Below are 144,179 nucleotides of genomic sequence, written 5' to 3'. Positions count from 1 at the left end.
TGTTAAAGTATGATTCCGCAAGCATTGACCATTTTTAGGTGTCTACATTTTGCCCCTCTTTGAGACAATGCGATTGTAAGCATTGTTTCAAAGAACGATAATGAAAACATTTTGCCCCTCTTTGAGAAAATGCGATTGTAATCAGTTGTGTGTACCAAGAGGATCCATGAGGGAAAACATCATCCAAGAGAAATACAATGGCAGTTTAAGTGGACACTTTGGAGTCAACAAAACCTTGGATTTAGTACAGAGATACTACTATTGGCCAAAGATGCCAAGAGATGTGAAGAGGCATGTAGAGCAATGTGGCATATGCAAAGAGCAAAAGGAGGATCAAGAATTGCTGGTCTCTATCAACCATTGTCGGTCCCAAATAGGCCTTGGGAATGTATAAGTATGGACTTTGTAGTAGGACTTCCCAAGACAAAGATAGGTATGGATAGCATCTATGAGGTAGTAGATAGATTTCCCAAGATGAGCCATTTCATTCTATGTAGCACTACACATGATGCTAGCTATGTTTAACATCTCTTCTTTAAGATTGTTACGATTCATGGACTCCCTTTAAGCATTGTTTCAGACAGGGACAACAAGTTCATGGGCCATTTTTGGCAAACATTATGGAGGAGACTAGGAACTAACCTATCATTTAGCTCAGCTTACCATCCACAAATACATGGTCAAACTGAAGTTATCAACAGGGTATTAGGCAATTTGTTAAGGTGTTTAACTAAGGAGTATGGATAGACATGAGACCTAATCATTCCTCAAGCAGAGTATGCATATAATGACAGTGTGAATAGGACCATTGGAAAGAGTCCTTTTGAGGTTTTGTATGGCAGACATCCAAGGGGAGTATGTGAGTTGAGAGACCTTGGTACTTTGGAGATGAAGAGTGGGCAAGCAAAGGAATTCACTCAAACCATCAAGGAAGTCCAAGAGCAAGTCAAGAAATCCATCCTTGAATCCACTCAAAAAATGAAAGCAAAAATGGATGAGAAAAGGAGAGAAGTTCAGTTCAAGGTGGGTGACTATGTGATGGTCCATTTGAGCAAAGCTAGGATGCAAAATGGTAAGCCTACCAAACTGCAAATGAAGAGGGTAGGACCTTGTGAAATTTTGGCAAAATATGGTGAGAATGCCTATAAGGTTGATCTTCCTTTAGACTTAGCCATTTCACCAGTCTGCAATGTAGCTGATCTGATCATGTACAAGGGTGAGATAGCAGGGCAAAAGGAGAACCAAACCAAGGTGCTGTAGGACCTGGATGTTAATGTCTTACCACATGTGAAGAAGCCTATAGTAGAGGAGATCTTGGAATCCAGAGTAAAGAAGTCCACCAGACACCAGGTCTACATGGAACACTTGGTGAAGTGGGCAGGTTAGCCTGAATCTGAAGCTACTTGGGTTGAAGAGAGCAGGTTCAAGATACTTGGCATAGACCCGACTCTCATCTCTTCTCCTATTTCTTAGTTGTGTGTAGAGGGGGAGTATGGTGCAAGAGCACCCTTCCAAACTCTTCCTCCTTATTTTTTTTTTGTTTTTATGCTTCTTTTGAAGCCCTTGTATATAAAATAAAGAGCCATGTGCTCATTGGTCATAGTTAAGGTCCTAGTTGAGTTCTTAGGGTCTCAAGTCAAGATTGAGGATTCCTTGGAAATAGAGGGTATGTGTGCTTTTGAGGTGTTTAGGTGTCCTTCATAGCATGGTGGTGTCCTTAGGTTGGCCCAATGTGGGTTTAGGAGTCAAGAAGAGCAACATTGGGAAAGTTGCTCAAAAGTTGCATGACAACTTTTAAAAGTTGTCAAGCAACTTTTCCACCACGGAGTCAAAATCTTTAGGTTAGTGTGGAAAACCCTAGTATGGGCACACAAACCAAGGAGAGGGTGGTATAGGTAATCGCAAACCGTAAGTTAATGGGTTGGATGTCAGACATTGTATGGCCCAAGTAAGAAAAGCTTGACTGTGACTATTTGTTGGTTACCAGTCAGTTTGAATGAAGCAACCGAGCAAGTTAATGGATTGATTTGCATGAAAAAATATGTGGAATGTTTCCTATGGTGTAGATACTCTCATTTTAAGGAATTAGATTAGGTTTTTATTTACAGGTTGTGTGTGTTTGTAAATAGTTTGTAAATTGCCCTCTCACTGTCCAGTTTTGGACTGGTTTGAGTAAATGGATGCATAACTCCATTCCCCATTGTGGAACAACCATGAAACCATGGGAAATGATAGTTAAGACCTTGCACCATAGTTAAATGCAAGAAAGGCCCTTGAAAATGTAGGGAGGCCATATAAAGACCCACTCCTAGGCGAGACTGGACAGTGCCCGGCTAGGAAAGGTCAAGTTGCAGAGGTCTTGGAGAGCAAGGTTGGTTAGAGGAGAGTGCACCCTTTGGAGGAGGTGTAGAGGAGTGTGTGAAGAACCATTGGTGTTATGGAGGAGCATCCACCAATCCAGACAAGGTGGCTAAAACACAAAACATACACTATGACCCAGGCAGACCCTAAAAACCCTCACAAAACTCTTAAAAACCCCAAAAATTCACCCAAGGCACTGTATGGCCACTTCGAGGCTGAAAACTAGAGAAATCCTTGAGCCCTTGCCAAATGAATGGTAGTCCATTTTGGGAGTTTGGGTATTTTGTGCATCGTTTGTGAGAGGGAACACTAAAGGATCGAGTAGGAGCCCTAATTGGTCCTAACCCTTGTAGCTCTATTTTGTAGGCAAAACACAAAATAGTGAAATCGGTAAGGGGTTGAAAGCTTGAAACCTCTTGGGGGCACATGAATGGGTGGAAAGACCATGAATTAGACCTGACCTAACCTTACTAAGACCTATGAAGGTGTGGATCAAGTCAAGCCCTTATTAGCCATAGTAAGGGGTTTTGAGTCTCATGAGTAGGTGAGACCTTGGGAGTAGCATAGCAACTCATTGGTGGGTGGATTGGGCAAGGTCAGGGGATTCCTCAAGAAAGGGAAGTCCTAGAGGCCCTAGGGTGTGAAGAGAACACCAAGTGATCCAAGGGAAGGATCCAAGAGCATAGACTAGGCTACTCTATCCCAAACTCCATCCCATCAAGTGTGCATTTGCCAACAATCTCCCCCTTTGGCATTGATTGCAACACTCATGAGAAAATTTCAAAAAGTGCAGTCCAAAAATATGTTACCAAAAATGTGTGAACTCCCCTTGAGCAGATGAGTCCTGATTATTTTCTCATACCACTACTCCCCCTTTGGCATCAATGACAAAGGTTGTCAAAGTGTCAATAGAGTATGGTTTCTTGTCTCAACCTTGTAACCAGGTGGTTACAATTTGAAAAAGATCTACCAGAACCAAATTCAAGTTCTCAATGAACTTTTTACTATCCTTTATTGCTTCCTCTGTTCTTTGAATCATACCGGTGAGGTGTTGCATTTGCTCTATCGGTGTTTCTGTCCTTGTACCAGTGTATCAGATATTTTTTTCCTTAAAGATGCTAGGTAGTCTAGTTGTGAACTTAGTCTTAATTTCAGATCTTTAGCCTTACTGTTTATTCTCTCCTTTCTCTTTCTAGCTTTAGTAACTCTTCCTCAAAACCTGTTATCTTTTACTCAAAAATTGATAATGAATCAGATGAATTAATAAAATTTTCAGTTAGCTTATTAATTTCCTCCTGTATCTTGCTTATTTTCTTGTCTATGTTAATTGTCAAAAAGTTTGTCTTACAAGTGTCTCTATACAAAGTTTTGAACTCCTTGAGTGTGATGCACAGTTCCGATAGAAGTGTGTCAAACTGCCTTGTACACTTCTTTATTTGTTCCTTAAAGAATTTTTGTTTTTCCTTTTCTAACCTCTCTTTGAATGCTTCCTCCTTTATTTGTTCAACTGTCACTGTGTTGTCGGTAATATACTTAGACAAAGTGTCAAGTTGACTCAAAGAATCCTTATTATCTACATTGCATTTTGGAGCTATCATCTTAAACATTGGAATTGTGTCATCTATAGCTTTATATGCCTTTGAACTACAATCTGTTATTTTCTTTAGAGAGTCCAGAAGAACTTCAGTTACATTTGTTGATTTAAATCCTGCAGTTGAAGAGCTAACATTCTGAATTCTGCCAGTGGGAGAAATATCCTTGCTTGCAGTGACCTCTGGTAGGTCAGTCTGTGTTTCCATTTCTTTAAGCAAAGGTTTTTTTTGTTCTCCTGTTGTCGGTGGCACTGTTTCCACATGAACCTGTTCCTGTTCTGGAGCCTGTTGCTCTGCTTGTTGCTCTATTTGTTGTTCTTCTTGTTTTTTTATTATCTCATTTGCCAGTTTATCTTCAGTGTTATCTATGTTATTAGTTACCGGTGGCTCACTAGCCATATTTGTCTTACCGGTTGTGTCCTTGTCTATCATAATGTTGACTTTCTGAGTATCAACATCAACTGTGTAAAGTACCTCAGAATTAGGATTTGTATCCTCTTGTGATACATCCATACTCTCATTAGCCAGTTGATTTTAAGTTTTTGTTACCAGTGGAGTAACCAGAGGTGGTGGAGATAATTTATCTCTTATTTTTATGATTGGAGGACCACCAACCTTTCCTTTACCCTTATCCTTGTCTTTCTGATATACCTTGATTGGTTTAGGGTTTCTATACTCTTCCTATTTTTCCTTCTCAACAAGGAATATATCCCATGCATTTTTAGTTTCTTCTGCTACCTCATTTACTCTTCCAAACATTAGTGCAATATGCTAGTGTGTAGCAAAGAATGCTGACCGGTTAGCCTCTGCAATTAGATCATCTATTTCCTTTGGAGAGTTAACTAGGTAGACAACAAGTAATTTCTCAATTTTTATTTTCTTGTCAAGTTCTACAACAGTTTGTCTTCTTGCTTCCAGTCTATTGAATAGTTCATCTGGTAGTTCATCTACAACTTGCATCAAGAACTTTTTGTAGATATCCAAGTGTAAAATGACACTATTTTCAACCTTTTCTTTATCATCAACTGATAGTGATTCATATAGTTTGTTGATGTTTTTAAGTTTTCCTTCTTCTGTGATTTCGTCCAATAGTCTGTCAATCAGAGAAATATTTTGTTGAGTCCTTTTCTTTGGTGTCAACTTTTTCTTCTTAGGAGTAGACTTCTTAACCGGGGGCCTCATTGCCTATTGTTTTTGCCTGGTTCTTCTAGGTGAAGGTGTGGATGCCAGTGAAGGTTGTCTTTTCCTTACAACTCTTAGACAATCAAACCCCTAAAATGGAAATAGAAACATTGGAAATAACTGAAGATCATATCAACATGACATACCAAACCAAAATACAAGTAACAAGCCAATATATTATAGCAATCAAACAAGTTCAAAATCAAAATCCAACTATGTTAAAACCTCACAAGGATTCAAATATATCTCAAAAGAAAGGTGGCTCTTTTATGAACCTTTTAAAGAGATCCCTAAAGGATTTGGCTAAAGAAGATCAAAATCATACACCTATGTCTAACAATGGCTCATCCCCCTATAAGCAAATTGATTATCCAAAGGCATCTATTCCTAAACCTCCTACAAGCTTGCAAGAACCTTCCATAGCATCCTTGCCAAACAATACATCCAAAGATAAAGTTCCCCAAGTGATATCTAGGATTGCCATCAAACCTATTTCAGAGGATCCTATTCAAAGCTCATCTCCTTCATATCCAAGCATTAATTCATTGCAAAATCCCCATAACACTTCCTTGTAAATTGAAGTCCTCATTCATAGAATGCTTGTTAAATGTGTCCGTGCTCTAGGATATTTAGAAGATGCAGCTGATCCCCAGGAAAAGATAAAAATAAAAGCATCTAGTGAAGAAGAACATTACTGCAAAGGAATTGTGATATTACCTATCAGAGTGGGATCCTTGCAAAAAGATACAACATGCCAAGTTTTAGACTTGGACCTAGCATATAATATACTCTTGGGGAGATCATGGATTCGAGACATGCAAGCTATACCATCAACAGGTCATCAATGCTTAAAATTTCCATACAATGGACAAGAAATCACAATATCAACAGACTCAAATCCATTGCAGTGTTGTAACAATCTGAAATCAGCTCAAGAGATCATAATTTCACATAACAGAAAGGAAACACCTTTAAGAACACAATCCAAGGAACAATCATTTGCATCAATTTTGTCAAACATGGAAAAACAAAAGCAGTAAAGAGATCAAGGGAATGAAGAATATTTTCTATCATGGAAAAACAAACTATAGCAACTTGAAATTGAGAGGGATGAAGAAGCAGATATAGTAGTCGATGTAGTTCACACGTATGCAAAACAAACATTAGGAACTAGCCTACTTGAATCAGAATCACATGTGACTGACATGGACTTAACCGAGGATGATCAAGATTTTCTTATACGAGGTCATTCTGATGAGAGTATCATTCTAGACATGGAAATACATACTTAAAACTCTGAGATCTCTATCATGATCACTAATATCTTTGAAACTATTCAACCTAAAGATCCTTTATCCTTAAGCTTGTTGGAAATATGGATGGAGTAACTAAGAGGGGAGGGGTGAATCAGTTACCACAAAAATAAATCCACAAGTCCCTTAGATGTCTTAAATATAAATTGCTGAAACTCGGTAAATTAACTTATCAGTGTTTATTAAACATTAACATGCATAAAACAAGTAACATGAACACAAGTAACACCAGATATAACGTGGAAACCCAATTTTGGGAAAACCACCAATGTAACTAGTTACTGATTTTCACTCTTATGAAGTGAGCCCTGTTAGGAGCCAACCCTGTTAAAGGTTACAAAACACACTGTTAGGTGTGAACCTGTTAGAGGATTTGATCACCCTACTAGGAGTGGCCTTGTGAAAGGTCTTAAGAACAATTCAACCGAATTGTCACCTTGTCAGAGGATTTACAAAATGGTTGTTAGACCAACTCTATTAAGAGATTTCGGTATCACTGCTACAATGGTTAGAAAGCAACAATGAAGTGATCTGAATTAAATACAACTTATCTTGCTGATACAGATCTTTGTTCTGCACCAATAGATCCTTACTGATCACATATATCTTTTCTGCACCTCAAGGATATCACTGATCCTTCATCAGAATTCGCACATTTCTGCTCCTTCACATTTCCATACTTTTCATACTTCACCACACTTCAAAATCGCAACTTGATCTCTCATATATACCATTCAGGTTACCAAGTCGGCCCAATTACAAGTTAAGATGAATATTACATAGGTCGGCTACATATACAAATTTCAATAAATAAATATTGCTTCGGTCGGCTGCATAAACATTTCACTGATGCTCGGTGAACACTGCTGATTCTTTGGTAACCGACTGAACTCGGTAAGTACTACGAACTCGGTATAGACTGACTTTCCTTCACATATTCTTCGAAGACCGACTTAACTCAATAAAGACTGCGAACTCGGTATAGCATACTGGAGTGCTAGGTAGACTCTGTAACTTGCTTCTCTTACCGTCTGAACTCGGTAGACTCTGTCTAACTGCTTTGCCGAACATTCTGAACTCGGTAGACTGATATGACATTTGTGTAACATCAAAGACAATACACAATTAAACAATTATATCCAACAATCTCCCTCTTTGGCATTGATGGCATCACAACATGTCATAGCAGAATGAAATTTGAAAACAGGTCTTTTCTTTTATGACAGCAACATGCCAACATAACTTTCCCTTTGGATAGAGAACACTCCTTCTTTCAATAATCTCCCTCTGTGAAGTAACTTCATCTTTGGATGGTAAAACTCTCCCTCTTTATCTTAATGAACTTTCTTTTAAATTTTAGTAGGATATGACAGTAACTCTCCCTCTTTGACAACACATGCCAAAGACAATAAGACTTTATCTGAGTTATAATGTACCTTTTGTACTGATTCATATGCAATATTTTCCTGATTATACTGCATCAACTAGTAGATTTTTCACTTAGGATGAGTTGATGCATCACTAAAACTTTTCTTTAGTGAATTTCAGATAGGGGAGTGACCCCTAACTTACCTCTTAGATACAAGAATGCATCCTTAGCCAATGGTTTTGTGAATATGTCAGCAATTTGTTCCTTTGTGTGAATATATTCCAATCTGATCTCCTTGTCCTGCACCAATTCTCGGACAAAATGATATTTTATTGCAATGTGCTTGGTTTTGGGATGCATTACTGGATTCTTGGACATGTCAATTGCACTTGTATTATCACAGAACATAACAATTGGTTCTTTGATTTCCATTTTCATGCCTGCCAATAGCTGTTTAAACCAAACAACATTTGAACAATTTACTGCTGCAGCAACATATTCTGCTTCTGCTGTAGATTGGGATATACAGTTCTGCTTTTTGCTTGTCCAGAAAACCAATCTCTTTCCTAGAAAGAATGCTCCTCCGCTTGTACTTTTTCTGTCATCAATGTTTCCTGCCCAATCAGCATCAGTAAATGCTTTCAAATCAAAATTTCCTCCAAATTTGTACCATAATCCATACTCTTCAGTTCCTTTCAAATATCTCATTATTCTTTTGATTGCCGTCATGTGACTTTCTCTTGGCTTTGCTGAGAATCTTGCAACAATACCAACTGTAAGAGCAATATCTGGCCTAGTATGAACAACATACTGCAGTTTTCCAATCATAGATCTATACAGTGTTTGATCTACTTCTTGTGATTCATCTTCCTTGGTAAGCTTCAATCCAGTACACATAGGAGTTCCAACTGGTTTACAATCTTCCATACCGAACTTTTTCAGTATCTCTTTGATGTATTTTGATTGTGTAATGTAGATACCATTTTTGTTCTGTTGAATTTGAAGACCAACAAAGAATTTGATCTCACCAAACATAGACATTTCAAATTCCTTATTCATTTGTACTGAAAATTCTTTGCAAAGATCATCATTTCCTGTGAAAATAGTATCATCTACAAATATTTCTGCTAAGACAATTTTGTTATCTGATCCTTCCTTGATATACAAGCTACTGTTATCATTAGTTCTTTGAAATCCAATCTGAATAAGATAGTTATGCAATCTTTCATACCATGCTCTAGGGGCTTGTTTCAGACCATACAATGCTTTATGTAATTTGCAGACCATGTCCTTCTTTTGTGGATCAACAAAACCTTCAGGTTGTTCAATATAAACCTCTTCATCCAATATACCATTAAGAAATGCAGATTTAACATCCATCTGATAAACTTTGAATCCTTTGTAGGCGGCATATGCAAGTAAGGTTCTGACTCCTTCCAATCTTGCAACAGGAGAAAAAATTTCTCCATAGTCTATTCCTTCTTGTTGAGCATATCCTTTGCATACTAGTCTTGCTTTGTTTCTTGAAACTTTGCCATCTTCATTCAGTTTATTTCTGAATACCCACTTAGTTCCAATGACATTTTTATCCTTAGGTCTGGGTACAAGAGTCCATGTCTTGTTTTTCTCTATCTGTTCTATCTCTTCTTTCATAGCCTCTGTCCAACTATCATTTCCCAATGCATCTTTGACATTTCTAGGTTCAAAATCAGCAAGTAAACAAGTACTTTTCAACTTACCTCTTGTCATGGTTCCTTCAGATTTGTCTCCAATGATCTGATCTGCTGAGTGATGTCGTCTGACATACTCGGCTAATACAGGTTTCTTGCCTTTAGAATGAATTTCAACATTGTCCTCTTGGTCCAGCTCGGTAAATATTGGCTCGGTTTCTTCAGACTCGGTAGACACTGGTTCTGGTTCATCAGACTCGGTAGATACTAGCTCGGTTTTCTCTTTCTGTAACTCGGTTACTGATGACTCGGGAGTAGAATATTCCTGATTTGCAGATGTATCCAACAAAGCTATCCTGAACCTATGGATTGGGAAAATGAAGGACATACTACTGATACCTTTCTAAATGACCATGCCATATCCTTATATCTTGATGAAATCAAACCCGCAACAAATTTCACCAGGGATTCCGCTAACATAGCTTCCAGTCAAGTGGGTGCCAAATCTCCCAGTTGCAAAAGTGAAAATAAAGAAAACAATATCAGGCATAAAACTGAAAACCAGCTATTGGCAACATTAGATCAGGAAAAAGTAAAAATAAAGGATGCGTCTAATGGTGAAAACCTCCTTGAGGTGCCGGAAGATGGGAGATTTGATACCTTACCTAAGTTTAATCAAGAGGAGTTATCTATCCTAAAAGAACCAGTAGAGGCAGTTATCATTGGCACAACTGATCTACATCTAGCAATCTCTCTATCAAAACCAGCAAGGCAAAAATATTTGGAAACCTTCAAAAGATGGAATATCAACTTTACCTGTTCATATACAACCATTCTAGGGTTCGATCCATATCTTACAACACATCACCCAAATATCAGTCCAAGAGCAGACATCAATAATGGAACACAACATGGATCACGAGTAGGAATTCTATTGATCACACCACAAGGTCATACAATCCTGAAAGCATACAAATTAAGCTTTCCATGCACAAACAATATAGAAGAGTATGAAGCATTAGTAATAGGTTTCAAAATGGCTATAGAATGAAATATAAAACAACTTCAGGTCTTTGGAGACTCTCAGCTTGTCATTAATCAAATCAATGATGACTATCAAACAAAAGATGACAAAATCATGCCTTATAAAAAGATGGTGGATGATATCAAGAAGTACTTTGTAGAAATAACTTTTGAATAGATTCCAAGAAATGACAACAAAGCAGTAGATGCCATGGCTACACTTGCTTCTCTATTACAGACACAGGAAAATCAACAGCGTTATGAATTCCTAGTTGAAGAGTTGTTTCATCCCGCCTTTAATTGTCCTGATTCCTGAACCATCTATCAAATTATTGGACATGATTCCTCCCGCTATGGCCAAAATTACACATACCTAAAAGATAACATCCTACCTCTTGATTTATCAAAGAACCAAAAGAGAAACTTTATTCGCCAATCCTCTCATTTTACTCTTGTCGTGGATACCCTATTTAAACGAGGTCTAGACGGTACTCTCTTAAGATGTCTCGAACAAGAAGAATCTGAGAAGGCTTTACATGAAGTCCATAATGACATTTGTGGCACTCATTCAAGTGGTCTTACCCTTTCGAAAAAACTCATACGCTTGGGCTACTATTGGCCGACTATGGAACAAGATTCTTTTAAGATAGCAAGAACATGCAAACAATGTCAAATCCATGGGAACTTGATCCATGCACCAGCACAAGAACTTCATGCTTTAGTAATATCTTGGCCTTTCTGTCAATGGGGACTTGATCTGGTAGGAAAGATAAATCCTTCCTCATCTAATAGACACAAATTCATTCTTGTAGCTACAAAATATTTTACAAAATGGATTGAAGCGATACCTCTCATAAACATCATAGGAAAACAAATTGCTGCATTTATCTTGAACTATATCATCTGTCGCTATGGAATACCAATGGCCATTATCACTGATAATGGGTGACCATTTAAGAATCAAGATGTACAAGAGCTATGTGAGAAGTTCAAAATCCAACACAAATTCTCCACACCATATTATCCATAGGGAAATGGGCAGGCAGAAGCATCTAACAAAACTATTCTGAAAATCCTTAAAAAGACAGTGAACGATTCTAGGAAAGATTGGCATATCCAACTAAACCCTACTCTATGGGCCTACCACACTAGTATCCACACACTGATAGGTGCCACACCTTTCTCTCTTGTATATGGATTAGAAGCCATATTGCCAATCGAAGTAGAGATACCTTCTCTACGTGTATCACTAAAAGATCTCATCCCAGATGAAGAACAAAGAGTATCTAGACTGTAAGAGTTAGAACTGATCCATGAAAGAAGACACAATGCCTTTGATCATCTAAAGGTATATCAGCAAAGAATGTGTTGGAGCTATAATGACAAGGTTAAACCACAAATCTTTCAAGTTGGAGAACTAGTGCTAAAAGAAAATCCACACAACCAAGCAGATCGAGAAAAGAAAGGAAAATTTGAACCAAACTGGTTAGTCCGTTTGTGGTCATAATAGTATTTGGATCAGGAGCATATCAACTATCAACATAGGACATATATCAACTTGAAGAACCTATCAATAGCATGCATCTAAAAAAGTTTTATGTCAGAAAAAGCAGAAAAATAAAAAACAGTGAAAAAGCATAAAAAATCAAAAACAATGAAAAATCAGAAAAAATCAACAACAAAGAAAAAAAAAAAAATCAAAAACAGAGAAAAAAAAAAGGGAAAAAGAAGAAAAATCCTCAAACAAATAAATAAAAAGAAAAGAAAAAAAATCAAATATCAAAAAAAGTGCAATAAAAATAGATGGTGAAAACTTGGCAAACAGGCGCTATCTGTCCGCTAGCTCTTCCATCTATTAGTTCATGCATTTTTTCTGCTTGCACTCATTCATCTTCCATCAACGCTAACCATCATAAAACCTTGGAACATACACAAGCATCGCATTTTCTCTCTCACCATGGTTTGGATCATTGGATATATCATAACGACTTTGTTTCTAGGCTTGGGGCAAAATCCTACACCTAGCTAGGGGCAAAAACTCTGGATCAATTTTGAGATTAATCAAACAAGTAGACCAAACAATTAGACAACTCTTAACAAGCGAAAACTGAGACACATCAAACATTGAATACGAGATCAAACTATCAACTATCAAGCTATCACGAAGTCAATCTAAGCATATCACACACTTTTCAGTGGAATAATATCTTTTGGATAATGATTGTAACATGATTGTTCAACTTTTCTATATTGCTTTTCCCTATCATGATTTCTGAGTGACTCCAGGATGTCATTGACTAGAGGAACAAGGAAGGAACATGATATTTTTCTTGTCTGCTGTCTAAAAATTAATCATTAATATGTATAAATTTGTCTTGAGACATGATCATCAGAATATCATTGAAGACATTTCCGATTTGTGTATTGAAATGATTAATACTGCCTATTTTACGCAAACAACACTCATGTCATCACGGTTCAATTATACCTCGATGGTTGTGTTAACTTGCTATATCAAAATCCAGGAAAGAAGTGCTCAGGTCATCATGGTTTAATTATACCATCGATGTTTGCACTCACTTCCCACATTTCAAAAAGCTCAATGATGATAAAACACAAAATAATCCAGTGACTGGTCCGATCATTCCATTGCATTTCATTTGCATTTTAGCTTGCATTTCATTCTTGCATGGATCTTACAAGCACCTTTTATCCAAGGTTAAATCTATCATAGGAATCATCAAAGTATCATCACAAGTGTATACGCAATCAAAATAATGACTCATATCTCTCTCATGATATTATCAACCTAGCCAAAATCTTATGCTATCTCTCTCAGTAGAATCAACATTAGCATATCCAAATATTTCTGCAACTTGATATCAACAAAATGTTAGTTCTTTATCTAATCAACCTTATCAAATCAAATCAGTCAATCAAACCTAATCGATTTGGATCATGTCTTATAAAGGATGTGTCCTTCCTGAAACCAGATGATCTGATTCTGATTCATATCTTATACATGATGTATCCTTCCTGAAACTAGACGTTTTGTTCATGTCTTATATAGGATGAATCCTTCCTGAAACCAGACGCTTTGATCATCATTGTCTTATACAGGATGTATCCTTCCTGAAAAACAGACTGAATCTAATCAATCAAGATTTTTCAAATCTTATCAATCTAAGCAATCAAGCTAATCAAAGACCTCACATTTTCATGAAAACACAGTTGCAGAAATCAAATCAAATCTATCAGGATATCAATCTTGCAAAAACTCCAAAGATTAATTATCTCAATTGATCTCCCAAGGGGGCATCATCTTACTGGAATTTAGCAATCAAGAGCTAGGGCATCCTATCAAACCAATATCAGCATCAAAATGAGATTATTCTTTGAATCAACGCGTCATCACACCTCGCTTCAAAGAGGGGCAAAATGTATACACCTAAAAATGGTCTGAAGATAATTAATTAAATAAGTAATTATTTAATTAATCTCCCTCCCCAATTTAATTGAATTCACTAAGCAATTTGATTAAATTTCCCTTTTCATCTACTTATTAAGAAATCTAAGGTTTTATTAAATAGGTTCATTTCATCCCTTTTAATTAATTAATTCAAATTAATTAATTCCTTCCATCCAAATTCCTTTCTTCTAATCTTTAATTAATTAAAAAGAATCAATTATGAGTTGTTGAGATTAATTAGTCTTTTTCCATTATTTGAATTTTTAAATTCAAAATCTCCTAACTTCTACCGCTCCTAAACCTAACCTATTCTACCTACCACCATGTCCCCTTTCATCCAACATCTTCTAGAACCTTTGTGACACTTGTCACTAAGTGTTCCCTTTCATCCTACTCCTTCTAGAAGCCTCTTAATACTTGTCACCATAGAGATGACAGATGTTCCCTTTAATCCAACCCCCTTTGCCATCCTCCTCCAATTTAACCATTGATATCTTCAGATCAATCTTGACCATTGATTCTTGCCACCTCACCCCTAGCCTTGGAAAATCCTATAAATAGACCTCATTTTGGAGCTCAAAGGGTCCCAATTTCATATCATTCTTGCATATCATTTGATCCCATCTCATTTTCATCTTATGCATTGCTATTATAGGCATCTAGCTTCTAGATTATCATTTTAGCAATGTTTTTGATTAAGCAAAAAGTAGGTTTTGAAGGGGCCCCGAAACACTTTACAATCAGAACTTAAACAACAAAGCTACGAGAAACAAAAAAGAACAAAAACCACAAAAAACCAGTGGAAAACTGAAGAAAACCTAAAAAAGCCCCAAAAAGCTAGCAGGCCTTCCAGCATTCAGATTTTTTCTAGGGCTTTAGCCAGGGTGTTGTTGATATCATACAACTCTTTGATGTTGTCTTTGAAGTTATGGGGATCCTTTGTTGAAGTAGCCACAACTTTCTTGATACTGGCCCTGGTTCTCTTCGTAGTACCGCCCACAGGATTAGCACCAGCGCTTCCAGTCTGGATGGTCTCTTCCTCCAGGTCAAGATTCATGACCGGTTTAGGAGTGCAGGTATGATCAATGACCTTGGTGATGTCCTCCAGGTTTTTAATGGCAGCAGAGAGGATACTTGGGATAACTCCCATCAGATTTTTCATCACTTCTTTTCCCTCTTCTAGTGATTTTACCTTATTCTCCATTTCCTGCTTCTAATTAATCTACTCTTTGTTTTCATCCTCCCTCTTTTCATCTATTTTAATCCCTTTCTTATCTAGGTTTTTCAGGGTCTCATAGGTCCATCTACTGAAATCCATTCTAGCCTCAGAGAGCTTCTTTAGGTTATCCAAGATAAGCCCTTTACTAGCACTTTCCTTGTCCTCGCTACCCCTATCCTTAGTCAGGTCCTTCTCAGAGTCTTTGTTCATTTCCTTCTCAGAATTCACTCTAGTTTCCTCATTATCCTTGGGTTCTGCTTCTTCCATCAAATGGCTGTTGTCCTTACTAGGGTATTTGCTGAGGGTAGGGCTTTCTTGACTAGGCTCATTGTTGCCACTTTCTTCCTCATTACCCAGCTCCTCATCTTTCCATCTATCTTCACTATTGGATTCGTTCATCTCCATTCTGCTGCTTTCCTTAATAATGTCCTCTGTTTCCAACCCAGGGATGCTTTTCCTTTTTTTGTTGGAGGATGCCTTCTCCTTGCTAGTTTCTCTCTCTTCCATCTTTCTCTTGCCCAGAGAGGCAGAAATCCTCTTATTCTCCAGTAGGGTGAGGGTTTTGCAATGCTCATAGATGAGCAATAGAAGCCCGCAGTGGAGAATCGGGTTGGAAGGGTTAGTCTTATGTTTGTTAAGGGACCTGGAGAGGGACCGAAAGAGGTAGTCGGGCAGGGACACCTTTTTGTCGTATCTAAAATGGTTTAGGAGCACAAAGTGGTAGGTGTGGGCCCTGAAAAAATGGCCTTCAACCGTGATGTACTCCATAATTGCATTCAGAACCCAACCCCACAACTTCTTGATGTTTGTAGCTTCATAGTAGCCCCCAGTAGCCTTGCCAATTTTAGCTCTCTCTTTCTCTTTTCACCAGAACAGGTTAACCACGTTGCTGGATACCTTAAGGTTTTGAAAGAAATTAAGCCCAGAATGGGGCATTCTGGTCATAATGGAAATGAGCCCAGCGTCTAGCTTAAACTTAACTCCATAAAGTTTAAAAGAGCCATTAGACCAGTTTTTAGAAATCTTGGAAATGGCTAAGTTAACCCTACCTTTGTCATAGTCCTCAAGTTTCTCCATGAAGCTGGTAAGAGATCCCTTCTCCAATTTTGCCCAAACTTTTGGCATCACTTTCCAGGTTGACGTATTGTCTGGTTCTTCCCACCTTAGGTCTCCTCCCATCTTCGGATACGGGTTGTCTACTTTGTTTCTCTGCAAGATATCACCTTCTTTTCTGATGTTGCTCAAGTTTTTGAACTGGGTAACCCACAAAGCGTGCGACACTTTATTAGAGATAATAGAAGATCTGTCACGGTGCCAAGTAATGATGGCCTTTCCAGCAAGGCATAAATGATGCTTTTTACTTGTCATGATTAAATTGGCCCTTTTCTCCCCATATAACGGTCCTTTCTAATGAACTCTTTGATATTTAAATTGAGATCCTCCTCGTGCCAAATCATTTGGGAGTCAGAGTTAACTCCAGTATTCGTTAAGCAATCTGCCACACTGTTTCGCTCTCTGAAGGCATGTTGAATAATGATTTCTATGAAACTGGCAATGATCTCCCTAGCTTTTATGATGATATTTTCAATAGACTGGGAAGGCTCTGATTCCCCCTTTAGGCACTTTATGATATTGAGTGAATCTCCCTCAAGCCATATTTTATCATAATTTAGATTTTTGGCTATAATTAAGGTATTCAAGGCTACAGAGGCTTCAACAAAATGGCTAGTTTGATTCCCCAGAGGACGAGCCACTGCCTTAAGACAACTTCCAGCAAAATTCCTCACAATGCCCCCATATCCATCTTTACTCGGATTCCCTTTAGAGGCCCCATCAAAGTTAGCCTCAATCCATCCCTGCAGGGGAAAACACTAGACTAGACCTTCTCTTCCAGTCTCCTTGCTAGTAGTAGTGGTCGAAAGGTTCCACCTAACTTTAAAATCATCTTTAGCAGCAGGTTCCTGATCAATGCAATAGAGGCTTTCAAAGATACTCCTAAAGATTTTATATGCAACCACTTCAGGAGAAGCCCTTTTATCCCTAAAAATCATGTTGTTGCGCTCTTTCTAGATATTCCAGATAACAATCGACAGAGTAAGTTTCTAGGTCTCCACAATTATAGGATTAGAATTAGGGCAATTCCATTGAAGCTAGGTGTCACCAAGAGAGTTCGGGAAGACCCAACTCAGGTTCCACCTGGAAAGGATGATTTTCCAGATATCCTGGCTAAAGGTGCATTGATTGAGAATATGACAAGTTGTCTCTTCTTCCCTACAGCAAAGAGAACACCTGTTAGGAAAAATAATACCTCTTTTGTGAAGATTGTCAAGGGTTAATACCTTATTTTGGATGAAAATCCAAAAGAAGATATTGACCTTAGGAACTAACTTCTTGTTCTAGACTTTAGCCTAGATGGGAATTTCTTCCACCAGGACATTGTGAATAGCCATAGTATAGGAAACAAAGTATTTCCCATCTAGAGTTTCCCTCCATATCAATCTGTAATCTTTGTTGTCTCTAGGGATTTTGGCAGAGAGAACTATTTGAAGGAACTTGAGTCCCAGACACTGCTGGCTAAAGTCAATCCATTTCCCATTTCTCCAGTAATCTCTTACCATTTCTCCATACCTGCTTTTGAATCGGTCTTTCCAATCTTTAAGGATTGGGATTTTCTCCAGAGGTTTATCTAGGATCCATCTATCTTTCCAAAATCTTATTCTCCTCCCATCTCCAAGGTTCCAAGTTCTACCAACAGCAGCCCAGCTTTTAGCTAATTGCACAACATTCCATATGGTGGATCCTTCAACATTAAAAGAGTTGTCAAAGAATTCTTCCTCAGAAGGTTGCATATAGAGATATTTGTTTTTCCAGATAGAGTTCCATTCTCTTTCCTCCCCTTTGAATCTCCATATTTGTTTGGCTAATAAAGCATTATTCATAGAACCAATGTTCCTTAAGCCCAACCCACTAGAGGCCTTAGGGGAGCAAATTTTATTCCAAGAAATAAGGGGAATTCTATTTTTAGCTTCCACTCCTGACCAATGGAACTTTTTTTGGATTTTTTCAATGGCTTCTACAAACTTTGAGGGTATTTTGAACAAGCTAAGAGCATACATAGGAAGATTTTGGAGAGTGGCTTTGAGCAGAGTGATTTTTCCTACTTGACTTAGGACAATCCCTTTCTAGCTAGCAAGTTTCAAGTTAATTCTGTCAATTAGCTTGTTCCAGAAGGAATCCTCAGGCTTGAGACATAGACGAAGCCTCAAATAGGTACAGGGAAACTCAGAGATGTTGCAACCAAGAATCCTGCCAATCATTATTCACCTTTGAACTGGGGTATTGATGAAAAACAGAGAGCTTTTATCCCAGTTGATTTTATGGCTAGAGGCAGATTCATAGGTATTCAGAATAATCTTCATATTTTTAGCTTCCATGATGGTGGCTTCCCCCATGGTGATAGATTCATCAACGAATTATTCATGAGAGCAGACAACATTGGAAGAAGAAGGTTTCAGGCCCTTAAGATTGCCAGCTTCCACATTTTTAAGGATGAATCTTCCCAGGCATTCAACAAGAATAATGAACAGGATAGGGGATATGGGGTCCCCCTGTCTGAGACCTCTAGAGAAATTGAAGAAACTGGATGGGGAGCCATTGACAATAACAACAAAGGAGGAAGTTTCCATGAGTTGAGAGCAAAGTTGAATAACTTTGTCACCAAAACCAAATGCTTTCATGATCCTAAGGAGAAACTACCAATTCACTCTATCAAAAGCTTTAGCCATGTCTAACTTTAAGAAGAATCCCTGGTTATTCGCCACTTTCAAGGAGTGGATGTTTTCATGAATGGAAATGATAGAGTCCAAAATCTATCTTCCGAGGACAAAGCCATTCTGCTGGACAGATATAATCCTTGGTAGAATTTCCAATAACCTTGAAGTCAGAACCTTAGATAAGATCTTTTAGACAGAGTTACACAAGCTGATGGGTCTAAACTTGTTATCATGCTTAATTTTATCTTAATAGCATCTTCATTCTAGCTTATTTTCTAGATCAATCATGAAATCATATAGATTAATCATGCTATTCTTGCTAGATCATGCATTTTCATCCATCAAATCCTCCATCTAAGTGTAGTCAAGTCACTAGAGTATGCATAATCAGATCTGAGAGCATTTTTCATACTCGCATTTACTAGGAGGCAATAAGTCGATTAGCTATGGTTTTGTCTTTCATTGTTTCAATTTACTAATCATTGCTTTTAATGATTTATTGAGTGCATTGTGGTTACAAGAACAAGTACACTTCACAAAGCACAACACCAGTAAGCAAGGACAATGAAGGAAATTATTGCGGTAGAGATCCATGTTGAGTTAGGTGTTGCGGTTTGGAATGTATGCTTATAACATTATAATAAGTCTATGAATGGAACCACATCATGTTTGGAGAAATGGAAGTCATGTTTGTAATTGACTATTGTATATTCAGTGCAGGGTTTGAGAACTAGTAATAAGATCTTTGACCGGTAATGATTTATGGTTTGGCAGTAAATCTTATCATGTTTATTACTTAGTGGTGACATGTCAGAAACTATGTGTGATGATATGATTGCATTTAAGCACATACAAGGATCAAATTTATTGGGAAACAACAAAGTGCTTAGCAAAATGTGTTAACATTTTGATAGTTTATCATATCAATGTGTGATGATGTGTTATGATCATTCAACGACTACAATTGTCTTGAAATTTATTGTAATTATGTGTATGATGATTTGTAAATGATTTATAATGATATGATATGATCTATGATGTAAATTCAATGTATTTTGAATATTGTTAGGGTTATGTAACTGACCTAGTTGAAAAGTGTATTTAGTTTGAGTTTGAGAAGACATTTTGTGTTGATGATCAGAGAAGGAGAGTGTGCCTAACCAGATTGAAATGTCAGCATGTATGAAGAAGATTCGAAGTAAATGGATCTGTACTAGCAAGCAAAGAGTGCATTGATTAGATCATTTACCTATTTTTTCCTAATTGTTGCAGAAGTTTTAAAATCCCTTAACCAGGTAGGTCCTAACATGCCTGATCTTGTAAATCCCTTCACCAGGTGACTCATTAATTTTGGTTTAAATCCTTTAGTAAGGTTACTCCTAACACTTGGTAGAGATCCTAACAGGGATGAGGTTAAAATCCCTTCATGAGGTGACTCCTAACAGGGTCTTCTCTTAACTGGACATAATTGTAAAGCTCCTAACTGGGCTAGACCTTTAATAGGGTGCATTCCAAAAGAGTGCAAATTTTGTGGGTACCAATTCCCACTGTGGTTTTTCCCATTTGGGTTTCCACGTGAAAAATATTTGTGTTCATGTTGTGGATAGATTATTGAGTTATTCATTTGATGTCTTTACTATATTTTCTTGATGATGAACACTTAAGTAGCTACCGGTAATAGTTTGGTAAATGTAGTTTGAAGACTATTTGATCAGCTACTGGTACTAGTTTTTGAGAAGTATTTTTAGATTGGTGAAAGATTGGAGTTTATTGTTATTACTGATTCACCCCCCTCTCAGTAACAATCAGATCCTCACAATAACAATTGGTAAAGATCCTTAAGGATAACATGGGGGAAGGTTCATTGAGTAAAAGACAGCTTTCACAGAAGCTTGCAGAATCTAAAGAATCCTATGATGAACTAAAGGTCAAGTATAAATCTTCACTAGCTAAGAGAAGAGATTTGATTGAGCAATTGATGGAATTCACATAAAATAGTTCATCTCATGAAGAAAACATTGATGCATTCATTAATGAGGTGGAAAAGTTGAATGATGATAAGGCAAATCTAAGAAGAGAGCTAGAAGCCCTTACCATCAAAATGAGTCAAGAGTTAGAAGCTAGAAGGACAAATGAAGACACAATAAAAGATAATCCAAAAGGACAACTGAAGACACAATAAAAGATAAGGAGCATGAGATAATAAAGCTGAAAAAAGAGATTAATATCTTACATGCACAACTTCATGAGGAAAAAGAGGAAAAAGAGGATATACAAGTTGATCTAGACATGGCTATGTCTCTTAGAGAAAGTCTTATAAAGAATAATGAGGAACTTATCAAGGAGCTACATGATGCTAATGAGATACTAGCTAAATTCATCAAGAGAATTGTTATGATTGATGAGAAGATTCAGCCACAGAGGTAGAATGGAGATACACATGGCTTGGGATACACAACCTTTGAACAAGGAGAGACATCTAGTACCAAGGTCACCATGCATAAAGCCAAATCTGCACTAAAGACCAAAAAAAAGAACACTGATAAGAGAACCTACAAACCAACATGTTTTAACTATCATAAGGTAGGTCATATTGCTAATGTTTGTAGAAGTAGATCCAATACTTTTGATGGATATAGATCTAATGCATATGAAGTTTATAAGCCTAGAAATTTTAATGGATATTGTTTCAATTACAAGTATGGGCATAGAGCTATTGAGTGTAGGTCAAGGGTGAACAATCAAAGATCTTTCATGGGTCAGAGGTTGTAATGGTGGGAAATGATGAGTGATAGATCAAGAGGAAAACTAACCCTTTCCCTCAAAGAGAGATGAGAGTTTCACTATTGATTATCCTTCAAGAACTTTTCACCATTACATTAGGGAGATAAGAGGTAATTCACTAGATCCAATCTCCACACAAAGATGATAGATTGAATTATGAATGAATTAAGGATGTTATGATGGTCCCCTTATTCCTTTGTTTGATTTAGAAAGGAAATTGATTGAATTATGTAGTGGACAAGTGACAAAGAATCAATTATAACTTGAGATCTGAATATGGCATGAAGCTGTGCACTTGGATTTAGCAGTAAAATGTCGAGACAAAGTCACCCTCCAAATTTGACGAAAAGCTTTCCAGACCGTGGTGGGAATGTACACGGTCCTCTAAGAAATCCACGAAACAAAAAGGGTTTTTCTGCCTCTACAAATGAAGCCCAAATCTGAAAGTATAGCTACGCACCTACAACCTACATACAGAAAAGAGAGGGAAATGTGTTGGGATTGGGGGTTTGCCCTTAGCTCAAACTCTAGTTTTGAAATTAACCAAGTAATGAAAGAAAGTACTTGCAAGTAGATGTAAAAGAAAGGCTGAATTGTAAATCACCTTAAGGGAGGTTGTAGTAGAAATGTTTGTGTGGAATTGAATGTTGAAGGCAATTTCCTCTTCAATGGTTGAATCCTTGACGTGAATGCAACACCTAGCCTTGAAGGGAGACTTGAGAATGCTCAATGCTGAAAAAGAATTCTTGAATGTTTGATCACTTGAACATATCCAATTTTGACCTCTCTAACTTATTGAACTTATAAAAATGAGAGGACTAATGCCCCTTAAATACATGTTTGAAGGATTTGAATTTTGTCATAGGCTAACATCAGGGAGATTTCCCATTCATTGCACAACTCACAATGCTTTCTCTAGAAAGGTCTTGCCCCAAAATAGTGCACGGATAGGGGCGCCACACCTCTTTCCTAGGAGGGAAAGGGCTCCATGCCCCTATCCAAGGGGGGATAGAGGTGCCATGCCCCTATCTTACCCCTTTCTCTAGGGTAGAGTGCAGACAGAGTGATGTAGAGGCCAAGGAAGAAGCAATTTTCACAAGCTGAGCACTCTTCGGTCTCTGATCAGGCTAGAGGATTTGACTTCGCATGTGTGAGGACCCTACTGCAGTCATAAATTGATAGGGTCACAATTTTATGACACTACAGAGGTCTAATAGAAAATGGAAGAGATCTTATAATGACCGGAGGAACCCTATATCGAAGAGATCTTACAATGACCGGAGGAACACTACTTGGCAGAGACCTTATGTTAACCAGTATAGTCCATATGAAATGGAAAATAGATGGAATGTGACTTGTTAAATCTGTCACAACTATGGACATGTAGCTATGAATTGCTGATGAATAAAGGGTAGAGGAAATGCTAGATACTAGAGCACATCTGGAATGGAATGTTTTCATTGTCACAAACTGGGACACCTTGCAAAGTTTTGTAGAGCTAGAATGAACAAACCGGCTAATCAGTCTATTGATCAGAAAGGAAAGAAGAAAGTAGATGTGGAAGAAACCAGAAATGAGATGAATAAGATTTAAAAGAAGAAAAGTGAGGAGAAACCATTAGAGGACTCCAATTCTTCACCTAGTGTGGAGAATCCTTCACCGGTAAACTAAGCTATGATGAAGCTTACGGGAAAAAATAGTTAGATCCATTTCCAGACCCCCTGAATGATGTGGAGTAAGTGAAATTTGAATGTTTTGATGCAATATGATGTTTCAAAGTGATTTTGAGATATATCTTGTAAATTGAATGTTATATGTGTGTTGGTATCAAGTTTTAGAGTTGAACAGTGATTAGGGTATGTTCAACCAATATGATGGAAGGAAAATAAAAAGTGTTTTGTAGTCTCATATTTCACTTAGCATTTTTGAGAGAACATCTTGAGAGCAACAGGAACATAGAAGAACTTATGATTGCTACTTGGGTGAATTTGATATCAGATTGTGAAAATTGTGGAAGAGTATTCAGACCGAAAATGCTAGCTATGATGAATTTGTTGTTACCGGCAAGTCTGATGAAGTTGAGGAACAAAAACTTGTTATTATTGAACTGGAAGTGCAGAGGAAGATGCTCAACTGGTAGATGAAGAAGATGAATATTAGGAACAAGAAGACGTTATTGTAGCGGAACTGGTTATACCTAGATATGTGAAGATAAATCACTCTGCAGATCATATAATTGGTGACAAGAATGTTGGAGTGCAAACTAGAAGAAAAATCAGAGAAATTGCATGTCTGATTTCCACAGTTGAACCGAAGACAGTGAGAATCTCTTAAGGATGTTGGCAAATGTACACTTCAATAAGAAATTGTAGGTGATTGAAGGTATTGTCATTGATGGCAACCTTACAATCCTATGGAACCGGGATAGGCACAGACATCGGCAGCAGCAGTGGCAAAGATGTTTACCGACACCCTAGCCGACAAGATTTTGTTTATTATATTTTGTATTTAATTGTAAAATATTTTTGTAAAGCTGACAAGGTGAATTGTAATAGGACTCATATAAGTATGATATCTTGTAAATCATTTGTATAAGCATAGATGGAATGTAATAGGTAGATACGAATATTAAGGTAGATTTTGGAATAAGGTTTATGGAAGTTGTATGAGCTTAAACCGATACTGAACCTAGCATAGCAGATTCTAAACTGAAGCAGTACATGATATTGGATTTACATAATCCATTTTCGTAAGTCAGTGAGACTTCCCTTTTTGTATTTGAGCAATGAGCCTTCCTGCATGTGCAGGCACCACATTTGTAAGTAATATTCACTTATTGGCCAATGAGCGAATATTGTGGGTCACAAATCCCACCGAGGTTTTTCCCACACTAGGTTTCCTCATTAAAAATATTGTGTTATGGTGTGCTTTCTATGTTGTGGTTATTGATCTTATTTACTGCATTATTTCTAGTTTCCCGATACACTATTTTGGCATGCAATTCATTTAATAAGTTCAAAAAATCCATTAACCAGTTAGATACTGATTCACCCCCCCCCTCTCAGTATCTTTGGGAATCCTAACAATTGGTTTCAGAGCCTAGTCCTCTATTTTCAAAAGCCTAATAGTTTGAGGAAGATTTTAACACTGGTACAAATGGAAAACCTGAGAAAGCAATTAGAAACACTCTTGCAGATTATGATGCAGAAAAGTTGAAAAATATAAAACTTGAAGATGATATGAAGGCTGCATAGGAAATCATTCAAGGACTTCAGGAAAATCTCACTATTGCTAGGAACAAAAGAAAAGAACTTCATGAGAAGATACAAAGTGATGATGATGAAAAATAAACTCTTAATGATCTTGTAAGCAAGATGAAGCAGGAAAATATGGCCTTGAGGAATGAGTAAAGACATTGAAGACCGAAAGAAGAATGAAGATGACTTGGCTAGGAGAATCAATGATGCAGGAAATGAAAATCTAAGACTCAGTCATGAAAATTATATGTTGAAGATAGATATAATTCACTTGGAGCATCATAAGGCTGAACTCATGAGATAGAAAGATTTCTTAGAAAATGAGTTGGCTACTGCAAATCAACACAAAGAAAAATTCAAGAAAAGTTCAGAGGAACTTGATGACATGTTGAAAAATCAGAAACCTAATGGAGATACAAATGGCCCTGGCTTTGAAATTGGTGAAAGATCTGGTACTACAAACAATCATGATCACAGTAAACCGGTAAGATAGCCTAATGCCTACAAATTCAATGGAAAATTCTTTAATTGTAACAAGTATGGTCATAAAGAAAATCAGTGTAGATCTAGAAACTATAAGAACACCAATGCACCCACGGTCAATGTTCTAAGTGCAACAAAGTTGGTCATAATTCAGAAAATTGCAGAATGAATGTAAGATGTTATGTTTGTGGAAGATTTGGACACTTATCTAATCAATGCAGAACACGTACCGGCATAGGATATGGAAAAGCTATTCAGAAAAACAATGTGACTTGTTATGCTTGTAACAAGATTGGACGTATTGCAAAATTTTGTAGAAGGTATCATCGACAAATAACAAATGACCCAATTTGAAAGGTAAAGAGAAGGTTGAAGAGGTAAAACAAGAATTTTTAAAACAATGGATTAGAAAGTTAGATATGAATTTTAATGAAGCTATTTCTTCACCGGTAGAATAGAGTATCACTCCACTGACAGAAGATTCTTCATCTAACTAAAAAGAAACCTTTTGGGGGTATGGAAACAAATTGAAAAACATGCTAATTTACCCTCGGTTGATGGTGAAAAGTTGAAATACTTCTTTACTAGCGGATGTGTTAAGTTTCACTTAACCGGCAAGCATTTAATGTGGTAGTTTAAGGAAATGACATTATAAAGCAAGTGTTTTGGCTCTTTTTCATTCACTAAGCATTCAAATTTCCTTAGAGCACAAAAATCCTGAGTGAAGGCATCCACAGTGAGAAGTGAAGCAAATTATTCAAGCATTCAAACCTAAAGGCAGATTAAGGTATTTATACAATGGCTTCCTCCTCTGCACCTGAATTCATTGCAAAGCCTACTATAATTGAATTTGTTAAGTGCCTTAGACCCGTATTTAAAATTATTCTTGAAATATTGAAGAAAGATGATACTCTAGGAGCTTTTTCAAAAATACCCAAAGGAGTTGCTTATGTTGAGAATCTTAGAATTTACATACATTGTCATATTGAAGAACTAGGAGCTGAAGAGATAATGAACATGTATAGAATAGTAATTTTTGATGTTAATGGAAATGTGAAATCGGAACATAAGATAGTTGAAATCCTAGGTTTTGTGGAGATTCTTAGTATCCCTGATTTTCCAAAGGATGTTATAACGATTATGTTAAGAAGAGTACATGGGGAGTTCTTTTGGTTGGACTCCATTCACAAGATAATAAAAGAGGCAGTTAGGGCAGTGACAGGCTTACCTTCCACCAGTAGCAAGCCTGACAAAACTAAAAAGGTTCCAAATGACACTGTAATGACCCTAACCGACGCAACCTTTGACAAGAGATCCCTGAGAATAAATGATGTAAAGGATATCAATGTAAGATTCATTAGCATGATTATTGGATACAAAGTTACACATGCCAACAGATTAAACTTTGTTTCTAGCTTATGTATCAAAAGTTCTTATGACATGGTAAACAACAATGCAAAGATTGACATATGTGAATGGTTAAAAGATGAGCTAATAGACACACTAAAGAAAATCAAAGGGGACAAGAAAGGGACATTTAGATTTGGAAGCTTACTTGTATGCTTATTTCTATATATCACCAAGGAAGTTCCCGGTATTGGTAAAAAGGATTTTAAATTTGCCATGTCAGTAGGAAAAAAACTTCTAGATATTCTAAACAACATGAGAGATGATAGGGAAAAGAACATAAATGAACATTTTCAGGCACTGAAGGCTAGGATGAAAACTAGGATAAGGCTATCTCAATCTATAGTTGATAAATATCAAAAGGAGATATGCTTTGTGATAAAGAAAGATGAAATTTGGATGGAGGCAGTGGTCCCAATGACAGTTTGGGTTACAGAGATGGGATATGAGGTTGATGAGAACATAATAGAAACTTATGCAAAATCCCTTCTACAAGCACCTAAAGAACCAACAGAGAAAGTATTTGGAAATGTGGAAACAATTGAAAGCAAAATTCAATCACAGAAAAGAATAAAGAAAACTGAACAAATAGTTAGAAAAGGAACAAGGCAGGAAAAAGCAATCAAGGAAGATATATTGAATAAAAAAGGTATTAAGGAGAGAAACTTGGAAGGATTACAACCGGAAAGACATCTTTCACCAGTTGCTACCTCCTCTGACAGTGAAATACCGACAGAGTTCAAAAGGGTAGAAAGAAAAAGAAAACCCTCATCGATACCCTCTCCTGCACCCAAGAGAACAAGACAGAAACAACAGGTAGTTAGGCCTCTGGCAAAGAAGATGACTCCAAGAAATAAGAAAGAAAAATAAGTTATCCCTCCATTTGACAATCTTCTACATGAAATAACTAAAGATGGTAACTTATCAAACATTAGCAAGTTGTATAACACATTTTCAAATGAAGAAAAAGAAAGCATAGAAAACAGTGTTATCCTACACCTGGATATCTACAAGAAATTTTTGATTGAGGTTGTAGATGATTTACCTAATGACTTGTACAAAAGGTTAGATGCTAAAAGGTTAGCAATTGTGTAACTAGACAAGAAGATTAAGATAGAAAAACTACTTGCAGTTCACCTAGTAAATTCAACAGAAGAGATTGATGAACTAATAAGTGAGGCAAATCAGACAATATTTTCAACCGGTCACCGGCAAGTAGCATTAATGGTGGGCAGACTAAATGAGATCACAGAAGAGACAACGGATAAGTGGGATACATTCTTTATTGAAAAGGAAAAACAAGAAGAGCTTAAATGACCAAAGACTTTTAAATTCTATCAAAAAGAAAAGGATAAAGGTAAAGGTAGGTGGACCTCCAAGCATAAAGATAACAGATAACTTGCCCCCACCTTCTTTTGATACTCCACCAACACAAACAGTTGATACACCACCGGCAATAGATAATGTTGGGAGTATGGAGACAACACATGAGGACACAAATCCTGATTCTGAGGTGTTGTATACAATGAATATTGACACACAGGAAGTAAACATTGTGGTTGATAAGGAGACAAGCGAGAAGAGAGATGTGGCAACTGAGCCACTGGTAGAAGACATTACAATTGAGACAAATGTTGAGGACTCTATTGGCAATATTGAAATTGGGGCTGAGCAACAAACTAAACAGTCAACTGACCCCCTGGACATAGGAAAGGCAGATACCACTAGTGTACATACTGATGTATCTACTGAGCAACCAGCAGCCGATAGCAATGAAAAATCTATTGAGATACTGGTTGTAGACATTTTAGAGGTAAACATAGAGAAATCGGTAGAAAACACAGAGTCACAATTAGAAAAACTTGCAATGGAAAGCTCTGAGAAACAGACTGAGGTACATACTGAGAAATCAAAAGAGAAGAAGGATGAGCTAAAGGTTCCGATAGAGAGTATTGCATCGACATCAGCTGAGAAACCTAAACCCTTGCTAGTTGAAATGTAGAATCAAACTGACCTACTAGAGGTCACAATAAGAAAAGAGGTTCCTCACACCGTCGGATTACAAATTGTTAAGATAGTTGGTCAATCATCTAATTATTCACTGACAGAATTCCAGGAAACTAATGTAATAGAGGTATTGCTTGATTCAATTAAGAAAATAACTGATTTCAATGCACTTGCATATAAGGCAATTGATGAGACCATACCAATTTTGAATATGATTGCACCCAAGTGTAACATAGAAAATAAAGATTCTTTAAACCAATTAGACACATTGTCTAAGTATATAACCACCAATCTACTAGTAATTGATCAGATCAATGAGGAGACATTCAGAGAGAAAACAAATAAAGAGAAGGAAAAATTCTTTGAGGAGACAATAAAGAAGAGTAAGGAATTATTGATACATTATTACCGGCACTAGGAAAGACAATTTTGGACTTCAATAAATTGTATAGAGATACATGTAAGACAAACATTTTGAAGAGAGGATATAGATACAAAGATCAACAAAGCACAGAAGGAAATCAATAATATTGCTGATAATTTAATAGGTTCATCAGACACACTATTGGTAGTAGAATAGGAAATTACTAGCTATGAAGAGAAAATTGAAAAACTTGAAAAAGATAAGGAGAGATTAAAGTTTAAGGCAAAGGAACTAAAATTCAGACTGGATCCTAAACTAGATATCCTCATCTCTTTGAGAAAAGAGATTTCTAAGGCTCTTGTTCCAGGACTTAAGACACTGGAAGAGAAAATGCACATACTCATCGGTACAATCCAAAGGATAGAAGCAGCACTAAAGGATAGTGAGATGTTCTATAATAGCCTAAATTTTTCATTAGCGCATCTGTATCAGATTGTAACCAACCGGTTACAGGGATCCAGACAAGAACTACACTCAATTGACATTGAATGACAACCTTTGTCATTGATGCCAATGGGGGAGTAGTAGAGGATGAGAAAAAGGAGTAAGGGGCACACAATTAATGATTGACAGAAGAGATCATCTGCATAGGGAGAGCACACAGTTTTGGTAAGATAGTTTTGGAGTAGACATTTTTGGACACTTTTTGGCTTTTTCTCATGAGTGTTGCCATCAATGCCAAAGGGGGAGATTGTTGGAAAATGCACACTCCAATGATAAATTGTAGGTGATTGAAGGTATTGTCATTGATTGAAACCTTACAATCCTATGGCACTAGCACAGGCACAGACACCGGCACAGGCACAAGCACCCGCAGCGGCATCGACAAAGATGTTTACCGACACCCCAGCCGACAAGATTTTGTTTACTGTGTTTTGTATTTAATTGTAAAATATTTTTGTAAATTTGACAAGGCAAATTGTAATAGGACTCATATAAGTATGAGATCTTGTAAATCATTTGTATAATCATAGATGGAATGTAATAGGTAGATGTGAATATTAAGGCAGATTTTGGAATAAGGTTTATGGAAGTTGTATGAGCTTAAACCGGTATTGAACCTATCATAGAAGATGTTGAACCAAAGTAGTACATGATATTGGATTTACATAATCCATTTTTGTAAGTCAGTGAGACTTCCCTTTTTGTATTTGAGTAGTGAGCTCTAGGCAGTGAGCCATCCTGCATGTGCAGGTACCACATTTGTAAGTAATATTCACTTATTGGCCAATGAGCGAATATTATGGGTTACAAATCCCACTGAGGTTTTTTCCACACTGGGTTTCCTCATTAAAAATATTGTGTATGGTGTGCTTTCTATGTTGTGGTTATTGATCTTATTTATTGCATTATTTCTGGTTTATCGGTACACTATTTTGGCATGCAATTCATTTAATAAGTTCAGAAAATGCATTAACTGGTTAGATACTGATTCACCCCCCCCTCTCAGTATCTTTGGGAATCCTAATAAAGGATGATGATTGGATAAAGACAATGAATGAAGAGCTTGATCAAATTGAGAAAAACAACACTTGGTCACTTGTTCCTAGACCTGATAATAAAAATGTGATTGGTACAAAGTGGGTATTTAGAAACAAACTGAATGAAGATGGTGAAGTTGTTAGAAAAAGGCAAGACTAGTTTGCAAAGTGTATGCACAAGAAGAAGGCAAAGATTATGGAGAGACCTTTGCACCAATTGCTAGACTTGAAGGAGTTAGAATGCTACTTGCATTTTAAACCTTTAAAGGTTTTAATGTTTATCAAATGGATGTAAAGTCAGCATTTCTAAATGGTATTCTTGAAGAAAAGGTGTATATTGAACAACCAGATGGGTTTGCATTGTCAAAAGATAAGGATATCGTGTGCAAACTACATAAAGCATTATATGGATTAAAGAAAGCACCAAGGCCATGGTTTGAGAGACTTCATGCACATCTGATAAAGATAGGATTTCACAGAACTAGTGAGGACAACAATATTTATTTGAAGACTAAAGGAGACAAGATGTTGATTGTAGAAGTATTTGTTGATGACATCATATTTGGAGGAAATGATGATATGAGTATGACTTTTGCAGATGAGATGAAGGAAGAGTTTGAGATGTCTCTGATAGGTGAGATTAAATTTTTCATTGGTTTGCAGGTACATCAAATGAAAGGTGGTATCTTTATTAGTCAGTCTAAGTATGTGAAGGAAGTGTTAAAGACCTTTGGAATGGAAGATTATAAACTTCTTGGAACACCTATGGTTACAGGTTGCAGATTGTCAAAAGAAGATGATTCATCCTCAATGGATGAGAAGGAATATAGATCTATTATTGGGAAACTTCATTATGTTTTTCATAGTAGACTGGATATTGCCTATGCAGTTGGTTTAGTAGAAAGATTTCAGAAGAGCCCTAAGGAGACACATATGACAACAATGAAGAGAATATTCAGATATCTTAGGGGGACAATTGATTATAGATTATGGTATCCATACAAGAGGAAATTTTTATTTGTGGGTATTCACTGATGCTAATTGGGAATGTAATGTAGATGATCGAAAGAGAAAAACCGGTGATGCATTCTTTCTAGGTGGTAGATTGGTAGCTTGGACCAGTAAGAAACAAACTTGTATATCTTAGTCTATAGTAGAAGCAGAGTATGTAGCTGCATTCATGAATTGTACACAAGATATATGGATGAGACATGTATTGGAAGGATTCAAGTAGGATATGATAGAATCAGTGATCATACATTGTGATAACACTAGTGCTATAAATATTTTAAAGAACCTAGTATTGCATGCTAGGACTAAACATATTGAATTGAAGTATCATTTTCTGAGAGAAAGAGTATAGGAAAATAGAGACTGGATCATGTGTCAAGCAAGGAGTAGTTGGTAGATATATTCACTAAGCTATTACCTAAGGCTACCTTTGAATATCTCAGAGGTAAGTTAGGGGTTATACCCCTACCTAAGATCAACTAGGATGCTAGTGATGCATCAATCCAGTGGACTTCTTGAATATCTTTCACTTTGGATTGATGAGAAGAGGGCTTCTCCTCAGGGGGAGTAGCAAAGATGAAGCAGCAAAAATGAAGTCAGGAGATGCTTTTGCAACTTTGGCATTGTTGTCAAAGGGGGAGAAGAACAATAACAGGGAGAAGTAATGCAAAGGAGGAGAATAAATAGTGAAGTATAAATTAGTACAACATGGCATGATGAGTTCTTGATATTTGTCATCAATTGATTATTTTGGTGTTGTATTCTTTTAGTGTTGCCATCAATTCCAAAGGGGGAGAATGTTGGCATATTGACATAACTGATGGAGATGATGATGTCCCGGTAAACAATGATGATGATTTTTTGATGGACTGTTGGTGATGATATAATTATGATATGATGCTTTATGATCAGTTATTTGAGTTGTCATTGATGGAAACCATGTTTGTTTATGTTTGGTATATCATCTAAGTTAGCTAGGCCTAACTATTAATGGAATGTTTGCTAAGTTGAAAGTGAACCAATAAGCAAGGATAGTGAAGGAGATGATTGTGGTAGAGAATCCATGTTGATTTAGGTGTTGCAGTTTTGAATGTATGCTTATAACATTATAATGAGTCTATGACTAGAACTGCATCATGTTTGGAGAACCAGAAGTCATGTTTGTAATTAACTGTTGTATATTCAGTGTAGGGTTTGAGAACTGGTAACAAGATCTTTGATTGATAATGATTTATGGTTTGGTAGTAAATCTTATCATGTTCATTACTTAGTGGTGATGTGTCAAAAACTGTGTGTGATGATAAGATTGTATTTAAGTGTGTACAAGGATTGAATTTCTTGGGAAACAACAAAGTGCTTAGCAAAATGTGTTAAGGGTTTAACAGTTTATTAGATCGATGTGCGGTGATGTGTTATCATCATTCAATGACTGTAATTATCCTAAATTTTTTTGTAATGATCTATATGATGATCTGTAAATGATTTGTAATGATCTGATATGATCTATGATGTAAATTCAATGTCTTTTGAATATTGTTAGGGTTATGTAACAGACCTAGTTGAATAGTGTATTTAGGTCGAGTTTGAGAAGATATTTTATGTTGATGATCAGAGAAGGAGAGTGTGCCAAACCAGATTGAGATGTCTACATGTGTGAAGCAGATTGGAGTTGAAATGGATTTGTACTAGTAAGCACAGAGTGCACTGATCAGATCATTTACCTATTGTTTCCTAATAGTTGCAACAATATTAAAATCGCTTAACTGGGTAGCTCCTAACAGGTCTAATCTTGTAAATACCTTCATCGGGTGACTCATTAATTTGGGTTTAAATCCTTTAGAAAGGTTACTCCTAACAAGGTAGAGCTCCTAACAGGGTTGAGGTTAAAATCCCTTCATCGGGTGACTCTTAATAGGGTCTGCTCTTAAATGGGCATTATTGTAAAGCTCCTAACCAGGCTAGGCATTTAATAGGGCGCATTCGAAAAGAGTGCAAATTTTCTGGATACCAATTCCCACCGTGGTTTTTCCCATTTGGGTTTCCATGTGAAAAATCTTCATGTTCATGTTGTGGATCGATTGTTGAGTTATTCATTTGATGTCTTTACTATGTTTTCTTAATGATGAATACTAAAGTATGGTAATAGTTTGGTAAATCTAGTTTGAAGATTGTTTGATCAGCTACTGGTACTGGTTTTTGAGAAGTATTTTCAGATTGGTGAAAGATTGCATTTATTATTATTACTGATTCACCCCCCCTCAGTAACAACCAGATCCTCACAATAACAGATACTCAAATGTCTCAACAACTAGTTGAAACACAAAGACAAATGTCATCACATAAACACCAATAATTACATAAAAGAGAAAAGCTCACATCATCCATGAACCATCAATAGTAAAACTATGAGGTCATGAGAGGAAGAAGAGAGAGGACATAAATAAACACTTTAGTGATCCATGAGAAGGAAGGCAGACAAAAGGAACCATGGACATCTTGCCCCTAGAATTAGGTGATCCATGGAGAAAAAAGGACATGGAAAACTCACCCCAAGATTTTGTTTAGGTGATCCATGTAAGGGAGGAGGATGAGAAAACCATTAGTTCCACTCAACCTCATGTGTGTGTGTGTAAGTGAGGTTGAAAGCACCTCATAGGAGTCTATGCTTGAGTATGCTACAACCTATATAAGATGTATAGTACAAATGTCAAGAAAGGTGTGACATCTCACTTGAAGAGACTATGCTTTGCTTCCAAGAATAATCATCCTGCATAAGAGAAAAGTAGTGACATCTTCCTCTAAAAGTCTACCCCCTGGTTTCGAGAATGACCCATTGTATAAGATAAAAGTGGTGACATCTCGCTCTTAGAGGTTTCCCTCTAGTTCTGAGAATGACCCACTATATAGGAGAAAAGTGGTGACATCTTGCTCTAAGAGGATGCCCTCTGGTTTTGAGAATGGCCCACTATATAAGGGGAAAGTGGTGACATCTCTCTCTAAGAGGTTGTCCTATGGTTCTAAGAATGACCCACTATATAAGAGAAAAGTGGTGACATCTCACTCTTAGAGGCTACCCTCTGGTTTTGAGAATGACTCATTGTATAAGGGGAAAGTGGTGACATCTCACTCTAAGAGGCTTCCCTCTGGTTCCAAGAATGACTCATTGTATAAGAGAAAAGTGGTGACATATCTCTCTATGAGGCTATCCTCTAGTTCTGAGAATGACCCACTGGATAAGAGATACAATACATGAGGGAAAAATAATACAAAAGAAGTAGTGTGGATGCCCCTCCTTAAGATGTCAACATAGTTTAATGTTGATATCTTAAGGAAAGTAGAACAAGGATACCTTCCTTTGACACCAAGAAGATATCCACCATGCAACTGTTAGGTCTCAAAGGCAACTGAGAGGGGGGGGGAGGTGAATCAGTTGTCCAATAAACACAAACCAAAACTAACTTAACCAAACTTAATGCTTAATGCCAGTAAACCAAACTTTAACGTCGGTAGATAGTTCAATAGTTAATTTCAGTAATGGTAAAGTTTAATGCATGAAACAGAAAGACAAATAAAATACACAACACATAACATAGGTATTTGTACATGGAAACCCTGTAAGGGGAAAAACCATGGTGGGAAACCTTACCCACAATTAGATGATACCACTGCAGATAGTATGCGTGTACAATATGGAGTCTACACATGCAGAAAGGCCAATTGCCTAGAGCTCACTACTCAATAACAAAATGGGAGTCACACTGACTACAATTGGATGGTTAAATCCAATGATAATGTACTGCCTAAAATAGCATCTTCATATGCTAGATTCAGTACCGGTTAAGCTCTGATTTGCCTTATTCAAACCTTCCTTCAATCTTGAATGATGTCTATGTGTATAGCTCTGCTTATATTCACATATACTAAATATTAAAACCTTATAAACCTTTTTCACAATCCTATATCAATCTCATAAATGAGATCTTACATTTATACCATAACCTAAGACCAAATGTGTAGGTCGGCTCACTAAAAGATATTACAATAAAATCAACTACAAATGAATCAATATGTGATGCATTATGTCGGCTCAATGCATTTACAATAACAATAAATCATTTTCATGACGTGTCATGCTGATCTGGAATAGATATGCTTGTCAATCCATAACCTAGACCTATTTGCCGGTAACAACAAATATGCAAAACTGATTAGATCAATAATCAAATCACCAAAGCCAAGTGTCAAAACAATATCTTCGACATAACCAAGTAATCTCCAGGTCATTCTAAGTGTCAGTGAACAATATAACCTATCGGTGAACTAGATACTGGTGACTGTACATAAGTCATTGATCATGCCGATGAACATAACCAAAGATCTCCAAGTGCTGATAAGTGTTGACAAGTGTTGACATCAATGACAAAACCATATCAACATATCCAAAATACCAACAATCTCCCTCTTTGGCATTGATGGCAACAAAAGATGGAAAAACCATCAAAGTGTCAAAATAGAAATGCCAAAAACCAAAAACCAACAATCTCCCAAAGAGATCACCAAAATACAGATACAGAGAGTAACAATCTCTCCCCCAATGAATAATCTCTCCCCAAAAGATAAAGTGTTTTTCCATAGATATCTCTCCCCCTTTGACATCAAATGCCAAAGAAATACAAAACCAAGTACAATTAGTTCAAAGAACTTATCACAAAATACCAACTTATCAATTTATCCAACTACTCCCCCTGAGAAGTAGCTCTCCTCATCAAAGGTGGAAAAAAGATGTCTCTGTTAATTATGTCGATTGATGACAATAATCAATTGTCTAAGTCTCTACCGATGGGGGTATAACCCCAAACTGCTCTCTGAGATACTCAAAAGATTCTTTAGTCAAAGGCTTAGTAAAGATATCTGCAATCTGCTCTTTAGTATTCACATAAACCAATTTCACTTCTTTTGCTTCAACATTCTCTTTCAGAAAATTGAATTTGATAGAAACATGTTTAGTTATAGAGTGAAATACCAGATTCTTTGATATATCAATTGCTGCCATATTATCACAGTAAATTGTTATAGGTTCCTTGTATTTTACCTTTATGTCCTTCAACATTTGCTTGATCCATAATACTTGTGTATAGTTAGTTGCTGCTGCAACATATTCTGATTCTTCTGTTGATAAAGATGTGCAACTTTGTTTCTTGCTCAACCAAGAGATTAATCTACTACCAAGAAAAAATGTCCGTCGGTGGTGCTTTTTTTGTCATCTACATCTCTTGCCCAATTTGCATCTGTGTATGCACATAAATCAAATTTTTCATCTCTAGGATACCATAAACCAAGATTTGTAGTTCCTTGTAGATACCAACAAATCCTTTTCACTATTGATTCATGATTTTCTTTAGGATTACTCTGAAATCTTGAAACGATACATATTGCATTCATAATATCAAGTCTTTTTTGTGTCAAATACAGTAAACTTCCTATCATAGACTTGTACCTAGTTGGATTAACAAGTGTTGATTCATCCTTCAATGATAGTTTATCAGTTGTAGTCATAGGTGTGCTTATCAGTTTAGAGTTTTCCATGGCAAATTTCTTAAGTAATTCCTTCAAGTACTTTGATTGAATATACCTTTATCAGTCTATGAAATTTGCAATCCTAAAAATAATTTTATCTCTCCAATCATAGACATTTCAAATTCTTCCTCCATCTGAATATTAAAGTCTTTACATAATCCATCTTCTCCTCCAAAGATTATATCATCAACAAAAACTTCAATACCCAAGATGTCATCATTAGTCACTTTGTAATATAGATTGTTGTCAGCATTACCTTTAGTGAAACCAATCTTCAAAAGATATTTGTCCAATCTATCATACCAAGCTCTAGGAGCTTGCTTCAATCCATATAAAGCTTTCCTTAACCTGCAAACCATATCTTTGTCATATGTCAAAGAAAATCCATCAGGTTGTTCAATGTAAACTTCTTCTTCCAGATCACCATTCAGAAATGCACATTTAACATCCATTTGATATACTTTATACTTCTTGTGTGCTGCAAAAGCCAAGAATAATCTGATTGCCTCAATTCTAGCTACGAGTGCAAAAGTTTCATTATAATCAATTCCTTCTTTCTGTGAATATCCCTTACACACTAGTCTTCTTTTTTTTTATTACCTTACCATCTTCATTAAGTTTATTTTTGAATACCCATTTAGTTCCAATTACATTTTTGTCTTTAGGTTGGGGAACTAATGTCCATGTGTTATTCTTTTCAATTTGTTCCAATTCATCTTCCATAGCCTTAATCCAGTGTTTATCTTCACATGCCTCATTAATTGATGTTGGTTCAATTTGAGAAATAAGACATACCTCTTCATTTTCCAGTCTTCCTCTAGTCATAACTCCTTGATACTTGTTCCCAATTATCTGATTTTCAGAGTGATTCAATCTTACATACCGGGGTGTTTTCACTTGCTGCTATTCTTTAGTCGCTGTGGAATTCTCAGATGATGCTGGTGTGACTGGATCAACATTTTGTACCGGTATGCTCATAGTAGGTTCATTTGTGATTATCTCAACTGTCGGTTCATAGTTTATAGACCTTTTAAACTGTTCATCAATCTTCACATTTGCACTTTCAATGATTTTCTACAATCTCTTATTAAAACATCTACATGCCTTGCTTTTAGATGAATAACCAAGAAATATTCCTTCATCACTTCTAGGATCAAATTTTCCAATATACTCATCTCTTCTAATATAACATTTACTTCCAAATATTCTGAAATATTTAAGAATAGGAGTATTACCAAACCATAGTTCATGAGAGGTCTTACCGGTTTCACCTTTGAAGTTAACTCGGTTAAATGTATAAACATCTATATTGACTGCTTCTCTCCAATACACATGAGGTAGGTTTGCTTTTGATATCATGCTTCTAGCTGCATCCAAAATAGTTATGTTCTTTCTTTCCACAACTCCATTCTATTGGGGTGTCCGAGGTGCTAATAACTGTCTTTTAATTTCATTCACTTCATAGAATGCATTAAATTCCTTAGATGTGAATTCACCTCCTTGATCTGATCTCAAGCATTAGATTTTCTTACCGGTTTCATTCTCTACCATCACCTTGAATAGTTTGAACTTCCCAAAAGCTTCTGATTTCTCCCTGAGAAAAGTAACCCAACACATTCTATAATAGTCATCAATGATTACCATAAAATATCTATCTCCTTGTAAACTTCTAGTTCTTGCTAGACCACATAAATCGGTATGAATTAAGTCAAGAACATTATTGGATTTTTCTAGTATACTCTTAAAAGTTGCTCTAACTTGTTTTCCAAGTTGACATTCCTTACATACTGGATTGTGAGGTTTAACAATCTTAGGTAAATCTCTTACTGCCTTAATTGTACTGATCTTCACAATGCAATCAAAATTTACATGACATAGTCTCTTATGCCATAACCAACTTTCATCAATATGTGCAATCAAGCATGTCTTTTCATTGTTATTCAAATGAAAGATATTACCTCTAGTTTGATTACCGATTGCAATTTCCAAACCATTTTTGTTCATGATTTTGCATTTACCATTCTTGAATTGTAACTGAAATCCTTTTTCAACTAATTGACCAACACTCAAAAGATTATGTTTCAAACCTTCAACATAGTAAACATTATCAGTATTATGCTTACCATCAAAAGATATAGTGCCTTTTCCTCTGATCAAACAAGCTTTGTCATCTCCAAATCTTACTAGACCACCATTGTATTCTTGAGAAGTTAAGAATTTACTCTTATCACCAGTCATATGATGTGAACATCCAGAATCAATAATCCATTCATCTTTATCTTCAATTTTAGCTGCCAGGGCCTGCTCTACCGGTTGAATAGTAGGTGCTAGTTGATCTTCTATTATAGAAACAAAAGCCCATCCATTGTCTATCGGTTCCTCATCAGAATCATCAGTAACTCCTTCATCAACATAGTAACATGAATTGTCTTATTCTTCTTAAATCTATACCTTTGATATTCAGGGTTAGGCTTATATGATCTTTTAGCTTCTTCTTTCAATCTTGCATGTCTAACAGGACACCTAGAAGCCATATAACCAATCTTATTGCAATTAAAACATTTAAATGGTTCTTTACCTTCATACTTACTTCCAACTAGACCTTTAGGCATTTTCCTTGTAAATAGTGCTTCAAGCTCTTCCAGTTCTTCATTCTCCTTTCTAATTTCTTCAAGTTCTCTTGCATAAAAGGCTTTCCAATCAGATTTCATAGATGATGATGATGATGCTACAGATGATGATGATGCTCTGAAAGTTACGCATGTCTTAATAGTAGCAATAGGACCAAATTCCTCAAGTTCAAAAGCTAAAAGTTTTCCAACCAAAGTTTCTCTAGATACTGATGCATTAGGCATTGTTCTCAATTCATTAATAGCAGTAACTTTCATTTTATATGCCAGTGGAAAAGATCTTAAAACTTTAGAAACAATTTCATCTTCACTTAAGGTTCCTCCACAACATTGTATACCCAAAACAATTTCATTTACTCTTTCCATAAAAGAAGAAATTCTTTCATCTTCTTCCATTTTCAGATATTCATACTTGACCTGGAAGCATTCTAGTTTTGTGATTTTGACTGTGGTATCATCTTCATTCAATGTTTCCAACTTGTCCCAAATAGCTTTAGCAGTAGATCTATCTGATAATCCCATGATTTTCTAATCAGACAATGCACCCAAAAGTGCTTCTCTTGCTTTGCAATCATTTTCCTCATCTTTAGCCAAGGTTGTGGAATAGGTTGACCTTGAGTAGGAACAACATAGCCATTCTTTGTAACATCCCAAATGTCCTTCCCAATGCAATTTAGATGTGTTTCCATCCTGATCTTCCATATGCCATAGTTGGTTCCATCAAGCTTCAGACTGTCCTTCCTAAAATAGTTAGAAGACATTGTATCTCCTCAAGTTGTTAGACTTCCACAAAAAGAGGACTAGGCTTTGATACTAATTGTTAGGTCCTGGAGGCAACTGAGAGGAGGGGGTGAATCAGTTGTCCAATAAATACAAACCAAAACTAACTTAACCAAACTTAATGCTTAATGTTGGTAAACCAAAATTTAATTCTGGTAGATAGTTTAACAATTAATTTCAGTATCGACAAAGTTTAATGCATGAAACAGAAAGACAAATAAAATACACAACACATAACATAGTTATTTATATGTGGAAACCCTATAAGGGGAAAAACCACAGTGGGAAACCTTACCCACAATCAGATGATACTACTGTAGATAGTATGTGTGTACAATATGGAGTCTACACATGCAGAAAGGCAAACTTCCTAGAGCTCACTGCTCAATCACAAAATGGGAGTCACACTGACTACAATTGGATGGTTAAATTCAATGATAATGTACTGCCTAAAATAGCATCTTCATATGATGGATTCAGTACCGGTTAAGCTCTGATTTGCCTTATTCAAACCTTCCTTCAATCTTGAATGATGTCTACGTGTATAGCTCTACTTATATTCACATATACTGAATATTACAACCTTATAAACCTTTTTTGAAATCCTATATCAATCTCATAAATGAGATCTTACATTTATACCATAACCTAAGACCAAATGTGTAGGTTGGCTCACTAAAAGATTACAATAAAATCAATTACAAATGAATAAATATGCGATGCATGATGTCGACTCAATGCATTTACAATAATAATAAATCATCTTCATGACATGTCATGCTGATCTAGAATAGATATGCTTGCCGGTCCATAACCTAGACCTATTTGCCGATAACAAATATGAAAACCCGATTAGATAAATAATCAAATCACCAAAGCCAAGTGTCCAAACAATGTCTTCAACATAACCAAGTAATCTCCAGGTCATTCTAAGTGCCAGTGAACATTATAACCTGTCGGTGATCCAGATATCGGTGACTGTGCATAAGTCACTGATCATACCGGTGAACATAACCAAAGATCTCCAAGTGCTGATAAGTGTTGAAAAGTGTTGACATCAATGACAAAACCATATCAACATATCCAAAATACCAATAGCAATGATGTCATAAATCCAAGCAAGAGAGGGAATACTCTTCAAGCAAGGATAAGATAGTTGAAAAGAGATATTTTGCTATAAGTGTAAAGGAGATCCTTGGGGGAGAAGAGATTTTTTCTCAAAAGACATCTACCTCCAAGAGGAGTTGTCTTAGAAAAATATAACATCTTCTAGAATGAAGCCCAAAAGAGAACAAGAATTCAATCTTTCCTGCTATTGCTAGGTGAAAGGGATTCTTGATGAAGGATGACTCACTTTTATCCCAATGTGGATGGGTGAATTTATTATCGATGTACATTACCAAGTGTAAAAAGAGGTTATAGTCAAGGATGTATACCTATTGTATAAGAGAGAACCCTTGAGCAAACAACAATAATTTCACACAAGGAATGCCATCAAGTAATAAAACTCACACCATCCACAAAAAAAGGAAAGAGTGGATCCTTAGAGAGAGAGAGAGAGAGAGAGAGATAATTTACCCCCAAGCGTAGGATAATGAGAAGAGCTTACATAATCTTCTAGATATAAATTAAACATAAGCAAATTCACAATGCACTTATATGAACGTATGCAAGAAAAGACATCCGTATATGTAAAATACACGTCTCAAGAAGTGGTATTGTTCTAAGAGAAGAGAGAAAGAGAATCACATATGTTGCGACCCATAAAATTTTGAGGAATTTGAGAGGCCCATTTCAAAATTTTGCATATGCACTTTCAAATGACCACCTAATGAATCAACTTGATAGGCCTACTTTGAGGGCATGTAAAATGTAGCCCGATGATTGTCATGAGAAAACACTTAGGAAATGTGTCCTACATCTTTCATTGAGCCTATGCAGTGGGTTACAACTTTCAGAATTTTATTTAGATTAGTTTGTCAAGTACCCATTTCAAAGGGTGGACTGAAAGTTGTTTTATGCACATGTAGAGCTTTTATCAAATGATTCAATTTGAGGCCTTGCATTTCATGACCAGTTGATCGTCAAGTTAAATAAAGTGTACCCCTGAATTGTAGACATATAGGTGTGTCCACATGCCAAATTTCAAGTCCCTACGAATCCATTTATTTAGTTTGGCAAGCCCAATCCATTTGCAGTTTGTGATGTTTGCATAAGTCCTTGTTTTAACAGCTAGTCAAAGCACCACTTTGCATATGTGTAATAAATGCCTAGTTGATTATCATGAAGAAATCATTGCTCCCCTATGTTCCCTGCTAAATTATATACTATCTTGCTCATTTTCAGACTCCTATGATTTCATTTGACCTATTTGCCAAAGCCAAATCATTTGCAATTTGTTGTTTTCTACAAATCAGACAGTGTAAAACAACAGCTTAGTACCCTTTTTGGAATTTTGTATCTCACACCTGGTTGACTTGCAATTAAAAGTGGTAGTACACCATGAATATCTATAGTTTTTTCTACCATCTACCCAATTTATAGCCCCCTAACTCTTCGTTTGGTCAATTTTCAAGGCTCATTCCATATGGACTTTTTTAGTGCTTCAGAAACATATAAATGGGCCACTTTGAGCATTAATATATTTCACTCGGATGAATATTTTATCAAACCATTAGTCAGTGAGATTCCTTGTAGTGAAATGAGTATGTGTGCCAATTTCTAGCTCTTCCTGATTTTATCTAATATGTTTTCAAAATTGTTTTGAAACTGGGTTTGAAGAGGTTTTTGGCAGTTTTCAGTGCAGAAACAACTAAGTAGTGAAATTTGGGGATTAAAATATTGCAACTTAGTTAGTGTCAAGTAAAATGGTTTTGTAGGATGATAGCTAGTATATCAGACTACTCACCTATCAGATGATGGAATACAAAAAGGTGTTTTGATCAGTTTTTATAACGCCTTTGGAGGGTTATTTCAGTGTTTTGGGCACAAGTGCCAGTGAGTTGCAGATCTCAGTTTAATGATCAAAAAATGGTGTAAATCAACTCTAGAGTTATGTTCAAGGTGCATGAGGGATTGAAATTTCATGCCCAAACTCATGTGCACGATGAGATTGCCACATTGTTTCATTCGCCAACTGAGTATTGGAAGTGATTGCTTTCTTCCTTTGCTGAAGCGACTTGATAGATATATTTCATATATTACAAACAATTTGCAATATGCAGAGTCTGGCATTTACCTCTCAAATTTTGATGGTGGTTCTCTAACTCTTATCTTTACCACTACCCCTCCCACCTATTATTTTTATACTAGCTATCGATCTGGAAGAGATGACCTTTATTTGAATGATGATGCGCGTGGAGGGCATAAATAATATGGTTTATGGTTTATTGGGTAGAAAATGATATGGGCAAGAGTAACATGGCACTTGGAGATATGTGAATCCGGTTGAAGAGTATACGAAAGAGGCATGTGGAGAGCAATGTGGGAGAGGGGTCACCGAGAGCTGGGAATGGAATTGCCACAACGTTCAAGCTAAGGAAACCTTCAAGAAATTGCAATTTGCGGATGAAACGCCAAATTCCAAAACTTCCCATCATCCTCCCTACCTCCCCATGCTCAAGATTTTGGTGCAAAGAAGAAAATTTCAAGCAAATGCATTTGGAAAGTGCACAGGTAGCAGTAAAAATGGTTTTAGAAACTTAAAACAAACGCTAATCCCTCCCTATGCAGGTCGTGTACCACATGGAGCTAGAGATAGAGGTTTTTAAAGACCTACGTGAATTGTAGGCAAAAGGGAATGAATGCAGATGTCGATGCAATGTGGAGGCATAGATAGGGTATATGGGGATACCATATATCCCACATTCTCTGCGGGGTGAAATATTTTGTTATTTAAAACCAAAAGCCCATACACTATAAGTGTCGAAAGAAAAGAAGCTTTTGACAAAAGAGGAGGCTTAGGGACTAGTGGGGCCCAAGTGAGCACGCAAACCAAAGCACCTATATTTTGTGATAAGTGGCCAAAGATGGAGATTAAAGGTCGAGCATGTCGGGCGAGATCTGATGGTTGGATGGAGATCTAACGGTGGTCGCTGATCTAGACGAAGAGTTGATCACCGGAAAAGCCTTGCGATCTTGCGACTAAGGTGACGCACAGGCAATGGCAAGTCCAGGTGAGATGAAGTGGTAGATGAGATGGCAGCACAGGGTGATATGTAGATAAATCAGGAAGTGACACGTGGCAGGGGTATGTAGGGGAGTAACATAAAAATCAAAATTAAATATATAGTTTTGACTATGTCAAAATATGCAAAAATTTAAATGATTGACTGTAAAGAGAAATTAATGGCTAATGGGTTATTATTTACCCAAATATAGACATATTATATGTCGTTAGAAAGCTCTCAAAATGAGAAGTTCATTTCTATCATCAGTTTCAATATGTCAAATATTTTGAGAGCAGTTTTCATGGGAATGATGCAAAGAATATTTTTAGTTGGGGAAAGAGGACACTTGACAATTTGTGATGAAAATCTGGTTTTTTCCTCTTCTTCATATTCTCAGTTCTTCTCATTTGTATGTGTTCAAATTTTTGGAAAATGGCTCCAAGGGAGAATTCCAAATGGTTCAAATTTGCAATGAATTTCCAATTCAATAATGTTTTCAGAGTTTTAGTTCTATATGTGGATATTTTGCATAAGATTGTAATTGGTTTAGTTGTAGGTCATACATGTGCAAGGCAGGTGTAAAGTGCCATAGAATTGTCTTCAGGAATTTGTTGCCAGTTTCAATATAATTCAATTTTGAAAGGATTTTGAGTTTATCCTCACCAATGGGGAGTGAAGTTCCTATTCTTAGGAATCTTTTATAGAAAGGATTTAAATTCTTGGAGCAGAAATTATGAAACTGAATCATTTTTTGGATATGTATGGTTCTATGAATGAATGTAGAATGTATTAATGTTAGGCATTATTGTAGGGATATTTTGGTAACCCAGATTTGCAACTAGGTTCTCTTATAATGTTATGTATATGACTCCATTCCTAGGTTAAGGCACTGGTCCATTACAACTAGAGGTTACTTGCAACATTTTAAAATCAAATCAGAATATCTTTATTTTTCTGTTATGTGGTAATATTCCACCTATCTCATGCTCAAACATAGCTGAGTTGTATGAGTAGATTTAGCCCATCTATAGTACCCTCCTTGTTCTGAGTCTTTAATGAGATCTATTTGCTTGTTTGATGCTATCATATGTGTGTCATGGGTTTGATTCTTTGCATCAAAGGTATACCCACCTAGGTTTTGTAGAGCCTAAAGAGTAGAAGGATTTAAATCCTTGTCATGTTGTCCAAGTCTTGAAGTTCTTCATTATTTGAAATTGGCTATTTCATAGATAAATTGTGGGTGAACTAGGGTTACTCATTTTTTGAGAACAACAACATATTCCCCAAAGGGGATTAGTCATAAGAACATACGATTGTGAGAAATGATAATCAAATGTGAAAAATGTAGCCCCTAAAGGAAATAATAATAAATGAGATAGAAAGAAAGAGAAAGGATCAAAATCCTTGCCCCCTAAGTGAGAAGATCAAGGAGAAGCATTACACATCTTCTAATGGTGATTATTTTCAAGCGATATGCCTTTCTAATGGAACAAATCCTCTCAAGGAAGGGACATGTACTTCACAAGAGATCATTCCATGCTAGGGGGCATATCATACTTGTTAATAATCCAAACCATACAAGAGGTAAGTTTTACAAGGGAATGAAGACAAGAGAAGAAGTGGATTACTCATTAAAGATTATCCCCTCCAAGAAAAGAGAAAAATTGAAGAACAATTATATGATCACATAAGAATAACTCTATGCAAGAAAGGAGATCTAATAATGAAAAATGCACAAAGATAGAGATAAATCCATGGAAAGAAGAAGAAAAGTGGTGCAGGAGCACATATGGAGCACCTATGAAGACCTATGGAGGCAAGGTGCACTAGGTTCACTGATAGGCCCTCATGAAGAATCAATGAGAAATGAAGTCTAAAAGGCCTTTAAGGTCTTAAAACAATGTAATCATGGCCAATAGAGCCAAAAAATGCAATGAATTGTAATAGAAAGGTCAAAAAGTTTAAAATTGTCAAAATTGGCAATTAGGCCTAGAAAGGGCTAAAATTGGGTTTTGAAGGGTAGAATAGGTTTGTGAGGAATAAAACATGTTTGAAATGTTTATAAGGTCATCTTAAGACCATTTTTATGTGTTGGTAGAGTTAGGGGTCAAGTTGTTTTATATTGACAACTTTGTTTGTCAAATGACAACTTTTTGAGCAACTTTTATTGTCAAAATTGCAAAAAATGACAAAAATAGGTGGTTAGAGGTAGTTGGGTGGTTATGGTTCGGTCTTGAAGGCCAAAAGTGATATAAAAGGTTGTAAAATAATGATATTGGGAGATATGGTGAGTTTTTGGTCGAAGGAAATCATTTGGAGCAATAAAAACCATATTTTTATGTGCATTTTATGAGTTTTTAATGTGACAGTCAGATCTCTCATTGGTTTTGTTCCATTTCATGTTTATATTCTGAGAGATTATTGATTAGAGGTGATAGAGGAATGAATTAAATCTACTTTTGAGTTAGTGGCATTAGTTTTCATTGTGTTTTACCAAAGTTATTTGCATTTTCATAAAATGTGCCAAAACCCTGGCTTAGGGTAACCAGTGGCTTCATAAATGTAGTATCTTTTGTTTTGATGCATAACCAATCCCAATTTTGGGTAGGGATGAGGAAAAGGGTGTATAATACCTATCCATGGTGTGTGCAGGGTGTCATGCAAGGCTTTTGCACATGCTACATGATGGTTTCAGACTATTAGGATAGTCACAAGGGTAGATTGACTGTTACAGTCAAGTGAAGAAGGCTTTGCTTGTTATGGAAGAGAAAGTTAAGGATAGAAGGGATTAGGGGACTGTTGTTTGGTGTGTTGAAAAACTTCCTAAGGTTTTGGAGAAAGTGGAGTGCCCAAGGAAGGGCTTAAACTAGTGGGTTTCTAAAGATAGTAGCAGACTGTCATAGTGAGACAGAATGATAGTCACAGAAAATGTGGCCTGATGTGGGGGCAATATTGCAGAGTTGAACCATTGGATTTATCTAAATTTTTAATATGTTTTTTTAAATCAAGTTCTTCCAAATCGCACCAGAGCGATTGAGGAGTTTAGAACCGGGTCAAAAGTTATATACCTCTGTGTATAGGTATATCTAAGAGGACAGCAAGAAGGTAACTTTGGTTTTATTTTATGAAAGTGTTGAGCATTTTTGTTTTATGAACCTAGTTTGAAGTTTAGGGGGTTGTAATGTTTTCAAATGAAATGTGGAAAGAGTATACCTTGGTGTTAGGGTATTGAGGAGGCTTAGGAGCCAAGTGTTGATCTGTTGGGTCCAAGGGAGTGAGTAGTTTATCAAAACCTTAAGAGTGCAGCCTTAGGCAATTGATGAGATTATAGACGTCTAAAAATGGTCAACGCTTGCGGAGTCATACTTTAACATTTGTGCATTGCCTTATTTTAGGGTTCTTGCATCGCATTAACATTTCTTCTATGCTACGCAGTTGGTCTTTATCATTTGCAATCATCGAATCCTTCTTCTGCATTCCTCATTTTTCTCGCTTTCGAATTAGGTCTTGTCGATAGCAAATTTCAGTCATGATTTTGGTCAATCCTTGTCCTTGTCAATCACATCATTTTTGCAATCGATTCGTCATCGATCCTTGTCCTTGTCAATCTCATCATTTTGCGATCGATTCTTCATCGATCCTTGTCCTTGTCAAATATCGTTATTTTTGCGATCGATTCATCAACGATCCTTGTCCTTGCCAATTTTGTCATTTTGTGATCGATTCGTCATCGATCCTTGTCCTCTTTAATTATGTCAATTGGCACTTTTCAATTTGATCTCCTTGTCAACCTTGGTCAATTTGTCATTGATTTTTGTCAACCAATTTTAATCATTTATCAACATTGGTCCTTTGTCAGTCAGAATCATGATCAAACGTACATTAATTTCTTGTTATCTTGACCTAATTCCTTGTCCTCTTATTTCTAGGGTTTTATGATTTGTTCATTTAATCCTTTTCTTATTCTTTGTGGATTAAATAAATCTATTTATTTAGTCCTAGGTCTCTTTCATGAATTAATTAATGGATGAAAACCTATTAATTAATTCACCTAATTTCTATTTCATCATTTCTAATTTTTCTAATTCCTAATTTCCACCTTATTTCTAATTTTCCTAATTCCTAATTTCCTCCTCATTTCTAATTTTTCTAATTCCTAATTTCCACTTCATTTTCTAAATTCAATTTCCACATAATCAATTCCTCTCTAGTCTCTCCCTATTTTTATGCTTCGGTGGAAGCATGAATATCTCATGCGTCATACCGTTGGCATAGCAAGATGTCATAAGCTTTTAGTCCTCTAACCTTTGCATTGGCAATATGTCATAATTCATGACATAGAAGGTGTCATAACCTTCTTTCTTCAACTCAATTTTTCCATTTTTGAAATCAATTGCCTCTAATATCAATTTCATGCTAATCTTGTCCTCTCTCCAATTTGTCTATAAATTGGATGAGTTTCTTCAATCAAAGGATCGGATCAATCAACCACGCTTCTAGTATCCTCGCGCTATCAAAATCAATCTTTCTTCATGCTTTTTCACTTGTAGGTGAGATCCACACAAATCCGCTATTTGGAGGAGAAAGGAGAACAATGGAGGTCAACTGAAAGAGACATTGGTGATGGATTTTCATTTATTTTGAATGTCTTGTTTTTCAATTCTTCTATTGATTGTAATTAGGATTTATTTCATTGCAATTTGGCTTTGTGGTTAGCTAATATCTATTTGCTTTGATGTTAATTGAATTCCTGATCTATAGAGATGATCAATCATGATCAATGGGAGTTGGAAGGGAGAGTGTGTTTCACCTAGCATATAGAAGGATCCTCTTGTGTGTCTCCTTGAGTGACTGAACCCTTGAGAGGTCAAGTTTAGGGGATCCCTCTACATGAAAAAGTGAACTTCATGTTGCTACCCCAAGGTGTTTAAAATTGAAATAGTACCAGCACAAATAATAAAGAGCCCCCAATTAAGTTGGATAGTTATGTCATAGGGTGAAGAGAAACATGAAGGGAAAAGAAGAGCTAAGGCACTGTGTTTTTGTCAAGAAAGACAGCTAGATCTATTGTAAGACAAATTCATGCAAGATCATATTGCTTTTGAAAAAAATTCTTAAATGCATGACATTTTCCAAGAGAATGTGAATATGAATCATGGAAATATAATATTCATCACCTTTCACTTAATTAAGATTATTGTTTTGTTGTTTAGGAGGAAAGGAAATGTTCTTATCATATTTCAATCTCCAATAGATTCTTGTAGCTAGTCTTTTGGGATGATAAAAATGTTTTAATTCATCTTCTTGACATGGAGGAGAAGAATTATTAGAAGAAGAAGGATCATTATCCACAATTATAATTTTGCCATTGTCTATGCCTTCTTGAACAGATTTTTGGAAATTAGGGCAATCATCTGTTGGCAAATGCACACTCCAATGAGAAATTGTAGGTGATTGAAGGTATTGTTATTGATGGCAACCTTACAATCATGTGATACCGGCAGGAAAACTCAAGCACCGACACCGGCAGACTCTACACCAACATACAGAACACCAGCACCGAAAAAGAAGAATATTGACACCTTGGCGGACAACAATTTTGTATAAACATATTTTGTAATTAATTGTAAAATCTTTTGTAAAGCCGACATGGTGGATTGTAATATGACTCATATATGTATGAAATCATTGTAGATCATTTAAGTAATAATAGGATGTGAAATATGAATAGAAGGTAGCAGACCTAATGTGTGAATTATTAGGTTAATGGTTTATGTATGTAGCAGAGCTTAAACTGGTACTGAATCTAGCATAGTAGATACTCATCTGAAGCAGTAAAAGACATTGGATTAGTATAATCCATTTTTGTAAGTCAGTGTGACTTCTTTTGTAACTGAGTAGTGAGCTCTAGGCACTTGGCCTTCCTGCATGTGCAGGCCCCTATTGTAAGCAATAATATTCTCTTATTGGCCAGTAAGTGAATATTGTGGGTCACAAATCCCACCGAGGTTTTTCCCACACCGGGTTTCCTCATTAAAATATTGTGTTATGGTTTTCTTTTCATGTTGTGGTTGTTATTCTTATTTGCTGCATTATTTCTGGTTTACCGATACACAGTTTTAATATGTTTTTTGTGTTATAAGTTAAGAAAATTATTATACTGGCCAGATACTGATACACCCCCACCCTCTTAGTATCTTTGGGAATCCTAACAATTGGTATCAAAGCCTACTCCTCTATTTTCAAAAGCCTAACAACTTGAGGAAGATCTTGTCACTGGTAGAGATGAAAAACTTGAGAAAACAATTGGAAACAACTCTTTCAGGCTATGATGCAAAAAAAGTGAAGAATATCAAACTTGAAGATGATCTGAAGGCTGCTCAGGATATTATTCGAGGACTTCAAGAAAATTTCACTATAGAAAGAAATAAAAGAAGAGAACTTTGTGAGAAGATGCAGAAAGAGGAATATGAAAAGGAAACTCTTAATGATCTGGTGAACCAACTGAGACAAGATAACTATACAATGAAGAATGAGATACAAGATATGACTATGAGATTTTGTAAATAAATTAAAGATAGAAAGAAAAATAAAGATGATTTGACTAGAAAACTAAATGATGCTGGAAATGAAAACAAAAGACTTAGTCATGAAAATGATATGTTGAAGATAGATTTGATGCATACACAAAATGATAGAATTGAACTCATGAGACAGAAAGGAATCTTGCAGAATGGACTGACTGCTGCAAATCAACACAAAGAGAAATTCAAGAAAAGTTCAGAAGAACTTGTTGACATGTTGAAGAATCAGAAACCTAATGGTGATACAAATTGCCTTGGCTTTGAAACTGGTGAAAGCTCTGGTACTGCAAACAATCATGATCATAGTAAACCGGTAAGACAACCTAATGCTTACAAATTCAATGGGAAATGCTTTAACTATAACAAGTATGGTCATAGAGAAAATCAATGTAGATCTAGAAATTATCAGAACACAAACACACCCACCAGTCAATGTTCTAAATGCAACAAAATTGGTCATAACTCAGAAAATTACAGAATGAATGTAAGATGTTATGTTTGTGGAAGATTTGGACACTTATCTAATCAATATAGAACACATACCGGCATAGGATATGGGAAAGCTATTTAGAAAAACAATGTGACTTGTTATGCTTGTAACAAAATTGGACATATTGCAAGATTTTGTAGAAGCAAGTCCCCACCGGCAAAAAACAAAGGTCCTAGCTTGAAAGGTAAAGAAAAGGTTGAAGAGGTAAAGCAAGAATTCTAAAAATTATGGATCAGAAAGTCAAATCAAAATGTTGATGGGAATACCCCTCCACCGGTAGAACAGAGTAACACTCCACCAGTAGGAGACTCTTCATCTAACTAAAGGAAAACCCTTTTGGGGTTTAGCAACAAATTGAAAAACATGCTATTATACCCTCAGTTGATGGTAAGAAGTTGAATTACTTCTATACCGGTAGATAAGTTGTAATGCCCATACCCTAGTCAGACTTGTAAAACCCGTTTGACCTTGGTTGACTTCCTATGAGGCATTCTTGAATGGTAGGTTAACCGTGATGCAATGTGTAGTTTAGATAATATAAATAATTGTGCATACTTATTATTGTGCTCTGGCATCGATTCTTGTGTAAATGTAATTGTTTCCTAACTCTTGTGATAAATCTCGAGCTAACGCCTTCATTGAAAATGTATATGTATATGTATGCTTGCTTGAATTCATGGGTGCAGGAGATTGCAGGTACAACACCACCTAGGGCGAGGTTCATCTCCTTTGGGGTTCACAGGTTTGAGTAAACCTCCTCCATCCTCAGAATTCAGATTTGGCGGTCATAAAACTCTCATCTTGCCTTAGCCATGGCCAAGTGAGCATCGTGTGTGGTTCGTGGGGCTTTCTTTTCATTGGATTGCGTGTCGTGTGATTTGGTGGACTTCCTCGATTTGCGTGCCTTGCGCAGGGTAAGTGGCGTTTGTTATCCTAACTATTAAATTCAATTTAATGAGTAGACGTACACATTAGTGATATAGAAATTTAAATAGGTAGTTTCTTTTATATGATTAATCGTTAATTTAAAAAGAGATCAGTTTAATTACAATTGTAGCAAGCTTAAAGCATTTAAATTGAAATAATGTGTTCGTTTACACATTAAAAGTTGAGAAATTAGAATAAATAGGATTCTTTCATTTGATTAGTCATTTATTTAAAAGGGTCACTTTACTATGTTATAGCGAGTCAATTTAATAGTTAAATTTGATAATAATGAATTTAATGAGTTATACATTTTAGAAAGGAAAAATTTAAAGTCATTTGAGAAATAGAAATAAATTAATTCACATTCGCATTTTGGAAGAGAAAAGGGTAAATTTTATTATTTAAAGAAAATTATTCTTTTTACTTGTAAAGTTGATTTAGTATAAAAGATTGATTTTTTTTGGAAATTTAAATTAATCAAAAAAACGCTTTACCCTAGTCAATAACTTCGAAATATAATGTAGGCCTAAATTAGAATCAAGAAATTAGAATTAAAATTAAACAAGAAATAGAAACATTTTAATTTTAATTAGAAAAGCAAATAAGATGTATTGAATAGTGGAAAGAATGATTTCCATTTTGGATTTTCTTTTATTTAAAAAAAAAAAAATGCCTAAATTTGAAATTGAAAATTAGGGCAAAAATAGGGTTTCTCATTTGACCTAGTTTTGAAATGTTTTTGGGGGTTCTTTTCTGGGGAGCTTGTTTTTGGAAAAAAGAGGAGATGGGGGAAATTTTGGAAAAATGGGGGATTTGTTTGGAGTTGCAGGTGGAGCTCTTCATCAGAATCCTTGCCCGGAATGCGTTATGAGGTTGGATTCAAATCTACCCTTTATTTATTTGTTGAATAAAAAAAAAAATGGTATTTCTCATGAATGTTTTTGAGGTTTAGTTCAGTTTTCTTTTAAGCTTGGTTGTTCTTGAATCAAATTTTTGTTCTTAAGAGATTTTGTGGTTTTAAACTTGATGAAGAAATATATATTTCCCATAATGAAGTTTTTGGTAAAATCTGGTAAATGAATGGGGCTGTGAATAAGAAAAAAAAATAAAAAAATAATAATAATAATACAATAATGGGGGATTTCATTTCTTGTCAAATCTTTATTCAAATTTTTTTATGGTTTGAACCGAACTGTGAATCGGATCAAGAATGTATGCAAAAAAAAAATAATAAACAAAAAAAATATATGTGTTTGGGGTTAGGGTTTGGCGGGCGGAGGAGCCGAAGCTCAGCTCGCATCGCTGCCCCCTCCGCCATTTTTCCCCCATGCCGTAGCTCGCAACCCTCCCCGCACCACGTTGTGGGCCACAGACTGCGTCCACAATGTGGGCCGCAGGGTCTGCGTCCACAATGTGGGCCGCAGGGTCTGCATCCATAGTGTGGGCCGCAGACTGCGTCCACAATGTGGGCTGCAGGGTCTGCGTCCACAGTGTGGGCCGCAGGGTCTGCGTCCACAGTGTGGCTCGTAGAACCTGTGTCCACACTGTGGGATGCAGGGACCTACATCATAGTTAGGGTCTACAAAAAGCAAAAAACAAAAAATATATAAAGTTTGTTTTATTTTTTTTTATATATTTTATTTGTTGTAAAAAAAATATATATAATATTGACATATATAAAATGAAAGAAAAATGTCATGGGAAAAAAAGAGAAGTTGTAATAAAGTTGTAGGAAGATCCATTTTATTTGAAATTAGGTTTTAAATGTCAAAATATATATATATATATATATATATATATATATATATATATATATATATATATATACACACGTTAAATGCATAGTTGCGTATATTTAGAATTGTGGATAAAAAGGGGGTATTCATTAATCATGGATTTTTTTTTATTTATATTAGTTAACATTAAATTTTGGGGACCAACTCTAATCGGGGAGTATTCTTTGGAAAAGAGATTAAATATGGTCTTAGTTGGAGATCTTTGAAATAATTATACTCTGGTTAACGTTTGGTGATACATGTTAATGAGAAGTTTTCATGGAATATGAATCTAAATTTATCTTCGTATATTTTGTTATTTCTTCAACGACATGCTAGTAGGATGCATGTAGATTTTGATATCGTATCGTTTTAAAGAAAAATGTTCTAAGTTTAAGTTCCGTATTTGCTTTGTTTAGAGTGGCAGCAAACCTTGATGTATTTGTTTCAGACCCTATCATCTAGTTACTTGTGTTGGTCATAGCCGATTATGTCCCTAGTCAGAGTATCATCAGTCATTTGAACTTGTAATTGCCTTGAAGTGTTCAGTTGGATCCGCTTCAAAAGGGATCATTATGTAAATTCCGACCGAAGTGTCTGTTGTATATTGATTGTATTCGCCTAAGTGGCAAAGATGTAAAAGACTTATAAATCATGTATTCCAAACGATATAATACCAAAGGGGTTTGGCAGTTGAGCAGACCCAGAGATGTAGCCCTTTAGGGGTGAACTCCGAGATCATATCTATGTTATGCGATGTTTTAGCTTCCTTTGCTTCATGCTTTAAGTTATCATGTATGGTTGTTATCTTGTAAAGTGTACGATGGGAAATTAACGAATTTAAATCTAAGTGCGTAAAATTATTCATCTTGGCAAATGTAGTAATCAGGTTCATGGAAGATTGTAGTTAAGATTATGGAAAAGTATTTTGATAATGTGAATTAATAGTAGTAATAGTGGGAAGAATCTTGCTAGGTTACATCATTGGATTAACTTGTTATTAAGCATGTAAATTGAACAAGTGAGTATGGGAAACAAAGTTAGAATTAATGTTATAACTCCTAAGTTGAAATCTAAAGGATGAGCGTCATATAGGTATTTACTTTTATCTTCTTACATGAGTAACGCCGTGTTAATTATGTTTCACTACACTAGATGAATTTGTTTAGTTATTTCACGTTTTAATCTTAACAAATAATCCCTACCAAATTGACTTGATAATTGGGTGAACTCTACTATTGATCCATCATTATAACCCTAATAAAAGAATCTCTTATGGTCGCTAAAAATGAACTAAAATGGGAAGTAATTGTTTAGTTGTTTATATCTAAATCTTAGTAAATGTACCTTTTCATATTAACTTCATTTAACCATAAAAAAGAGTGATATGGAATAAGATAATTGTATTTTAATCCTAATGGAAGAGCGTCACTATGAACTTATATTCTAATCTTGAAATGATGAATATCATCTTGCTAACTATATTTTAATTTAAGGGATGCTCTCATGTGTCCTAATACATTTTCACCTCAATTAATTTAGCCATCTATTAGCATTATTAAAACTTCAATGAATTCTATGGCTACTCACATATTATCTTTCATAAAATAACTACAACTCATTAGTTGGCTATGCATGAAATCAAATGAAGGGACCTCACTCTATTAATTGTAGTTTAATCCTTAATGAATGTATCTCATCTTATTAACCATACTTTTAATATTTAAGAAAAACATCAAATGTGGGTGGTTATCTTAAAACCAAATGAATGAACCTCGTAGATTAATCGCATTGAACCTTAAGGAAGGCCTCTTAAATTAATTAGGTGCTAATGTGCATGGAGTAAATAACCTCACGACGGCCTCCTAATCACTCAATGTAAATGAACGCTTCCTAACTACTCTAAGACATCAATTCATTGAACATACATATGACCATGTCGTATGCATTATCTCGTAATTAAGTCATCTAGTTTATTGGATCAATTGATGCAAGTTGAGCTAGGTGTAAGGTTATGTAATCACGTTGGGAAACTCCTTAGGTTTGTTTAGCCTTCTGCTGTGTTACCTAAGTTTCAGATAGCTCCAAATTATCTTAATGTTGTAACTTATCATTAATGATCTTATTTATTATTAAAAAAAAAATTGTTTACACTCTATTCGAGTGTTTTTAACTTAAACCCTTAGGGGTTTCCTGGCGGGGCATTAAACTTGGTATTAGAGCCCATGTTGCAACACTGGGATCTCTGGTTTCGCTTGTGCCCTTAGTTGGTGTGTGTGTGTGTCTACCTTATGTTGTATGCTTGTCCACCTTGATGTGAGGGTGTGATTTAATAACCCCTACTTGTGTAACGTGTGTGTTCACACCTTGTTTTCACCTTATTGATGTGGGTGTTTTGGAAATAATTATGGGTGTTTTGTTTGCTTATTGAGGTCTTGGTCTATGATTTCTCTTACTCTGAAAGGGAGTCGTATGTACCTTCGTTCTTGATTTGTTTTACTCTTTTGACTAATCCATCTGGGTTGGTTGTTAATATCTTGAATCTAAAAGTACGGTATGTGCTTGTTTATGGTATTCATCGGTTTTAATGATTGTCCACTTGAAGGACTAGTATGGCAAATGCTAATGTTTATTATGTAGTAAATTGAGTGATTATGACTCATCCTCTTCTCTCTCTAGTAAATTAAAAGGAATTTATATGTGTAGTTATCTTTTATTTAAGTTTTCTTATTGCAAGAGAAAGGATGATATTTTTTGAGCCTTGTGTGAGCCTTATAACGTTTTTGTGTTTTAGATTGCGAATGGGGAATTGGTTTGGGAGTTAATTTTTGGTTAATGATAGAAAATGGTATGTTTGCATTAAAGGGTTCTCCATGTGCTTGGTAGGAGTAATATAATTAAATTCCATCTTAAGTAAGGTGCAATAAAATGCGCATAGTTGATTTTGTGAAAATTGCTTGCTGTGAAAGGAATACCAAAAGAGGACATGTTATAGTAGCTTCAGGAGAGTATTAATGTGTTCCTCAAAATATTTTTTTATGTGCTTACTCAACTAGTGTGATTTAGGACCTATTAAGTGATGCACCATTTAACTTGCTTTGGATATGGGTAATTGTCTTATTATGTTTCGAAAAGAGTAAATGAAAGACTTGTTAATTTGTATGCATTAAATGTGTAATACCTAGCAGATAACTCTTCATTTACCTCCTTGTCGTATTATGAAATTTCAATGTTAGATTTGATGTAGTATTGTATTGTATTACGAATAGTGATTGTTCTCAAGAAGACTTGTATTACAAAAGAAAATTTGGTTGTCTTGAATTCTTGTTCGGAAAACTAGAACATTATAGTGCAACAATAATGATTAGAAATGCCATGTTAGGATGTTTTGGAACCTTCCTAAAAGATAGCGAAATGAAAACCGTGCAACTCAAATGATAAACTTATCTGAGCATATGGTGTGATCTTGAAGTTCTTGTGTATTCGTAGGAAATAGTTGATTTTCCAACTCTCTCCCTCCTCTTGTCTAGAATATAGGAATTGTTGTTTTTGAAATACTATTTGGAATGCAGTGATTTAAGAAGAAATTTTGTTATAACGCATATGAAATTGTATGTTGCTTTGGGCTTCTAATTGAAAGGGGAAAGTTTTTTGTCTTGGAAAGGGAAATTGCATAGTTAGTAATGTGAATGAAAATGCTTAGGGAAGATTGAGAAAGATATCAGAATGATGTAATTCCTTTGTGCAAATTTGAATTGTTGAGAATTTCAGAACGTGTATCTAGAGTAAATTTTGTTTGGTGATTCATGTGTAGAGCATAATTAAAACTTCCCTTAAGTATATGTTAGCATAATGTAAAGTACTCCCCGTAAATGTGACTAAACCAGTGATGGTGCTATTCTGTGTGTGTTGTAAGAAACCCGTACTTGCTATGTGTGCCCATGGGATGGTGAAGTAATCAACCATGAGGAATATGTTTGCCTATGAGTATGGGAAACCATACCTATCTATGTGACGTTGCTTATTTTTTTCCTTACTGAGTGCCAACCCACGGGTTGTTGATAAGTCAATATGTGAAGGGGTAGTAGTAGAAGTCACCATTCCTTGAATAGTATGAACAACGTACGAGTAATGTCAATGCGAAGCGACTTTAGCTTCCCTATTTTGAGGAAAAGTATGGTTTTGTAATGAACTGTAACATAGGTGTACTCAATACTTCCCCTTGTGATGAACCGATCTATGAGGTTCATGTGTGCCAGCCTAATTCCTATCCTTTATTTTGAGCATTTAGATGACAGTTCTTGAGCATATTGATGGATTTTATTGGAGCATCTTTTGCCTTGTCTTCATGAGAGGCGTGCTACTTTTCTTACATAAGTTGCCAACTGACTAGTGTTGGTAGACTTCTGGGTAGACCTTAGCCATGTATACCTCTGGCTTACGGCGAGTATCCTAAGAGGAACATCGCTATGCGGAGTGTGACCAGTGCGTGCCTTATCTGCGGGGTACACTACCATGCGGGATACGTCCATTGCATGCTTTGTCTGCTTGGAGTATTGCCATGCTGTGCTGAGACACGCTGCGGGATGTAGTAGACATTTCCATGTGGCCTACCACTAGGTGTAGGGTAGAGCCATGCCACGTGACGACGTGATGTGGGGTGATGCCGAGGTGCACACTGTCATGCCATGCGGATGTGTGACTTGGCCACACCACATGATGAGCTACTAGGATAGCTAGACGATTGTTCCTTCCTTCCTCGTTGGTGGCTAGCTACTAGTCACGTAGTGATGTAATGTGCAATTATGATTTTCTTTTAATTATTTATTTATTTCTTTTTGGGCCAGCAATTTATTTTACTTTGACCTTGATAGTTTAGCCACGATCTTGCAATCTTGATTTTACTTGATTTGATGTTGCAAATCCGGAAATTATTTTCTTGTTTTATTGTTGGAACTGACAAATATTATGTTTACTCTTTTGTACTTTGGTGGCTAAACTGGTTTATCCTTGTTGTTTTCGTATGCTAGTCTTGTGTTGCAATGTGAATTCCTCTCCAAGAACATAGGAGACGGTCTTGGATGAGTGTATACGAGGAAGTAGACGCAGGGAACCTTGAGGATGGAGGTATGTGAGGCTGTGAGACAACTAGGATCCACTACCTACCTATGAGTGGTGACTATCTCTTGGAGGCTAAACACCTTACACAACAAGGGATATTCACGAGGGACTTGTATGGAAGGTAGCACCATCAAGCCCTCGAGTGAGATGTTGGACATTTGTTGATCATGTATTTATTCTGAGAGCAGGCATATAGATGTGGATCATATATGTTACCTTTGACCGAGCATTAGACATGCTCACATGTGGCCTATTGTGTTGTGCAAACCAGTCTTGCGGATGGATATTATGTGCAATCATGGATTAAATGGTGTTAACTTGTCACTATGTTATGGGGCATAGTCATTGGAAAGGTTCTTGTATGTCTGAAAAGTGTAAACAATTGAGTTCTTACATTGCTCTTATTTGTTGAAAAGTTAACTTGGTGGTAGAAATTGATATTTGAAGCTAGTTCTATGTGATAAAGTTTTGTGAAAGAGATGAATTGGTGAAAGAAATTGACCTTGAGAGCATATTTTCTTGTCATGTTTGATAAATAAGTATGATAACTGTGCTTAGATATTTTAATTGCTTTAAAATTGGTGTAATAAAAAGGGAAAATTTCTTGTTTCTCTAATATGATTGTGTGTAAATTCTAGAATATTTTAAGATGTGAATGATGTTAGATGCCTTCTATTAATGGATAATGACATTCGTAGAGGATTTATAAATAATGTTCTAAAATGATGACAAAATAGCTGGTTGTACAAATTGATAATTGTTAATTGAGTTTAAGGGCTAATGCGTGTTGGATGACTTCCATTTAGCTTTGCGACTTCCAGGAGTAAGTCGGAGCCTAGGGGGGGAAAATGTAATGCCCATACCCTAGTCAGACTTGTAAAACCCATTTGACCTTGGTTGACTTCCTATGAGGCATTCTTGAATGGTAGGTTAACTGTGATGCAATGTGTAGTTTAGATAATATAAATAATTGTGCATACTTATTATTGTGCTCTGGCATCGATTCTTGTGTAAATGTAATTGTTTCCTAACTCTTGTGATAAATCTCAAGCTAACGCCTTCATTGAAAATGTATATGTATATGTATGCTTGCTTGAATTCATGGGTGCAGGAGATTGCAGGTACAACACCGCCTAGGGCGAGGTTCATCTCCTTCGAGGTTCGTAGGTTTGAGTAAACCTCCTCCATCCTCAGAATTCGGATTTGGGGGTCATAAAACTCTCGTCTTGCCTTAGCCATGGCCAGGTGAGCATCGTGTGTGATTCGTGGGGCTTTCTTTTCATTGGATTGCGTGTCGTGTGATTTGGTGGACTTCCTCAGTTTGCCTGCCTTGCACAGGGTAAGTGGAGTTTGTTATCCTAAGTATTAAATTCAATTTAATGAGTAGACGTACACATTAGTGATATAGAAATTTAAAAAGGTAGTTTCTTTTATATGATTAATCGTTAATTTAAAAAGAGATCGCTTTAATTACAATTCTAGCAAGCTTAAAGCATTTAAATTGAAATAATGTGTTCGTTTACGCATTAAAAGTTGAGAAATTAGAATAAATAGGATTCTTTCATTTGATTAGTCATTTATTTAAAAGGGTCACTTTACTATGTTATAGCGAGTCAATTTAATAGTTAAATTTGATAATAATGAATTTAATGAGTTATGCGTTTTAGAAAGGAAAAATTTAAAGTCATTTGAGAAATAGAAATAAATTAATTCACATTCGCATTTTGGAAGAGAAAAGGGTAAATTTTATTATTTAAAGAAAATTATTCTTTTTACTTGTAAAGTTGATTTAGTATAAAAGATTGATTTTTTTTGGAAATTTAAATTAATCAAAAAAACACTTTACCCTGGTCAATAGTTTCGAAATATAATGTAGGCCTAAATTAGAATTGAGAAATTAGAATTAAAATTAAACAAGAAATAGAAACATTTTAATTTTAATTAGAAAAGCAAATAAGATGTATTGAATAGTGGAAAGAATGATTTCCATTTTGGATTTTCTTTTATTTAAAAAAAAAATAAATGCCTAAATTCGAAATTGAAAATTAGGGCAAAAATAGGGTTTCTCATTTGACCTAGTTTTGAAATGTTTTTGGGGGTTCTTTTCTAGGGAGCTTGTTTTTGGAAAAAAGAGGAGATGGGGGAAATTTTGGAAAAATGGGGGATTTGTTTGGAGTTGCAGGTGGAGCTCTTCATCAGAATCGTTGCTAGGAATGCGTTATGAGGTAGGATTCAAATCTACCCTTTATTTATTTGTTGAATTAAAAAAAAAATGGTATTTCTCATGAATGTTTTTGAGGTTTAGTTCAGTTTTCTTTTAAGCTTGGTTGTTCTTGAATCAAATTTTTGTTCTTAATAGATTTTGTGGTTTTAAACTTGATGAGGAAATATATATTTCCCATAATGAAGTTTTTGGTAAAATCTGGTAAATGAATGGGGCTGTGAATAAGAAAAAAAAATAATAATACAATAATGGGGGATTTCGTTTCTTGTCAAATCTTTATTCAAAATTTTTTATGGTTTGAACCAGACTGTGAATTGGATCAAGAATGTATACAAAAAAAAAATAATAAACAAAAAAAATATATGTGTTTGGGGTTAGGGTTTGGCGGGCGGAGGAGCCGAAGCTCGGCTCGCGCCGCTGCCCCCTCCCCCATTCCCCCCCCACACCATAGCTCGCAACCCTCCCCGCACCACGTTGTGGGCCGCAGACTGCATCCACAATGTGGGTCGCAGGGTCTGCGTCCACTATGTGGGCCATAGACTATGTCCACAATGTGGGCTGCAGGGTCTGCGTCCATAGTGTGGGCCGCAGGGTCTGCGTCCACAGTGTGGCTCGTAGAACCTGCATCCACACTGTGGGACGCAAGGACCTCCATCATAGTTAGGGTCTACAAAAAACAAAAAACAAAAAATATATAAAGTTTGTTTTATTTATTTTTATATATTTTATTTGTTGTAAAAAAAAAATATATAATATTGACATATATAAAATGAAAGAAAAATGTCATGGGAAAAAAAGAGAAGTTGTATTAAATTTGTAGGAAGATCCATTTTATTTGAAATTAGATTTTAAATGTCAATATATATATATATATATATATATATATATATATATATATATATATATATATATATATATATATATATATATATATATATATATATATATATACGTTAAATGCATAGTTGCGTATATTTAGAATTGTGGATAAAAAGGGGGTATTCATTAATCATGGATTTTTTTTGATTTATATTAGTTAACATTAAATTTTGGGGACCAACTCTAATCAGGGAGTATTCTTTGGAAAAGAGATTAAATATGGTCTTAGTTGGAGATCTTTGAAATCATTATACTCTGGTTAACGTTTGGTAATACATGTTAATGAGAAGTTTTCATGGAATATGAATCTAATTTTATCTTCGTATATTTTGTTATTTCTTCAACGACATGCTAGTAGGATGCATGTAGATTTTGATATCGTATCATTTTAAAGAAAAATGTTGTAAGTTTAAGTTCCGTATTTGCTTTGTTTAGAGTGGCAGCAAACCTTGATGTATTTGTTTCAGACCCTATCATCTAGTTACTTAAGTTGGTCATAGCCGATTACATCCCTAGTCAGAGTATCGTCAGTCATTTGAACTTGTAATTGCCTTGAAGTGTTTAGTTGGATCCGCTTCAAAAGGGATCATTATGTAAATTCCGACCGAAGTGTCTGTTGTATATTGATTGTATTCGCCTAAGTGGCAAAGATGTAAAAGACTTATAAATCATGTATTCCTAACGATATAATACCAAAGGGGTCTGGCAGTTGAGCAGGCCCGGAGATGTAGCCCTTTAGCGGTGAACTCCAAGATCATATCTATGTTATGCAATGTTTTAGCTTCCTTTGCTTCATGCTTTAAGTTATCATGTATGGTTGTTATCTTGTAAAGTGTACGATGGGAAATTAACGAATTTAAATCTAAGTGCGTAAAATTATTCATCTTGGCAAATGTAGTAATCAGGTTCATGGAAGATTGTTATTAAGATTATGGAAAAGTATTTTGATAATGTGAATTAATAGTAGTAATAGTGGGAAGAATCTTGCTAGGGTACATCATTGGATTAACTTGTTATTAAGCATGTAAATTGAACAAGTGAGTATGGGAAACAAAGTTAGAATTAATGTTATAACTCCTAAGTTGAAATCTAAAGGATGAGCATCATATAGGTATTTACTTTTATCTTCTTAAATGAGTAACGCCATGTTAATTATGTTTCACTACACTAGATGAATTTGTTTAGTTATTTCACGTTTTAATCTTAACAAATAATCCCTACCAAATTAACTTGATAATTGGGTGAACTCTACTATTGATCCATCATTATAACCCTAATAAAAGAATCTCTTATGGTCGCTAAAAATGAACTAAAATGGGAAGTAATTGTTTAGTTGTTTATATCTAAATCTTAGTAAATGTACCTTTTCATATTGACTTCATTTGACCATAAAAAAGAGTGATATGCAATAAGATAATTGTATTTTAATCCTAATGGAAGAGTGTCACTATGAACTTATATTCTAATCTTGAAATGATGAATATCATCTTGCTAACTATATTTTAATTTAAGGGATGCTCTCATGTGTCCTAATACATTTTCACCTTAATGAATTTAGCCATCTATTAGCATTATTAAAACTTCAATGAATTCTATGGCTACTCACATATTATCTTTCATAAAAGAACTACAACTCATTAGTTGGCTATGCATGAAATCAAATGAAGGGACCTCACTCTATTAATTGTAGTTTAATCCTTAATGAATGTATCTCATCTTATTAACCATACTTTTAATATTTAAGAAAAACATCAAATGTGGGTGGTTATCTTAAAACCAAATGAATGAACCTCGTAGATTAATCGCATTGAACCTTAAGGAAGGCCTCTTAAATTAATTAGGTGCTAATGTGCATGGAGTAAATAACCTCACAACGGCCTCCTTATCACTCAATGTAAATGAACGCTTCCTAACTACTCTAAGACATCAATTCATTGAACATACATATGACCATGTCGTATGCATTATCTCATAATTAAGTCATCCAGTTTATCGGATCAATTGACGCAAGTTGAGCTAGGTGTAAGGTTATGTAATCACGTTTGGAAACTACTTAGGTTCGTTTAGCCTTCCACTGTGTTACCCAAGTTTCAAATAGCTCCAAATTATCTTAATGTTGTAACTTATCATTAACGCTCTTATTTATTATTAAAAAAAAAATTATAAACACTCTATTCGAGTGTTTTTAACTTAAACCCTTAGGGGTTTCCTGGCGGGGCATTACACTAGTTAAGGTGTGACTTAACTAGAAAGCATTAAATGTGGTAGTTGGAGAGACTAACATTATAAAGCAAGTGTTTTGGCTCCTTTTTTATTCACTGAGCATTCAAATCTTCGAGAGCGTGAAAATCCCCGGGTGAAGACATCCTTAGCGAAAAAGTGAAGCAGCTCATCCAAGCATTCATCCTTAAGGCAGATTGAGGTATTTATAACTATGGCTTCTTCATCCACTCCTAAATTTATTACAAACCCTACTATGATTGAGGTTATTAAGCCCCCTAGATCCGTATTCAAACGGGTTCCCAAAATTGCGAAGAAAGATGATAACATAGGTGCATTCTCTCAAATTCCTAAGGGAGTAGTATATGCTGAAGACCCTAGGATATACATACATTATCATATAGAGGAATTAGGTGATGATGAGATCAAAAACATGTATCAGACTATGATTTGTGATGTAGATGGTAATGTCAATCCGGAACATAAGGTAGTAAAAACCCTAGGCTTTGTGGATATTCTTAGCATTCTTGATTTTCCCAAAGATGTAATAAGAGTAGTCCTAAGCAGAGTCCATGGTGAATTCTTTTGGTTGGATTCAATTCACAAAATCACCAAAGAAGTAGTAAAAGCAGTAACAGGGTTACCTTCCATCGGTAGCAGACCTAACAGAACAAAGAAGGTCCCAAATGACATAGTGATGAAACTAACCGGTGCAGCTTTTGACAAAAGGTCTCTAAGGGTAGATGATGTAAAGGACATCAATGTCAGATTTATCAGTATGATCTTAGGTTACAAAGCCACACATTCTAATAGGTTGAACTCAGTTTCTATCCTATGCATCAAAAGTGCATATGACATGGTAAATGAAAATACTAGAATAGATGTGTGTGAATGGCTCAAAGATGAATTGATAGACAATCTAAAGAAGATTAAAGGAGATAAGAAAGGAACCTTTAGTTTTGGAAATTTTCTTGTTTGCCTAATGTTGTACATTACTAAGAAAGTTCTCAGTATTGGTAGAAGAGATTTTGGCTTTGATATACCAATAGGAAAGCAACTATTGGATCTATTAAACAACATGGGAGAAGACAAAGAGAAAAACATAAATGAACACTTTCAAGCATTAAAGGATTGAATGAAAATAAGAATAAGACTATCACAGGCAATTGTGGACAAATATTAGAAGGAAATATGTTTTGTAATCAAGAAAGATGAAATGTGGATGGAGGCAGTTGTCCCTAGAACTATCTGGGTAACTGAAATGGGCTATGAAATAGATGATAATATCATAGAAACTTATGCAAAAGCCCTCCTTGAAGCACCAAAGGAACCCACTGAGAAAGTCTTTGGAAATGCAAAAACAATTGAGAGTGGAATTCAGTCTAGGAAAAGGGTTAAGAAGGTTGAAGAAATAGTAAGGAAAGGGACCCGACAGGCAAAAACAATTAAGGAAGATGTCTTGAAACAAACTGGTATAAAAAAATGTGAGTTGGAAGGACTTCAACTGGAAGCTCATCTTTCACCAGTTGGAACCTCCTCTGAAAGTGATATGCCAGTAGTATTCAAAAGGGTAGAAAGGAAAAGAAAACCCTCACCGGTACCCTCACCCACTCCTAGAAAAACATGACAAAAGCAATAGGCAGTGAGGCCTCTAGTAAAGAAGTTAACTGCTAAGAAGAAGAAGAAGGTAAATCAAGATATTGCTCCACTGGATATACTCTTAAGTGAAATAACTGAAGAGGGAAAGTTGAAAAACATTAGCAAACTATAGAACACACTATCTATAGATGACAAAGAAAGCATAGAGAATAAATTAAATTTACACTTGGACATTTACAAGAAATTTCTGATGGAAATTGTTGATGAAATACCAAATGATCTGTATAGAATACTAGAAGCTAGAAGGGTAGCTATTGTTGAGCTAGATAAGAAAAAAAAAATTGAAAAATTACTTGTAGTGCATACAGTTAACTCACTTGATGAAATAGATAAATTAATCAGTGAAGCTAATTGGATAGTATTTTCAACTTCTCACCGGCATGTAGCACTAATGGCAAGTAGAGTGAATGAAGTGTCTGAGGAAACAATAGATGTATGGGATATATTCTTTGTAGAAAAAGAGAAACAAGAAGAATTACTAAGACCCAAGACTATCAGAGTATACCAAAAGGATAGGGATAAGGGATGAGGTAAGGTAGGTGGACCTCCAGGCCTTAAAATAACTGATAATGTGCTCCCACCTCCTTTGGATACTCTACTAGTAGATACTACAAATAGTCAACCAGCCACTGAGAGTATGGAGACTCCTCTTGAGGATACTAATCCTGAATCTGAAATTTTGTACACTGTAAATATAGACACATAGGAAGTAAATGTTGTGGTTGATAGAGAAACCACTGAGGATAAGAAGGAAGAAGTGACTACTGAGTCACTAGCTATAGATGTTGAGGTTAAGGTTAATAACACTGTAAAAATGAGCACATAAAAACCTACTCTAACAAAGCAACTGAAAGAGGACACCACTAGTAAACCATTAGAGGAACTGGTAGATACAACTGGAAAATAGTCAGGAGAACCGACAATGGACAGTGCAGAGGTACAAACTGAGAAACCGAAAGTGCATACAGAGACACAGATTGAGAAACCGGATGCTGAGAGCTCAGAAAAACCCTCCGAGACACAGATGGAGAAACTAGAACAGGAACAAGTTGAGACACTAGTTCAGATAGAGACAGTGCCACTAGCTAAAAGTGAAAAGCCTAAACCTTTGCTAGTTGAAATGCAAACATAGACTGACCTACTAGAGGTCGAATCAATAAAGGTAATTACTACAACCGACAACATGGATTTTGTGAAAATAATTGGGCAGACATCTGGTACTTCAATATCAGAATTTTGACCTACAAATGTAACATAAGTCTTATTGGATTCAATAAAGAAGATCATAGAATGCAATGCACAAGCCTATAAGGCTATAGATGATACAATCCCTATTCTTAAATTGATAACACCTAAATGCATAGTGGATAATAAGGATTATTTAGGTCAACTAGACACATTGTCTAAGTTCATCACCAACAACATTTTGACAGTGGATCAAATAAATGAGGACACATTTAAGGAGAGATTGATTAAGGAAAAAGAGAAACTCTTTGAGGAAATTGTGAAGAAGAACAAGGAGAAAATGGACACCTTATTACCAGATCTAGGAAAAACAATTTTGGATTTTAAAGAAAATGTACAGGGATACTTGCAAAATAGACATCTTGATATAGGATATAGATTCAGAGATCAACAAAACTCAAACTGAAATAAACAATGTTGCTGACAATTTGATTGGTACATCCGATTCATTCTTGGAGATAGAAAAGAAAATTGAGAAGTTAGAGAAGGACAAAGAGAATGTTAAGCTTAAGGCAAAGAGCTTAAAATGTAAACTTGGTCTAAAACTAGGCTACCTCATTTCTTTAAGAAAATAAATTTGTGAGGCTCTGGTTCCCAGACTTAAGACACCAAAAGAGAAAATGCACATACTCACCGGTATAGTTTAGAGAACCCAAGAGGCATTATAGGAAAGCACAGGATTCATCGACAACTTAAAACTAGTTTTGACAGATATTTTTCAGATTGTAACCCACCGGTTACAAGAATCTAGGTAGGACTCCACTAACAATGAATGACAACCTTTGCCATTGATGTCAAAGGGGGAGTAGGGAGATGAGAAAAATGATCAGAATAGGACATCATCAGCTCATGGGGAGCATACATTTTTGGGCACACAGTTTTGGTATGACAAATTTTGGCAGATTCTTTTTGGACATCTTTTTGGACACTTTTTGATTGTTCTCATGAGTGTTGCCATCAATGCCAAAGGGGGAGATTGTTGGCAAATGCACACTCCAATGAGAAATTGTAGGTGATTGAAGGTATTGTCATTGATGGCAACCTTACAATCATGTGATACCAGTAGGTAGATTTAGGCACCGGCACTGACACCAGCACTGACAGACTCTACATTGGCATACAGAACACCGACACCGAAAAAGAAGAATATCGACAGCTTGGCCGACAACAATTTTGTATAAACATATTTTGTAATTAATTGTAAAATCTTTTGTAAAGCTGACATGGCGGATTGTAATATGACTCATATATGTACGAGATCATTATACATCATTTAAGTAATAATAGGATGCAAAATATGAATAGAAGGTAGCAGACCTAATGTGCGAAGTATTAGGTTAAGGGTTTATGTATGTAGCAGAGCTTAAATCGGTACTGAATCTAGCATAGCAGATGCTCATCTAAAGTAGTACAAGACATTGGATTAGTATAATCCATTTTTGTAAGTCAGTGTGACTTCTTTTGTAATTGAGCAATGAGCTCTAGGCACTTGGCCTTCCTGCATGTGCAGGCCCCTATTGTAAGTAGTAATATTCTCTTATTGGCCAGTAAGTGAATATTGTGGGTCACAAATCCCATCGAGGTTTTTCCCACACCGGGTTTCCTCATTAAAATATTGTGTTATGGTGTGCTTTTCATGTTGTGGTTGTTATTCTTATTTGCTGCATTATTTTTGGTTTACCGGTACATAGTTTTAATATGCTTTTCATGTAATAAGTTAAGAAAATTATTTAACCAGTCAGATACTGATTCACCCCCCCTCTTAGTATCTTTGGGAATCCTAACATCATCTGCATTGTGATCATGGGTTTGATGAAATGAGCAAAAAGGATGTTTTGAAGAAAAATCATTCTTGCAGGGTCTTTTGATTTGTTGTCTTTGGAGATGATTTTCAAATGTTTGGAGCCTAAGGAATTCATCCAAAGGGAGATGAGTCTCATTTCCTAGGCCTTGTGTAATAGCCTATGTGGGAGGGTTTATAGGGACACAAATTTGTTGCCCTCTAAAAATTTTTTTTTCATTATATGAAAGCTATGAATATAAGAATGTTGCAAATGACTAGGTGAGGGAATAGGATCATGAAATTCTTTGAAATTTGATGTGTAAGGAAGAATAAGGGATTTGTAGATGAAGAAGGAATATCATGTGAAAGGATAATCTTCTTTCCTTTATCAGGCTTATCCTTTTTGGGAGGTTGGGGATGAACATCTTCATCATCTAAAGGCTCATCTTTACTTATTTCTATGCAAGGGGAAAGATCATGAATAACATGCATAACATCATCCTCTCTACATATATTTTGATGTTTAAGATAGGTCCTAGGAGAATAAGGAGGGTCCAAAGATGTAAGAATGTTAATGAGAAGAAGATGGGCCCATATTTATTTCCAATGCTTGCTCTCTTTTAAAAAGATCATTGGTTGAGGCATCAGCTCTCATACCATTTACACAAGACACCCTAGGAAAGGTACAAGGATGAGGATCTCTAATATTGGGATCTATAAAAGCCTTCAGGTGATTAACATATGAAATGCATTTTGTTAATAACATCACTATAATGCAACATAAATGATACATGAAATCTTTGATTTTGCCCCCCTTGCTCAAGGGTATGTGTATGAGAAGAAGATGGGCCCATATTTATTTCCAATGCTTGCTCTCTTTTAAAAAGATCATTGGTTGAGGCATCAGCTCTCACCCCATTTACACAAGACACCCTAGGAAAGGTACAAGGATGAGGATCTCTAATATTGGGATCTATAAAAGCCTTAAGGTGATTAACATATGAAATGCATTTTGTTAATAACATCACTATAATGCAACATAAATGATACATGAAATCTTTGAGATCAAATTGAAAAGAAAATGAACTTGAAATCCTAACAACACAATATGACCAAGTGCTATCAAGGAAAATAAGTAATAGGAAATGAAAGAAGCCATTATTTAACACATGATTGTAATAAATATATGTTAACAATGATGTAATCATATGTGAAAGGGTAAATACATCTAGTCCATTGATTGCCATTGGAAGTCTCTTAATTAAAATCTTAAAAAAGAAGATCTAAAATTAAGACCTTTTTATTGAAATTTGAACTTGTTTTTGACCTCAAGAGGTGTTAAAATCGATAAAGTACACCAATTTTTTGGATTTAAGCAACAAATAACAGTCAATTCTGACTCCCAAAATTTTAGGAAAAAAGCTAGGGATTGGGTGCAAAGTGTACTTGGTCCGACCAACTTTTTTTGAAAATTTTCAGGGATTATTAAAATTATGATTTTATTGCAAAATCAAAAAAAAAAACTGATTTGGAAATGTCTAGATCAGTCAAATTAGCAGTCAAAGGTCAAAATAGGAGATTCTTAAAACTTAGGGTTTTCTTTTTTAACCACTTAATTTGCAGAGTGAAAATCCAGATTTGAATTGCAACTTTGAAATAGAAATCAAATCTAAAATTAGGAACTAAAATGCTACACTTCACAAGTTTAATTTCCTTAAAATACAAAATTAGGGTTTTTATACAATTAACCTCTAAAAATTTGCAAAAAGATCAAACTTGGAAATGAAAATTTGAAATTCAAATTGAAATTATTCAGATCTAACAATAAGGAATCAAAATTAAGATGTAAGACATCAGGTTCACCACTAGGATGATTTTCACTTGGGAGATACTTTACATTCAAAAGAGGGGTTGAATTCTCTAGATCCAAATCGTAGAGTGAATAAGGATCTGAATATGAAGTGAATTTCAAGGGTGCAATGCAAATTACCCTCTTTTATAAGTAAAAGAGTTGACTCATTGAATATGAACATAAAATAGGTGAAATAAGGAGCTACCAATTCAGGATCGGGCTATAATTTTGGATCTGAGATATTTAGATTGATACGGATTAACCCTACAAATTTGGAGAAAAGTTGTCAGGACCGAGTTGAAGTTGCACCTAGTCCTTTGAAAAATCCATGCACCAAAAATGGTTTTTCTGTCTCTGAAAATGAAGCCCAAACCTGCAATTACAGTTGCGCACCTGCAACCTACACAGAAAAAATAAGGGAAGAAGGGTTGTGGATAGGGGTTTGCCTTAGTCAAACCCCAGTTGAGGAATCAACCTTGAAAGAAAGTAATTGTAAATGTTTAAATGTAAATGATGGAAATGTATACCTTGTAGATCTACAATTTGTTGATGATGGTTGCTTTGCTTCTTGAATGTAATCATAATTGTTGCATGAAATGGCATGTAACATGACAAAACCCTAAAACACAGACATGTGTTACTACTTATCAAGTTGCCATTAGTTTTTATATTCAAAGTCATACTATATACTCTAGTCGGTTAACACTACCGAATCATGCAGTCGGTATGCACAGTCTAGTCAGTTACAGAAGAAAGTAGTCATAGAATACAGTATACATCGAGCTATCTACCGAGTATCTTTTTATAGCTACCAAGCAGCAAAGATGACACACCGAGTGAAATGTGTTATCAGATACATTGAACCTAGACATGCATATGAAAACGTGTTACAAGATCAAGGCACATCTAACCCTTATCACATTGGAAATTGCACTAGAAGATTGTGTATGATTACGAGGTCATCTAACCAATGAAATATTTTGCATGATCATTCATTCAATAAATCATGTTTGTAAGATCGAAGCAATGAAGTAGATCATCGTCTTAAGAAATCTATTTATACAACATGAGTTAAGTGTTTATGTATGCATGTAAGAAGACTATTACAGAGACACAAAGGTCACCAAGAAGGTTTTCAGATAACAGTAAAAAAATAGAGTAAACAGAAAGGTTTACCGAGTTACTATATGGGTTACCGAGGTATGCTATAAGAAAGGTAATCTATTCTGAGCACATAGAATCTGCTATAACATTTCAGATGTAAAGTAGATATTTGTAATGATTTTATTGTAATATTGTGAAGTTGTAAGAGAAACCTTTAACAGGGTAAAAAACTCTAATCAAGTCTATAAATTGTAAAGCCTCTAACTAGGTGCAACATTTAGATTAAGTGTTGTAAAATCCTTTAGCAAGGTAGATCTAACAGATCTTGTTACTCCTAACAGGGTAAGCTATCAGAAATAGCTAATATGTAGCTCTAACCAAGCACTCTTTATTATTGCAGTAGTGAAGTTGTGGGTGCCATCCCCACCACAGTTTTTCTCTCTAACCAAGAGTTTCTGCGTAACCAAAATATATGTGTTATGGAGTGAATCATGTATGATTGTTATCTATTTGTTTTAACTTTATTTTATGTTACTGCACTATTTTGTTTATGCATAACAGTAAATTTATTATTCAAGAAAAGTTTTGAAGTACTGATTCACCCCTCCCCTCTCAGTACATTAGCTTTCCATATTGGGCCTAACAATTGGTATCAGAGCTTGAATCTTGGAAAAGGGTTTAAGTACCTAAAGAGAAAGATCTTATCAATGGAAGGCTATAAACAATCTCAGAGGATTGTTGGTATTTTGGTATGGTTTTGTTGTTGATGTCAACACCCACTGAAAACTAGCACTTTGGAGATCCAACAACATTCACCGACAAGCAAGTAACTATTGCATAGTTACTGGTATATGGTTCATTGGCAGGATATAATGTTCACTAGCACTTGGAATGATATGGAAGACACTTGGTAATGTCGAAGACATCATGTGGACACTTTGTTTTGAAGAATTAATCATTGGTATATTCATATTTGCATATTTGCTTTTACCGGCAAATAGGTCCAGGTTATCTAGGGTTACACCGACTGGTTTATCTTTTCCAGATCAGCATGGCACACTATGAAGATGATTTATTATTATTGTAAATGCATTAAGCCGACATGTTCAATAGGTTATTGCATCGGATATTATATTGTTTGTAAAATGATTTTATTGTAATATCTTGTAGAGTCGACCTACTAAAATTGGTCTTAGGGTATGGTATAAATGTAAGATCTTATTTGTAAGATCAAGTGTGAAATGCAAAAAAGAGTTGTGTGAAGTATATGCGAGGTTAAGCAGAGGTATACACGAATACATCATTTGAAAGTGAAGCTAGGTTTTTGTAGAAGCATATAAACATTACACCGGTATTGAATGAAGCATATGAAGATGCTATTTTGTGCAGTACATTCTTATTGGATTTAACCATCCAACTGTAGTTAGTGTGACTCCCATTTTGTGATTGAGCAGTGAGCTCTAGGTTGTTTGTCTTTCTACATGTCCAGACCCCATTTATGTACACTTACTATCCATAGTAGTATCATCTGATTGTGGGTAAGGTTTCCCACTATGGTTTTTCCTCTTACAGGGTTTCCACGTACAAATATTGGTGTTATGTGTTGTGGATGATTTTATGTTTATGTTTCATGCATTAATCCTTACCGGTATAGCAATTTACTATTAACACTGTCTACCGACATACTTAACTGGTTTACCGGTATTAAGCATTAAGTTGGTTAAACAGTTTTTGGTTTGAATTTATTAGACAACTAATTCACCCTCCCCCCCCCCCCCCTCTGAGTTGTCTCTGGGACCTAACAATTGGTATTAGAGCCTAGTCCTCTTTTGTAGAAGTTTAACAACTTGAGGAGATCCAATGTCTACTAATTATTTTGGGAAGGATAGTCCTAAACTTGATGGAACCAACTATGGGATATGGAAGATCAGGATGGAGACACATCTGAACTGCATCGGTAAAGACATCTGGGAAGTTACAAAGAATGGTTATACTGCTATTGTAGCTAGTCAGACTGCTCCAACTACCTTAGCTAAAGATGAAGAGAATGATTGCAAAGCAAGAGAAGCACTTTTGAGCACATTATCAGATCAACAAATCATGGGATTATCAGATAGGTCTATTGCTAAAGCTATTTGCGATCATTTGGAAACACTGAATGAAGGATATTCCATAGTCAAAATTGCAAAACTTGAAAGCTTCCGAGTCAGGTATGAACATCTGAAAATGGAAAAAGATGAAAGGATTTTTGCTTTTATGGAAAGAGTAAATGAAATTGTTCTGGGTATTAAATGTTGTGGAGGAACCTTGAGTGAGAATGAAATTGTTTCAAAAATCTTAAGAGGTTTTCCACTAGCATATAAAATGAAGGTTACTGCTAAAAATGAGTTGAGAAAAATGCCTAATACATCAGTAACTAGGGATACATTGATTGGAAAAATTTCAGCTTTTGAAATTGAGGAATTTGGTCTTGTTGCTACTATAAAGACTGATTTGTCCTTTAAAGCATCAACATCATCTGCTCCATCATTTGACAAATCAAACTAGAAAGCCTTTTATGCAAAAGAACTTGAAGAAACCAGGAAGGAGAATGAAGAGCTTGAAGAACTTGAAGCACCATTTGCAAGAAAAATGCCAAAAGGTCCAATTGGAAGTAAGTATGAAGGTAAAGCACCCTTTAAATGTTACAACTGCAATAAGATTGGTCATACAGCTTTGAGATGCCCTGATAGACATGCTAGACTAAGCGAAGAAGCTAGAAGAACATACAAGTCTAATCTTGAATATCAGAGATACAGATTTAAGAAGAACAAAGACAAATCTTGTTACATTGCTGATGAAGGTGTGACTGATGATTCTGATGAGGATCCAACAGATAATGGATGTATTTTTGTTGCTATATCAGAAGATCAACCGACACCTACTGCTCAACCAGTAGAACAAGCCCTAGCAGCCAAAGTTGAAATAAAGGATGGATGGATCATTGACTCAGGATGCTCACATCATATGACAGGAGACAAAGGTAAATTCTTGAACTTTCAAGAATACAATGGAGGTTTAGTAAGATTTGGAGATGACAAAGCCTATTCAATCAAAGGTAAGGGTTCAATATCTCTTGATGATAAGCATAACACTGAAAATGTCTACTATGTTGAAGGATTAAACCATAATCTTTTAAGTGTTGGTCAATTAGTTGAGAAGGGATTTCAGTTACAATTTAAAAATGGAAAATGCAAAATCATGAATAGAACTGGTTTGGAAATTGCAACCAGTAATCAGACTAGAGGTAATATCTTTCATTTGAATAATAGTGAAAAGACATGCTTGATTGCACATATAGATGAAATTTGGTTATGGCATAAGAGACTATGTCATGTAAACTTTGATTGCATGGTAAAAATCAGTACTACTAAGGCAGTTAGAGATCTACCTAAAATTGTAAAACCTCAGAATACAATTTGTAAGGAATGCCAATTTGGAAAACAAGTTAGAGCTAGTTTCAAAAGTATTCCAGAAAAATTCAATAATGCTCTTGATTTGATTCACACTGATTTATGTGGTCCAGCTAGAACTAAAAGCTTACAAGGTGATAGATATTTCATGCTAATTATTGATGATTATTCTAGAATGTGTTGGGTTACTTTTCTTAGAGAAAAATCAGAAGCACTTGGAAAGTTCAAACTATTCAAAGCAATGGTTGAGAATGAAACTGGTAATAAAATCAAATGTTTAAGATCAGACCAAGGAGGAGAATTCACATCTAAGGACTTTAATAAATTCTGTGAAGTGAATGGAATCAAAAGATAGTTATTAGCACCTCAGACACCACATCAGAATGGAGTTTTTGAAAGGAAAAACATAACTATCTTGGATGCAGCAAGAAGTATGTTATCAGAAGCAAATCTACCACATGTGTATTGGAGAGAAGCAGTTAGCACTTCTTTCTATACATTCAACAAAGTTCACATCAAAGGTGAAACTGATAAGACCCCTCATGAACTATGGTTTGGTAATACTCCTACTCTTAAGTATTTTAGAATATTTGGAAGTAAATGTTATATTATAAGAGATGAGTATATTGGTAAATTTGATCCTAGAAGTGATGAGGGAATATTTCTTGGTTATTCATCTAAGAGAAATTCAAATAAATGTTTTAATAAGAGATTGCAGAAAATTGTTGAGAGTACAAATGTAAACATTGATGAACAATTCAGAGGAACTTCAAGGTATATAGACTTTGAACCGGCAATAGAAATTGTGACAAATGAACCTACACTAAATCCACTGGTACGGAATGAACATCCAATTACCTTGGTATCATCAGAGGATTCCACAATAATCGAAGAACAACAACAAACAAAAACACCTCGGTATGTAAGATTGAATCATTCTGAAGACCAGATAATTGGAAACAAGTTTAAAAGAGTTATTACAAGAGGAAGATTGGAAAATGAAGAGGTATGTCTTATTTCTCAAATTGAACCATCATCTATCAATGAGGAATGTGAAGGTAAATTTTGGATTAAAGCTATGGAAGAAGAATTAGGACAAATTGAGAAAAATAATACTTGGACATTAGTTCCTCGGCCTAAAGATAAAAATGTAATTGGAACCAAATGGGTATTTAGAAACAAACTTAATGAAGATGGTAAGGTTGTCAGAAATAAAGCAAGACTAGTGTGTAAGGGATATTCTCAGAAAGAAGGAGTTGATTACAATGAAACCTTTGCACCGGTAGCCAGAATTGAGGTAGTCAGATTATTCTTCACTTTTGCAGCTCACAAAGACTACAAAGTTTATCAAATGGATATTAAATGTGCATTTTTGAATGAAGATCTTGAAGAGGAAGTATATATTGAACAACCTAATGGATTTTCTTTGACAGATGACAATGATATGGTTTGCAGGTTAAGAAAAACTCTGTATGGACTGAAACAAGCCCCAAGAGCTTGGTATGGAAGGTTGGATAAGTATCTTTTGAAGATTGGTTTTACTAAAGGAAATGCAGATAGCAATTTGTATTACAAAATAACTATTGATGACATTTTGATTATTGAAGTATTTGTTGATGATATAATCTTTGGAGGAGAAGATGGATTATGTAAGGAATTTTCTATTAAAATGCAGCAAGAATTTGAAATGTATATGATTGGAGAAATAAAATTCTTTTTAGGATTGCAGATTTCACAGACTGATAAAGGTATATTTTTGAGTCAATCCAAGTACTTGAAAGAATTACTAAAGAAATTTGGGATGGAGAACTCTAAACCGGTAAGCACACCTATGACTACAAATGACAAATTATCTCAAAGGGATGAATCTACACCTGTTAATCCAACTAGATACAAATCTATGATAGGAGGCTTACTATATTTGACACAAAATAGGCCTGATATTATGAATGCGGTATGTATTGTTTCTAGATTTCAAAGTAATCCTAGGTAAAATCATGAATTAGTAGTAAAAAGGATTTTCCGATACTTACAAGGCACAACAAATCTTGGATTATGGTATCCTAGAGATGAAAATTTTGACCTATGTGCATATACAGATGCAAATTGGGTAGGAGATGTGGATGATAGAAAAAGCACCACTGGAGGAGCATTCTTTCTTGGAAAGAGATTAGTTTCTTGGTTGAGGAAGAAACAGAGTTGTACATCTTTATCAATAGCAGAATCAGAATATGTTGTAGTAGCAACTAACTGTACACAAGTACTATGTCTTAAGCAAATGTTGAAAGACATAAAGGTAAAATGCAAGGAATATATTACTATATACTATGATAACACTACAACAATTGATATATCTAAGAATCTGGTATTACATTCTAAAACAAAACATGTTTCTATCAAACTAAATTTTCTAAGGGAAAAAGTTGAAGAAAAGGAAATAAAACTGGTTTATGTGAATACTAAAGAACAACTTGCAGATATTTTCACAAAACCTTTGCCTAAGGAGACTTTTAAATATCTCAGAGATCAGCTTGGAGTCATACCACCACCGGTAGAGACTTAGACAGTTGATGATTATCATTGACCGGCATAATTGAAAGACAAATCTTTTACTCCAGTCTTTGATGAGGAAGCTACTTCTCAAGGGGAGTAGTTGGTATATTGAATTGATTGGTATCTTGTATGAACTTGAATTTTGTAGCTTTGGCATTTGATGTCAAAGGGGGAGAGATATCTATGGAAAAACACATTATCTTTTGAAGAGTGATTGGTATTTATTTTTGGATAAACACATGTTGTTCCCAGGGGGAGAAATTGTTGTTTAAGGGAGATTGATTGGTTTTTGGTATTTGGCATTTTTGGTTTGGCACTTTGATGGTTTTTCCATCTTGTGTTGCCATCAATGCCAAAGGGGGAGATTGTTGGTATTTTGGTATGGTTTTGTCATTGATGTCAACACCTACTGAAAACTAGCACTTTGGAGATCCAACAACATTCATCGGCAAGCAAGTAATTACTGTACAGTTACTAGTATATGGTTCATCGATAGGATATAATGTTCACCAGCACTTGGAATGATATGGAAGACACTTGGTAATGTCGAAGACATCATGTGTACACTTTGTTTTGAAGAATTAATCATTGGTATATTCATATTTACATATTTGCTTTTACCGGCAAATAGGTCCACGTTATCTAGGGTTACACCGACAGGTTTATCTTTTCTAGATCAGCATGGCACGCTATGAAGATGATTTATTATTGTTGTAAATGCATTAAGCCGACATGTTCAATCAGTTATTGCATCAGATATTATATTGTTTCTAAAATAATTTTATTGTAATATCTTGTAGAGCCGACCTACTAAAATTGGTCTTAGGGTATGGTATAAATGTAAGATCTTATTTGTAAGATCAAGTGTGAAATGCGAAAAAGAGTTGTGTGAAGGTATATGTGAGATTAAGCAGAGGTATACATGAAAACATCATTTGAAGGTGAAGCTAGGTTTTTGTAGAAGCATATCAACATTACACTAGTACTGAATCCAGCATATGAAGACGATATTTTGTGCAATACATTCTTATTGGATTTAACCATCCAACTATAGTCAGTGTGACTCCCATTTTGTGATTGAGCAGTGAGCTCTAGGCTATTGGCCTTTCTGCATGTACAAACCCCATTTATGTACACTTACTATCTATAGTAGTATCATCTGATTGTGGGTGAGGTTTCCCACTGTGGTTTTTCCCCTTATAGGGTTTCCACGTACAAATATTGGTGTTATGTGTTGTGGATGACTTTATGTTTATGTTTCATGCATTAATCCTTACTGGTATAGCAATTTACTATTAACACTGTCTACCGGCATACTTAACTGGTTTACCGATATTAAGCATTAAGTTGGTTAAACAGTTTTTGGTTTGAATTTATTAGACAACTGATTCACCCCCCCCCCCCCTCTCAGTTGTCTCTGGGACCTAACAAGTTTAACTACCTAAAGAGAAAGATCTTATCAATGGAAGGCTATAAAAAATCTCAGAGGATTGTGTATCTACAAGAAGAGCTGAATCATGCTAATCAAGTGATTGCAGACATGCAAAGGCAAATGCAAAAATCTCTGAAAGTAAGAAGAAGATTATCTGATGATTTGCCAGACTCTCAAGAGTTAGTGGAACAAATTGAGACATCATCTGAGAATAGTATATCTGAAGAGACTGAAGAAATGATTGGAGTATTGAAAGAAAAGAACAAAGCATTGGTTGATCAACTAAAAGCAATGAAAAGAGAACATGAACATTTCAGCCCACAGATGACTGAAAATCTAGATGTATTAAGGACAGATGAGGATAAAATAAGAGATCCAGAAAGAGAGAAACAACAACTTGAAGTCCTAGTATCTGATAAAAATGATGAAATCATAAGGTTGACTGGGATTCAACAAAATATGATAGATCAACTAGGTTATGCACATCATGAAGAAATTCTGAAGAATGATGAAAATCAAGCATTGAAACTTGAAGTATCAAGGTTGACCAATGAACTTGAAATAGAGAAGAAATCCAAAGAAACACTGAAGAAGAGTTATGAAGAATCAAAGATGTTGGACGAGCAAGTGAATACAAGAAGACCCAACAAAGATGCAAGACTCGGTTACAAAGGAAAAGACTCTACCGAGAAAGGAATTCATACTACCGAGAGAGGAGAATCATCAAAGCAAGCTAGAAATAGGAATAAAATCAAAAGAAAGAAGCCTATTTGCAACTACTATGGAAATCAAGGTCACACTGCCAACATGTGCCAAATCAGAAAAGGTAAGCAACTGAATGTCACTAAGTCCAATGGTTATTATTACAATTGCAATAAATATGGTCACACATCTAATCAATGTAGGACAAAGTCTGTTAACAACTATTAGAAGGCAAAATTCAAAGGGTTTTGTAGAAATTGCAATAGATATGGACATAGTACTGAGAACTGATGGCTTAAGCAAAAGAACTACATGTGGTCTGCACACAGAGCAAACACTAGAGGTTACCGAACTCACACAGATCCTTATCGACAATATGAAGTAGTACCATGGGATTACAATACAAGGATATGGTGCGAATGTTGTGGAAGATATGGAGATGTCAGTGCCAACTATTTTATAAGGTTTGGAATGAACAACTGAAGATCATGGAGAAATCCTAGTATGGCATGTTTTCATTGTCACAAAGTTGGACACTTGGCTGGAGATTGCAGAGATCAACCTAAAGGAGACACTGAGGAAATAAAAGAGAAATTAAAGATGATTTGGAAAAAGAAGGAAATCATGTCAAATGAAGAAAGCACCTTACCTACCAAGTTAGGTGCACCTATTCCAAATTAATCAGAAAAGGTATTAAGGGACTGCATTCTCTGAAGGTTAAAATCATAATAGTTCCTATTCTATTATGTACTAAATTCAAAATCTGCATAGTCAAGATGCATTATTAAGTTTGAAATTCTATCAAAGACTTTTGGAGTACTTTACAGGAAACCTGTCAAGTCGGTGAATACAAGAAGCCTGTCAAGTTGGTAAATGAAGGAAATTTGGTTACTCGGTTAAAATGAAAAAAAAAGAGAGTAAATCGGTTAAAGAGGAACTGAGTGCATTTAATGTTTTTGACCTAACCCGCACAGAGCCCGATAAGGTATTTTGTGTACTTAAAAGTATTTTCATGGTCATTCACACTTACCAAGTTTTCAAGAGAGCTTAGCAGAGCAAATCAAGGTGATCAAAACCTCATTCAAGGTGAATCCAAGGTATTTACATCAAATCTCATCGCACTGTTAAGCTAGCTTACCGATCTTATCAAATTGTTATTATCTGCTGAGTGTGAAGCATATGTCATTTGTAAACTGTCAAAGCCTAAGGATAGTTTTCTAGTCTTTACTTGAAATCTACAATGGCGCCCAAGATCCAAGATCCCATAGTTGTCAAGAATGTAGAGAAGCCCTCACTGAAATACTCTTTGACTCCTAAAGTCACCTCTAAACCGGATGACAAAACTGCCTTTTCACTCATCCCAGATCGAGTCTTGTTAGTTGAAGATGTGAGATTCTTCATCAAATGTCATGTTGAAGAACTCAGTCATGTTGAAATAAGAGACACCTATGATGAATTATGTACCGATGGTGTATTAAACAACAAGTATGAACACATCAAAATCAAAGGATTGACTGAAGCCCTAACCTATCCTCGTGTATTCAAGCCCCAATGGGTCAAGTTTTTTTTGAGCAGAGTTCATGATGATTTCATGTGGCTAGAAGAGAAACCATTTAAAATCACCAAGGAAATCATTAATGTGATCACCAGTTATCCTATCTATGATCATGCCCGAGCTCAGAAGATGATATCACAGAAGGAATTAATCAGTTTAATTGGAGTAGAATCTGATTATAGAGGACTGAAATTGAATAATGTCAGTGATGCAGAACTTAAGTTTTCCATTAGAGTAATTGGTTACTGTTTCTTCCAATCAGCAAGGGAAAGCAATGTACCCTGTGCAGTAGTTGACTTAGCTTATAAAATTGTGAAAAAGGGAATGAAAGTTGACTTATGTGAAGTGTTATTGAAGAACTTGATTGAGAATCTGAACACAATAAGGAAGCCGAAGAAGAACTTGGCAAATACACTAAAGTTTGGTTCACTTCTTGTATGCATGTTTTTCTACTTTGAAAAATTCTTTCCATCAGTCGGTAAAGTAGTTTGGGAGCGACATCGACCAATCACCCATCAAATTAATGACTTTATCAAGAAGCTAGGAGATAATTTGAATGATATAATGGATGATTACTTTAGCAAGTTTCAAGAGAAAATGCACAACAGGTACCGGATTCCACCCCAGCTAGTGGAGAAATATAAAGATGACATATGCTTTGAGGTAGACACTAATTACTATTGTGTGAATGATTTGGAACCAAGGACTCAATCTTTGCCACCTATGGGCTATGGGATTGACTTTGATATCACACAACAACAAATTGATGCATTTCTTACATTACCAAGGCATGCTACCGAGCTGAGGTATGGAACTTATGAAGAAGTTAAGGAAAAAGTAAAGATGAGCATTGTAGTACCCAAATCTACAAGAAAAGCAACAAAGATGATAAAGATTTTATCTGAGAAATTTAGAGAAGACTCTTCCTCTACACCTGTCAAAGGCACTCTTTCCATCACCGAAGAGGAATCTGAAGCTCAAGAGGTAGCAATAACTCTAAGCACCGAATTGCCTAAGGGTAAAGTGTTGAAAAGAAAGAAACTGGACACTTCAAAGGCCCTACCGACCCCACCTCCAACAAAGAGACCTAACACAAGAGCATCTGGAGCATCACTGAGTAAGAGACAAAAGAGTGTTACTATTCCCAAGGTAACAAAGACTTACAATAAAACTAATCTGAAAGAATATGGTGGATTTGGTTCATTTAGATATGTCAAGTATAAAACTAGAAATAATGATGAGAAGAGATAAATTGAAGAAGCTGTCATCTGTACACTTCTAAAGTTTCGGCTAGCACCATTAGAACTAGTAAAGTCACTTCCAAATGAACTTTACTTGCATATTGATAATAGGTGGAAATATGCAATGGACTTAGAGAAACAAATCAGAGAAAGAAGTCTAGTCCATCTCTTTCCTAATATGTCAGTAGTAGAAATAAAGGAACATTTAACAACCTACAATTCAAAATTTCTTGTCAAACAGAGAGCCTTAAAACTGATGAATGGGCTATAGATTGACGTAGAGAATGAGACAAAAGCAAAATGGTAGGAAATCTTCAAAATCAAGGATGTCGGTGAACAAGCTACAATTGAAATTTTTTATGTCACCGAGCAAGGTCCTGATGCTACCAAGAAAGACCCGGCTGACACTATTCAAATTGATGAAGATGTCATGGATACAGAGGAACAGGAGTAGGAAATGATAGACGACACTACATATGCAAAACTTGTATCTAGTGAATCCGTTTTAGAACAAGTTCAGCCTTATCTGCCAGTCAAGCAACCTGTCTCTACCGAAGCTCCTCAGGATATAGCACAAGGCACTGGAGGTCACAAGTCTACAATAGGAGAAGATACTATTCTAGAACAGACCTCTCAAGCACCTTCGAGCACTGAAAATGTTGCAGTTGAGACACCAAAAGACACCACAGCGGCTATAGGAACTGACCAAAGTGTTGCCTCTACCGAGCAACCTACCAAGGGTCAGCAAGCCTCTCAAGCTATTGTCTTGGTCCAACCAACCAAAGGTAAAGAGAAGAAGGTGAAAAAGCATAGTTTCAAAGTTGATTTATCTAAACCAATAGTGTTGCCCAATGTGGATATATCAAAATTAAAGGGGCAAGCACTCATTGATTTTGGTGAACTATGCAAAGCAAAGGCCGAACAAGAAAAATAGATGGCCATACAAAAGAAGAATAAAGTACTTTAGAAGGTGAAGACACTGCTATCAAATATGCTACCTACAGCTACAGTGTCAACTGATGCAGCCATCCACATTCAATTGGATGAACTCCTTAATCAAATAGAAACATCCAAAGTTGATGCATTTGAGTATTTGAGCAAGCTAAAAGACAAGGAGCTTACTACAAAAATGATAGAAGAGGTACAAAAAGCTCTAGCTATTGGCAAAGTCAAACTTGTCAAACTTATTGCTGAGTTGTCCCCTAAACTCAAGCATATTCTTTATTTATTTCAGAAACTTTGTACATTTTCTATATTCATTAAAGATATCAAGAATAAAACTGATGCAGTTGAGAAAGAGATCACCAATCTCTCAAATAAGTTGACTCTAGAGCCCAATTCAGTTCAAAATTTTTATACCAAGCTTCAACAGCTCATGGCTCAACAATTGGAACTAAGAAATGAAGAACACAAGATCAGGATGGATATAATGACACTCCAGACATTATCCCTTCCTCATCTTTCATCAGTTCAAGAATAGATTAACCAAGCTACACGCCTATCTACTACACAAGAGGGAAGCACTCTTGATGGCTTAATATCACTATTGGCTGTTATTCAAGCACAAAATTGTTTAATGGAAAGTGTAATGGATTCACTCTCAGTCGCTCTCACCGATCCCCAGAACAAGTACAAATCTATTTTTGATCAGTTACCGCCCCCTGATGGAAACTAAGTTTTTGATGTTTGTCAAAAAGGGGGAGTAATAAGATAATCTTGAGAGTGATACAATATATTTGGGGAGTGATACAGTTTTGGTGATATAGTTTTGATATAGTATTCGGAGTATTGTATACAGGGAGAGTATACCGAGCAGAGTATGCAGAGTAAGCAGAGCACACAAGCACAAAACCGAGCATGCAAAATCAGAGTTATGTATAGTATAAAGATAAGGGGAGTATATCTGAATATACTATTTCATTGACTATTGTATATACTGTCAAGTATAGTCATTTTGCAAACTATATAGATTTTTGAGTTATGACTTTGAAAGTAGTCTTTGTCAAACATCTCAACTAATGTCAAAAGGGGAGATTGTTGCTACTTATCAAGTTGCCATTAGTTTTTATATTCAAAGTCATACTATATACTCTAGCCGGTTAACACTATTGAATCATGCAGTCAGTATGCACAGTCTAGTCGATTACAGAAGAAAGAAGTCATAGAATATAGTATACACCAAGCTATCTACCGAGTATCTTTTTATAGCTACCGAGCAACAAAGATGACACACTAAGTTGATATACACCGAGTGAAATGTGTTACCAGATATTGAACCTGAACATGCATATGAAAATGTGTTACAAGATTGAGGCACATCTAACCGTTATCACATTGGAAATTGTACTAGAAGATTGTGTATGATTACGAGGTCATCTAACCAATGAAGTATTTTGCATGATCATTCATTCAATAAATCATGTTTGTACGATCGAAGCAATGAAGTAGATCACCGTCTTAAGAGATCTATTTATACAGCATGAGTTAAGTGTGTATGTATGCATGTAAGGAGACTGTTACAGAGACACAAAGGTCACCGAGAAGGTTTTCAAAGAACAGTTGAAGAACATAGTAAACAGAAGGGTTTACCAAGTTACTATATGGGTTACCCAGGTATGCTATAAGAAAGGTAAACTATTCTGAGCTCATAGAATTTGCTATAATATTTTAGATGTAAATTTGCAGATATTGTAATGATTTTATTGTAATATTGTGAAGTTGTAAGAGAAACCTTTAACAAGGTAAAAGACTCTAATCAAGTCTATAAATTGTAAAGCCTGTAACCAGGTGCAACATTTAGATTAAGTGTTGTAAAATCTTTTAGCAAGGCAGATCTAATAGATCTTGTTACTCCTAACAAGGTAAGCTATCAGAAATAGCTAATATGTAGCTCTAACTGAGCACTCTTTATTATTGTAGTAGTGAAGTTGTGGGTGCCATCCCCACCACAGTTTTTCTCTCTAACCAAGAGTTTCTGCATAACCAAAATAAATGTGTTATGGAGTGAATCATGTATGATTGTTATCTATTTGTTTTAACTTTATTTTATGTTACTGCACTATTCTGTTTATGCATAACAGTAAAGTTATTATTCAAGAAAATTTTTGGAGTACTGATTCACCCCTCCCCTCTCAGTACATTAGCTTTCCATATTGGGCCTAACAACATGCTTGTCAATGAATGTTCTAATGTTGCTCCAATGGATGAATGAAGAAGACACATGAAGAAGGAGATGTTTACAGAGTTGAACACTTGAATTCTTGATGATGATAATGGAGAGCTTCCACTTGTTTACCCAATTTTTTCTTATCTTTGTATATCAAAATGAGAGGACTAAATCCCTTTTTATACTAGCCTACAAGAATTAATTTTTATCTCATCGAAGGCCAATATAGAGAGATTTGAATCCCGAAGAGAAAACTAGGTTCAAGGTCTAGATGGACCCATCTTAGGACCACCCTAAGAGGTACACCCCTGTCCAAGGGGGACAAGGGCACCATGCCCCTATCCTAGGGAGGACAAGGGAACCATGCACCTGTCTTGCCCTATTTTGGGGCTTGTATAGGGTCCTGAGGTGATATCAGGGCTGAAACAGGAGGAGACTCAGAATGATGATGCAAAGAGGGTCTCAATTGAACAGGGAGATGCAGTCACAAAGGTGAGGGCCTAAAATGCAGTCCAAATTGTAAGGGTCACAATTTTATGATGTTACAATCAGCGATGTGCTTATTCCACTTGGGGAAGTAGAGGATAATCTTTTATTATTCTTAGTAGATCTCTCTATGTAGGTCAACTATTAGAAAAGAAGGTATGAGCCTTCATAATTTTAATATTTTCTGACATTGATAGGACAGGTCTAATTATTTTAAAGTAGAGAAGATTTTGACTATTTATGATTTTGATGATGGGGGTGTTGGCAAATCCACACTCCAATGAGAAATTGTAGGTTCTTGAAGGTATTGTCATTGATGGCAACCTTACAATCCTGTGCCATCGGCATCAGCTGAGAAACCTAAACCCTTGCTAGTAGAAATGCAGACTCAAACTAACCTACCAGAGGTCACCACAAATAAAGAGGTTCCTCACACCGGTGGATTACAAATTGTTAAGATAGTTGGTCAATCATCTAGTTCTTCACTAACAGGATTCCGACCAACCAATGTAAAAAAGGTATTACTTGATTCAATTAAGAAAATAACTGATTGCAATGCACTTGCATATAAGGCAATTGATGATACCATACCAATTTTGAAGATGATTGCACCCAAGTGTAACATAGAAAACAAATATTCTTTAAGCGAATTAGACACATTGTCTAAGTACATAAACGACAACCTACTAACAATTGATCAGATCAATGAGGAGACTTTTAGAGAGAAAATAAATAAAGAGAAGGAAAAATTCTTTGAGGAGACAGTAAAGAAGAGTAAGGAACATATTGATGCATTATTATCGACACTAGGAAAGACAATTTTGGACTTCAAGAAATTGTATAGATATACATGTAAGACCAACATTTTGACAGAGGATATAGATACAGAGATTAGCAAAGCACATAAGGAAATCAATAATATTGCTGATAATTTAATAGGTTCATCAGACTCCATATTGGTAGTAGAACAAGAAATTACCGTCTATGAAGAGAAAATTGAAAAACTTGAAAAAGATAAGGAGAGATTAAAGTTTAAGGCAAAGGAACTGAAATGCAAACTAGGTCCTAAACTAGATATCCTCATCTTTTTGAGAAAAGAGATTTCTGAGGCTCTTGTTCTAGGACTTAAGACACTAGAAGAGAAAATGCACATAATCACCAGTATAATCCAAAGGAAAGAAGTAGCACTAAAGGATAGTGAGAGGTTCTATAACAACCTAAATTTTGCATTAGCAGATCTATATCAGATTGTAACCCACCAGTTATAGGGATCCAGACAAGAACTACACTCAATTGACATTGAATGACAACCTTTGTCATTGATGCCAAAGGGGGAGTAGTAGAGGATGAGAAAAAGGAGTAAGGAGCACACAATTAATGTATGAAAGAAGAGATCATCTACTCAGGGGGAGCACACAATTTTGGTAAGACAGTTTTGGAGTAGACAGTTCTGGTAAGATTTTTGGACAACACTTTTTGGATACAATTTTGGCTTTTTCTCATGAGTGTTACCATCAATGCCAAAGGGGGAGATTGTTGGAAAAAGCACACTCCAATAAGAAATTGTAGGTGATTGAAGGTATTTTCATTGATGGCAACCTTACAATTGTATGGCACTAGCACAGGCACAGGCACCAGTACTAGCAGTGAAAAGATTGATTATCGGCACCTTGACCGATAGGATTATTTTTATTATATTTTGTATTTAATTGTAAAATATTTTTGTAAAGCCGACAAGGCAAATTGTAATAGGACTCATATAAGTATGAGATCTTGTAAATCATTTGTGTAAGCAAGAAAGGAATGTAACAGGCAGATGTGAATATTAAGGCAGATTTTGGAATAAGGTTTATGGAAGTTGTATGAGCTTAAACCGGTACTGAACCTGGCATAGCAGATGCTGAACCAAAGTAGTACATGATATTGGATTTTCATAATCCATTTTTGTAAGTCAGTGAGACTTCCCTTTTTGTAATTAAGCAGTGAGCTTTAGGCAGTTGGCCTTCCTGCATGTATAGGCCCCTATTGTAAGTAATATTCACTTATTGGCCAGTGAGCAAATATTGTGGGTCAGAAATCCAACCAAGGTTTTTCCCACACTGGGTTTCCTTGCCAAAAATATTGTGTTATGGCGTGCTTTCTATGTTGTGTTTACTGTTCTTATTTACTGCATTAATTCTTGTTTATCGGTACACTGTTTTAAAATGCAATTCATTTAATAAGTTCAGAAAATCCATTAACCAGTTAGATACTGATTCACCCCCCCTCTCAGTATATTTTCTGACATTGATAGGACAGGTCTAATTGTTTTAAAGTAGAGCAGATTTGGACTATTTATGATTTTGATGATGGGGGATGTATGGGCTTACGCAAAGAGTGGAGTTGGAAATGGAATGAAGACATTGCTCTATATGATAGACATATTTATGAAATAGAAAGAATTTGATTTACAAAATCAGAGCATGAGAAGACAACTCGTAGAAATGCAATAAATAAAAGTTTAATATGAATACTAAGAGGGGGGGTGAATTAGTATACCAAAAAATATTGAACTCAAACTCTTAAATAGTTTAACAGTTAACTGGTATAACAGATTTACTAACAAACCAGTTAAGACAAATGCAAACCAAACAACAAATAAAGCATTCACCCACAAGAGCACAATGACCATAACATAAGATATTTTGATGTGGAAACCCAAATGGGAAAAACCATGGTGAGCAGAAACTCACAAATAACTATTTGTAGAATAGAAACCAGACCGGTTAAGGTCATACAATGTTATTCACCAGAATAGATCCTGTTAGGAATCTAGAGATAAGTCCTGTTAAAGACTATCTTGTTAGAGGATTTCAGATTCAAAATTATGAACCACCTTGTTAGAGGATTTACAAAGGCTTTACCAGGCCTACCCAGTTAAGGGTTTCAGACTTGTCAAAGATGTGAGTATTCAACAAGTGAGTGATCTAGATACTAGCACAATATGCTTGGTTAGATCCATGATAGCTCATTGTTAATGCATTTTAGCATTACTTTAGTCTTTCAATATTTCCACACTCCTACTCTTCACATAGACCTAATATTCTCTTCTGTGATCGCACATACAAAAACCTTATCAATTACTCATACATTCAAACCCTAGACATGATGTCCTTATAAAGGAGTTTGATTTCATGTTGGTCCAATAGGATTACATTACAAGTTCCTAGGTTCAGTGCATCTAGACACATTTGGTAACATGACACAAAATCACCACCAAAGTGTCGGTGGATGATAACTCATCACAGAGTAATACTGGTTCATACATTTTACCAATTGTCGGTTGTCAAAATGAGGACTAGTAAATCACAATGTTAATTACCACTTTTTTCCTTCATACCGCTTGAGATCTTCATACCGCTTGGGGTCTTCAGTCACTTTGTGACTGGTAAACACCTTCTGCAAAACACCGATAGTCTAAAGACTATGATACATAATACCGGTTGGAACAATTACCGGTTAAGCATAACTCATACATAAAGAAAGTGATCACAAAACAAGTGTGTGTCCATCAATTACAATCACAACATCATCAAAATTCCAACAATCTCCCCCTTTGGCATTGATGGCAACACTTACAAAAAAATTGACATCTAAGTGTTTTACAACAAAAATATGCCATAATCAAAATTACTCCCCCTAAGCATATACACTATCCCTTTTTGTAGAAAATACAATGTATACTACTCCCTTAAAGAGGTAACATGAAAGTATACATAACATTCATCAAAATTTTAAATACTACACCCCCTTTGCCAATAATGAAAAAGTACTACAGAATAACCCATGTTTCTCATTATCATTAAAATAAGTAAATGTTTATGATAATAATGAGTGAAACTTATCAAAAATAGATTTAAAATCCTGCATAAAAGTCTTCCTATCTGCATTTGTGATACCTGTTATTCCATGGCATCAATTGTACTCATCTCTTGAGTGACCGTTAAGGCTTCTAGATTGAGAAAGCTCTTCTGAAGAACTTACAATCTGGGTAATAGAACTAGTTGAAGTTCCTACAAATCTCGTGTCTGGTTTCTAATCTCCAATTCTATCCTGGCAGACTGAAGCTGATACCAGTGAACAGTTTGCCCATATGTAGTGAAATAATCATACAACATCTTAAAGTTGCTTATGTATGTTTGCAAATCGGATTGGAGTTTATCCTTTTGTGCAAGCACATCATCACAAAATAGATGGAGTTGGCTGATTTTGCTCAACAGTAGTTTTCCCTCATCCATAGCATCTCTCATGTCCTTCTATTGTTTTTGAAGTTGAGACCGGAGCTCATTCAGTTTCTTTACTAAGGCAGTGTTGAGTGCCTTCTCATGTTGCTTCTTTGCATTTGCTTTGGCAACTTATTCTAGGTACTATACATGGTCCTCTATAATTGTACATAGAAGTTTCAGTTTTGATAGAGAGGAATTGGTACTAGGGAGGTTAGTACCTGGAATGAAACTATCAAGGGTGTCAATCGTAGTGTGAATGACATCCTGCTCCTTTTTCCTCCTCAATGTTTCCAGTCTTTCTTGTTCTAGCTTTATACCTTGCAGTAGCTTTGATTCATCTGCAAATTGGAGGTCAAGAGGATTGGTGATGTCAGCTGGTTTGGCTTGACCATTGGTTGCCTTTGGGGTCTCTGCCTATTTGTTCTTTGTTGCTTCCTTCTTCTCTTCCGCTCTTTTCTTTTCTACTTATTTCTCCCTTTGCTCCACTTCATGTTTTTTCTTCTCTTCCTCCTTCTTTCTTTCTTCTTCTTTCCGCTTCTCCTCTTCTTGTTTCTTCTTCTCCTCATCTTTCTGCCTCTCCTCTTCTTTCTTTCTTCTTCTTTCTGCTTCTCCTCTTCTTGTTTCTTCTTCTCCTCATCTTTCTGCCTCTCCTCTTCTTTCTTGTCCTACTCTTCTTTCCTCTTCTCCTCTTCTTTCCTCTTCTCCTCTTCTTTCCTCTTCTCTTCATCTTGTTTCTTCTTCTCTTCATCTTTCTTTTTCTCTTCTTCTTTCTCTGCTTTCTCTTTGTCAGCCTTTTCCTTGTCCAGTTTTTCCTTGTCTACTTTTTCTTTGTCCTATTTCTCCTTGTCTACTTTTTCCTTATCAGCCCTTTCCTTTTCTACATCTGGAGTGACATCATCAAAATCCAAAGCATCAACATCAATAGTGTCCACCTATTCTGTAACTGGTTCTCCTTCACCATTAAATACAACATCCGATTTTTTGGTTTTCATTTCCTATTCAACTTCTCTATTTGCTTGAGCTACTTGGTGCATTTTCACAATGGCTTTAGTATGGAAGTGTGTGTCTTTTACCACTTTAGAGGCTTTGCCTTCTAGTAGCAAGAGTCTTCATCTTCTCATGAAGAAAAGGCCTTTGTACCAGTCCAAGATTTCAAACAATTCAGAGTTTGAAGCATCAGGGAAGTAATCTACAAAAATCTTCTCTCTGATATCCTGTTCTCTCTCGATGGCAATGCACTATTTATTATCTAAATAATTGTATAAAGAATCAGGTGTCTAAGATCTAATTTTTGATGGTGACCGGTCATAAACACATAAATAATTAATGATTTCCCACTCTATTTCCTCTTTCTCACTATCGGTAAAATCATCAAAATACTCCTTCAAATCACTAAGAAATTTTATTTCAATATTATTAATAGTCCTCTGACAATGTGTCATTGACTTATAAGAAGAGATGTCAATATTTACCGGTGCTGATGATGCAGTTGCATTGGCAATAGTTTTTGCCTTCTTCCTTATTTGCCTGGTCATCTTAGGCTGCACTTCTGGTTTTGTATCCTCAAATTCCAGTGAGTTGATTTTGGTCTTCCGCTTCCTTTCAAATACTTTAGTGGGTTCAACTTTTGGTTTCTTCTTGGCAGGTGACCACTTGGTCACTTTTGGGCTTGTTGAGGTAACCAATGCCGATACCGATGGCACTTCCTTTCCCTTTTTCACTAAAGGTTCTTCAACCAATGTTACCCTTTCCAAGTAGGTGCCGATTCTCTTTTTCTTTGCATTTAAAGGAGAGGCAATTAGGGTAGAGGCATACCCATCCAACATGTCATACATTACTTCATACCCCATAAGTTCTACTTCTTCCTTTCTGGGCTCTACTACTTCCATTATGCACTCATCTACTTTAATGGTAAAGTAGATGTCCTCTTCATATTTCTTAACAATATCCCCAGATATCCTCATCCTCTAGCTCACCTTAAATTCATCGAAGTATTTATTCAAGACCTCAAGATATCTGGTTCCCACTGCTTGGAGACCTTCCCTAATTTGTTTGGTTACCGGTTGGTCAGCAGACCATTGAATATCACCAACTCCTAGGAAATAGCCTTGGAAGTAGAAAAATAAGCCTACCAAAAGTTGTCCAAATCTGAATCTTAAGGCAGTGTCTTGTTTGATGGACTTCAAGTTTAATAGAAGTTTCTTTTGTAAACAGGTACATAAATCAAATGAGGTATTCACTGCAGAAGCAGGGACAGAGTTTATTCGGCTAGCATAAAACACTCTGTAGCTGATCACTATACAGGCATACTTAACCAAGTTATCCTTGATGGGATTGATAGTCATTCCCCTTCGATCACTCAGAGAACTAGTGAGCTTAGTCATTTCATTCTTGATGACCTTCCTTAGGGCTGGCACCTCACCACTATTGCAGAAACCAATAATGGCATGGACTGCTTCAGGTGTAATGTCATGCGTCATCTCGAGATACATCTTGTCGCCATGCACTCTACTCAGGATGATGCAGATGAAATTCTTCAAGAAAGTAAAGAACATAATGTAGTTTCTTCCTCTCTAGGATGTTGTATTCCAGTTTGATCTTCTTGTCATCACCACAGAAAAGACCTAGCTGGGAATGGATCGCTAGGGATCCTAGGTCTTCCAATTTATTGTCAATGTACCCTAAAATATCTTCTTCAACAATGACTCTGACAGGTATTTAGGATAGGGCATTGTATTTCATTTTCCTTTGAATGAATTCAGCTGAGTCCATAGGTACACTAGAGCTTGATTGCAATGCAGAAGCCATGATTAACTGATAAACAAGAATTTCCAGAAATACCTTCAGAATTTTGAAATTTAGGATTTGCTAATGCAGCTTCACAACACACCACTTCGGTTTCTAGATTACCGCTTGGTGTTCTTCACTTGATTGATTGACAATATCTCTGGATTCTTCTACAAGATTTGAAATCTCTCTCAATTGCAAGTCGAATCGCCTTTTTTGGCTCTGCACTTGAAAAATTCTTCGCTCGAAAACTGATAAGTGAAAATGATGTTAAGAATCCCTTTTAAACAATTTCTTCACCTACCATAATAAATGCTTCACCGTTAGGGCATAAACCCTAATTTTGCCTTTTACCGCTTCACAAACTTCTACCGATTGATAGGTATAGTATACCGGTTTGGGTTTTTACCGATATAAACTGGGGGTTCAAAAATTTTCACTGATCTGTTCCCCCTAACCTTTTCTGAAGCTCACTTTGTCGATTCAGACTTCTGCACTAGGTATGAAAATCAGTTCATCTTGTGACACTTCTTCAGGTTTCTTTTTTCATGTTTTATTCACCCCCCCTTGAACAGTTTCAACATCAATCTTCCCTTCTGGAGTGATCGGTATGTCATCCGATAGGTTCTTTCTCATTCTGCAAGTTCTTGCTATGTGTCCCAGTTTGTTCCAATGATAGCATACCATTCCAGGTGTTCTCCATGGACCATTTTTCATACTAACATTCTTCCTTCTGCATGTTGCAGTAGTGTGACCGCTACCATGACATATCAAACAGGTTCCTTTCCAACTATTTGCCTCTTAATAGCCACCTGATCGATGGGCATAGGTATTATACCAGTTGGGATTCTGGTTCATAGTGTTGGTATTTTGGTATGGTTTTGTCATTGATGTCAACACCTACTAAGCGTTATCAACTTTGGCACTTTGGAGAATCAGCAACATTCACTGGCAAGCAAGTGACTTATGCACAGTCACTGGTATCTGGTACACCAGCAAGATATAATGATCACCGATACTTGGAATGATATGGAAAACACTTGGTTATGTTGAAGACATCATGTGGACACTTTGTCTTGGAGTTTTGTTTATTGGTATATTAGCATTTGCATATTTTATGTTACTGGTAAATAGCTCCAGGTTACATCGACAGGTTTATCTTTTCCAGATCAGCATGACACGCTATGGAGATGACTTATTATTGTTGTAAATGCATTAAGATGACATATTGAATTGGTTATTCGGGTATTAATTGATTTGTAAATTAATTTTATTGTAATATCTTATAGAGCCGATCTACTAAAATTGGTCTTAGGTTATGGTATAAATGTAAGATCTTATTTGTAAGATCAAATATGGAATGCGAAAAAGGATTGTGTGAAGGTATATGCGAGAATAAGAAGAGCTATACACACAGACATCATTTGAAGATTGAAGGAGGGTTTTTAAGAAGACAATTAGAACTACACTGGTACTAAATCCAGCATATGAAGATGCTATTTTGTGCAGTACATTCTTATTGGATTTAACCATCCAATTGTAGTCAGTGTGACTCCCATTTTGTGATTGAGGAGTGAGCTCTAGGCACTTGGTCTTTCTGCATGTGCAGACCCCATTTGTATACATTTACTATCTATAGTAGTACCATTTGATTGTGGGTAAGGTTTCCCACCGTGGTTTTTCCCCTTACAGGGTTTTCCACGTACAAATATTGGTGTTATGTGTTGTGGATGAATTTGTCTTTTTGTTTCGTGCATTAATCCTTACCGGTATTGCAATTATCTAATAAAACTGTCCACCAGTATAACAGACTATTTCACCGGTATTAAGAAGAAAGTTGTTTAAGTTGTTTTTGGTTTAAATTCATTTGACAACTAATTCACCCCCCCCCTCTCAGTTGTCTCTAGGACCTAACACACAGAGGGTTCTGGAACAGCTTGTTGAGTCCTTTGGGGATATCTCCCAGTGTTGTGCACTACTGACCTGCATTCAAATGCTCTATGCCCAAACTTGTTGCATGCATAACAATTTCCATTGAACCTATTGGATCTAGGCTTATTGTTTAGAAAGCAAGGAAAATTATTGTAGGCCTTATTTCTACACACATTAGCAGTATGTCCTTCTTTGAGACAATTAAAGCAAACAGGTTTAAACTTTTGCTTACCCTTATCCTTTGATGTTGGTTGCTTCTTTGATGCTACATATTTTGTTCCAAAGGTCTCGCCTTCCTCATAACTAGAGAAACCAAGTCCAGTGGTATTCTTTACCGGTTTTATAGATTCAAGCTTTTGCTCTAGCTTAATAGTACTCTTGTTGAATTTGGCAAGTATTTCCTTTGACTCAGTGAGTTCCTTGGAAATAGTAGCATTGGATTCCTTCAAGGTTACATTCCTAGAGATAGCCATATTTAATTCACCTTGCATTTCTTCTTTTTCCACTTTACTCTCTTGGAGATGAGCGGTAAGGGCACTGATTTCTTGCTTCAGTTTGGAGATCTCATGATCTTTGTCTTTTACCAGATCTTTAGCTTTCCTTTAGTTCTCGAGTTCTTGACACATTCTGATAGTCAGTCCTTCCAGTTCTCTTCTTAGGTTGGCATTAGATTCATTCAATTTTTCAACTTCTTCAACTAGGGCATCCATGTCTACTTCATTAGAACAGCTATTCTCAGTAAGCTCCATTAGTTTCTCAGCATGCTCTCTTCTTTTGGCTAGAGAGACTTTATACTTGACTTTGAGTTCATCATAGGCTTTCTCAGTCTGAGTGAGCCAATGAGTAAGTTCCCTCATAGTGTATTCCCCATATCTCCTTCCAAGTGGTTAGACTTATAGAAAGGTTGGGTCTGATACCAATTGATGAATACTAAGAGGGGGGGGGTGAATTAGTATACCAAAAAATACTGAACTCAAACTCTTAAACAATTTAGTAGTTAACCGGTATAACATATTTATGAACAAACTAGTTAAGACAAATGCAAACCAAATAGAAAATAAAGCATTCACCCACAAGAGCACAATCACCATAACATAAGATATTTTGATGTGGAAACCCAAACGGGAAAAACCATGGTGAGTAGAAACTCACAAGTAACTATTTGCAGAATAGAAACCAGACCAATTAAGGTCAGACCGGTTAAGGTCATACAATGTTCTTCACTAGAATAGATCCTGTTAGGAATCTAGATCTCTGTTAGGAGATAAGTCCTGTTAACTACTACCTTGTGAGAGGATTTGAGATTCACAGTTGTGAACCGCCTTGTTAGAGGATGTGAGTAATCAACAAGTGAGTGATCTAGATACTAGCACAATATGCTTGGTTAGATCCATGATAGCTCATTGTTAATTCATTTCATAATTACTTCAGTCTTTCAATATTTCCACACTCCTACTCTTCACACAGACCTAATCTTCTCTTCTATGATCATACATACAAAAACCTTATCAACTACTCATACATTAAAACCCTAGACATGATGTCCTTATAAAGGAGTCTGATTTCATGTCGGTTCAATAGGATTACATTACAAGCTCCTAGGTTTAGTGCATCTAGACACATTTGGTAACACGACACAAAATCACCGCCAAAGTGTCGGTGGATGATAACTCATCATAGAGTAATACCGGTTCATACATTTTACCGATTGTCAGTTGTCAAAATGAAGACTGGTAAATTGAAGTGTTAACTACCGCTTGAGATCTTCATACCGCTTGGGGTCTTCAGTCGCCTTGTGACTAGTAAACACCTTCTACAAAACACCGATAGTCTAAAGACTATGATACATAATACCGGTTGGAACAATTACCAGTTGAGAATAACTCATAAATAAAGAAAGTGATCACAAAACAAGTGTGTGTCCATCAATGACAATCACAACATCCTCAAAATGCCAACACAAGTTAGAGTATTTTGAACATCAAAATATAAATACTAGTATTTCAAGAGAATTTTGATTGCTTATATGGTTTAAATGTTTTTCATAAAGTATAGATTTATTATTAAATCTTAACAATGGCAAGTGAGTTTTCACTCAATGGTAGATATTTTTCACCGATAAAGGTAAATGCATCAATAAATTAATTTTTATTACCTGAGTGAAATAATTCATGAGAAGAAGTAGAGTGAGGGTAGAAAAGACAGTTATTTTACTACAGACAAATAAGAAAGTGAAAATCAAATATTTTGCAGTTCAAATTTTGAGAGGAGACAACTGTCAACTATAAAAGAGAGATATTTTGTAAACCAAATAATCAGCAAGTTGAAGGATCCAAGTGGCAACATAGAACCAGACTTAGGGCTTCTTTCTTCTTCTATATGTTTTCTTTCTTTTTATAAAAGGGTTGTGTTATGTTTGGTTCTATTATAGATTTTTGAATGAAAGTCATTCACATTTTGAGAAATAGTTCTCTCTAAAGTTTTAGGTTTTGATTTTTTGGTTTTTAGTAAGAGCATGTCATCTCTGTAAATGTCTTTTTGAATAATACTTTCTTGTTCAGATTGAACTTTAGTACAAGCACCAATGTGCATATTTTTTGTAATTGTCTCCATTAATATGAATATTGTAGACACGTAAAAATGTCTCATGAATAACATACTAGTTATTCATCTTTATTAATTAAATAATTATTTAATTAATCTAATTTTTATTCTTCTAAATTAATTTAATCATCACATTTCATCATTTCTAATTATTCTATTTCTATCTTAATCATTTAATCTTGCAACCTCTCCTCTTTAAAATTAATTAAATAAATAAATTAAATATTTATTATTTACAAGTTTAATTAAATAATATTTATTATTTAATCAAATTCAATTTCTATTTTCTCTTAAATAATCTTAAATTTATTTAATCTAATTTTTCTCTTAATTCTAAATTCAAAATTTCCAAATTCTTAGTTTTGCTTCATGTGCATGATAAATTCCTATTGCACATGCTAATTTCTAGCTAACACTCACCTTAGTTAACTTCTTCAATCACCTCTCTAACTATCAATCAACTTTTTAGCTGATTTTAGTTTTACTTATCAATCAATTCTCTCCAACTTCTATAAATTTGTCATCAACCACTATCTTAGAACCAAGTTATCTTCAAATTCTTGTGCTATAATATTGCAAGTTTTCAAGCGTGACTCTGAGAGCCAAAATTTTACAAGGAAGAGAAGAGAAATAGGAGCTTTTGTGTATACAACAATTTATTGAGTTTACTTGATTGATTTTATTATTCAATTGTTGATCTTTGCACATTTATTATTGTGTTTGTAGGTTTTATCAATTGGATTTGAGTTTTGGTGGTTGACTCATTAAATCTGATTGTTAGATGCATATTTTCCTTCGATATACATCTGGTGAACTTGACACATGAACACTAATTTCTGATTTATTTTGTGATTTTATGTGCGTTTGTTGGTTACAGGTACGGATTTTCACATTCATGTCCATATTTTTGTATTTGCCAAAATAATTTTACATTTGTTTGCATTACATTTTGCATTACTTTTGTGTAATCTGGAAAGTATGCTTCAAAAGTGGACCTGCAAGATTGATTAGTTTTCAAAAAATAACAAGAAATATCCTATAGAATACTCCAAATTTACCAATGAAATAAATAAAGGATTAAAAACTTAGAAAGTTATACCTTCAATTACTGTCCCATTGTATCCTATCACCATTTGATCCTAGTTGCTGATATTTTCTCGCAGACTGCACTGTTGTTGTTTCCAAGATGACAATTTCATGAATGGAATGATAATTGATAGTTTGATTATGCAATAGTACAATCACCTCTAATTTCCACCTTCTTGAATCCAAGTTCCCTAAAAATTTATAACCCTTTGATGGCTACTTTAATTTCTACAACATCATTGGTTTCTACTTCTAACACCTTTTCCTGCTTTTCTTCTATCACACCATCTAAAGAGTGAATAATACACCTTGCACCTAAGACTCCAGGATTACCTCGAGAGGCTCCATCAAAGTTAATCTTAAACCAACCTTCATTTGGGGGAGTCCACACATTCAAGATTCTATCCTTTTTCGATGCCTCACCTCCTTTCCCAATAAAAGGAGTCATCGGTCCAAACCAATTACCCTTCGTTTTACTATCCCAACTTGAGAACTGAGACTTATTAGACTCTGGTTAGGAGAGACTATTATTTATTTCTTCAACAATAGAGGATGCAACCTTGTTCATAAGGGATTCCCATGAAATTTTCCCACCTTGAAAAATTCTTCTATTTCTTTCCTTCCAAAGCTCCCAAATAAGGATTGAGAGAGAATAAATCTATAATGAATTGAATAAGCTTGAAGGGAAATTATTGGGCCAACATTTAAATAGGCTCAAAATATCATTGGGAAGTGCACATATCCAACCTAATTTAGCACAAATCCATTGCAAACAATTTTTTGCAAAGGGGAAAGACAACAAAATATGATTAATAGTTTCTTCATCTTGCTCACAAAAAACACAAATTGAGGGGCTAGCAAAACCTAATTTCTTAAACCATTCAACTATTATATTTTTTCCTTGAAGAAAATCCCAAGAAATTAAGCCTGCTTTTGGAAGACACTTTTTATCCCAGCAGAGGGAGATAGGGATTTTAGTTTTCTCAATTTTCTATTTTTCTACTATAGACTTATAGCCATCTTTTAAATTATAACTAGTTGAGTTGGCCCTAATCCAAATTATATAATCTTAACCAATACTTAATACAACAAATCTATATGTTCCAAAATTTCCTTTAAGATATTTAATTCATCTCTATGAACTGGAAGTTCTTCAAAAAATTTCCATTTTCATCCCAAAGAATCATATCTTTCTAGCAGTTCGAAGTAGTATTTTATATGAATTACCCCATCTTCTTTCATTGATAATATATTACAAAATAATATATCATATTTGTTCAATCTTATTTACATCCAACCATCGTTGGGAGAATGGGCACGCTTAGACATGTGGATCTTGGTGGAGTAGATTCCCTATACATACATGACTGAAAAATTATGTAGGTACTTGTGCAAGTTTAACATAGTCGAAGCACATATACAAATATTCCCTAATTGGGATCACATAATGACATGTCTGAACACAATAAATCAATGAGCACCATAAATGCAATCAATGCATCATAATATAAACACATTAACATAAACATAATCAAAATATAATCATATAATTATCTCATCATAATCATCACAAATATAATTATAACTTAATATACATGTATAACCATCTATAATCATTACTAGTGATATCTAGAAAATCAAAATAAAATAACTACAATCAGGATGCACCACATAGATGTCAATACAAAATGAATAATCATATGCACAATTCAAATTTATAATATAAAAAATATAATAATAGCACAATTAAAACACAAGAGGCATTACAAGTAGCCAAGTTGATAGTAGATAATAGTGTGTGCTATGAATCTTATATGTATCTAAGATTGGGCAAAAAATGACAAATACAATTAAAAAGTAAAACCATACTCAAGTGTATTGAAGTGGATTCTTATATGATTCAAACAAGATAGTGTAATGTCCAACCCAAGAAACAATGCTATTGTCAAGGGAAACAAATCATGATAAATCATATTAGGTAATCAAAACTTAGAATATGAGAACAAACCAAGAACCATACCAAAACATGATGGAGAGTGACAAGTTAATCACTAGTGATTGATTTCGATCATTCTTAAATATTTGAAGAGCTTAAACCATATAAATAAGAGATGTAAAAATAATAGAGATTGTTCACAAATCAAGAGCACTTTCAAAATTGTAGACCTAGATAGCCATTTCAATAGGGTTTCGCCATAGAATTCAAATCAATAGTTAGTTTCAAATGTCAAAGGTTCATGTTTGTATAGGAACACAAAGTTAGTTTTAAGGTATAACTTCATACATAATGGTCAAATATAAAAACCAAAGTCAAAACATGCAAGACAATGCGACAAAACACTTTGTCCTAAAATCTTGAGAACTTGGGTCTAGGCCAAATTTCTTGTTCAAATGGGAGCAACAAGTGGTATAGACCATTACTTAGGACATAATATTAACATGATAATTTAATGATTTTTTTGGTCTTAGGTTCATCAGTGAAGGTTTTAGGGCAACAAATAACATCTCTATTGAGCTGGAGGCTAGGTCAAAGTTAGGGGTGGTTCTAGAATGAAGTAGGGGAGCGGGAACTAAATTAAGCACCAAAAAAAAGCATGCATTCAACTTGGACCATCAAGGAGAACAATTTATAATGCTCCAATATTTTTTGAATAGTGTTTGATTTCACTAGTACACCATCAGTGACAACATTCTTGTTTTTTCCCAATGATAATATTTATCACTAAATGAAGATAGATCATCCTCATTATCTTTATAAATCTTCACAAGACCCTTAGAAAATGAGATATTTTTCAAAGTTTATCCTCTTTTTTAATGATTTCATCAAATGTTCTAGCACATTGAACTTGTAAGTAAAATGTCATTTCTTGATTTATGTTTTGAATAAATATTCCAAAAAGTTGTGTTTCATGAATATGATTAGGGCACATGTTTTTTATTTTTCTCCATAATTGTAAGAAGGATGAAAATTATTCTTTATTTCTTTATATTGAGTTGCATAAATTAGTGATGGAAACCTCATACTTAATATTGTATGAAAAGTGTGAGATACTTTTTTTCAACTCATTAATAGTTTTAATCCCATGCGGTCGGTGTGAAAAACATTTGATAGATTGGGTATCCAAACATTGATGAAAGAGGCACTTTAGGTAGGTAGCATTGTAAGAAATCTACATGTTGTGTGTGTGAAAAGTGGTAATCTATAAGCTATAAGACACAAACACTTCAATAAATCATTGCATGCATGGTTAAACAAATATAATCAATGAATGTAAAAACCATAACAAATCGACCTATTGCCTCCTAAAAGATGAGAGTATAGACTTTCTCTAAGATTTATCAAAGCAATAGTAGTGACTAGAGTACACCAAGATGGATGATTTAATCTATATGTGCACAAAATTAAGCTAAATGAATGCAAGATTAAGCTAGATAGATGCAATATCAAGCTAGATGGATGCAAGATTAAGGTAGATAGATGAAAAAAATCATGATTAAACTAATATGCAAAAAGCTAAGGTGAAATAATCTTAAAGAACAATATTCTCAATGACTAGAGACCAAAAATAACATAATAACAATAAATCTCCAGGGTCCCTTGATTGAGAGATGAAAGCCTTAATTTATAGAGAATCCAAAGAGAGACCAACGATCAAGATTGATTAATGATGAGCGATTGAGATTCTTCAAGAGAAAGCACAATCCAGGTGAATTGAAATGATTGGGTGCTTTAATTCAGTTTCAAAGGAGATTAAGATTGAGTTGATCTTGAGATAAACTCAATAAAACTTGATTTAATGTATTTGGATTATAAGTTTGAGTTTGCATTGGAGATAAAATTAATTAAAGTCATGCACTTGAGATAAAATTAGTAGATTCCATGCATATTTCTTTTATTTGCTCAAGATTTTTATTAGAAAAAGTCATTTTAATGCAACTGAATCTCTTTTCCTCAAGATGGCTTTGAGTTTAAATTTAGAGAAAATGATTTATTCAATTTAATTGCTTTTCTTTCTTTTTTGAGATTTCTCAAGTTATCTCAAATTTAGAAAAAGAAATATCTCAAGTTGATTTCTTTTCTCAATTTAATTCCATTTTGCAAATTAATTCTTTTTTTCAAATTAATTCCTTTTTTAAAATTAATTCCTTTTTGATGATTTAATGGTAAATTTATTTATTAATTAAATATGCTACGATATTTAATTAACTAAATAGGATAATTGATTAAAAAGATTTACTTGGAATGACTAATTAATTAAATAAACATTTAATTAATTTAGAATGATTTATTTTCCATATGACATTGATGATAGAGGAATTAATTAATTAGGTGCTCAAGATTGATTTAATTGCCTTTGGTTAGGACCTTGGTGATGTAGTCGAGATTAGGGGCTCATTGTTTAGGTGACCATTTTTTGGGTATTACACATACAATCTTGATAAAATTCTCTTAGATGTTCATGTGGGTCACCCTTTCCCTTATATTTGTCAGATTTTGGTATATCAAAATTTTATGGGAAAGGTATGATGGGTATAGACCTATCAAAGGGCTAAGGAAATAAATTTATTCTATTGTATAATTATTCTTAGTATATCCCATTTTTATATTTACCATCTCTTGTTGCAAGCTCTTAATTTGGGGTGCTAAGTCACTTATAGGTACCATTTGAGGTGGACTGGTAGGGATATAGGTAGAGATAAGGGGTTCAATATGTGGTATACATGTGGATATGGGTGGTTGAATTTGTGGTATGTATATAGAGATAAGTGATTGAATTTGTGGGATATATGTAGAGATTAGTGATTGAGTTAGTTGGATATAATTTTATTTATATATGTATGCACAAGATAACATTTTTTGAGTTTGTTGGTGAGTGGAATGAAAGGGTAAGGTTAAAATGTTTTAGGATTATGTTTTTTATGGTGTGGATAAGAATTAAAAAATGGATGCTACATGGCCTTGTTTGGAAGGATTTTTTATAAGGTACATGTTTGAAATGTTAGTGGTAGAGATGGGGCTACAAGGTTCAATGGTAAGATACAGATCACATGTGAATTGACCGTGTGTCTTGATATGAGTGCCATTGAATCTTGGAGGTGTTATATGGTGAAGTCAATGTTAGATAATGGTATTTTTGGGATGGATTCTACACTAATTAGATTTAATTGTCTAGATTTGATAAAATCAATATGAGATCTTATTATTTATGTGTGGGAACGATAAGGTGAGAGGGAACCTTGGCACCCTTTTGAACTAGAAACTAAATATCTAGCAATAGGGACTTGAAGTAAGGACTATTTCTAGAACTTTCATCCCTTTAGTATATTTTTCAAATTCTTATATGTCATCCATGATAGGGTCTCAATACAAATCTTCCACAATAGGAAGAACCCCTGAAGGTGAAGGTTGAATATTTTGAGACTACTCTAGAGAGGGTAAATGTGAAGGAATTTCCATAATTAAGTACCTCTTAAATTACTCCCAATTTTTCCTTATTTTGTGATCTCATGAATTCCATGTATAAATGTGATACCATGTATAAGATTGAATGCTTTGATTTGATAAAGGATACTTTTGATACAAATCTAGAATATATCAAAGTTAAGAAATATCACAAAATGATAAAGATACTTGATTGATAATTATATTTACTTGAACTAGAATTGTGAGTTCAAGTAAATGGATAAGAAATTGGAACCTAACAACCCAACAGTAGACAAATACATTCAACAATGATAGAAGGCAACTTAACTGTATAACTTGAAGAATACTTATAAGATCAAGAAAAAAGAAAGTTGATAGTAAAATGAGTGGACATATAGATCAAACTATGATACATTTTTTTATAATGATATAAAATTATCTTGGATCATTATCTTGTTCTCCTAATATTATCAAGATATTAAATTCAAAATTAAGTTTGCATGTTTCAAGTTTGATTGTCCCAAAATTTGATATTTTAAAAGTTCAATTTTGGTGACTATTTTGGTTGGATGATTTATTTTGAAAATAATTTTAAAAAACAAGATAAAAGCTGATTATTGAAAAGCATGAAAATTCACTAAACACATTAACAACTCTAGATTCAAAAAGATAAAATATATGCTTGGTTTGCATGTTTTTTTTGTTTTAAAATTTGAATTTTCGTCCAATATGTAAGAAAAAAAATGAGCGAATGAAAGAGACAATTTTATTATGGCTCAATTTATATAAGTGCCTCCTTTTGGTTTCAAGTAGGGAAGGTGATCTAAATGTAGAATAGGAAAATTGAACCACTATGAAGGGTGATCAAACCTCTCGAGGTTCTTTGACCTCTAAGTTTTATTTCTAGGATAATAAAATGTGTATAACTCTACTATATTGAAAGATAAAAAGGTTTTTGACTATAGGAACTAAAAGTATAGGTTATCAAGACCACCTAGTAAAATTCATAAACTCTCTTTCCAAGATGTATTCAGGGGTTGAGGATGATAGTGTTGTTGTTCTCAAAATCTGATTCCCTTTTTAGTCCCTTGGTAATAAAATAATAACTTTGTGTGTGAGAGAGAAAACAAAGAGAAAGAAATTCCAGAACAACATATGACAAGGTTTGATTAACCTTCTACACTTCAAACTTATCCAAAGTTCATGTGGGTATACCTTTTGTGAACTGCATTCACACTTTTAAAAGACAAATCCACAATAAACTGGTCCGAAAACTAGTCGATCTTATCACCTTAAAACAAACTGAAATAAATAAATAAAACTTGTACTCATGTTCAATATTGACCTACAAGATGATGTAAACGATAACCACGATTAATACCAGTGCCTTATGTAGGCCACCGAGTCATCTAAGTTTAAACAATACTCCCACAATCAAATATCACCACACATCCTATTTAGCTTAGCTTCTGCAGATCCCCGCATATGCCTGACATACATAAGAATTTATTCACACCAAAACTAAATTGCATTTATCAAATTCAAAGTATCCCACAAAGAATTTACTGGTAGAAGTGATTCCCGCATATTTAATTCCCCTCCTGAAGAGAAAAGCTAAAAAGCACATCTACTTGAAGTCGCCTTACAACCCATATTCAAAAGGAATAACCCTAGATTACTCAGAATGAAATAGTAAATATTTGCAAACATACTTGAAGACAACACAAAGTTTAAGCTCAAAACCCATGGTCTGTGTATTGATATTATTTCAAAAAGTATTACAAAAACATTTGGATGTTCTACTTTAAGACTTAGAAAAAAACTCAGATAAATTTCTGCAACGTTTTCTTACAATTCCTCGCAATCCATTTCTTACTAGTCCTGGTATCCATTTATAATAACATGGATGCATACAAAGCTTCAGACTTTCCTAGGAGAGTTTGTTACAATCATTACTTCTCTTAAGAAGTAGTTACAAAACCTTTTCCAAATGTGGTTATAAGTCCTTTTCAACATCCGCAGCTTCTTCTACTTGTTGTTCTTTGGCAACATCTTCTAACTGCTCCACATCCAATACCGCATATTTTCTTGTCCATTCCTGGTATACATCATCAGTAGGCTAGGAGAAGTTAACCACTTTTCCTTTTGTCTTGGCTAATCTTTTCCAAGAGTTCCTCATTTTGTTGACCTCTGAGTTCAAAAAACCATAATGAGATTTGATTTTCTCAATCTCCTTGTTGTCTTCAAAATCTGATTCCCTTTAACATCATTAAAATAATATGATTCATGCTTGGTGCAGAAGAGACATAAAAGATAAGGAAATTCTCAAGACAACATATGACAAGGTTTGATTAGACCTTCTACACTTCGGGCTTACTCAGAGCCCAGGTGGGTATACCTTTGTGAATTAAATTCACACATTCAAACATAAACCCACAACAAACCAGTCCAGAAAACCAGTGGATCTATTCACCTTGAAATCAACTGAAAACAAAGAATGGAAATTGTACTTAAGTTCAACATTTCGATCAACAAAGAATGCAATAAACAACTTCAATTAATACCAGTACCTTATCCAAGGTCACAGAGTCATCTAAACTCAAATAAGACTCCTCAAACAAAACATCTTTATGCTTCCCGTCGGCTTGGTTTCTATCAATCCTTGTATATGCCTGACACCTACAAGAACTCAAGCATTATAAACCAAGCTATGGTCATCAGAATTCAAAGTTCCATCCAGAGAATTTACTGGTATGAGTGATCCCTGCCTCTTTAATTTCCCTCCTAAAGAGAAAAGCTAACGAACACTTATACTAAAATTGCTTTGTAATTCCATTCAAACAAAACAACCTTGGATTATTTAGAATGAAAACAGTAAACAAACTTGTGAACAAACTTGAAGACAACACAGAGCTTTACTCAAAACCGATGGTCTATATATTGATATTTAGTTCAAAAAGTATTACAAGAAATTTTGATTCTCCATTAAACTTAGAAAAGCTCAGATAAATTTCTGCAGCGTTTTCTTACAATTTTTTGCGATCTTTTTTCCTCTAGTCCTGGTATCCATTTATAACAACATGGATGCACAAAGCTTCGGACTTCTTGAGGAGAGTTTTTTACAATCATTTCTTTCAGATTAAAGAGGTTACAAACTTTTCGCAAAAGCGGTTACAAACTCTTTTCAGCCTCTGCAGTTTCTTCAACAGTTTGTTCGGTTGCAACCTCTTCTATCTTTTCAAGGGCGCTTTCCAACTGCTCCAGATCATGGGTGGCATATTTAGTTTCCCACTCACTATATACCTCTTCTGTTGGCCATGAGAAATTAATCACATTATCTTTAGTTTTAGTCAACCTTTTCCAAGAATTTCTCATTTTGTTGACTTCTGAATTGAGAAAACCATAATGTAGTTTAATTTTCTCTATCTCTTGTATTGTCACAATGAAGAAACAAGCATCATCAAGATCAATAATTCCTTTAACTCTTGCTGACAATTTAGCTTCTATCTCCTTGAGCCATATTTGCTTGTCTTTTAACTGATCCGGGCTAGCAAAAACTCCTGGGAGCAACTCAAAAACTTGGTCAGTGTATTCCTTCTTGCACAAATTGACCTTTCTATAAACATTATCCACTTCTGCTGCTAATTGAATTAAGATTTTAGCGACATTAGAAGTGGATTTAATAATAGGATTGGCCCTTGCTTCATCGTAGGATACACACATAAACTTTAAATCCTGCTCCTTAGGCCTCCATCTGTCAAAAATAGGCGTCAAAATGGCCTTGTCTCTCCTGAGCTCATTCCATATTTGCGTAATTTTACCTACATTGTTGTAGAGCAATGAGGCATTTATTGTATCTGCAAAACTTGAAATTGTAGCCCTTACTCTCTCCTCATACTTCTTTGCATACAAGGCCTGAGCCTATTTCAAATTTTCTAACTCTTGGGGAGTGATTTCAATCATTTGAGAGCTGGAGGGTGCTGGAGATGGTGGAAACTCAATGATAGGGCTAGTAGGTGGAGGTCTTGTAGGAGAAGAGGAGATCATCAGTGTTGAAGACTCACCTTGATGGTATTGTCCAGTCAACTGACTCTGCAATTTGGCAATGATGCTATCCTTACCTCTTACCTCCTCCTTGGCACTGTTATAGGCCTTTAAAACTGTTTCCAACTTGATTTGGAGGGCCTCTTTCTCTTTGGCTTCTTTCTCTGCTACTGCAACACTGAATTTTGTAGTCTCCAACACAGTGCTGGCAACCTCTACTACCCCTGTACTCTGCACTCTCTTCACCATCATTCCACCAAGGTAACTTGACCCTGGGGTGTCCTTGCTTTTCTTGCTCTCATTTCTCTTGAGAGACCACATGACAAGTGCAACATTGTCCTTATTGAAAGTAACCCCCTCCATGGGTTTTGTCTCTTTTCTTACTGCATCTAATACTAGGGCATCTGCAATATCCCATTTAGGTAATATGAGCACTCCAGCTTGTGCTACCATGTCTCTTCCCTACTCAGGGGTGATGGTTTTTAATTCCTCCATCATCTCTTGCTTTATTTCCTCTTCCACCAGGACTAGATCTTTATTGGGCTACTCAGCCTTTCTTGTTTCACATCTAGCATTATATCTATCTATGTGTTGTTTCCATATAAACTGCATAAATGCTTCTGATGTGAAAAAATTGTTATCAGCTAGAAAGGCACTACTTGCCTACTTTATTTCAGGATTCCACTCTTGGCATTTAAGTTTAGTGGAGGTAATATCCATTCCAGCAGCAATGGGTTCTTGCGGCATCCCTTCCTCCATTTCATCATAGGTGTATGCAATTTCCCCTAGACTACCCAATTGTATGAGTTGCTCAGCTACTGCTTGCTCATTTCCTATATGGATAGGGGATTGGGATGGGGAATATAAAGGTGTATCTGATTGTATTTCTTTCCCCACCCTTTTCTTCTTTGGGCTCTCTTGGATGTCGATGACATCTTGCATCTTAGGGCTCCCCTATTGTAGGCACCAACACACTATAACCTAATTTCTTATACAATGTGTAATCACCAAGAGGGATTGGCTTGCTAGAAGCTGACCTACTAAGGATCATTCTAGCTTTCTCAGGGTTTCTCTTGATTACAGCTTCCCTCTTCTCCTTCAATGTTTGCATCACATCTTCAAAGCAAACAATTAAAAACTTTATTTTCTCTTCTAGTGGGAAAAAGCTAGACAATGGGTCATAGCTAGCACCAAACTAATGCACAAAATCTAGGGCTTTCTTATAAGCCACCCACTTTTCTTTTCTTAGCTCCTGCTCATCTAGATCAAATTCATTTCTGATGAGGTCTTCAGGAAACTAGAATTGATGAGGCCTACCTCTGCATGCTACCTTCTGCCTAAACATATCGTTGAAGAAGTCCTCTGGATCGGCACACCTAGACACTATAGTGGATAAATGATAAGGTCTGAGGAAATCCTCAAAGCAATTCCAACCTCCCTTTGTTATTACAAATTGGTGGGCTATGGTAGCTGCAGGGAAAATAGTCCCTTTACCCCTTCTTGTCAACTCTGCCTCTTGCCAGCCACCAATTTGTCTGAGGATCTCCATGATTCCCACTTTGAGAGGGACCTGGTAAGGTAACAAAAATGGAGTGCCTCTAAAACTAAAAACTCTGAAAACTATGGAAACTGGATATAAATAAATGTCACCCCAGTTATGAACAATGTTTATGTTCTCTGCGAATTCTTTTGGTCTTATGAATTCCAGAAGAACCTTGGGGATTCTTGGCATCCTCTCTGTCCCATGACAATATAGTACTCCATAACTATACTGGCATTTTTTCTCCTTCCTTCTCCTTAACCAGGTCCAGTCCACTGGCAAAGTAATCACCACCTTTGAAGAGAAAAAGATGCATTAGGAGTGAGTACCATCCGAAAGGCCTATCCACCTTTCCATTCTTGATTCCTATCAACCCTCCATGAATAGCATCAACAATATACACGGCATAATCAAATGTGATTGCAAGAGAAGGATTCAAAATCTGAGTGATCATTAACAAGTAATGATTCGGCATATTTGCTTCAGAATCTTCTCCCAAAACTTGGCAAAGTGCCCAATACATTCGTTTAGCCCTCAGGGTGAACATACTTAATGAGAAGGACTCTTGTGTGTTAGGTCCTACAACTGTTAACCCTCCTATTTTCACAAAAAATTCCTTAAGAGGCCCATTCCTGAGATGACTCCTCTGTGCACCGTAAATTTGGGCCAATGTTGTGAAGTTTATTGGTTCTAGAAAGTTTGTAAACTCATTAAACCCAAATGTTGTCCTAAACTCATCAGCATTAATTTCCACAAGGGTTTTCCCATTTACATCCCGAATGCTTCTTGTGACTGGATCATAGTTGAACGCAAATTGGGTTAGCAAATCTGTGTCCATGAATACTCCTGGGACAACTAGTTTCCCAACATCCAGTTCCCAGATACTATTTTGTGGGGCAGGAGAATTTCTCATTCCGAATCCCACTTTAAACAACCCCAACCCAGATAGTCCAACCTGTGGGTCTCTCAACCAATTGCATTTGTCATATAATCCTTCTCCTATCTTTAGACGGGGATCCTTGGGCACTAGCTCTTTTGCCTTTGATGCCTGGTTTGTTGACAACGTCAACTGTTCTAAAAAATCATCACATACACTCCTCTCTAAATAGTTAACCTTACCAGAAATTTTTTTTTGAGGAGGAATTTCGAAAATGCAAGAAATAAATGCCACTCTTAAACATCTCTGTGAAGAATTAATTATCTATTTTAGAACACTGCACAAGAATTGTTACACAAAAATACGAGAGAACCTGTTCTTTGCTTGAAGGCATTTGCTTTGCAACTGAACCGACTTGCTCTGTATATGAGGAAATTAACTCTGTGTCTGCTCTTCTGCAAAATCCTTTAAAAGATATCTTTACCCGGTTGTTAGGAAATCAAATATTTGTACTCAGGGCCTTAACTATAACATTGATTCCGCATGCTTCGGCCGTCCCTTCAAAATTGAATTCATACAAGAATTCGTATTTTTCGCTCCAACGGGTCACAACATTCCTGCAAGTGTTTCATTTTGCTCTTTCACAACTTCGCGAAGCATAACTATCGGGCAACTTGTCCTGCGAAATAACGCCAACCGTTTGATCAAAAGAAACTTGATCGAGCGTTAGGTTAACTGATGGCTTTGGCTTTACTCTGGGTCCCGCTTTTTATTGGCTACATGATACCACATGGCGTTCAACCATTAGCCTTGAAATTCCCTTCGCATTCCACTTGATACTGGCCACCTGTCTTTCTTTCATACCACAGGTTCCACCTTGGCAGGCCCACACTTTCTTGTTAGACCACGTGTCATCATGACACGTGGATGGCTCGCGTTCACTCTCGCTACTTCATGGGGTATATAGGATGTGCATCTTACCCTTACGAAATAGCGTGGGCCGTCGGATCATCTCTTAAGCTGATCGGATTTTAATCCTCTGAAAAGGCTCTTAGGAGGGGTGGGCCCACTGACTCATCGTGAACACCTTGCACCCAGTCACTTTCGGAGCTGACTTGTCACTCTCTCATTTGCCAAAAGGAAACCACGGGGCCTCACTTTTCTTCTAACAGCTATATCCTCCAGGTTATCATCATGACACGTGGATGGCTCGCGTTCACTCTCGCTATTTCATGGGGTATAAAGGACGAGTGTCTTACCCTTGCAAAATAGCACAGGCCCTCGGATCATCTCTTAGGTTGATCTGCTTTTAATCCTTTGAAAAGGCTCTCAGGAGGGGTGGGCCTGCTGACTCATCGTGAACACTTGGCACCCAGTAACTTTCAGAGCTGACTTGTCAATCTCTCATTTGCCAAAAGGAAACCATGGGGCCTCACTTTTCTTCTAACAACTATATCCTCTAGGTTATCATCATGACATGTGGACGGCTCGCGTTCACTCTTGCTATTTCATGGGGTATAAAGGACAAGCATCTTACCCTTGCGAAATAGCGCGGGCCGTCGGATCATCTCTTAAGTTGATCTGCTTTTAATCCTTTGAAAAGGCTCTAAGGAGGGGTGGGCCCGCTGACTCATCATGAACACCTGGCACCCAATCATTTTCGAAGCTAACTTGTCAATCTCTCATTTGCCAAAAGGAAACCACGAGGCCTCACTTTTCTTCTAAATAGCGATACCTGCCAAGTCATCTTCACCTGTGACCTGACTCATCTCTGGGGCCTACCTTTTAGCCTTTCATCCTGACCCACTGACTGTTGTGACCTGTGCCATGTGCCGCCAACTTACTCACTTTCAACCACCAGCTGGACCGTCTATGTGGCATGCCATGAGTTTTTCGCAACTTTGCTGGTTTTAAACTATGTGCAACTTCGCCTAGCGAAATAGCGCGAGTCGTGGATCCATCCGCGAGATGCGCACTAGTTACTGGGCCCGACAACTTTAGAAGAAAAACATACAAGGCATAAATTTTTTGATTAATTAACATAACCGCCTAGGCAAACAACAAGGGGGGACACTTCCTACGACCCCATGACCCATTACTTAAGTGAATAAAGTAACGAAAGATTAGAAACCAGAGGTTTTAGAACGAAACACAAGAGGATCTAAAATAAAAAATCCTTAAACCCTTGAGGTCTAGAACAAAGCTGAAGCATTTGGAATGACATCCTATTCAAAAAATCAACAAACTATAACCAATCATGGGAAAAAATAAACCCATTTTAATCAGTGATAACAATGGCTCTGACTGGGGATGGTTGATCACAAGGTCAACACAAGAAAACTCAGAAACTCTGGAGAAACAGACCAAAACACAGACCAAAATAGAAAAGTAGGAAAGAAACAAAATATGTACAAACAAAGACCTACCGCGCATGGACATTTAAGAGAAATAATGCTTTAGGAATTGTCCATGCACTGGAAATTCCTACATCTCATCATCCATATTCTTCAAGAAATATGAATCCTTACCATTTAAATTACAAACCACAAAAGGGCCAATCCATAGTGATTCAAATTTCTTATGCTTTCCCTTATCTTGTCCTTTTGCATTCCACTGAAGAACCATGTCATCAATTCGAAACTTCTTTAGTGATGTCCTTTTATCAAAAAGATACTTTGACTACAACTGGATCTTCTGATTTTTCTTATGGGTAGAAGCCCTAAGCTCCTCCATTTCTACAATTTGGATCATTCTGTTTTCCATTGGTTCAGATACCTCCATGTCCTCATTTTGCAAAAACTGATACACTAGAAGAAGGTTATTTACCGGCAATCTAGCTTGGGCACCATAAACTAATTCAAAAGGTGACATTCCAATTGATTTCTTAACTGTTATTCTATCTACCCACTGAGCTAACTTCAATTATTGATCCCAAGATATTTTATTCTCTTCTAGGATTTTCTTGATGATATTCAACAGGCTTTTATTGTTGGATTCTGCTTGTCCATTCCCCTGAGGGTGATAAGGGGAAGAGTATTGCATGAGTATACCATGACTAGTATAAAAGCCTACAAATTCTTCTGATCTGAAACACATGGCATTATCCATCACCAATTTTGCAGGTGTCCCAAATCTAGTTACAATATTATCCATCAGGAAATCAATGACAATTTTACTAGTAGCTCTTCTTGTAGGGATGACTTCTATCCATTTGGTGAAATAATCAGTGGCCACTATGATCCATCCATGACCTCTCCCTGACTTCTCAACAATTTCAACAATAAAATCAATACCCCACTGAACAAAAGGAGCTTCTACAGAGACTGGATTTAGGGGTAAGGCTCCTTCATACTTGAGTTTGGATGAGGATCTTTGACATGGATCACATCTCCGAACATATCCATGGGTATCTTTAAATAAAGTGGACCAATAATACCCAGCCTGTATTATCTTACCAGTAGTAGTCTTAGCAGAATAGTGAACTCCACATACTGCATCATGCATTTCAGTCAACACCTGTTTAGCTTGAAATTCATCCAAACACATTAGTAACTCTCCATCTTTGTTTCTCCAAAAAAGATCACCCTGAATGAGCACATATCTTTGGGACTTGAGTTTCAAAGTTCTTCTCTGATTGTATGTCATTTCTTCTAGGAGTATATCACCTCTCAAAACTTGGATTATCTCTGTGTACCAAGGTTGCCTCTCAATACTAGTGACCAAGGCATCTCTAACCTCAACATTGTGTACTTCTACATTCATGAGATTTGACTCGATCATGAGCTTAGCCAAACCTAACCCTCTCACCAATTTGGTGATCTTTATCTCCAAGTTGAACTCCTGAATTCTATTGATCCATCTGCATCTCTTCCCAGTAACCTCAGACTGAGACAAAATATCTTTAACTGTAGCATGTGGGACATAGGCAATGATGTTTGCATTCACCAGATATGGCCTAAAAGCCTTAACAGCTTTAACTAGGGCATAAGATTGTTTCTCCATGGTTTCATATTTTAGTTCTGCTGCCTGCAAAGATTTACTATAGAAGGCTATGGGATGTTCATATCCTTCATTGTCCTTTTGTAGTAATACTGCAGCCATCGTATGATATGAAGCAAAAGAAAACAGAGAAAAAGGCTTACTATAATCAGGGGATTTTAACACTGGTGCATCCTGGATTGCCTTCTTAATCTCAGCAAAAGCTTTTGAAGCTTCTTGATCCCAATGAAACTTTGTGTCTTTCTTAAGCAATTTGACAATAGGTTTCACTATCTCTGCAAAATTTGCAATGAATCTCCTGAAAAAATGTACTTTACCTAAAAAGGATTGAATACCTTTTACATTTTTAGGTTCAGACACCCTATTGATTGCTTCAATTATCTCAGGGTTTATTCTTACCCCTTCCTTAGAAACTATGTGTCCCAGTAACTTTCCTTTGGTGACCCCAAAATGACATTTCTTGGGATTCAGTGACACACCAAACTCCAAGGCTTTATTGAACACCTTCTCTAGATGCCCACAATGATCATCATCTTTCTTAGAGAAACAAGTTAAATCATCTTGATAAACCACCATGATGATGTTTATGAATTCTTTGAAAGCTACATCCATAGCTCTTTGAAATGTAGCTCCTGCGTTTTTTAATCCAAATGGCATTCTCACATATACATAGGTTCCCCATGGAGTAGTGAAAGTTGTTTTAAACTGTTCAGACTCCTTTACTAGCACTTGATTATATCCTGAGAAACCATCCATCATTGATAAAAGATCATATCCTGTCACTCTTTGTAACATGGCTTCCATATTTCGGGATGAGTAATTATCTTTTAAGGAAGCAACATTTAGATTCCTAAAATCTACACACAATCTGATGTCTCCATTCTTCTTCCTTACTGGGACCAAATTGGAGACCCATGAACAATGCCTTATTGGTTTGATAATCCCCCCTTCTATCAATTTGGTCAACTCTTGTTGCGTTTTAGTTTCTAGCAAGGGATTGATAGGCCTCTATTTCTGTCTGAAAGGCTTAGCATCTAGAAGTAAAGGAACTTCATGCTGAAAAAGATCTTGTCTATATGCCTTTAGGTCTTCATAAGGCCAAGCAAAGACATGCTTATATCTTTTCAATAAATTAATAAGGTTAATCTTGACATGAGGGGGTAACTTCTTTCCAATATATACCAACTTAGGGGATGATTCTGTCCCCAGATTTACCTCCTCTAACTCTTCCAACTTGGTGGTAGACTGTTGATGTAAATGACTATCATTGTAACTAAACATGCTTTCTAGCTCTACCAACCCTTTAGGTATTTTATTGGTTTCCAATTGGACAACATCATTTCCAAACACTGTCTCTCTATTGTCTACCACTTCCACCAATGCGTTACAATCAATCTTTTGTCCATCATAATCATCAACACATTGAATAAACCTGAGAATATCTTCATCATCAGCAAAAACTTGCCAATTGTACACATTATCAGGAATAGTAGGCCTAGATTTTATTTCCACAGTGGAAATACCTATTAGTGTTACATCATCATTTTTCAAAGCAACATTAGCTAGGAAATCTACCATAATATTTTTTGCTCGCTCTATCCAATTTATAGAAAATGCATCAAAATGCTCAATAACATCCCAGATAGCATGCTTATACTGCTTCAATCTATCATTTTTGGATGCATATTTAGATCTCACCTGAGAAACAACCAATTCTGAATCTCCCATTACTTTCAACAGTTGGATTCCATGCCTTTTTGCAACCTCAAGTCCTAGTAACAGGGCTTCATACTCTGCAGTATTATTTGTGCACTGGAATGCCAATAAGAATGAGTATTTAAAAGTTATACCTGACGGGGACACAAAAAGAACGCCTGCTCCAGATCCTTCTTTCGAGCAAGCTCCATCAAAATACATCTGCCACAACCCATACTATTGTGCTTGTAGCTCGACTACAATGGGGTCAGTATTCTTCAATTGAGGTGAAATTGGTTGAAGTCTAAAATTATCTAAATCTACATCAATCATACAATTAAGCATACTAGGGTCTACATTTTCAATTACCCTAGGAGCTCGTGGCTCTCTGTACAATTTGACCTGATTACCACCAATAGGAATAGTGGCATAAGATAAATCCAGTTGGACATTTCCCCCTACTGCTGCTCCCCATTGTCTGGAAAGTAACATACCATAGTGGGGTTTAGTGTCAGTAACAATAACCTCCATTTTGTAAGTAGCTTCAGGAAATGCTGCTATTTTTACTTCTACATCTTTGATTGTTCCTATCACAGGTACTTCCCTATTATCCATGGCATAACACTTCCCATACACAGTGGTTACTGATAACCCTAATTCTTTCATAGCACCATAGGGCATTACATTGGCAGCAGCCCCAGAATCTATCATGCAGTTTTTAATCAAACGGTTATTAACTAACAAAGTAACATAAAAGGGATCTACCTGAGAAGGCTCCTGAGTGATAGTGGTTCCAACATAAACCTCTAGGGTTTGGAACTCTTGATCCTTTCCAACTTTAGCCAAACCGGTGGGTAATACTGTGTCACTATCAGATATACTAGAGAATAAAAACAAAGTTGCATCCTTATGTTCTTTAATCTTTACCAATTCTATTAATGGAACAGTGACTTTCATTTGAGTTAAAGCTTGGGCCATATCAAATGTAGAATTATTGCATTTTTCAATATTAACCCTAACCTTTTCTGTTTTGGATTGATTTGTCTTTTTCACGGTCTCTGCTCCTTGCACATCACCAACATTTTTATCATCTATGCCTTTAGGTATATCTTTAACTTGTTCCTCTTTTCCTTGACTGACTTTAGGAAAAGTAGTAGCACTGCTTGATGGCCCCCTTTTTGTGACTTCTTTTACAAACATAGAACTCGGCTCACCTTGATCAGTATCTCTCTTGGTGCTTCTCAAATTATAGTTATGTTTTGCTTTGGCAATTGCAGCTTTAGTGAGATTTCTAACTTCTTCCTCACTGGGCTTTCTAAGATGAACCTCTTCATCTTCAATTGTTACCACATTCAATGTGGGATGCCAACCTAAGGCTAACTATCCTTGCACTAACTTTTCATTATCCAGCACATCACTGTATTCACTTTGCACAGATTCCTCATCACTTTCTATGGTGGTTTCAAACATATTAATATCAGGCTCTACTTTTGGTCTCATAGATTCTTCCAAAGCTTGAGCCACTACACATTGATGAGGGGAATGTGGTCCATCGCAAGCAATACACCAAGGAGTATTTTCTATATTGTGAACAGTTTTCCCTTTCAAGGGATCCAGTGTGTCTTGACTTTGGGTAATTTTGGGCTTCTCCATTTGGGGTTTACCATCTTTCCAAATGGTATTATAGGGCATATCATGTAATTTAGGGGGTCTATCTTGCCAGTTATAATGAGGTTTATCATTTTTGTTTACCTTAGTAGTGAGATCTTTCATAGCAGTAACCAATTTCTCTATTTTATCATCCTCTTTAGCAAATTTATTAGGTTGCTGTTTGGTTTCTTGGCATAATCTACCATCTGTCCTTCTTCCTAATTTTCCAGATGCTTTTCTGTTACTCTCTACATTTATGGCAATTCTAAAAGCATCTCTCAAATTATGGGGGTTTTTATCTCTTAAGATATAGGCCATCTTGGAATCAAATGCATTGTAATATGTATTAAGACACATGTTGTCATCTAGCCTCATCACTTGATACAATCTGTGCATAGCTTTCTGGAATCTGGCATTGAAATCGGTGACCATTTCATTTTTAGATTTTCTAATGTTGTTGAACTCATTTAGCATGAAACTCGCATTAGTCTTGTCACCATACTGCTCTTGAAAGCAATTTTTAAAATCTTTCCATGAACCTATGCTATTTATTGGAAGACATCTATACCAATCTCTTGCATCATCAACCAAGGATTGAACAAACAGTTTCATAATAACATCTTCATCTACTATCTCATAATCATTTATTAAATCCCCAAAAGATTTCAGATGTTCCTCAACACTAATTGCATTGTTCCCACCAAATTTATGGAGTCTGTCTCTTAGCTCAGTGGGAACATGATTTGGATATCCTGGGATCCCATCAAAAAACAATTGTCTATATTGTTCCAGATTGATGGGCCTTCTTTGAAAAGGGGTAATAGCACTAGTATTTCCCATGGTCATTCTACCTTTTGGGATTGGAGATTGAGGTGTTGGGGTGCACTGTTTACTCATAGGTAGTCGGCTTACTGAGGCAATATTGGCCTGTACTGCAGGTTGAGCATTAACCTGAGGAAATGAAATATGTTGGGGATTTGGCTTGCTAAGATCTTCTGATGGGAATGTAATAGGGGGAGCCTTTAAGTAGTTAATCTTTCTTTCTACTTCTTGATTCGCTGCTTCTAACTCAGCCTTTTCCAGTTCCATTTGGAGATCTTCCTTTTCCTTCCTCATCCTTTCCATCTCTCTCTCATGTGCTAGAATCCTATGAGAGATCTCTTCTACAGTTTTAGACTCTATTCCATCATCTACCCATTTCTGTTTTCCTTTATCTAAATTGGCTTTAGGAGGCTGGGAGTCATTTAATACTTCCCTAATTGGCGAGGCTACTGACTTACAAGCTTGTCTAGTTTTAGGGATTAGGATTTCCCTAATCACAGGGCCTTCCTCATCACTTTTTTCTTTTTCCTTAGCAAGCATTTCAAGATCAGCTATCTGTCTAAGAAGCCTATCTCTTTCCATTAACTTGGCTTTAACTTCCTTCTCCTTATTTGCCTCTTTTTGGGCTCTTAGGGAGATTAAATGATGGACCCTTTTATTTAAATCTTCAATCTCTTGAGACATTTTATCCTCATCAGGGAAGTTTTCTTCAGAGTCTGATGCATTAACTTGATCTATGTCAATCAGACTAATGTTCCCATCAATTGTCCTAGGAACAGAGTGCCTAATTACATTTGAACTAGTTCTATCTTTTGTAGAAACACTAGCATGAGATAGATCTTGATTTAAAATATGTGCATCATCAATATTTCCAAACAATTCCAAATGAAAACCTAAGATATCATGCTCTGAATCTCTGGAAGATGAATTAGACTTTGCATAAATAGGTCGGTCAAGCATCTTACCAGTAGTATTGTTTTTCTGCACCCAAGCAGCATTTGATGGCTCATGCAACATGGATCTCTTCTGGCCTCTTCGTGACTATTCTAGCAGACCTTCTTGCAAAGTTTCACGAGGATGTTTCTTCATAAATGATCTTGTGTTTTTTGCTCCTTGCATCTTGCTTGTCTTCCTTTCAGAAATATTTGTATCTCACAAGGACTAGTTCAAAGTAATAGAGTCGCCACCCACAAAACTATGGAAAAAATGAAAACAAGCAATCTTATCCGCAAACACACAATAATTTTCTTTACAAACCTCAACACAGATCTATGCTTATATTTTGATTGTAACACTCCCCAACAGAGTCACCACTTTTGTTGTCTTCAAAATCTGATTCCCTTTAACATCCTTAAAATAATATGATTCATGCTTGGTGTAGAAGAGACATCAAAGATAAGGAAATTCTCAAGACAACATATGACAAGGTTTGATTAGACCTTCTACACTTCGGCCTTACTCAAAGCCCAGGTGGGTATACCTTTGTGAACTAAATTCACACTTTCAAACATAAACCCACAGCAAACCAGTCCAGAAAACCAGTGGATCTATTCACCTTGAAATCAACTGAAAACAAGGAATGGAAATTGTACTTAAGTTCAGCATTTCAATCAACAAAGCATGCAATAAACAACTTCAATTAATACCAGTGCCTTATCCAAGGTCACAAAGTCATCTAAACTCAAATAAGACTCCTCAAACAAAACATCTTTATGCTTCTCGTCGGCTTGGTTTTTATCAATCCTTGTCTATGCCTGACACTTACAAGAACTCAAGCATTATAAACCAAGCTATGGTCATCAGAATTCAAAGTTCCTTCCAGAGAGTTTACTGGTATGAGTGATCCCCACCTCTTTAATTTCCCTCCTAAAGAGAAAAGCTAATGAACACTTATACTAAAATTGCTTTGCAATTCTATTCAAACAGAACAACCCTCGATTATTTAGAATGAAAACAGTAAACAAATTTGTGAACAAACTTGAAGACAACACAGAGCTTTACTTGAAACTGATGGTCTATATATTGATATTTAGTTCAAAAAGTATTACAAGAAATTTTGATTCTCCATTAAACTTAGAAAAGCTCAGATAAACTTCTGCAGCGTTTTCTTACAATTTTTTTGCGATCTTTTTTCCTCTAGTCCTGGTATCCATTTATAACAACATGGATGCACAAAGCTTTGGACTTCTCGAGGAGAGTTTGTTACAATCATTTCTTTCAGAGTAAAGAGGTTACAAACTTTTCGCAAAAGCGGTTACAAACTCTTTTCAGCCTCTACAGTTTCTTCAATAGTTTGTTCGGTTGCAACCTCTTCTATCTTTTCAGGGGTGCTCTCCAACTGCTCCAGATCATGGGTGGCATATTTAGTTGCCCACTCACTATATACCTCTTTTGTCGGCCATGAGAAATTAATCACATTATCTTTAGTTTTAGTCAACCTTTTCCAAGAATTTCTCATTTTGTTGACTTCTGAATTGAGAAAACCATAATGTGATTTAATTTTCTCTATCTCTTGTATTGTCACAATGAAGAAAGAAGCATCACCGAGATCAATAATTCCTTTAACTCTTGCTGACAATTTAGCTTCTATCTCCTTGAGCCATATTTGTTTGTCTTTTAACTGATCCGGGCTAGCAAAAACTCCTGGGAGCAACTCAAAAACTTGGTCAGTGTATTCCTTCTTGCACAAATTGACCTTTCTATCCACATTATCCACTTCTACTACTAATTGAATTAAGATTTTAGCGACATCAGAAGTGGATTTAATAATAGGATTGGCCCTTGCTTCATCGCAGGATACACACATAAACTCTAAACCCTACTCCATCTATCAAAAATAGGCATCAAAATGGCCTTGTCTCTCCTGAGCTCATTCCATATTTCCATAATTTTACCTACATTGTTGTGGAGCAATGAGGCATTTATTGTATCTGCAAAACTAGAAATTGTAGCCCTTACTCTCTCCTCATAGATCATTAGTGTTGAAGACTCACCTTGATGCTATTGTCCAGTCAACTGACTCTGCAATTTGGCAATGATGCTATTCTTACCTCTTACCTCCCCCTTGGCACTCTTATAGGCCTTTAAAACTGTTTCCAACTTGATTTGGAGGGCCTCTTTCTCTTTGGCTTCTTTCTCTGCTACTGCAACACTGAATTTTGTAGTCCCCAACATAGTGCTGGCAGCCTCTACTACCCCTGTACTCTGCACTCTCTTCACCATCATTCCACCAAGGTAACTTGACCCTGGAGTGTCCTTGCTTTTCTTGCTCTCATTTCTCTTGAGAGACGACATGACAAGTGCAACATTGTCCTTATTGAAAGTAACCCACTCCATGGGTTTTGTCTCTTTTCTTACTGCATCTAATACCAGGGCATCTGCAATATCCCATTCAGGTAATATGAGCACTCTAGCTTGTGCTACCATGTCTCTTCCCTGCTTAGGGGTGATGGTTTTGAATTCCTCCATCATCTCTTGCTTTATTTCCTCTTCCACCAGGACTAGATCTTTATTGGGCTGCTCAGCCTTTCTTGTTTCACATCTAGCATTATATCTATCTATGTGCTGTTTCCATATAAACTACATAAATGCTTCTGATGTGAAAAAATTGTTGCCAGCTAGAAAGGCAGTATTTGCCTGCTTTATTTCAGGATTCCACTCTTGGCATTTAAGTTCAGTGGAGGTAATATCCATTCCAGCAGCAATGGGTTCTTCCAGCATCCCTTCCTCCACTTCATCATAGGTGTATGCAATTTCCCCTAGACTACCCAATTATATGAGTTGCTCAGCTATTGCTTGCTCATTTCCTATATGGATAGGGGATTGGGATGGGGAATACAAAGGTGTATCTGATTGTATTTCTTTCCCCTCCCTTTGCTTCTTTGGGCTCTCTTGGATGTCGATGACATCTTTCATTTTCCTCTTTCCCTTGGAGGTAGAGGGCTCCCCTATTGTAGGTACCAACACACTATAACCTAATTTCTTATGCAATGTGTAATCACTAGGAGGGATTGGCTTGCTAGAAGCTGACCTACTAAGGATCATTCTAGCTTTCTCAGGGTTGCTCTTGATTACAGCTTCCCTCTTCTCCTTCAATGTTTGCATCACATCTTCAAAGCAAACAATTAAAAACTTTACTTTCTCTTCTAGTGGGAAAAAGCTAGACAATGGGTCATAGCTCGCACCAAACTGATGCACAAAATCCAGGGCTTTCTTATAAGCCACCCACTTTTCTTTTCTTAGCTCCTGCTCGTCTAGATCAAATTCATTTCTGATGAGGTCTTCAGGAAACTGGAATTGATGAGGCCTACCTCTGCATGCTACCTTCTTCCTAAACATACCGTTGAAGAAGTCCTCTGGATCGGCACATTTGGACATTGTAGTGGATAAATGATAAGGTTTGAGGAAATCCTCAAAGCAATTCTAGCCACCCTTTGTTATTACAAATTTGTGGGCTATGGTATCTGCAGGGAAAATAGTCCCTTTACCCTTGCCTGTCAACTCTGCCTCTTGCAAGCCACCAATTTGTCTAAGGATCTCCGCGATTCCCATTTTGAGAGGGACCTGGTAAGGTAACAAAAATGGAGTGCCTCTAAAACCAAAAACTCTAAAAACTATGGAAACTGGATATAAATAAATGTCACCCCAGTTATGAACAATGTTTATGTTCTCTGCGAATTCTTTTGGTCTTATGAATTCCAAAAGAACCTTGGGGATTCTTGGGTTCTCTGAGTAGAGGAAAGTCCTTATTTTAGATGCAAAATATTTATCAAAGTTCAAAAAACTGGCATCCTCTCTATCCCATGACAATACAGTACTCCATAACTGTAATGGCATTTTTTCTCCTTCCTTCTCCTTAACTAGGTCTAGTCCACTGGCAAAGTAATCACCACCTTGGAAGAGAAAAAGATGCATTAGGAGTGAGTACCATCCAAAAGGCCTGTCCACCTTTCGATTCTTGATTCCTATCAACCATCCATGAATAGCATCAATAATATAAGCAGCATAATCAAATGTGATTGCAAGAGAAGGATTCAAAATCTGAGCGATCATTAACAAGTAATGATTCGGCATATTTGCTTTAGCATCTTCTCCCAAAACTTGGCAAAGTGCTCAATACATTCCTTTAGCCCTCAGGGTGAACATACTTAATGAGAAGGGCTCTTGTGTGTTAGGTCCTACAACTGTTAACCCTCCTATTTTCACAAAAAATTCCTTAAGAGGCCCATTCCTGAGATGACTCCTCTGTGCACCATAAATTTGGGCCAATGCTGTGAAGTTTATTGGTTCTAGAAAGTTTGTAAACTCATTAAGCCCAAATGCTATCCTTAACTCTTTAGCATTAATTTCCACATGGGTTTTCCCATTTACATCCCAAATGCTTCTTGTGACTGGATCATAGTTGAACGCAATTTGGGTTAGCAAATATGTGTCCATGAATACTCCTGGGACAACTAGTTTCCCAACATCCAGTTCCCAGATACTGTTTTGCGGGGCAGGAGAATTTCTCATTCCGAATCCCACTTTAAACAACCCCAACCCAGACAGTCCAACCTGTGGGTCTCTCAACCAATTGCCCTTGTCATATAATCCTTCTCCTATCTTTAGATGGGGAGCCTTGGGCACTAGCTTTTTTGCCTTTGATGCCTGGTTAGTTGAGAACGTCAACTGTTCTAAAAAATCATCACATACACTCCTCTCTGAATAGTTAACCTTACCAGAAAATTCTCTTTTAGGAGCCATTTTGAAAATGCAAGAAATAAATGCCACTCTTAAACAACTCTACAAATAATTAATTATCTATTTTAGAACACTGCACAAGAATTGTTACACAAAAATATGAGAGAACCTGTTCTTTGCTTGAAGGAATTTTCTCTGCAACTGAACCAACTTGCTTTGTATATGAGGAAAATAACTCTGCGTCTGCTCTTCTACAAAATCCTTTAAAAGATATCTTTACTCGGTTGTTAGGAAATCAGATATTTGTACTCAGGGCCTTAACTATAACATTGATTCCGCATGCTTCGGCCATCCCTTCAAAATTGAATTCATACAAGAATTCGTATTTTTCGCTCCAATGGGTCACAACATTCCTGCAAGTGTTTCATTCTGCTCTTTCGCAACTTCACAAAGCATAACTATCAGGCAGCTTGGTCCTGCGAAATAATGTCAATTGTTCGATCAAAAGAAACTTGATCGAGCGTTAGGTTAACTGACGGCTTTGGCTTTACTCTAGGTCCCGCTTTTTATTGGCTACATGATAACATGTGGTGTTCAACCATTAGTCTTGAAATTCCCTTCACATTCCACTTGATACTGACCACATGTCTTTCTTTCATACCACCGGTTCCACCTTGGCGGGCCCACACTTTCTTCTTTGACCACGTGTCATCATGACACGTGGATGGCTCGCGTTCACTCTCGCTATTTTGTGGGGTATAAAGGACGTGCATCTTACCCTTGCGAAATAGTGCGGGCCGTCGGATCGTCTCTTAAGCTGATTGGCTTTTAATCCTCTGAAAAGGCTCTCAAGAGGGGTGGGCCCGCTGACTCGTCGTGAACACCTGGCACCCAGTCACTTTCGAAGCTGACTTGTCACTCTCTCATTTGCCAAAAGGAAACCACGGGGCCTCACTTTTCTTCTAACAGCTATATCCTCTAGGTTATCATCATGACATGTGGACGGCTCGCGTTCACTCTCACTATTTTGTGGGGTATAAAGGACGAGCATCTTACCCTTGCAAAATAGTGCAGGCCCTCGGATCATCTTTTAAGTTGATCTGCTTTTAATCCTTTGAAAAGGCTCTCAGGAGGGGTGGGCCCGCTGACTCATCGTGAACACCTAGCACCCAATCACTTTCAGAGCTGACTTGTCAATCTCTCATTTGCCAAAAGGAAACCATGGGGCCTCACTTTTCTTCTAATATCTATATCCTCCAGGTTATCATCATGACACGTGGATGGCTCGCGTTTACTCTCGCTATTTCGTAGGGTATAAAGGATGAGCATCTTACCCTTGCGAAATAGTGCGGGCCGTCGGATCATCTCTTAAGTTGATCTACTTTTAATCCTTTGAAAAGGCTCTTAGGAGAGGTGGGCCCGCTGACTCATCGTGAACACCTGGCACCCAGTCACTTTCGGAGCTGACTTGTCAATCTCTCATTTGCCAAAAGGAAACCACGGGGCCTCACTTTTCTTCTAAATAGCGATACCCCCCAAGTCATCTTCACCTGCAACCTAACTCATCTCTGGGGCCCGCCTTTTAACCTTTCATCCTGACCCGCTGACTGTTGTGACCTGTGCCATGTGCCACCAACTTACTCACTTTCAACCACCAACTGGACCGTCTATGTGGCATGCCATGTGTTTTTTGCAACTTCACTGGTTTTAAACTACGCCCAACTTCGCCTAGCAAAATAGCGCGAGCCGTGGATACATCCGCGAGATGCGCACTATTTACTGGGCCCGACAACTTTAGAAGAAAAACATCCAAGGCATAAATTTTTCGATTAATTAACATAACCGCCTAGGCAAACAACAAGGGGGGACACTTCTTATGACCCCATGACCCATTACTTAAGTGAGTAAAGTAACAAAAGATTAGAAACCAGAGGTTTTAGAATGAAACACAAGAGGATCTAAAATCAAAAATCCTTAAACCCTTGAGGTCTAGAACAAATCTGAAGCATTTGGAACAACATTCTATTCAAAAATTCAACAAACTATAACCAATCATGGGAAAAAATAAACCCATTTTAATCAGTGATAACACTGTTAATTGTTTTGATAAATATGGAGGCATCCTCTAAATTAATAATTCCTTTTATTCTCAATGACAATTTGGCTTCTGATTCCTTAAGCCATATTTGTTTGTCCTTTAATTGTGTTGGACTGGTAAAACCCCCTGGGAGTAATTCAAAAACTTGATCAGTATACTCTTTCTTATACAAATTGATCTTTCTATCTGCATTATCAACTCCTTCTGCCAAGTTTACTAAATCCTTTGTCATATCATTGGTAGATTTAATAATGGGGTTAGCCCCTGCCTCATCATAGGATACACAAATAAGCTCTATATCCTACTCTCTGAGCCTCCATTTGTCAAAAATAGGCATTAGGACAGCCTTGTCTCCATTTAGCTCATTCCACATTTCCAAAATGTTACTCATGTTATTGTACATTAGTGACGACCCTATGGTGTCAGCAAAACTCAAAATTGTAGCCTTTACTCTGTCTTCATATTTCTTTACATATAGGGCCTGAGCCTGTTTTAGCTTCTCCAATTCATGGGGAGTGATTTCAATCAACTGGGAACTAGAAGGTGCTCGAGATGGTGGGAATTCAATAATGGGGCTAGTAGGTGGAGGCCTTGCAGGAGAAGAGGAGATCATCAATGTTGAGGACTCACCTTGATGGTATTGTCCTGCCAACTGGCTTTGTAACTTGGCAATGATGCTATCTTTACCCCTTACCTCTTCCTTGGCACTGTTATAAGCTTTTAGAATTGTCTTCAACTTAGCTTGGAGATTTGCCCTTTCCTTTGCCTCTCTTTCTACTACTGCAACACTGAATTTTGTAGTCTCTAAGACTGTGCTTGCAGCTTCTACCACCCCAGTGCTTTGTACTCTTTTCACTACCATACCTCCAAGGTAGCTTGACCCTGGGGTGTCCTTATTCTTTCTATTTTCATCTCTTTTCAGAGACCACATGACTAGGGAAGCATTATCCTTGCTGAAAGTGACTCCCTCCATAGGTTTAGTCTCCTTCCTTACTGCCTCTAAAACCAAGGCATCTGCCATGTCCCATTTAGGGAGAATGAGTACACCAGCCTTTGCTACCATGTCTCTTCCTTGCTCGGGAGAGATGGTCTTGAACTCATTTACCATTTCTTGCTTTATTTCTTCCTCCACCATAGTTGGATCCTTGTGGGGCTTCTTACCTCTCATGTTTTCACACCTAGCATTAAATTGATCAATATTCTACTTCCACACAAATTGCATGAAAGCTCCTGATGTGACAAAGTTATTATTAGCTAAGAAATCCTCACTGGCTTGCTTGATCTCGGGATCCAACTCCTGGCCTTTGAACTCATGAATGGTTATATTCATTTTAGCATTAAGGGGCTCTTCTGGCATTCCCTCTTCTACTTCATCATAGGTGTAGGTTATCTCTCCAAGACTGCCTAATTGTAGCAGTTTCTCAGCTGGTGCCTACTCCTCTCCTATATGAATCGAGGATTGAGATGGGGAATACAAGGGTTCATCAGATTATACTTCCTTTCCCATTCTTTGCCTCTTTGGGCTATCCTGAATGTCAATGACATCCTGTATCTTCCTCTTCCCTTTTGAGGTAGAAGGCTCCCCTGTTGTTGGCATCAACACACTATAATTGACTTCTTATGTAACATGTAATCACCTGGAGGGATTGCTTTGGTAGTTGTAGACCTAGTTAAAACTAGTTTTTCTTTCTCAGGGTTGTTCTTAATCACAACCTCCCTCTTTTCTTTTAATGTCTCCATCACATCTTCAAAATAAAGAATTAAGAATTTTACCCTTTCTTCAAAGGGGTGAAAGCTAGACAAAGGGTCATAGCTGGTGTCAAATTGGTGAACAAAATCTAGTGCCTTTTTGTAAGACACCCACTTTTCTTTCTTGAGCTCTTGCTCATCCAAATCAAACTAATTTCTAATGAGGTATTCAGGGAACTAGAATTGGTGAGGTCTACCTCTGCATACTGCCCTCTTTCTGAACATGTCATTGAAGAAATCTTCAGGGTCAGCACACCTTGATACTGCAGTTGATAAATGGTATGGTTTAAGGAAATCTTCAGAGCACTTCCAGCCCCCTTTAGTTATTACAAATTGATGACCTATAGTTATTGTAGGGAAAATGGTCCCTTTACCTCTACCTGTTAGCTCTACCTCTTGCATGCTACCAATCTGCCTGAGAACTTCTGCAATTCCTACTTTGAGAGGGACCTGATATGGCAACAAAAATGGAGTGCCTCTGAAACCATACACTATGAAAACTATGGAGACAGGGTATAAGTACATATCACCCCAATTGTGGACAATTTTAACATTTTTAGCAAACTCTTTTGGCCTAATGAATTCCAAAAGAACCTTAGGAACTCTTGGATTCTCTAAACATATAAGAGTCTTGATCTTGGATGCAAAGCATTTATCAAATCTCAAATAGCTAGTATCTTCTCTATCCCATGAAAGCACTGTGCTCCATAACTGAACTGACATCTTCTCTCCATTCTTTTCTTTCACAAGATCCATTCCATTTGCAAAATAGTCACCACCCTTGAATAGAAATAAGTGCATGAAGAGGGAGTACCATCCAAAAGGCCTATCCACTTTCCCATTTTTTATTCCTATCAAGCCTTCATGGATAGCATCAGTTACGTAGGAGGCATAATCAAAGGTCACTGCCAGAGAAGGATTCAAAATTTGAGCAATCATTAACATGTAATGAGATGGCATGTTTTCTTTAGCATCCTCTCCTAAAATTTGGCAGAGTGACCAGTATAATCCATTGGCAGTAAGGGTGAACAAATTTAAGGAGAAAGGCTCCATAGTGTTGGGTCCTACAATTGTTAATCCACCTATCTTCACAAAGAATTCTTTAAGAGGCCCATCCCTAAGGTGATTCCTCTATACACTGTAAACCTGAGCTAGTGATTTAAAATAGATGGGTTCTAAAAAATTGGAAAATTCACTAAGCCCAAAAGCATTTCTAAACTCCTCATTATTTATTTCAATGAGAGTTTTTCCATTTATATCCGTAACACTCCTTGTAATTGGGTCATAGTTGTGTACAATCTAAGTTAGAAGATCCACATCCATGAATACTCCAGGGACAACCAGTTTGCCTACATCCAACTCCCAAATACTATTCATTGGGGTCGGGGAGTGTCTCATACCAAATCCCACCTTGAATATCCCCAACCCAGACAACCCAATCTGTGGGTCTCTCAGCCAATTGCCTTTGTCGTACAATCTTTCTATTTTCAGGTGAGGAGCCCTTGGCACTACCTCTTTTACCCTAGCTGCCACATTAGTTGACATGGTCAACTATTCTAGGAAATCATTACAAATTGCCCTCTCTTGATAATTAACCTTTCCTGAGAACTCCCTTTTAGGTGCCATCTTATAACTACTAGGAAAGCACTTAATTACTAACCACACAGTTCTGTAATAGATTAAAACCCCAATTGAAATAAACTATCAAGTAATTGCTAAGCAAGAGTACAAGAGAACCTGTTCTTGGCTCAAATAAGTCTATTCTACACCTGAAAAAATGTGCTCTGCACCCACTCCTTTGCAACAGTTCTTCAAAATGATGTCTTCATTCAATTGATACGAGATCATATACGATAGTCGGGCTCTTAACTGCGACATTGATACCACATGATTCGGTCATCCCTTCAGAATTGAATTCATATAAGAATTCAAAAATTTCGCTCCAACGGGTCATAACACACCTGTGTATTTTCCTTTTGGCTCTTTCGCCAGTTTGTAGAGCCTAACATCCTTGCACGTTCATCTAGTGAAACTGCACTAGCCATTAGATCATATCAAACTTGCGCTTCTTTTACCCTTTTATTTTCCTTATCCAGCAATGAGCTAAAAATCCTTTTGCTACTTCGCAGAGAGTAGCCAACGTTCACTTTAACCCAGTGAAGCCAAGCCAGCCATCCAATCGGATGGAACTTGATCGGTCTTTATCTCTGTTTAACCTCTTTACCTTAGTGTTGGGCCCTATTTCCTTTTCGCCACTTCGCAAGCTTTAACCCTCGAGCATTTTTATTTCGTGAAGCTACGCCAAGCATTAGATGGAACTCTAACCACCTGGCCTTTAACTCCAACTGGGACTATCAACCCTTTTCACTAACTGCACCTCATCTTGACAGCTAACGCTTTTTGCTATTTTGCAAGGGTTAATCTGCTTCCATCTTTGGGCCATGAAACAACAAGAAGCGTTGGATCAATCTTGAGATGAATACCTTTTAAATGGGACCTTTATCCGAGTATTACATACCCCAATTGTTCACCGGTTAACGAATGCCACCTAGAATCTAGCCATTAGCCTTGGAAGCCCCTTCGAGTTCAGTTTTGAGTCAGCCACATATCTTACTTCACTATTCCCACATAACCACCGGTTATACCTTGGCAGGCCCTCAATTACCTTTTAAAACTACATGTCAATTGACACATCACCATCGGGCTCTTCAAAAAAATAGCAACTGTTATGCCACGTCACGCCTTCATGTGACTTCCACCTATATTTTGCAACTTCATGAACATTAATGTCTGATTAATTTGTAGGCATTAAGTCATGGGAACCGTTAGATCAAAACAAAGTTAATCATCCTTTACCTTTATGCCTTGCCTATCCTTTGGGCCCACTGGCTCTTTTGCCATTTCACAGGCTTTAAAATGCTAGCATCTTACCTTCACGAATTCATGTGAGCTGTCAGATCTCAAGAACTTGCATGATGCTTTAACAACTTGCCTAAAAACTAGCAAACGTGGGCCTCTGACTCAGCTTTATCCACCTGGCATCTTATCTCTCTTGAATTGACATGTCAACTTCTTATTTGCAGAGGGAATTTTGTAGGATCCACTTCATCCTTGCCACCTGTATCTGCTAGGTCATTTTGCATCTCGCAGTATGACTCATCTCTTTGGGCCCACCTCTTAATCCTCAAATGTATACTCACTGAGCACTTTAATTTTTTGGCCACATGTTGCTTTCTTACTTGCTATCTCAGCCAGCTGGACTGCTCACTTGGGATGCCATGTCATTTCTCCATTTCACGAAAGCTATCTTTCGAGCACCTTCACCTCGCGAAACTATGCCAACCATTAGATTTAAATCAAGATGGAGTCTCATTAAGCTGGATCCTAGTGTACTTGGTCGGGCGCACTTATGCATTTCTCTATTTCACAGAGGCTAACACACTAGCAACTCTGCCCAACGAAACAACGAAAGCTGTAGATCTATCTGAAAGTTGCATGACACTTACTAGGCCTGACGAACATTAGGAAAAGGCATAAGGCGTAAAGTTTTACAATTATTTAATGATTGCCTAGGCAAGTAACAAGGGGGGGACACTTTACACGATTTAAAGACTCATTACTTAAGTGAATAAAGTAATGCAGAAATAGAAGCTAGAGGGTTTTTATTAGACATTTAAGCAATTAAAAACTAAACCCTTAACCTTTAAAGACCTAGAATAGATTTGAAGTAACTAATAGCAAACCTGACCCAAAAATTTCAAAACTTATCCAATCATGGGAAAAGAGAACCCATTTCTTAAACAGTGATAACAAGTGCAATGCGCAAGAATATTGTATGGATAATGTATATAAATCAATACTAGAAAGTACTAAATAACTATAATTCACACTCAAGATGTTGAGTGCAATAACAAAAAAATAAGAAGCTAATAACTATGTAAAATAAACTAATGAAGAGACAATAGGGGAAAGAGAGTCATAGAGGGTCCAACAATGATGCCTTTGTTGGCATTCTACACTCTAATGAGAATATGGTTGATGTTGTCATTGATGGCAACCAACTGGTATTAGGATTCTACATGCACCGGCATTGTAGACATAATCACCGGCAGGCACCGGCACCGATAGGCATATTCACTGACATCCAGATTACATCAGCAAATAAAGTATACCAGCACTCAAGTCGACATGTAATAAGTTTTGTTTATGCGAATTGTATTGTAAATTTAATTAATTATTTGTAAGTCAACTTGGTATATTGTAAAAGACTAATATATGTATGAGATCTTATAGGTCATTTTTACATGGAAGAAGTGGTATGAGGTGATATAGTGGACAACAAAGTTTTGGTTAAGGTATATGACTGAGCTTAAATTGGTACTGAACTAGACATTAGAGATGCTATTTTGAGTAGTACACTGTATTGGATTTAATTATCCATATTGTAGTCAGTGAGACTCTTCATTGAGTAGTGCGCTCTAGGCCATTGGCCTCCTTGCATGTGCAGGCCCCTATTGTAAGTAATATTTATTCATATTGGCCAGTGAGTAAATATTATGGGTCACAAATCCCACCGAGGTTTTTCCCACACTGGGTTTCCTCATTAAAATGTCTTGTGTTATGGTGTGTAGTTATGTTGTCTCTGTTATTTCTGTTTACAGCATTATTTCTTGTTTATCGGTACATTGATTTGGGTTGGAAAGTTATAAATAAGTTTAAATATTCCATTAACCAGTTAGACACTGATTCACCCCCCCCTCTTAGTGTCTTTGGGACTGTCATTGAATCTAACAATTGGTATCAGAGCTATGTCCTCTATTTGCATAAGCCTAACAGCTTGAGGAAGATTCTGAAACCGGTACCGATGAAGAGTTTGAGAAAAAAGTTGGAAGGAGCTCTTGAAGATTTTGATGCAAAAAATTTGAAGAATATCAAACTTGAAGATGATCTAAGGACTCCATAGGAATTAAATTAAGGACTTCAGGAGAACCTGGTTATAGCACAAAACAAGAGGAAAGAACTTCATGAGAAAATACAGAATGATGATGATGAAAAAGAAACTCTTAGAGACATTGCAAATAAGTTGAGACAAGAGAACACTAACATGAGCAATGAAATGAAAGATATGAATATGAGGTTATGTAAGGATATTGAAGATAGTAAGAAGAATGAAGAAGACTTGACTAGGAGACTTAATGATGCAAGAAATGAAAATCTGAGACTTTGTCCTGAGAATGATATGCTAAAGATAGATCTAATTCACATGCAACATGATAAAGATGAGCTTAGGAGACAAGTTGGCATTCTGGAAAATAAGCTGACCACTGCAAATGAACACAAAGACCAATTCAGGAAAAGTTCAGAAAGACTTGATGACATGCTGAAAAGATGAAAACCTGATGGAGATATAATTGGGGACTGCAAATAATCAAGATCACAGTAAACCAGTAAGATAACCTAATGCTTATAAATTTAATGAGAAATGTTTCAATTATAACAAATATGGTCATAGAGAAAATCAGTGCAGATTTAGAAACAATCAGAATACAAACTTACTCATCGGTCAATGTTCCAAATGCAATAAAGTTGGTCATAATTCAGAGAATTGCAAAATGAATGTGAAATGCTATGTTTGTGGTAGATTTGGACATTTATCTAATCAATGCAGAACACAAACCGGTCAAGGATATGGAAAAGCTATTAAGAGGAATAATGTAACTTGTTATGCATGTAACAAGATTGGGCATATTGCAAAATTTTGTAGAAACAAGACTTCACCAACGAACAATAAAGGATCTAATGAAAAAGGAAAAGAAAAGGTAAATGAAATAAAGCAATAATTTTCAAAATAATGGATTAAGAAGAGAGATCAGAGAGTTGATGAATCTGTCTCTGCACTGGTAGAAAAGGGTAATCCTCCACCGGTAGGTGATTCTCCATCTAACTGAGGAATAATCCTTAGGGGGTATTGCAGCAAGTTGAAAATCATGCATTCTACCCTTGGTTGATGGTGAGAAGATACATTTCTTCTATACCAGTAGATGTGTTAAGTTTTCACTTAACCGACAAGTATTTAATGTGGTTGTTGGAGAGCTTTTTGGTTATAAAGTATTGGTAATCCCTCATTTCAAATCACAAGAGCATTCAAACATTCAGAGAGCATGAAGTTGAGCAAGGGCATTCTAAGGCAAAGCAGTGAAGTAATTTTTAGGCATTCAAATTTCGAGTAAGAGGTATTTGTCTTTTAAGTGGCATCTTCACCTTATGTTCCTGAGTTTATTTTGAACCCTACTGTGGTAGAGAACATTAAGTGCCCTAGACCTATATTCAAGAATATCCCTGAAATTGCTAAACATGATGATTCTATCAGAGCTTTTTCAAAAATTCCTAAGGGTGTCGCTTTTGCTGAAGACCCGAGAATCTATATCCACTGCAACATAGAAGACCTAGGGATTGAGGACTTGAAGAAAATGCTTAATGATGTTATTACTGATGAGAAAGGTTTGATTAAACCTGAACATAATATTATTGAAGACTTAGGTTTTGTTGAAATTCTAAAAATTCCTGAATTTCTAAAGGAAGTAGTCCATCTTGTGTTGAGAAGAGTCCATGGAGAATTTATGTGGTTAGAGTCAGTTTGCAAGATAACCAAAGAAGCAATCAAGGTAGTTATTGGTTTACCCTCAACCCATAGTAAGCTTGACAAAACCAAGAAAATACTTAATAAAGCTATGTTGAGATTAACTGGAGCAACATCCGTTAGCAAATCACTTACAGTGAATGAAATTATGGATACAAATTTTAGATATGTGAGTATGGTACTTGGCTATAGAGAAACACATGCAAACAAATTGAATTCAGTTTCTAGCCTTTGTATTCACAGTGCATATGAGATGGTAAAGGACAACACTAAAATTGATGTTTGTGAATGGCTTAAGGATGAATTGATTGACAACTTGAAGAAGATTAAAGGTGACAAGAAGGGGACTTTTCAGTTTGGCAACTTACTTGTTTATCTAATGCTTTACTTCACCAAAGAGATACCTGGTATTAGTCATAAGGATTTTGGATATGACATCCTGGTAGGAAAATAGATTCTTGAAACTTTCACCGATATTGGCACTGACTGTAACGAGATCATAACAGATTACTTCAAAACATTTCCTCCTTGGCTAGTGCAAATGAGCAATTTTCACTCTCTTGGTCTCATTTATAGCTCTTTGTCATTGCATAGATGGACATTCATCTTCTCCATGTAGTGTTGGTCGCAGTCTTTTGCATCTTCAATTGCTTGTCCTTCATGCATCCAATCTCCGATTGTCCGTCCGTTCGATCCTATCATTTTTATCGATCAATTGGCCTCTTTTCTGCATGTTTCCGGCCAATTCCTCGAGGGGGCATGCATATGTCATTTTTATTATTTGGGGCATGCATATGTCATTGTCATTATCTGGGGCATTTTCATTACTGTTCTTTGAAACAACGCTTAGAATCGCATTGTCTCAAAGAGGGGCAAAATGTAGACACCTAAAAATGGTCAACGCTTGCGAAGTCATACTTTAACATTTGCACATTGCCTCATTTTAGGTTTTTGCGTCGCATTAACATTTTCTCCTATGTCACGCATTTGGTCTTTATCATTTGTGAGCATCGCGTCATTCTTCTACATTCTTCATTTGTCTCGTTTTCAAATTTGGTCTTGTCGACAACAATCTTCAGTCATGATTTTGGTCGATTTTTTGTCCTTGTCAATCTTGTCATATTGCGATCGATTTGTCATCGATCCTTGTCCTTTTCAATCATGTCAATTTGGTCAATTTGTCATTGATTTTTGTCAACCAATCTCAATCAAATCATTTATCAACACTGGTCATTTATCAATTCAAAATCATGATCGAATCGATATCAACTATCCTTTGTCAAGACCTAATTGTCATCCTTGCATTTCCAATTCATCTTCTAGGGTTTTATGATTTAATCATTTAACCTTGTGTGTCATTTCTTCCTCTAGGATTAGTAAATTATTTATTTATCCTAAGTCTTCTTATCGCAATTAAATATTTATTTAATTGGCTAACTTATTCCTCTTTTTGTGAATTAATTAATAATGACAAATTATTAATTAATTTACCTAATTTCATCATTTCTAATTTCCTAATTTTCTAAATTTCCTAATTCCTAATTTCCACCTATTTTCTAATTTGTCAAATTCAATTTCCACCTAATTAACTTGTCTCTAGTTCTCCCTATTTTTGTGCTTCGGTGGAAGCATGAATTTCTCATGTGTCATACTCTTGGCATAGTAAGATGTCATAAGGTTCTAGTCCTCTAACCATTGCATTGGAAATATGTCATAATTCATGACATAGAAGGTGTCATAACCTTCCTCTTTCCACTCAATTGTGCCATTTTCAAAATCAATTGCCAAAATAATCAATGTCATGCTAATCTTGTCATTTCTCCAATTTATCTATAAATTGGATGAATTTATTCAATCAAAGCCCTAATCACATTGAATGATAATCCTGAATCCCTGATCAGATTATTGGACTTACGCTTTGAGTATTCTTGAATGTCAATCTTACTTTCATAATTAGGTGTATGCACTTGAAGGTGAGATCCACAACAAACCTATTTGGAGAAGAAAGAAGAACAATGGAGCCCCATGGAAGAAGCATCCAAATCGTCATCTGGTTTGCATGAATATTTGCTTTTGAATGCTTTGTTTTTATGTCTCTATTGAGTGTGCTTAGGATTAGGTTCATTGCAATGAGTGCTCTTATGATTGAGTTATCATGTCTAGTGTTTTGATTGATCTACTTGTTTTGATGATTCCTAATTCCGATGCTACATTAATTGGTGAACCCGACGTGAACACTAACCTTCTAACCTCTTTATGGTGTTTTTGAGTGCTTTCAAGTTGATTTGCAGGCCAAAAACCCAAAAACAGGGTCGTGCAGGGTTTTCTGGAGACTTCTGCGCCTGTGTGAGACATTCTGCACCTGTGTAAGGCACAAAATTGCATTTTTTAATGAGTTTTGCGCCTGTGTAAATGCATTCTGCGCTTCTGTTAAAAAAAAAAAAAAAATTGCGCTTGTGTGAGGTAACCTACGCCTATGTAATCCTGCACTTGTGTTATGACTTATGCGCCTGTGTCATGACTTCTGCGCCTGTGTAAAGTCCAGAATAGAGGTAAAAATGCAGTGTTTTACTTGAAAATTGTCTTGTTTTTGCATTCTGTTTTCTATTTTTTGGTTTTTGCTACTAATTATCTATGCAGAATCTTGGCATACGCATGGCAAAGACAACAAATCAAACTACTAACATGTGTTATGCATAATCGATAGTCAAAGAATAAGCACCTCAAACTTCTAACTTGGGTTTTTGCAGGTTGCCTTGGAGAAACAACTAAACTTGGTGTTTGTCATTAATGTTTTAGGCACCTAGTGATTTTTAAATAGGTTGGAATGAACATTTGTTTGCTTTAATTGTTGAGTATGACATTGGAGTAGGAGAGTATGCTCTCATCCTTCTTAGGGTGATCAGAAATCCAGATCTTCGATACCATGCTTGTGTTGTTGATTGTTTGTCTCCTTTAGAGGGCCTACCTTCCCGACCACTTTGCTTTTGCAAGCAAGTGATAATCGTGAGAAGGGAACGACCCAAAGTGAGTACGGCTAGAATACCTTGGCATTCTAACTCACTATAAAAAAATACCCGATGAGCGAAAGCTTTGAAGGAAGTGTTACGTGGGAATTGTAGTTACTTGGGAAGTGATGACCCTTGGACTCTTTCTCATATCAACATCTAAGTAGGGCCTCTTGGTCTAAATCATGCTTGCGTGACTACATTTGTTTGGTATCTTGATGGGCTTAATGTCTCAATCACGCTTGCGTGACATCAAGGAGTAATGCTTAACAGAAATCCTTACTACATACCTTGTTTTTAGAGGCCAAAAACCCTTCTAGTTTCTTGAGAAGGACAAATTCAGATACTTGGAAGAGATACTAAGTTCGCCATGGGGAGATTTCCATGGGGACTAATGCTTGGCTGCCCTGAGAAGTGAGTGTCGTGGAGGGGAGCCCGTGGGGTCAAGCATCTATGTATTCTCCTTGAATCCCATAATGAGTCTACCTCTAAAGTACCTAATGTCTTTTCCTACCATAAGAAATGTGGAAATGAGCATGATTGTCTTGAGTCTAAGTTGCAATATCTTGTATTCTTTGCTTGTCAAAAGTTGAATTGCATCCCATTTCAAAAAGAAAAACAAATTGATCTAACATAAGATTAAGCAAAAGAGACATTCATCCAACACAAGTTCAACAAGATTCAAAGATCATCTTCCTAAAACATGGTTATCCAACATTGTTCAAAAACTTGTCTCAACATCCATGTCACTTGCATTTAGGTTCATCCTAGTTTCCATTTTGCAAAGTTCATTATCAAGTACCAAGGTTAGGTTTCACCTAAGTCATACTTCTTTTGTATATCAATAAAAGTCATCCATTTGCATGTGTCCTCTTGCATTAGAGTCATACCATTATCATACATTCATATTTGCATACCTTAAGTCTCTTCATTAAGTTTAGGTCATTATCATATCATATTAGTCATTTGCATATTAGTTGTCCTTTTGCATTTAGTCTCAAAAACTAGGTTTTGTCATCCTTGAGTAATCCGAATCTTTGATAAACCCTAAGTCATTGTTAAGAAGTCTAGACCTTATCAAACCTTTTCTCTTTATGTCATTATTGTCATTTCGTCAAACCTAGCTTAGTATCTAAGCATATAGGGGAGACATTGTCATCTTGTCCTTTGTCAATTAAGTCCTTTTGTCCTTTGAGGTCTAGACATCATTTCAATTTCCTAAAGGTCTCTTTTAGATTTGCATTCATAAGTTTGTCAAAATCTTCAAAAACAACCAAAAACATAGATTGCATTTTCATCTATTTAGTTTGCATTTAGTTGCATATCACATATTATCCTTGAAAAATTCCAAAAACAAAACATTGCATAAGTGACATGCCTGTTGAGACAAGATCAAGATCTAAGAAGATGAGTGAACCAATGTATCAACCCATGGACAACATAGTAAATTCATAGTTTCAAACTAGTCAAACAGTGCAAGGTGAAGGTTCATCAAACACATCTCGACCACCATATGGAACGGTTCAACTTGGACCACTGCCATTATATGAACCAGTGTTTGTACCTATGAAACCAGGACAAGGGAGTGTCCCACCAACTCCAAGAGGAAATGCACCTTTCAATTGGAATCAGTCCAGCTTGCAACAGGAAATACAAAAATTGTATGAAGAACCAACTCTCTCACAAGGATTTGGTTTGGGTCAAGGCATTCACCAAGAAACAAATTCAAATATTCAACCAGACTCTTCATTTGATTCCGATGATTCAGATGATATTGACATGTTCCTTCAAAATCCAAAGATAACAAAAAAGATGGATAAGTTCTTGGGTAAAGTCTTTAAGATGTTTCCACAAAAATATCTTAACATGATGAGTAATGTGACCTCTTCAAGCGAACAAGTCAATGTGCAAAAACAACAAGGTGGTGAGTTGTTAAGTTTCTCTCCACATCCAACTGAAGAAAATGTGCAACCTGAAACTCAACCTACCTTAATGAGTAAACGTGCTTCAAAGGCATTGACAGTGACTATTCCTCAAAAGTCACCATTTGAGACCATAAATAATCCACTATTCAATGTAACACCTGCAACACAAGATCAAACAAGGACTACACAAATATTGACAAATATCCCTCAACAAGAAGTAGTTCCTAATATGCATAAAATTGGATCAACATCTAAGATACAAGAAAGCTTCACAACTGGAATGCCTGATATCAATAATGTCCAAAGCAATTCCACGATGCAAAAAAGTTCTTATGTCCCGTTAAATTCAATATATTTGCCAAACACTATTGCAACAGATCCTTTGATAATGGCGACACAAAGAGCTACGGATAGTGGTTTGTACCAACAACAATTGTTGCAATGATTGAATAATATACAAAAGGTACAATTGAATGTGCAAACAAATGAGGTGCAACAACAAGAATATCGTATTCGACAAGAAATTGCAGCGCCTTCGGCACCATTACAAGTTAACGCAAACTTGCAACCATCACAATGGATTGGACAAGCAACACAGCAAGTTAATGCAAGTGCCATACCCCATCCTAAGGAGAAACAACGAAAACCATCTAAACAAAGTTTTTTACAATTGATGGGATATACACCACGACAACAATTGGCACAAAGTCAACAAATTCCTATCTGTCAGCCTCAACACCAACATGTGCCACAATATGGGCCAAGGCAAACAAGCTATCCTACTTTACAACCGCAAGTGGCACCTATGCAATATCAACAGCCTACTCAATTACAATATCAACCCAGGCTCCAAGAAGCACAACAACAAGGTCAGTATCAAGGCATAGCACAACCGCAACAACAAGAGATGTACCAAGAACTTTATGTGCCAGAAACGTCAAAAATGCCTATTGCAGAGTATCAACAACCGATCGGAAATGCGATATATCAACAAAGAATACCAACTGGGATTAATGATGGACCTCTAAAATCTGATACAATTGCGCAACAACTTGAGAAGTTGCAACGAAAAGTTGATGCATTGGAAACTAAAGGAACAAAGAAGTTGTATATGGATCAAGATTTATGTCCTAATCCATTTGATAAGAGTGTATACATGCCTCCATTCCCTAAGCATTTTGAGGCACCTAACTTTGAGAAATATAAAGGGAATGGCAATCCAAAAGATCACATTCGAGCATTTTTTGCGGCATGTACGGAAGTGAGCTATGAAGAGACATATTTAATGTGATTATTTGCACGAAGTCTCACGGGACAAGCCATGGATTGTGTAAAGTGGAAAAATCAAACCCTAGTTCTCCCCTCCCCAACTCCAAGGAGAGAGAAGGGAGAGTCACTAGGGTTGATGGTTTTCACTTAGGGGAGACTTTACATTCAAAAGAGGGGTTGAAACCCACAAGATCCAATCCCACGCAATGCAAGATTGGATTCTATATGAGTTTCAAGGGTTGTGATAGCAAGGATACCCTCTTTTGTAAAGAATGTAGATAGAAAGATTGAACTAGGAATGCATAGAAAGTGAGAAAGATTTGCTTATAAATAGAGATAGGGATATGATATGAAGCTGCGGACCTGGAATTAGTAGTAAAATGTCGAAACGGCGCTGTCCTGCAAATTTGAGCAAAAGTTGACGGGACGATGGCGCCCGACATGCACACGGTCCTCCGAAAAATCCGCGAAATGAAGGGGGATCTGTTCGTCTCTGCACAAGGATTCCAGATCTTCAATTTCAGCCGCGTACCTACAACCTACACATAGAAAAGCGAAGATGATTGGGGGGTTAGGGATTAGGGGTTTGCCCTTAGGTCAAACCCCAATTTTGGAATTAACCAAGAAATGAGAAATGCTTGTAAATGTAATGTAAAACAAGTACTAATACCTTGTTGTAAGGATGTTTGTATCCTTATATGCGAAGGTATAGATGTTGTTGTATGTTGTATGTTGTATGTTGTATGTTGTAATATGTGATCTCCTCTTCAATGGTTGAATCCTTGTCTTGAATGCAACACTTACCCTTGAATGGAGACTTAGAATGATCAATTGCTTGAAGGAATGCTTGAATGTTTGAATGCTTGAATATCGTTTCCACGTCTTGTACACATATGTCCTTCCTTCCCAAATGGGAGAGGAAATGTAGTTTATATACTTGCCAATTAGGGTTAAAAGACTGATTTTCCCGACCTTAGGCCGACCAGGAAATGTTATTTTCCAGTTTGCAAACAAAAAGGCCCGAAGTCCCATAGGAGACCGGGCCCAAAATAGGGCCAGGGACCAGGGCACTAGGCGCCATGGTCCTGGGGGACCAGGGCGCTAGGCGCCATGGTCCTGAAGGACCAGGGCACTGGGCGCTCTGGTCCCACCTCCCGGGACAGCAAGGTGCAAGGAGGATCAGGCCAGGGTGCTGGAAAAATGCAGTTTTTGGTGTCATGAGCAAGTTTCGGGGTCTCCATTCAGGTTCCATGTTGCATTGCCATCGTGAAGACCCAAATGCAGTCAAAATTGCAAGTGTCGCAATTTTAGGACGCTACAGATTGGTATTCACATCTCCCAGGAAATATAAAGACTTGGTCGGAATTGGCTCAAAAGTTTTTATCTCATTTTGCGTTTAATATCGACAGTGACGTGACTATGTCAGATTTATGCAATACCAAGCAAAAGCAAGGTGAACCATTAGTGACTTTCTTGCAATGCTGGCGAAGCTTGTATAGTCATTCTTCTCTCGATATACCTGAAGAATAGCAAGTGAATCTGTTTATCCAGAATTTGGTCCCAGAAATGATGTATGAGCTAAAGTTGAAAAGTCCTAGTACTATAGAGAAACTCATTAAGAAAGGAATGAGCATTGAAACGACTCTTGTAGCTA

This window comes from Cryptomeria japonica, chromosome 10 (assembly GCF_030272615.1).
Source record: "Cryptomeria japonica chromosome 10, Sugi_1.0, whole genome shotgun sequence".
Lineage (NCBI taxonomy): Eukaryota > Viridiplantae > Streptophyta > Pinopsida > Cupressales > Cupressaceae > Cryptomeria > Cryptomeria japonica.
Note: the sequence above shows the minus strand (reverse complement) of the source record.